The sequence below is a fragment of the Perissodus microlepis genome, chromosome 7 (assembly GCF_051167445.1).
Source record: "Perissodus microlepis isolate ML-2025 ecotype Zambia chromosome 7, ASM5116744v1, whole genome shotgun sequence".
NCBI classification, from domain to species: Eukaryota; Metazoa; Chordata; class Actinopteri; order Cichliformes; family Cichlidae; genus Perissodus; species Perissodus microlepis.
This window is the reverse complement of record NC_140467.1, coordinates 1,228,564-1,367,201: the sequence shown is the minus strand read 5'-3', so window position 1 is coordinate 1,367,201 and position 138,638 is coordinate 1,228,564. Positions and strand designations below refer to the sequence as shown.

At 43.0% G+C, this 138,638-nt stretch overlaps 14 protein-coding genes and 1 non-coding gene across 22 annotated transcripts in view; 6 read left to right on the top strand and 9 right to left on the bottom strand.

Moving 5' to 3' along the window:
* Positions 1–5,203, bottom strand: part of mmp15a (matrix metallopeptidase 15a) — a 12,955-nt gene extending 7,752 nt beyond the window's left edge. Inside the window, exons 1-4 of the mRNA XM_084932726.1 lie at positions 3,859–5,203; positions 2,586–2,734; positions 113–229; positions 1–25 (exon numbers count right to left, since the gene is read on the bottom strand). The exon at positions 1–25 is cut by the window's left edge and continues 292 nt beyond it. Coding sequence (XP_084788852.1) covers positions 1–25; positions 113–229; positions 2,586–2,734; positions 3,859–3,972 — 405 coding nt within the window. The 5' untranslated portion in view covers positions 3,973–5,203. The remainder of the gene's footprint in view (positions 26–112; positions 230–2,585; positions 2,735–3,858) is intronic.
* A 6-nt stretch (positions 5,204–5,209) lies between these two features.
* Positions 5,210–14,733, bottom strand: zpd (zona pellucida glycoprotein d). Of its 2 annotated transcripts, XM_084932727.1 has the most exons (10): positions 11,630–14,733; positions 11,472–11,523; positions 11,286–11,393; positions 8,655–8,863; positions 8,405–8,562; positions 8,077–8,191; positions 5,972–6,099; positions 5,714–5,897; positions 5,492–5,597; positions 5,210–5,372 (listed from the first exon to the last, which is right to left on the bottom strand). In XM_084932727.1, exons 1-10 carry the CDS (start codon positions 11,648–11,650, stop codon positions 5,251–5,253), a joined length of 1,203 nt encoding a protein of 400 aa, XP_084788853.1. In that variant the 5' UTR covers positions 11,651–14,733; the 3' UTR covers positions 5,210–5,250. The 2 variants fall into 2 exon arrangements, with proteins under 2 accessions (XP_084788853.1, XP_084788854.1); XM_084932728.1 differs by lacking the exon at positions 5,210–5,372 and having other exon boundaries at positions 5,492–5,616.
* A 118-nt stretch (positions 14,734–14,851) lies between these two features.
* Positions 14,852–41,368, bottom strand: nup93 (nucleoporin 93). 4 transcript variants are annotated; one of them, XM_084932721.1, is made up of 22 exons: positions 41,232–41,367; positions 40,223–40,405; positions 38,856–38,973; positions 27,082–27,144; positions 25,500–25,628; positions 24,725–24,799; positions 23,756–23,848; positions 23,508–23,647; positions 23,279–23,411; positions 22,590–22,747; positions 22,323–22,488; positions 22,089–22,182; positions 19,550–19,741; positions 19,340–19,466; positions 19,183–19,255; positions 18,683–18,727; positions 18,095–18,211; positions 17,895–18,013; positions 17,701–17,818; positions 17,515–17,598; positions 17,288–17,416; positions 14,852–16,872 (listed from the first exon to the last, which is right to left on the bottom strand). In XM_084932721.1, exons 2-22 carry the CDS (start codon positions 40,399–40,401, stop codon positions 16,762–16,764), a joined length of 2,463 nt encoding a protein of 820 aa, XP_084788847.1. In that variant the 5' UTR covers positions 40,402–40,405; positions 41,232–41,367; the 3' UTR covers positions 14,852–16,761. The 4 variants fall into 4 exon arrangements, with proteins under 4 accessions (XP_084788847.1, XP_084788848.1, XP_084788851.1 ...); XM_084932722.1 differs by having other exon boundaries at positions 40,223–40,402; XM_084932724.1 differs by lacking the exon at positions 14,852–16,872 and having other exon boundaries at positions 16,881–17,416; positions 41,232–41,368.
* A 2,882-nt stretch (positions 41,369–44,250) lies between these two features.
* steep1 (STING1 ER exit protein 1) lies at positions 44,251–45,332 on the bottom strand. The gene has a single exon (XM_084932719.1). The coding sequence runs from the start codon at positions 45,102–45,104 to the stop codon at positions 44,427–44,429; it is 678 nt and encodes a 225-aa protein (XP_084788845.1). The 5' UTR covers positions 45,105–45,332; the 3' UTR covers positions 44,251–44,426.
* Positions 45,333–46,090: 758 nt separating this feature from the next.
* Positions 46,091–46,859, bottom strand: mt2 (metallothionein 2). Its single transcript, XM_084932720.1, has 3 exons — positions 46,735–46,859; positions 46,588–46,653; positions 46,091–46,321 (listed from the first exon to the last, which is right to left on the bottom strand). The coding sequence occupies exons 1-3, from the start codon at positions 46,757–46,759 to the stop codon at positions 46,230–46,232; spliced, it is 183 nt and encodes a 60-aa protein (XP_084788846.1). The 5' UTR covers positions 46,760–46,859; the 3' UTR covers positions 46,091–46,229.
* A 4,367-nt stretch (positions 46,860–51,226) lies between these two features.
* On the top strand, positions 51,227–55,932 carry LOC146382239 (lathosterol oxidase-like). Of its 2 annotated transcripts, XM_084932717.1 has the most exons (6): positions 51,227–51,524; positions 52,225–52,440; positions 52,531–52,663; positions 54,124–54,224; positions 54,578–54,706; positions 55,145–55,932. In XM_084932717.1, exons 2-6 carry the CDS (start codon positions 52,231–52,233, stop codon positions 55,412–55,414), a joined length of 843 nt encoding a protein of 280 aa, XP_084788843.1. In that variant the 5' UTR covers positions 51,227–51,524; positions 52,225–52,230; the 3' UTR covers positions 55,415–55,932. The 2 variants fall into 2 exon arrangements, with proteins under 2 accessions (XP_084788843.1, XP_084788842.1); XM_084932716.1 differs by lacking the exon at positions 51,227–51,524 and having other exon boundaries at positions 51,979–52,440.
* A 7-nt stretch (positions 55,933–55,939) lies between these two features.
* anapc13 (anaphase promoting complex subunit 13) lies at positions 55,940–57,421 on the bottom strand. Its single transcript, XM_084932718.1, has 2 exons — positions 57,190–57,421; positions 55,940–56,264 (listed from the first exon to the last, which is right to left on the bottom strand). The coding sequence occupies exons 1-2, from the start codon at positions 57,286–57,288 to the stop codon at positions 56,139–56,141; spliced, it is 225 nt and encodes a 74-aa protein (XP_084788844.1). The 5' UTR covers positions 57,289–57,421; the 3' UTR covers positions 55,940–56,138.
* Positions 57,422–57,749: 328 nt separating this feature from the next.
* pierce1 (piercer of microtubule wall 1) lies at positions 57,750–59,551 on the top strand. Of its 2 annotated transcripts, none has more exons than XM_084932498.1 (2): positions 57,750–58,821; positions 59,134–59,551. In XM_084932498.1, exon 2 carries the CDS (start codon positions 59,141–59,143, stop codon positions 59,465–59,467), a length of 327 nt encoding a protein of 108 aa, XP_084788624.1. In that variant the 5' UTR covers positions 57,750–58,821; positions 59,134–59,140; the 3' UTR covers positions 59,468–59,551. The 2 variants fall into 2 exon arrangements, with proteins under 2 accessions (XP_084788624.1, XP_084788623.1); XM_084932497.1 differs by having other exon boundaries at positions 58,173–58,821; positions 59,131–59,551.
* Positions 59,552–60,037: 486 nt separating this feature from the next.
* On the top strand, positions 60,038–74,548 carry rspry1 (ring finger and SPRY domain containing 1). Its single transcript, XM_084932712.1, has 15 exons — positions 60,038–60,440; positions 60,883–61,501; positions 63,026–63,078; positions 66,669–66,781; positions 67,833–67,959; positions 68,105–68,163; positions 68,860–68,926; positions 69,567–69,698; positions 69,821–69,936; positions 70,030–70,173; positions 70,286–70,397; positions 70,683–70,785; positions 70,930–71,082; positions 72,324–72,428; positions 72,534–74,548. The coding sequence occupies exons 2-15, from the start codon at positions 61,104–61,106 to the stop codon at positions 72,628–72,630; spliced, it is 1,779 nt and encodes a 592-aa protein (XP_084788838.1). The 5' UTR covers positions 60,038–60,440; positions 60,883–61,103; the 3' UTR covers positions 72,631–74,548.
* An 801-nt stretch (positions 74,549–75,349) lies between these two features.
* arl2bp (ADP-ribosylation factor-like 2 binding protein) lies at positions 75,350–78,532 on the top strand. The gene is made up of 7 exons (XM_084932713.1): positions 75,350–75,608; positions 75,898–75,967; positions 76,244–76,305; positions 76,378–76,484; positions 76,593–76,678; positions 76,829–76,925; positions 77,111–78,532. Exons 1-7 carry the CDS (start codon positions 75,512–75,514, stop codon positions 77,207–77,209), a joined length of 618 nt encoding a protein of 205 aa, XP_084788839.1. The 5' UTR covers positions 75,350–75,511; the 3' UTR covers positions 77,210–78,532.
* A 77-nt stretch (positions 78,533–78,609) lies between these two features.
* On the bottom strand, positions 78,610–84,192 carry pllp (plasmolipin). The gene is made up of 4 exons (XM_084932714.1): positions 83,648–84,192; positions 80,656–80,826; positions 79,671–79,781; positions 78,610–78,733 (listed from the first exon to the last, which is right to left on the bottom strand). Exons 1-4 carry the CDS (start codon positions 83,807–83,809, stop codon positions 78,626–78,628), a joined length of 552 nt encoding a protein of 183 aa, XP_084788840.1. The 5' UTR covers positions 83,810–84,192; the 3' UTR covers positions 78,610–78,625.
* Positions 84,193–84,985: 793 nt separating this feature from the next.
* Positions 84,986–85,068, bottom strand: trnal-cag (transfer RNA leucine (anticodon CAG)). Its single transcript has one exon. It is a non-coding gene; the product is annotated as a tRNA-Leu (tRNA).
* Positions 85,069–94,226: 9,158 nt separating this feature from the next.
* On the top strand, positions 94,227–98,693 carry LOC146382232 (protein-glutamine gamma-glutamyltransferase 2-like). Its single transcript, XM_084936732.1, has 7 exons — positions 94,227–94,242; positions 94,413–94,583; positions 94,946–95,176; positions 95,364–95,482; positions 97,512–97,640; positions 97,802–97,979; positions 98,160–98,693. Exons 1-7 carry the CDS (start codon positions 94,227–94,229, stop codon positions 98,303–98,305), a joined length of 990 nt encoding a protein of 329 aa, XP_084792858.1. The 3' UTR covers positions 98,306–98,693.
* A 3,593-nt stretch (positions 98,694–102,286) lies between these two features.
* Positions 102,287–110,059, bottom strand: tgm2l (transglutaminase 2, like). The gene is made up of 15 exons (XM_084932711.1): positions 109,986–110,059; positions 109,342–109,512; positions 108,310–108,540; positions 108,004–108,122; positions 106,384–106,512; positions 106,045–106,222; positions 105,723–105,864; positions 105,526–105,629; positions 105,029–105,171; positions 104,791–104,890; positions 104,560–104,705; positions 104,353–104,482; positions 104,083–104,243; positions 103,280–103,416; positions 102,287–102,827 (listed from the first exon to the last, which is right to left on the bottom strand). Exons 1-15 carry the CDS (start codon positions 109,999–110,001, stop codon positions 102,644–102,646), a joined length of 2,091 nt encoding a protein of 696 aa, XP_084788837.1. The 5' UTR covers positions 110,002–110,059; the 3' UTR covers positions 102,287–102,643.
* Positions 110,060–125,765: 15,706 nt separating this feature from the next.
* On the top strand, positions 125,766–135,773 carry LOC146382230 (cytochrome P450 2J6-like). Of its 2 annotated transcripts, XM_084932709.1 has the most exons (11): positions 125,767–126,113; positions 128,817–128,979; positions 133,260–133,412; positions 133,509–133,669; positions 133,800–133,868; positions 133,971–134,075; positions 134,264–134,402; positions 134,663–134,748; positions 134,870–134,971; positions 135,053–135,194; positions 135,282–135,771. In XM_084932709.1, exons 1-11 carry the CDS (start codon positions 125,952–125,954, stop codon positions 135,467–135,469), a joined length of 1,470 nt encoding a protein of 489 aa, XP_084788835.1. In that variant the 5' UTR covers positions 125,767–125,951; the 3' UTR covers positions 135,470–135,771. The 2 variants fall into 2 exon arrangements, with proteins under 2 accessions (XP_084788836.1, XP_084788835.1); XM_084932710.1 differs by lacking the exon at positions 133,971–134,075 and having other exon boundaries at positions 125,766–126,113; positions 135,282–135,773.
* The last annotated feature ends 2,865 nt before the right edge of the window (positions 135,774–138,638 follow it).

Here is a 138,638-nt window from a genome sequence, read left to right as displayed (position 1 = left end):
CGGGGGCATGTTTTGGTCCATTATACTGAAGTCAGAAGTAAAATCGTATCAGAGCTGCGCTGCGGAGCACTTTGATTTATTGCAGTCTGATTGTTTAATTTGGTCTGGAAACCTGTAGGTGATGTGATCTTTGTCCCAGCGCTGCCCAGTCAGAACGTAGCGCTTCTTCCTGTCAACCAGATCCTCTGGCTTTCTGTCAGGGAGGCCACAACGAGGCCGCCGCATGGCCCTGCACACGCGCACACACACACACACACACACCAAAGTTCTTAAGCTTTAACAAGACAATAAAGGATTTCTCAGTTCCACATAAAGCTGGAGAGATTAGCTTTCTCATTCTCACCAGACAAACCTAGAAACATGTACAGTCAGGTCCATAAATATTGGGACATCGACACAAGTCTAACATTTTTGGCTCTATACACCACCACAATGGATTTCAAATGAAATGAACACGATGTGCTTTAACTGCAGACTGTCAGCTTTTATTTGAGGGTGTTTACATCCAAATCAGGTGAACGGTGTAGGAATTACAGCAGTTTGCATATGTGCCTCCCACTTGTTAAGGGACCAAAAGTAATGGGACAATTGGCTTCTCAGCTGTTCCATGGCCAGGTGTGCGTTATTCCCTCATTACCCCAATTACAATGAGCAGATAAAAGGTCCAGAGTTCATTTCAAGTGTGCTGTTTGCATCTGGAGCCTGTTGCTGTCAACTGCCAAGATGAGATCCAAAGAGCTGCCACTATCAGTGAAGCAAGCCATCATTAGGCTGAAACAAAGCAAACCCATCAGAGAGACAGCAAAAACATCAGGCGTGGCCAAAACAACTGTTTGGAACATTCTCAAAAAGAAGGAACGCGCCGGTGAGCTCAGCAACACCAAAAGACCCGAAACAACTGCGGTGGATGACCGAAGAATCCTTCCCCTGGTGAAGAAAACATCCTTCACAGTTGGCCAGATCAAGAACACTCTCCAGGAGGTGGTGCATGTGTGTCAACAATCAAGAGAAGACTCCACCAGTGTGAATACAGAGGGTTCACCACAAGATGTAAACCATTAGTGAGCCCCAAAAACAGGAAGGCCAGATTAGAGTTTGCCAAACGACATCTAAAAAAGCCGTCACAGTTCTGGAACAACATCCTGTGGACAGACGAGACCAAGATCTACTTGTACCAGAGTGACGGGAAGAGAAGAGCATGGAGAAGGAAAGGAACTGCTCATGATCCTGAGCATACCACCTCATCGGTGAAGCATGGCGCTGGAAGTGTCATGGCGTGGGCATGTATGGCTGCCAGTGGAACTGGTTCTCTTGTATTTATTGATGATGTGACTGCTGACAAAAGCAGCACGATGAATTCTGAAGTGTTTCGGGTAATATTATCTGCTCCTATTCAGCCAAATGCTTCAGAACTCATTGGACGGCGCTTCAGAGTGCAGATGGACAACGACCCAAAGAAAACTGCAAAAGCAACCAAAGAGTCTTTGAAGGGAAAGAAGTGGACTGTTTTGCAATGGCCAAGTCAATCACCTGACCTGAATCCGACTGAGCATTTCACTTGCTGAAGACAAAACTGAAGGGAAATGCCCCAAGAACAAGCAGGAACTGAAGACTGCTGCAGTAGAGGCCTGGCAGAGCATCACCAGGGATGAAACCCGGCGTCTGGTGATGTCTGTGTGTTCCAGACTTCAGGCTGTGATTGACTGCAAAGGATTTGCAACCAAGTATTAAAAAGTGGTTCTTATTCTGTCCCATTACCCTGCCCTGTTCACCTGCTTTGGGTGTAAACGCCCTCAAATAAAAGCTGACAGTCTGCAGTTAAAGCACTTCTTGTTCGTTTCATTTGAAATCCATTGTGCTGGTGTATACAGCCAAAAATGTTAGACTTGTCCCAATATTTATGTACCTGACTGTATATCGATGCAGCTCTTGGGAACTTTTGGAAACATTCCCCAGCCGGCTGCTGTAACCTGGACTATTCAGCAAAGTGTGGGCGGTGTTGTGGCGGTTTGCACCATTAATTCACAGTGAGAGTTCAAATCCAGTCGGGGGCCCTTCTCTGTGGAGTTTGCATGATAGTGGGTATAAGGGGCTAGGTTTATTGGCAGTGCTAAATTATACCCTCCCCTCTTGCCCTACGATACCCGGGACAGGCTCCAACCCCCTGCCACTGTAAATTGGATAAGTGGAAGAAGATGCAGATGTATCCCTCAGTTTCCAGGCTTTATGAACAGCTAATCTAAGATGCAGGGCTTTGTAGTTTCACTACAAATCTACCACATAGACACAAACTGACAGTCTTCACACTTGACAAGAAAACCACAAATAAACAGCGTTTCCAGCCGAGAATTTGCAGTAAAATTATTTTGGAAATCTTTGAAGGAAAAGCCAATGCTCGGAAATGATTTGGGATATATTTGGGATTTGTGCCTGGAACTGTCAGTCCATCCATCCCACACACACACACACACACACACACACAAGTTGAATTTATAATATGCAAATGAATAGAAAAAAAAGTCTATACAATATCCTTGAGCTCTCTTTGTGGTCACTGCTCTCAGCATGACAGATAAAGAGCTTACGCGAGCGTAGCAGAGTCCACCTTCCCGGTCACCTCCAGTCCATACAAGCGCTGCATGTCGCTGATAGCTTTGGACATAATCTGAGCCGACTGCATGGTGGACATCTGCCTGCTGGCTTGAGACAGGTAGCCGAATTTACGGAGCCATGCCTGCGTGGAAGGAAAATAGAAGAAGTCGTCAGATTTGCTTAAGATAGCAGGTCTCTGTGCTTGTGCATCAGGAATGCATGGTGTATACATGAGCGTGACAGCCCCAGCTGTTGGAAGAGCAGCATCTGAGGAGTCGGGAGAAAAGAGAAAGAAACATAAACCAGATGGCTTGCATTAATACCAGGACATTCCTGCTCCTTCGTTCCTGCGTTGACAGCCAAGATGGGGAGAGAGGACAGAAACGGGAAAACTGACATTAAATAAATTGCACGTCAGTCCTGTGGGTACACCAGCTAAACCTGATGTCCCTGCTGAAAGAAGCGTCACATGTTGTGAATTATTCTTCTTCGTTTCATGTTTGATGGCACTGAAACTGAGCCACGAAGTCAGAACAGGCAAAACAGGATGACGGCTCCAGATGGGTGGGGGGAGGGTCCCGATGTTAGGTAACATGTGCCTTATAAGAAGCCTCAGCAGGAGAACACGAAAAAAACCACATGCAACGCGGCTTCATGCGTGCGCACTGAGACAGAAAATCCTTAGAGGTTCTTTGCGCAGCAGGACAAATCTTAACCAATCAAATGTGTCGTTATGAAGCCGGACGGGCCAAACCACCCAGAGAGAAACACTTTCCTGCAGCAGTTTGGTTTAAATGACAAGTTTGAATAATGTCCCTATTAAACATTTAAAAGCAGAGCTTAAAAACACATTTAATTAGCCTTCGTGTTGTGTTTGGTGGGTAAAGCTTTCCACGCACTTCACTTCGTGTTTACAGTTAATGGCGTATGATTATAAACTCACTAATAAATAATCACAGGTAACACGCAACACATCAAAGTCATTTCCAGGTGAGTTTCAAACTTTTACAATGACTGATTTTCACTCTGCAGTCTAAAGACGCCGCTTCAGACACATTGTTACCACTCAAAGGTAACAGATGTCGGTCGCACCTGCAGAGTTGTTATCTGGAAAGAGGACAAAGGTCAAACGAGCTCCCGCCTGATGTTTTGAATCTGTAATTCTGCAGTTAGACTGTTGAAAGCAGGATGATTCGTTTCAATGTGCAGGAACAATGATTTAAATAACAACGTGGCAGTCTCTCCCCTACGGAGCCTTCAGCGTACCTCGGCGCTGAAGTGTTCTTCCTCTGGGTCATCTGGCACCGCGCTGCACAAGACCAGGGAGAGTAACGAGGCGGACGTGATGATGATCTGAGCCCAGGTTTGTTGGGATGTCATCCTTCCCTCGGACGCAAAGACTTGTTGAATGGCAAATATCAAACCAAGCCGCTTCCTCCGACAAGCAGATGCTTTTACATTTAACTCCTGCGGAAAGTGATCTATCGGGCCATTATTGTTAAGCTGAGAAACTTAAGGCACATTTAAAAGCCCGAGAAAACAAAGTGTTTCTACTCCATTCTTCGTCGATCGGGGACAGCTTCCCTCACGGAGCATCCAAGTGTTTGTTTCCTCATACAGAGCTGATGCAGCAGAAGTCCTTGCCCCTTTCTGACGGTCACAATGGCTGATCGGCAGCTGAGGACTCAAAGAGAAATCCTGCTGAAAGTCACAACTTCAAGCGTCCGAGCACCGAAATGAGCGCATGAAAAGTAAAGTACTTGTTGCGCTGTTTCTGGGGTTACTGCAAAAACCGACCGCAGTAACCCCCCAAAAAAACAACCCGAGGGAGAAACTGTTACTTCACTTTCCCCGCTGCAGAAATCGACTTCTTTACGTTTTAACCGCGCAGCATGCCTGAGCCCATCATCGGACAAAAGAATCCGCCATAAAATATCTGTTACCGACTTCTTGTTAAGACCTCCCCCGCTCATGGTCTCAGCAAACTTGACCCCAACAAAAGGCCACATAAGGTAATGGTCAGTCTGCCACCTGCTGCTGTGAAGGGGACGCTGCAGCAGGTCCACGTGACCACAGCCATTTATTTAACTATGTAAAAATCTTCATGTAAAACACGCATCGTGTTGTTTAAAGTCCTCAAAATAAAACGATTAAAATTCGCTTTTTCTTTAACAAAATTTCCACAGACAGAGTGACGCGCAGTGACGTCGCAGATATTTGAAGCTACAGGACAGTTTAATTTCATATCTCCATACAATTTGCTGCCTTCATTAATCGAGTTACGGAGAAAATTAGACATTGTGAAATATCTAATATTGCATTCCTAATATTTAGCTTTCCTAACAACACTCACCCTCCAGTTTACAAACTTGCCATAAGCTTGGTTGCTTTTGTTAATGATGAGCCCACAGGTGTCTGGATCTCAGTTTTTGCAAATATAACATAAGTTAATCTCTTTTGGGCTCACGAGGCATCATCTTAGATGAAACTTGATTTTTGCTTAAAGGTCACCAGTTCCTTCTGCAGCCATGCTTTTCCTCAGCTGACACCCACAGTCTGCAGTGAGAACACTTGTTATGGTCGTCATAATAATAAAACAAAGGAAAAAATATATATGCACATTTTAATGTTTTATTTGTGCTGCCAGCAGCATTATCATCACTGCTCCTCTATTTTCGCTAGCCTCTTTCTGCCAGCCTTGGCCACAGTGATGAGGATGATGAGGAAGAAGCCGAGAGTCCACACAGCTGCTACGGGCAGCACCACCGCCAACAGTACGCCTGAAACAAATGTGAAATTTAAAGAGAATGAAGGAACACGTTTCTCATTAGCAGACCCCTGCTGATGCTACAGGAGCAGCAGGCAGAGTGTAAAGATTAATATAGAAACAGGAGCTTACTGGGCTGAGATCTGTCTGGTACTTCGATCCTGATGGGGCCATAGGTGAGGAGACCCTGATCGGGGTCTGCTCTCACTGCTTCTCTCTTACTGATCGAGTTACAATTCTGAAAAAGAATGATGCTCCTGAGAAAAGTCAAAGATGATGAGACGGTAAAAACGATGCACTTCATCTTGTCCACACACTCCTGAATCGCCCTCAATAATAATAGCAGCAGCTCACGGGAATGCAGGACTCGTGGTCGTCCAGGTCACACAGCTGTACGGTGCAGTGCAGGTAGAGGTCATGGGGATCTGCTGTGAAGCGAAACATGTCGAAGCTGTAGCGGACGGTGGAGTTCTGCCCATTACGTCCAGACTGTCCCTCGGTTACATTAAGGAAGGAAACCGTTTGGTCCTTCACACACCTGGGATGAGAGAAGTCACTGGATGTGAGGAGTTCATAGTTCACGTGCCAGAAACAACAAAGAGAAGTTCTGACCCATTCTGAAGCAGAAAGTGAACAGATCCCTCTGTAGAGTTCGGCTGGGGATACTGTGTGGCCCAGCACTCGTTTACTCGGAGCAGAAATAAATCTGCAGGCTCCATCATTGTAACCTCGACATATACCTGTGCAAAACACAAAACAATTCACTTTTTAATTAATATCTGGTTCTTCAGAAGGCACTTAAACCAAGACGATTTTCTAAGAATAAATGTCAAAATTCCCAATCTTCTGATTTGATTCTTTGATGGCAGAGAAAGGATTGACCTGCTAATCCCAGTTGAGGTCATCTCAGTGTGTAGAACATTAGCTGGGACTAATTTCACCCCGAGCATAAACTCGGCTAAACGTTTCGTCCCTTTAAACCTCATTTTCAGCATTTAGCCTGAACGGTCAAACACGTGGTTCTCGAACTCAGTGCTGGGAACCAGTTGTGGACAACAGAGCCACAGCAGAGGTGTGGATGACCATAAATATGGTTTTCGTCTAAAAGCCTTGAGCAACCCCTCATTTCTTGATATTTTGTTAGGAAAATAGGACAGATTTATTGAAACGTGCAAACATAAATGGAAACATTTGAGGCAAAGAGAGTTTCTACATCATCAACCAACCTTCTTCAAGGACATTCAGAGCTGCTCTTTGGATGTTGGCTGCCTTTTGTTCCATTGCTTCAGTAATGTTAAGATCTGGAGGCCAATCACCAACTAACCATGTATACTGTCACTGCATTTGCAGTCCTTGGATTCATGTTGGAAAATGGAGCTGCTGTCAATCACAAGCTTTGCAGATGATAATGTAAATCTGATGGTACTTTTCATATCGTTAACAACTTTGACAAGATCATCAATACTACTGAAACCCAAACCATAACAGAGCCTCCGTGCTTTACAGATGACTTTAGACATCCTGGTGTGCTGCTCTCCTGACCTCGTCTGTAGATACTGATGATATTTGGATGCATCACTCCGTGACGCCTGTTGCTACCGTTCTCGTGTACCTTGGCACATCTCAGTTTTTCCCTCCCTTGTAAATGCCTTCATGACAGCCGCTCTACCACCGAGACCAAAGAGGTCTACGGTTTTAAAGAGGTAAACGGTTCATGAATCACTCAGCTGAAGAACCAGATGCTTCTCTCAGGTCTTCACTGGATTCCCCCCCCCCATTTTTTAAGGACATGACTTTCATGTATTGTTCATCTGCTGCAGATATTTGTCTTTTAGCCCGGCCAACTCGTTGAGTCTACACACACCACTCCAAGATGTGCAAACCTCCCCCTCAAACTGAGCCTTCTTTTCTCAGTTTGAGGTGACCCTGCACACCACCTCCCCCTTTACCAGTCTGTGCCTCCTGAAGTCCATTATGAGTTCTTTTGTTTTAAGGACGTTCAGCTTCAGGTTGTTTTCTAAACACCAGCGGGACAGGTTCTCTACCTGCGCCCTGTACGCCGTCTCATCTGCATCAGAGATGAGCCCAGCCACGGCGATGTCATGGTCAAGCATGCCAATGAAACCCCCGTGATGTTTGCCATTTATTCCTGTTTTCTACCATCTATATTGCATTCTGGCACCGTTGGTGTGGAGCACCCACAATTCTAGTGTACATGTACAATGACAGTAAAGGGCTAGTCTATTGCATTTGAACCAGGGCACATCAGCAATGTAACCTGTGCATAATCAAACTGCTCTTGGGCAGCTTCTGTCCAAGATAACAGATCAGCATTTACAAAACCACCACCCAACAGTCTTGGAAAATGGCACCACCATTGCAGCTGGCGTCATGAGTCAGACCGTGGTCAGGAGGGCAACAGTGCTCAGGATCTGTAGTTCTCTGTATCAAACAGACTGATTTTAGCACTAAACCCTTCTACTTGTTGCCATCAGATATGAACAAAATCCTATTAATCAATTTGAGTAATATTTCTACAGCCCTGAGTGCACGTTGACTAGCACTATATGTACCTGCTTAGCTCAGTTGTTGCATAAAGGCAGGCTGCATGACAGCACAAGCCCCAGGTGAATTTGAAACCTGCTTCAAAGAACCAAAAGTCCAGCCTTGTGTCAAAGCATCAGTTTCATCTGTGACTGGTTAAAATCTTAACCCACCTTGTCTCGGAGTTCAATGGTTGGAGAGCTTGTGTAAGGTTTAGTGTAAGTGTGGTCTGTGTACAACATCATCCGTATCTTGGCTTCAAGTTCGTCTACTCGCATCACCGTCTCGCTGCACGTAAACAGAAGAAAGTCAAGAAAGGCGGGTTGTTTGGTGGCTCTGAATACTCAATGGATAGAAAATCATTAACTCATTGCAAAGATTTCAGCAGACGGGTTTCAGAGGTCCATCAATTGAACAGACTTATTACAATGCTCACAAAGGCAGCTTAAATAAAATGTGAAGTACCATGAATGGAAAAGATGTGTCTATTTCGCCCCTCACCTGGAGATTGGTGAAACTGAAAAAGGCAGACTGACTCTTCTGATGAATGGATACATGCACGTGAAATCCATCCTGATAACTGGATCTCTAATGATGTTTCCAGTAACCCGAGGGTCTGACCTCACACTCAGGGAAAACCAGATGTGAGTTACATTTTTCTGTAAGGGGACAATAAAAGAAACACAACATTGAGGTGCTCATCCTTTTCTAGGCTGGCGCAGACATTAAATGAATTGTGCTCGAGCTGCACCTCAAACGGCAGTCCTCCACAGGTCACATATTTGTGTTTGGAAACCCTGAACACGTAGTACGGGACGCCGTCGATATGCTCTCTCTTAGCACCACAAGATTTGTTTGGCAAGTGAAGAGATTCCAGTGGCACGCCGTGATACTCGAAAAAAGCTTCCGCTGCTCTGATTGCTACGTGGTCTTTACCACACATAACCTTGAGATGTGCATCTGTAAGAAGCAAACATCAGTGAGTCTCTAAAATAAACACACGGTATCAAAGGAAATGGCTCACAGTTGTTGAATCGCATCCATCTGAGATTCCAGTTTGTTCGTGTAAATGAGAAGTTTGATGCACACAAAAGTTAGCCATGGAGTCCCACCAGGCTCTGCTAGGACCAGAGATGGGCAGTAAGGCGTTACAAGTAACGTGTTACTGTAATCCGATTACTTTTTTCAAGTAACGAGTAAAGTAAGGGATTACTATTGCAAAAACGGTAATTAGATTACCGTTACTTTCCCGTAGGAACGCTGCGTTACTGCGTTACTAAAACCGGGATTTTTTTGCGAGAACGTCTCATGACAGTGACGTAAGCGAGTGCGACGTTGGTGACAACAGCTGTGTGCAGATCAACAATGGATCATATATCAGTGCGGAGAGAGTATGAGCGTGCAGCGTTTAAAGCGTGGAAGTACTGACCTTACTTTGAGTTTGATTCCATAAAAAGTGACAAAAACATTAGTGTCTGCTGTGCGTGGGAAGAAAACTTCTTTTTACAGCGAAAAAACCCCTAAACTTCCGAGCAAGCACCGAGTAGCTACGACGTAATGGGAAACTCAGAGAAACTCGCGGATTCTTCCACTGACCGCTGCGGCACACCTGCACCAGGGTAAACCTCCGCCTGCCCCACTCCTGCTTTACAGGTGGAAATAAAGCAACAGGACCGCTAGTCTTTGATGTTATTTATTTTCTGCTGTGTTTTACTTGGATCTATTTGAAAGACTGAGTGTAAACACACAAAAACAATTATTTTATGTGCTGGAATGTGCAGAAAATAGGTTTAAATGTTAAACAAATTTCCAGTCAGAGAATGTTGCAGATAATTAAATTTTTGCTTGATGCATAAAGTTAAAAGATTAAAACTAACAAAACAAGTTTTAAAAAGAGACTTTTCCATTTGATTACATTTTGTATGATGGATTATGCAGAAAAAGTAGAATTGGGCTGAAAGATCTATCGCTTTATCACCTATTCAGGTTGTAAATCGTGTTTTTAAAAAGTAACTAAGTAACTAAGTAATTAATTACTTTTGAAAATAAGTAATCAGTAAAGTAACAGGATTACTTTTGGGGGAAGTAATCAGTAATTAGTTACTGATTACTTTTTTCAAGTAACTTGACCAACACTGGCTAGGACCACTACTTTTCACATTATACAACCTCCCATTAGACAATATTATTAGAAAACACTGCATACACTGAAACAAAATGACGTATCAGTTGTCTCAAAGGCCTGGATGAACTTCATTTTTATTCCATCGTTTCCATTTTACTTCTCATCGTTTTTAAAACTAGTTTTCATTGCAGTTAGTTTAAATGTCTTCTTACACCAAGCTTTCGTTAACTGTAATAACCTGGGTTATATCCCACCTCTTGAAACACGTCAGATGACAGGCGGCCCCGTCATTGTTTGCTAGTTACAAATGTCACTATACCTCAAGTTTCTAGTAGAAAATTAGGAAAAAAGTTTTTCCACATCAAACCATAATTTGACTGAAGATTTCTTAGGGGGCAGTACGCAGTACTCTAAAACACTGGGTAAAAATGAGCACACCTTCAGAAGATTAGATTAATTAACATCAGGCTTTGCTGAATGAGACGGCAAGAAACGTCACAGATATTGAATTTGCTACATAAGAAAACACGAGCCTGCGATCAGGAAAAGCACAGTTAACAATGCTGTCAGAAAAAGAAGCATCTACACTAGTTGGGAGAAAGCTGTGAGTGGGTTGTTGCATATCAGCATTTTAAAGTAGAAGAACCAGGGAGGGGGGGAGAGATCCAAGTTTGTGGCAGTAACAGATGGAGAAGCAGAAGACAGAAGGGTACTGCAGAGTGAAACGTGGTGGTGGAAATATTTAAATCTGGGCTCGTTTTGGCTACTCTTAAGTTGTTCGTTCTTCAGAGACACTCCACCCTCTGGTTTGCTTGTTTGTGGATAAGGATTCATTCCACAGCAGTAGGATAATGAGCCCAAACACACCTCAATCTTTGTGAAATTGGACTGTCACGGGCTGCCCTCCAAAAAAAAAAAACCACTACATATTTATGTTGGAACAAGACATGGAAGTGGGTATAAGATGACTTGCAGAACAGTGTCAGTGCAGCTAAATGCATGCTATCACAAACCAAATGCATGATTCGAAAACTCATTTTTCACAATGACAAGCTTTGAAATAATATCTGAGAAGTTTTCATGCTGATCTTAGACAAGTATACATTTTTGTACTTGTTATGATTTAATCTCCAATTCAAAAGCCCTAAACAGAATCAGCCCAACTCAGCATAATTCTGGGGTGCATTCAGTTTCTTTTTGACAAAACTGATGATGAAATGCATTGAAATAAAAGTAAGAAAAGACAGGAGAGCCTACTTCGGTCACACTTGTCAGCATAAAAGCCGAGAGCACATTTGCAGCTCCTCTGGTCTTTAGACAGGACGCATCTTGTGGGGTCAGTGCAATGCTCCACACTGCAGGTTCCTTAGAAAGGACACAGTAAACGAACTTGATAAATCTCCACGCTGAAACACATCTCACATTTTTTTTTAACCTTCTTACCCTCAATCCCGTCCAACGTGAACCCGAGGAAAAGCAGCAGAGCCACGGGAAGCTATTTTGGAGGAAGGATATTTCCGCTTTTACTCTTTTTATCCATCTTTCTTTTCTTTTTTTACACGAAAGGACAATAAAGCTGTGGATGTTTTGCCCGGGCCTACCTTCAAGCCGGTTAAGCTCATTGCAGTAATGATTTGTGGGTATATGCAGGACACGCTGGCGTTATATTTGCAGTCAAACGAGACGTCCTTCTCCGCTCCGTCGCTACTTCACCTGCCGGTCTCCAATCAGGAACACCTGCTGTGTTTTTCCGTGGAGGGTTTTGGAGCTTTAACCCCGCTGTTTGAACCCCGCGAATGAATTCGGCTAAATATGTCATGTTTAAAATATCAAATAAGTTTGGTGCCATTTCTGAGCACTCAGCCCCACCACGTCGATCTCCTGCGTTTTATTGATTAACATAAATAATATTCTGATAATAGATTATATTTACATTTTATAGTTTCACGGTTTCCCTTAAAACAAAGGGAAAGAAAATAAAAAGAGGCAAAACACAAACATCTTTTTTTATTTCCTTCGTGGATGTGCTGATAAAATTGGTTTTATATATCAAGAGGTTTCCAGCAGAGGGCGCTATTGCCGCCTCAAAATAGTCCCGTGCTTTGTCGTCTCCATCAACGTTTACAGCAGTGGTTCCCAAACTTTTTTTGCTGGGCCCCCCTTTGTTTTACAAGAAAAATGTTCGCGCCCCTCCCCACCCCCCGCGCGTGCACACGCACAAACACATCCTCCAACCACACGCACCCATATTTTGCTCCATTGCGGTTTATTTCACACCTCAAACATTTAGTAAACAATTAAGCAAATACAAGTAATCTGCAATAAATTACAGGTAGTAATAAAATAAACTACTAACTCTTTTACACGACATCCACACCTACACGGGTATTTTTGAAAACGCAGCTGTTTCGGCGTTTGGAATCACCGAAAACTGAGATTTTTTTAAACTCATTTTTTGCATTTACGTGGGGACGAGGAATACAGAGTTGGTCACGCAATGTCAAAGGTATGTGCCTTTTTTCACGTCATGCTGTGCACCATGTTGTTTACATGAGATGAATTGCAGAATGGCAGATAGAGACAAAATACTGTTAATCTGACTATCTGCAGGTTTTACACGCAGTTACCAGAGATGGGCAGTAACGCGTTACTGTAATCTGATTACTTTTTTCAAGTAACGAGTAAAGTAAGGGATTACTATTGCAAAAACGGTAATTAGATTACCGTTACTTCTCCGCAGGAACGCTGCGTTACTGCGTTACTAAAACCGTGATTTTTTTGCCAGAATGTCTCATGACAGTGACGTAAGCGAGTGCGACGTTTGTGACAACAGCTGTGTGCAGATCAACAATGGATCATATATCGAGTGCAGGAGAGAGTATGAGCGTGCAGCGTTTAAAGCGTGGAAGTACTGACCTTACTTTGAGTTTGATTCCATAAAAAGTGACAAAAACATTAGTGTCCGTTGTGCGTGGGAAGAAAACCCCTAAACAAGCACCGAGTGCGCTACAACAATGGGAAACCCACAGAGCTGACCGCTGCCGCACACCTGCACCAGGGTAAACCTCCGCCTGCCCCACTCCTGCTTTACAGGTGAAAATAGAGCAACAGGACCGCTAGTCTTTGACTTTATTTATTTTCTGCTGTGTTTTACTTGCATCTATTTGAAAGAGTGAGTGTAAACACAAAAAATATTTTATTTTATGTGCTGGAATGTGCAGAAAATAGGTTTAAATGTTAAACAAATTTCTTCCAGTCAGAGAATGTTGCAGATAATTAAATTTTTGCTTGATGCATAAAGTTAAAAGATTAAAACTAATAAAACAAGTTTTAAAAAGAGACTTTTCCATTTGATTACATTTTGTATGATGGATGATGCAGAAAAAGTAGAATTGGGCTGAAAGATCTATCGCTTTATCACCTATTCAGGTTGTAAATCGTGTTTTTAAAAAGTAACTAAGTAACTAAGTAATTAATTACTTTTGAAAATAAGTAATCAGTAAAGTAACGGGATTACTTTTTTGGGGAAGTAATCAGTAATTAGTTACTGATTACTTTTTTCAAGTAACTTGACCAACACTGGCAGTTACTGTCCCTCCATTTACAAAGGCAGAGGCGTCACAGTGTGATTATTTTACATGTACTTGTTTTTTTCCCGTGTAATAATATTCAACATTGCTGTCAATACATTTTTCAAAAAATGTCTCTCTGTGCAAAATGGGTTTAAACACATAAACAGCTGTGGGATCCTGTTTGTCCGTGATTTGAACAGCCCAGCGCTGCTCCCGACGAAGGGAAACCAATCCTGCAGGGAGACCTACCTCGGCACTTGTGCAGGTGAAGCCAAAGGGAAGATTTGCTTCACCATATTTTCTAGTCTTTGGCTTAGAATGAAGTTGGTTTGGAAACATATTCAGCGACGCTTCATCTCCTGCTTTGCGTTTCTGTGGGCGCCCCGTGCTAGCAGTGTCCAAGCGTTTTGTTTCATCCCCCCGGGGGCGGGCCCCACACTTTGGGAAGGTCTGGTTTACAGTATGAGTAAAAACGCCGCAGTCACTCAGGTGACTTAAAGTTCGGCTCTCCACTAAAGTAAAGACTTTGAGCCAGATGCATCTGGACACTGGAAAATCACTAAAACCACTTTGATTCCATATTTGGACCACTGTGGGTACAGAAGGTTTAGTGTCAGCAGGTCAAAACAGTGTGGGGCTCCTGCATGATGGCCCTGTGGTTGGAAATATCTGTGTCTCCAGGGAAGCCATAAGTGGGTCAGTGCATTTCCTTCTGTTCCAACTCGTCACACCCCGAGGCTGGGGTCCATGCTCTCAGGCATCACTGGCCAGGCCTCCCTTCTCTGCTGCAGAGACACGAACAGGACCGAGGAGCAGGTTCTTTGTCTCTGGTTGTTCAGAGCTGTACACGTCATTTTATTATTCCAATCTTCAGTTTTGCAAATTTGAGTAGATGTGACATGATGTTACAAAACCTCTGAGGAAAAATCGGCTGAAATCCAGCAAAGAGCAGAGGCCAAAGATTTTTAAATTACCGATAAATAATGGCTCGGCACACGTCACATTCTGGTTTAAGATGAAATACTGTTACAGTACAAAGATGTCCTCTTTTTACACTGTTGGTAATTAGCTTTAGATTTACAATGTAGGCATGTGTGCTCTTGTCTTTGCAAGCACTTCTGTGGCGAGGAAAAAGAATCATTCTGCTACATTTGAAATGATCTGTTCTGTGCTTTGATGCCCACTTCGCCTCTAGCTGTACTAGGTAATACAATCCACTGTGTTACTTTGGCTATAATCTCAGTCAAAGAGAACAGAAACAGACTGGAATTTATTAATGGACCAAAGAGGGAATCTTATGCTTTACAGCTTAACGCGGTGAGTTTATGTAAGATTTCATCAAGCAGATGTACCTGATATCAGAGTGAATTTGACTAAAATAACTGAAAAAGAAAGAAAGAAAAAATGATCTCGGCAGATTTAACTGACAAAAACACGATCATTATTTTTCCTTTTCAAAGTACACAAATGATCGTTGTAGGACTGAAGACTGAGCTGTCCCAGCTCTGCTCCGTCTGGCTGAAGCGGGTCCTCGTCTCGTCGGCAGCGGTGCAGGGCCACCCTGGTGTTGTGAAATAGCCGGGTTATAAGAGGTGTGTGTCATCGGCCTGATTCACAACACCAGCTGCGGCACACACACCTGAGAGGCAGATCTTCGGGTGACGGAGCTCTTAAAAAACACGCACGAGCATTTTCCTGAGACAGACTGCACCGCCCAATAAAAACTTGAATTGACAGTCTAACGCGGCCCTGACGACGTACGCAGGAAAAACATAAGGAGGCGATAAAACAACAAATGCAAAGGCGAGACAAAAAGACGCTCGAGCACAACAGCGTGGACCTCCTTTAACGTTCAGCTCAGCTGTGTTTGTGACCACGAATGATTCCGACTTGTCTGCACAGTTATGTGGAGCAGCAGAGACAGAATGAGCCTCCATCTGTGTTCTCTCAGGCCAGACTGAAGGACACAGAGTGTGGGCCACAAACAGAGGAGATGGAGGGCCAGTTTTTCTAGCAAACCTCAAGCGATGTCTGGTTGTGCTGCTGAATGTTCGACAGGGCGCTCCAGGAGGGGCTCGGTCTGAGTTCAGGTAGATTATAAAGGCAGGAGTGGTTAAGATGCTGTTCTAAATGCTGGCCGGAGCATGGCCGGAGCATGGCCGGGCGATTACGGTGCGCATACCACAGAAGCCCAAACAAAAGATTTGAAGGAACTTTGCATACAAACGTATCACAAAGTTAAACAGCGTCCACATTTTTAGTTAAAGATTAGTTTTTGGCTTCTTTACTAATAAAATATTTTAAGACTACCTCCTTTGAAAATACGCACAAGGAACGAGCATCACGAGGACGCACTCGTTCTGCAGCATGCGGTAAAATGTCTCCTTTTGTTCCACTGATTTCCCCTCTGATAGAGACAGAAATATCCCCCCAAGTCCGATAGCTGAGCTTAAGCCAACCAACCATCTGCCAGGGGACAGGACGCTCCACAGCCTGTGGAAACGGCACGGCTATGGCCTGCGACACTCGGGACTGCGTAAGGCTGAGAGGAACGGTCGTGTTTTGTTTCCCAGGGAGACGATTCAATTAGATTTCACCTGATTTATTCCCTCAGGGGGGACATGGAGCATTTCGAGTCTGTTGGGTAAAAAACAAAAGTGTATGCACCTTCTGTTTTAGACGAGTTCACTCTCAGGATGTATTCTCCAGTATTTCCTTTGTGCGAGTTAATATAGGTGCGTGATGACTAATGTGCTCAAGCCTGCATGTAATGGCTCCCATATAAAACTGAAAGCTTGTATTAAACACATATATCATAATATTTTCACAACTTTGACAGTAGCACTGAAATAAAATGAAGCAAAATGAGGAAAAAAGGGAAGAAAATGTAACGAAACATAAAATGTTTCAAAATAAAAAAGACGAACGAAAAGCAAACTTTTTATTCTAAATCATCACAGATACAAATATGAAACAAAACAACGGAAATAACAAAAACACACTGACAGGACTTCAGATGAGCAAAAAAACCAACGTATGGCTTAACATGGCGATGAACGCCGCGGCTTTTACAAAACAAGATGACAGGTGAGCGTGTGAATGAGCCGGTCTTCAAAAGCCCAGAGGTTTCTGCTCATCGTGTGTGTGTGTGTGTGTGAGTCTCAGTTCATCAGTAACTCCATCTGCACCAGTCTGGCGTTGGTGTCCCCGGCCATGTTATAGGGAATCATGCCAGCGAAGGTGATCAAGGCTCTGGCCTGACCGCGTAGTTGCTGTTCAGAGAAGAGATGGCGTGTTAACATAAATATTCTGTCTCACTGATGCGTTATTTAACAACAAGCGAGCTGGGCATAGACAGGCTCTCGTTGCACGAGCCGGCTCGACACAACCTAAAATCCTTCTGTAGACACCAGCCGCAGTCAGCAAGCTTCTGGGTCACCAGGCTTTCTATGTCTGATGTAAGTAGAAGTGAAAAGGTAGAATCCAGAGGAGCGACGGAGACATACTGACAAGGGACGAACGAGAAATTCTGCCAAAAATGTCACATGAATATATTCAGTTTACCACTAAATGTACTCGTATTAGCTCAAATATTTAAAGTAAATGGATCTTTGTATAAAAACAGAATGCACTATGTTCAGATCTACCTATAAACACACGTCTTTAGTGCTGTGCTCATTTCCTCACCGTGTCTCTGTCCTCCATGGTCCTCTGTGGCCGTCCCGGTGTGCCGGCTGGCGCCCCCTTCAGGCGTTTGTACTGTGTGTAGAGGATGTTCATGGTGGCCAACAGCACCTCAGACAGGTTGTGACGCACCTGGAGGAACAAAACGACATTTAAGTAAAGAGAAAGCAGAGAAGTGGAGTCCAAATATGCATCGGTTTTGTGTCTGGTGTCCAGAACCGAGTCGACACCTCGTCGCTGAAGTTCCTGAAAGCCGCCACTCTCTCCTCCACGCTGTCCTGACTGAGCGGAAGGAGCTTTAAGCGCTCCATCACCTGACAGAGAGAGGCAGCGTTAATGTGACGAGGCCGCGTGCGTCTCCCTTCATGTCTGTTTGTTCATTTAACCTCTGGGTTCATTTTCAGAGTTGCACTCACATCATAAGCTCTGTCGACGTGCCCCGCGTGGTACTCGTCGAAGAACGTCATCAGGTCTAAGAGCAGGTAGAAGGTACTATCGACCGACTTATCTCCTGCTACGCCCTGAGAGCGATACCTGCAGAGGGAAAATAAAAGGTTACGGAGGTGCGTGTGTAGATTTTGACCAGCGCACGGCGTGTCCATGTCCTTACCTCTCGGCGATGGCCACGGCGGTGTTTTTTAGCCTCTCCTTGTTGGACTGAGGCGCGCTGACCTGGGCGATGACGGGACTCAGGAGCCGATTCATCAGCTCCAGCACCTTGTCCGAGTTCTACGCAGAGACACACGTAAAGTGAACGAATCCCAAAGCGACAGCTCTGCAGAGATACTGCGCAGTGCACGGTCTGCTCACCTTGGCCAGCTCGTACAGTTTGACCGCCTCCTCAAACAGACCTTTGTTCTCGGCCTCCAGAGCCACTTTACTGATGATAGCTCTGGTGTCCCCAGCAAACTTATCTATGACTCCGGGCTAGACAGGAGAGGATGGGAGACCGGCGTGAGGCTGAGAGCGGTGCAGTTCTGACAGTAACAATGTGCCTTCTGTTCTATTGTGTTACTAAAACATAAAAAACCCCGTCCTTAAAGTCTGACTGACCATCAAAATAAGTCGATGCATATTTTTAAGTAAGCCGTTAATACAGAAGCTGCACGTGTACGCCGTGCACGCCGTGTACGCCGTGACGCATTTAACATTGTCAGTCGTGAATAGGACGACCCGTGACAGCAGAACCGAGTGCTGCTGAACGGGGCGTGTTGAGACATGTGGGACACGTGCCAAAGGACCCCCCCCCCCCCCCCCAGGGACAAGGAAGACAAATTCAAAGCAGGACGAGGAAGACATGGGTGGACAGTAGGTGAGGGAGGCACAGTCAGGTTATAGAAATAACCATCGACGAGATGAAAATGAGCCGAGACATCGGAGACGTGTCCATCGTCCTACCTTCCTACTGCCGTCCTTCTCCAATCTCCCCAAAAGCATGTCGAACTAAAAAAGGACAAAGTAAAAATCACCACATGACAATAAATACATGAATCCAACATCGTCAAAGTTTACATGTAAACTTGTTTTCCAGGTGAGAGATCTGTAAAACCAGAGAGCAACACATTGTTCTGAATCTAAAATTCACTCCATGCTCCTCACATCTGTTCTTTTTTATTACAAACATTTGTCAAACGTAGCTTTAACATGTACCTATTTTTCATATTCTTTAAGTATTTTTTAAACAGATGAGCTGTTTCAGAGCCATTCCTATTTAACGAGGGCAACACCGGGAATCATGCAGGTCTCATCTGCCCCGCGAGAAGCACAGTGAACCAGCTCTGCTCTGATCTTCTAAGATGTTAAACATCAGCTCATCTGTCACCAGTGCAAAGCTTCTATTCAGTCATTCTGCACTAACTGTGCTAATGTTTGATCACAGAGTAAAACGGGCCGCCCACCTCTCGACTCTCAATAACAAGTTCGCTGACACAGCGCATGAACATGTTCTCGCCCTGGTTGTCTTTTTCATTGCTGCAAAAAAGAAGAAATATGAATTTAAACTTGGAGCTGTACAATATATCGTGCATGTAGTGCAGGGCGAGAAAATGTGTTTACCGCAGGAAGTAGAAATACTGCAGCGCTTCTCGTGGATCCGTGGACTCAAACTTGCGAGTGTAAAGCATGAGCAGGCGGATAAAATTGAGCCGACGCACCATGGGAGGGTCACCGGGCTCCTGGCTCACTGCGGGGAGGATGTGATCAGTGAGATCGACAGGAAATAGAATATGCATGTGCATCACCCTACAAAATAAAGGTGATACTCACGTAGCTGAGCGCTTTGACCGGTGGACTTCAGCAGCAGCCGTAGCTCATACAGGACCAACGCCACGTGCACGGCGTGACTCCTGAGTCGCTCGACTCGAAACAAGAAAGCCACCGCCGCCTCAAACTGAGCCGTCAGGAACAACACCTGGAAATACAGGAAGGGCTGCTGGCTCGCAGAAAAATGGGACTCTCCTGCAGAGAAAAGGCGGAATAAAGACGGAAGGTGGGAAAATCAAGTGTCTGTGACCAAAACCTGCAAACAAGTTCAGGAGGAAACGGGTCGCGCTGCTCACACCGGTTTATCATCAGCATGAACATAGTAAACGAGCGTTTCCAATCGGTCTGCGGAGATGGATGGAAGTCACCTGTGTGGGTGTTTCACCGTCTCACAGGGAGAAACTCTGTGCTTCACAGAGCTGTGCACATGGCCACGTCCGGTTCTTTTAAACATGGGAGGAGAAATTTAAAGACGTTTTTTGAGTGCAGGTACTTAGTCATCAAGTTTACTTTTTAATTATAATTCCTAATCCTCTTGTTGGCTGAAAGTTTGAGGAGGAGAGCAGGGTGGACCATGTCAGCCATTTTACAGCCTTATCGCAGACTCCCAGCGTTTTAGTTCAAAACGGGAGAGCGAGGGAGAGAGAGGGGGGAGATGAAGGGAATAAAAAGGACAAAGGGGGAGAGATAGGAGTGTGGGTGTGAGAGGGGGGAGAGGGGGAGGGCGCTGCAAACAAGAAAAGAGAAAGAAGAAATGCACAGCAAAGGATGTGAAAGAGGACAAAAATCAGTGGGAGGAAGGAGGGACGAGGACGGGGATGCAGGGGAGCAGACGAGCACGGCAACGGCAGCGTGTGAGAGAAATGAAGACGGGTTTTGGGCTTCGTGTCCTGCTGTGAAGCAAGATGGAGGACAACGAGGAACGCTGTGCCAGACAACCGAGGGAGGCGAGCGGCAGAGAGAGAGAAAACAGAACGAGGCTCCGGGCTGTGCTTCCCACCGAGCAGCGAGGGCGGGAGAGGGAAAATGGGAGATGGACAGAGAGAGGGGGAGAGTAAGAGAGAGCTCCGAGTCTTATCTGAACAGAGCAGGATCAGCCTGGAGAAGGCAACACCCAAGGGAGAAAGCTGTGCTTTTGTCCGTCTGTGGGAGGGAAGGCCTCCTCGCGCCCTTGCACTTGTGTCCCGGACATGCGGGTGTTCAAGTCTTACTTTAAATCGATTCTGGATGAAGAATCCAAGCGTGTCTGCTGGTGCCTGTTTACACGCGTGAGCCGCTGACCCACAGCTCTCTTTAAGGCTGCTCTCAGCTTTCTGGTGTACAGCTCAACACCACGAATGCCCCAAAATGTGCCCCGAGTCTCTTGCTGTAATATTAATTGTGGTGAGACATAAACTCGGCCCAGTTTGTTTCAGTTTGACCCATTTTCATCTCCCCCTGCTTTAAGCTGAGGAGCTTTGCTGACGGTGTTTGGTAAAGCCTGTGGAGATGGGGTGGTAGGTGTTGGTTAATTTGATGCAGGTAGCTGTAGCGCTTCAAAGCAGGAAAGTCTCATCATCATAAGCGCAAAGATGAACGACTGCTGCTATTTCCACATTTCCAGGTTACAGAAAAGAAATCAATTCACAAACAGACTCGTGAACTTTTGTTCCTGCCGACTATGACAAAGCTCTGAGTCACACTTGGCTCGTCGTCCATGGCAACAGCTGCTGAGGCTTATGGGGAGGGTAGTACTTCGAGCTGTTGGTACAGCAAAGAGAAGCAAGAATATTCATGTCCAGGAAAATAGTTGAAATATTCATCGAGCGATTAGTTACACAGGAAAATGAATCACTTCTCTTTAACAATCACTGATGTTACTGATGAAAACTTCACATATTTAGCATTTAACATCTATATGACGTTTTAAAAATTGTGAATCTGACATCATATAAGAACACACCGAGATGCTGACAACAACAATCACCTGATGAAGCAAATCCTGAAGCGTTCCATGTAAAACAGTTTTTCTGCCGTGCTGTGATTCGTCACCAGCACACACACATTACAGGTTGTGCACCTCGACTCTGTGCACAGAGGTGCTCACACCATCGCTAATACGTCTGTTTGAACATTTTAACGGCTTAAACCAAACCAGCACTAAAGGAAACTCATTTTGATGTAGTTAAAAAGGTAAAAAGGTTTTAACGGACTCAAATTTAACATAAGATTTTGTTTCTCAGACGACTCGCTCCTTACGAGGGACCGATCATCCGTATGCACGCCGTCACCCTGCGTTCTACGTGTCCGCACAAACATGGATGCAGTCTCACAACAGCACGAGAGGCAAAGAGCAAACAGTAACCCAAATAAAATCTGCATCCCGGGAGGTGCAAACAGCTCGGCCGTGCAAGCCTGTGCTTGTTCCTCTGTGCTACGGGGAAAGAGATAATGGAAAAAGAGGAAGGTGGAGAGGCAATGTGATGCACCGCAATTGTCAGGAAACTCAAGTTCATATATTTGTAGTTATTTCGAGAGCTGAAGGAGAATTTCAGTCCCCTACCATAGTCTTCCAGCAGCTGTTTCTGTAGCTGTGGCAGGGTGAGTCTGTCCTGAGGAGAGCTGCTGCCGTCATCATCGAAACACACCTGGTTCAGCTGTGGGGACACAACGCGACGCACATTACGCAAGGGAGCAGCACAGCCCCGAGATATCAAACTGGGACGATGATCTCTAACCGACCAGGATCAGGAAATCGTGCCTTTAACCCAAAAACAGCAAAGCAAGGGAACGGTACCTTAAGCCAGAGGTAGTCCTCAGTCTTGTCTGCTATCTCGCCGTGGTTGTCATTGATGTCACATTTCCCAATCATGCAGTAGACAGCTCTCTTGTATGGATCGGCACAGTTTCTCAGCACTCTGCGGTAGTGCAAGCGAAGCTTGTTCTCTGAAGTCGGGGAAAGTCTAAGAGGAAAACCAGATAAAACGGGAAGCGCGATAAGACTGGTTTGACCTTCAGGACTTCTCTGTGTGCAGAGGATGAGAATAAGCTGAGCGGAGCTCACCGTCTGTCAGGACTGTTCATGTACTCCTGAAACCAGGTCTTGAAATCTCCCAGCTGATGTTGCATTCTGTTCACCACCTGCATGGCTGCATGCAGGTCGCCACAGCGCAGGCAGTAGTAGATCACAGCCCACACTGGGTGGCCTTCTATCTCGCCGTCCTGTTGTGCAAATTGAACAGAGTGGTCGTATTATTTATTTATTTTGCAGCCACTGCTTAATTCTTGAGACGGTCGGAGCTTCGCACTGCATCAAGATCCAAACCTCACAGGCAGATGTGACCTGTCAGCCACACAGACTCATCAAGAGTCAGTGAAGCAACGGTGGGAAATTAAACCGTTTGCACCCATCAGTCGCTGGCTTTTAGAGCACAGGTGTGCATGACCAACTGCATGAATGCCAAAGAAAAGATAAACTCTTAAATATAAATGACATTTCTGATCAGCCCATCAGATTATTCTGATTAGGTACTCATGCACCAAGTCTGGGTCACCCTGCACAGACAGTATTACTGCAACAGTGAGGAAAGCAAATGAGTCTGGTAAAGGTTATTCAGGTAACGACTGGAGTGGAAATAATAAAAATGCAATTTTTAAAAAAGTGATGAGGCCTGTAGGAAAGTTAAATAAAGCTGCGTGTTGCAGGCTTTCTTTATTAGCCAAACATTTAAACAGTGTATACACGTGTGGTACCTGCATGCCAGGCAGAGGCCCTGGTAGCTTGATGTTGAGGAAGCTGCGCACTAGTTGGTATGTTCCAGGCACCCCTCCTAGTTGGGCCTGATGGAGGTTCCCAAAGACAGTCACCATGGTGTAGTTCTTATAACTGGGAAAGACAGAATTCATATTTATGGTTCATTCTAGCTTAATTTCAGCAAACTGTAGATCCAGTGCACGTATCCACAAAAACAGGGCCGGCTACCTGTTCTCAAGGAAAGCAAGTGCCTGGCGCACAAAGGCCATTTGCATTTCAACACTAGTGCGACTCTTCAGAGTGTCTTTGGCTGGAACCAACAACACGTCTGTCATCTGCTTCACCATCAGCCACAACTCTGACACGTTCTGGAGGAACGAGAGAGAAAGAAAGGTGCGTTCATACCGAGTAATCTGTTACATCTGTCAGTAACAAGTAACTTCAGGCTGATACATCAGTGAGATCAGCGTTCCTACCTTGTCGTCCAGGCTTTCTGCTACTGAAGCACATAAATCTCCCAGATTAGGCTGAATGTGACCGTTCACTATCTTCTCATTGAAAATGTAGATCTGACGGAGAAAAAAACGGAGGCAGGTCCACAAACTGTTAAATGCTCGTTTTATAAGGAAATGTCAAAACTTTCATATAAACTTAGCCTCCAGTTAAAAATGAACCTTTTTTTACGACCATCGAGTGAAACGGTTCACAATAAAAAACAGCACGAAAAGTATCAAAATGTTGACGAGGTCGTCAAAGAGGATCACGAAAATCAGACAAACGACGCCGCACGCAATGTGTCGACACATGGTCGAAGTAATAAAATGTGGTGCAGCGAGTGGAAGCGACAGAAGGTCATCCTGGATGATGCTGGGTGGAGCGCTGGGGCGGGGACACGCGCCCCCTCTGCAGAACAATTAATCCATATGTTTGATCTGCAGCTTCCAGGCTTTGCTGCAACCCCGTTTCAACCAAACGATCGGCCGACAGCTTTATGTCTTTAACAGAACACAGCTAGAGATGATCATTATTATTGCTACCAAGGTCTGCGGCGCTGTTTGTATTAAAACACACTCTGCTGATGTCCTCCTTTTCCCCTTCATTAGATCCCAGTATGTAATCAATACACGTTTATTCTTCTTCTATGCAGCTACATATTTATTATATAAGAAAAAGCAATTAATAACAGGCATTATTAGGCATTAGCACAACACATTTTAGTAACCCCAACGTGCCACTAAAAATGTATTTCCCCTATAGTAACATTTGTATTCAGATTTTGCATCGTTAACCTGATATAAAAATGCTTCAGTAACAATAACCTGCTGTGCAAAATGCCACAATATGAATGCACTGAAAGGTAATTTGCATAAAACAGGAATGTTGATGTGCCGTGTGCATTTACCTGAAATTTTCACACCAAAATAATTAGACTATCGGGGACTCACCTGGCGTCCGTAGGCCACCTCCACGCTGTCCAGTGCACTTCTTCCTGGAGCGGTCACCTCACTCACAAAGCTGGGCTGTAACGGACCGCAGGTCAGGTGGTAAGCAAAGACAGAAGTGGCAGATCAGTCGTGTGCTGCTGAAACGTTTGTGTCTAAACAGGAGAACTTTTGCTGCTCATCACTTTGTATGTTGAGAGTCTGAGACAGGAGGACGTCCTGTCCCGACTCTGTGATTACTGCCCGTCTGCTCGACACACGCTGGGACACAATAAGATCAAAGTCTTGTTTTTGTTTCTTGCTCAGGGTGATGATAAAAATAGTGTTTCTGAGTCTGAGATGAAAACGCTACCTTGTTTGTTTTAGTTGAGCAGGTAGACAGGTAGGAGTGTGTGGCGTCACAGCCCTCACACTCTCTTTGAAGCAGACATATTCAGTCCAAGAAGTTTAAATGTGTTACAAAAATGATGCTACTTGTAAGACCTAATAAAGCGGGAACGATGCGGCACTTGACAGTTCTGATCTCTACACAGCAATGTTTCCTTCATACTCAAACGAGGTCACGATTAATAAATCCACCGTGTTGTTGACACACCTGCACGTTAACTGAGACACACTGGAAAAACAACCTCTGAATTTATTGTTCATAACTACAAATAACAGATTCATGAATGCATTAGAAATGACACACACAAACATGGACCGACTCGCTGCTACAAAATTCATTTACAATGTGCAGGTGCCACCATGAGCACCTATACGGCTCTCTGTCCCGTACCTCCACGTCTTGACTGAAGTCCAGAGCGTCTTCTCCTGCTCCCAGCAGCGTGTGCAGCACTCTCTGCTTCACCTGCTCCCACTGAACCAGCATCGACTCCCGATGGTACTCTTCAGCCAGCAGGAACGTCTGAACAAACGGCGACGGGAAGCAAGCCTCCAGTCATATTCGAGCATGCAGACTGAGACAGTTTAACCTTTAATATCGTTTTGGTGCTGCTGGTTTGAGATCTCAGTGCTTTTGTGGGAAAAACACAGTTCACTGGGATCAAGCTGTATTACAGATGCTAAACAGGGGATTGTCCTTAACATGGTCATCTCTGCCCCAAGCACCAGGTACTCAAACCTTCCCATTTGTGAGTGGTAGCAAATCACAAATAAGTTGGCTTAAAGTCAAGATGACCTTAAAGTTAAAGGAGCTAAAATAATGCATTTGCCAGGCAGGATGAGCGGAGGGGTCTGCACGGAGCTCCATCACACAAAAAATAAGAAGCGCTAGAAACGAGCAAAATAATTTGTCCTTGTAGTACAAGTACGTTAATCCACATCCACAAGGTAAGATGAACATCGCTCTGGCACACACTAAACTGGATTTAACAGCAGACCCCTGTGAAGACTAGTCCACCAGGACTCGGTGGCGTCTATTTTAACCCTCCACAGAGACTTCAAAGTGAGATAATGGGAACTCGAGATAATTGAATCTCCAGCTTAGGGAGATGCAAATCTAGACTAAAGCCACCGTTTACTGGGTTAACTTGGTCAAAGCTTTAAACAATTTAAAAACGGCATTAAGTCTAAAAAGATATTAAAATTCTATTTAAATCGGAAGTATAAACGTTCCTGGTCAGCAACACATCACAGTAATTTAACAATTTAAAAAAGCAGTTTCGGAGTTTCATGTTATAAATGTATTACATTCTGTTATCGGGGCTTTTTCCTGCCCAAATACCTTTTTTGTTTTAGAAACACATAGCATGCAGCAGTACAGCTCCAGTGGTTACTGTAACATGCCTGCCTGCCCTGCTTTTCATGTTGATGTCAAAACTAAAGCTACGAGATAAAAATCTGCAGGAACATCTAACACCCGCTTTCTTTTTAATCTTCAGTGCATTTGTTTTTCCCCACCCTTGCACATAAGTCCCTTTCCTCTCTCGGGGAGCGGAGACAGATAATGGGAACGGCAGCTAATTAAACGCGGGGCCTATTAGCTCTGCACATCAGGGAAGCCATTTCAGAACCATTCCCCAAAGGTTCACACCAGAAGGACTTTTAGATCACAGCGAGCAGAAATGACTAAAAATGTCGTTTTTAAGTGTTCGGTATTGTGATGTGCTGATGCTACGAGACAGTGAAACGAATGCTTTTGTAAACCTCAGTATATGACAAACAAACACACACGGTGTCTGTGACTGTTGGGACTAATTATGTCATCTTCTTTTTTAATCATCTAAAGAATAAAAAGTATAATCGCACTCGGACGTGCACCCTGCAGGCCTGCGTTACTCTAAGAGTGCCTGTGAACTAGTTTCCTACACTGCAGGACTAAAGACTGCGAGGCCACGAGACTCTGGACAGATACCGACCCTGCGGCGAGACTCCTCGATGGCGGACAGGAGGGCGTTGTCCCTCTCGTTCTTCAGGAAGCCCTGCGGACACACAGACAGATGTGGGGAGAAGAGGAGTCACGGTGACGAACACAGAAAGCAGGATATTAGCTCGACCGGTGTGGAGAAAGCGGAACGGAGATAACCTGCATCCTTGAGGGACAGATTTAGCAGGTGCATCATTATTTACTATTCAGGAGACCGTTCCCGTTTTCGGTTTTCTTTCCTTCCAAGTTGGGATTAGGATGATGGCCATGTTATACAGACGTAGAGGAGGCCGTGCCCGTGCTTCTCGGTGGCAGTGGCCACGGCCTCCATCTTGGTGCAAACTCGAGATGGCTGCGGCTGCACACACACCTCCTGGTTGGGGCCCTTTCAGTGAGGATGGTGACAATTTCATGCACAAGCTTCAGATTATCAAGAGGGCCAGATGTTACTTATTTAAAGTTGCACTGCTGTTTGTGCTTCGTCTCTGCCCATCGTTTATTTTACTACCTATAACCGAGTTATTGTTTTCAAAAAACATGAAATAACCCAAAGAAATACAAGTTTCCAGATTCCAAGAAAAAACTGCAAATTCTAAAAATAAACACCGATTATTCAAACTGCAGCTGTCCCGCTTGTGTCACTGACTAATAGGAAACACACTGAAACAAAGGTCAGTGCATTTATTTAAATGATCTATTTCGATTTGTCAGAAAGCTTCACTGTGCATCATGTTCCTGTTGGCTTTGGCTTACATTAACACGTTTGTCAATGCAAAGGTGCACTTCTATCATGTGCAGGTAAGTACTGCCGCTAACCTTGAGTTATTCTGCTTTTTTAGGTTTATATAACTGCAAGTCGTGCAGCCCTGCCGTAATAGCTTCTTAGACTGGAGGAAGGTTGTTCCCTTTGTCAGATAACAGAATAATCATTTACTGGTGACATTTTGTCTGACTTTAAATCTGAAGCAAGCAGGATAATTCAGCCTCAAAACCCCCCAAAAGCAAGCAGTTGATCAGAGACAGCTAGTTTCCAAAGCCAAGAACGGTTTATTCAGCTCTTAAGAAGCTGAATTCGCTCCTGTCCTCTCATGTGCGTCTATGTCCAAATGCTTAGCTCAGTCCAATTTCTACCTCTTCCTTTTACAAGCTCACACACATCACCTCTGCCTGACGCTAAATGGGCAATTTGCATGAACACCTTTCTGAAGAACTGTCAATAACAAAATACCATCAAGTAACTCACAATTAAGGTACAGCAGGCTTACCACAGGTTACCGATCCTAACTGGATCAGTCAAAGAAAGACATTAAAAACGTGATTATTGGATTTTACGTGCTGATTTTTTCCGACCACTCTGTGGCTGAGCCTTTTTACCAGTGAGAATAAAAAAATGAAAGAAAACAGACACATATAATGTTCAGTAGGTTTATTATAAAGAAAAATTGAGCCCTATATAATCGTATAGTTGTACAGCACAGCTGATCGAAAGTGCGATACTTCCTGTAATACTGCAGCCTTCTTGGACACGCACACAGAACTTTATCTCTTTTGGCTTTTTCACGGTGTGGCGTTGGTTCTGCGATGAGCCCACCGACAGTTTAGCAGACTGACGTCTACGTGCTGCTGCCGTTTACCGTCACCAGGGGGCAGTGTCCCACGCAACCCGCGCAGACACGAGAAGTTATAACACAGAAAGAGCAGAGAAATGTTCGCTGCTCTTTTCATGCCGATGGTTGAAAATATTTTCTTTATGCTTTTTCACACTTCTGTTTATGTACGACCTCACTTTTCAACCAATCAGAGTTGAACCTGTGTGTGATTTGCGGCCTGTCCGCGAAACATGTCTGCGTGGGTTGTATAGCCCTCTTCATGTAGCACAGGCAAACACCTACACGCACCAACAGAAACGTGCTACTATAAATCCATGTAGATGCACTCTTAGATAAAGAAAGAAATTTGAAAACATTTAAATATTCATTTTCACTATTTAGCTCCGTAGATTTATGACAGTGTATTTCAACTCTGTTGGCTCTTTGGGACTAAACATTAGGAAAATGTCTTTTCAAGAGTAAGTTACAGCTTAGCTAAATTTGACTATGAATAGCACAACCGGCCATCACAGACATGTCAGTAACTGATTATCAGTATTTGTATTTCTCCATGTTAATTATTTCTGGGCTTGCAAACATTAAACATCTGACAGTACAGGTGGAGCAGTATTGATATCTTTTGGGTTTTATTTCTCTTCAGGCACTCTACAGTCTGTCAAACAACATCTTCATAACTAGCATATTTTCCATCTCGGAAACAGCTGAAACTACTTATATTGTGACATCTTCAAAGCTGCAGAAGAAGAGTTCCCGTCACAAAACATGATGTCAAGATCCAAAAAAAGTCTATGCAGAGGTCGGTCAGAAAATAGGACAGAAACGTTTCCTGCTGCAGTCGCTGCAGGTGTTTGAGTTTACGTGGAAAATAACCAGTGGCTAATCTGGTTTTGTGCTACAGTTGAATTTTAGAGACGTTGTCGTGTTAAACCGTAATGGATCGCGTCTCCTCTAAAACGGGTCAGCACCGCGTCACTGAGTTTAAGCCACAGCATTCATTCAGGTCAGTGTAAAGTAACAGAGAAAGACATCATTTACTTCCTCGTATTACTGTGTGAAAATCTAATTATCTATGACAGATTATCCACTGCAAATTAAAGACTTTTGAAAAAAAGAAGAAGAAAAACTGGTGTTTGCACAGCTGACAGCCAAGTTAAAGGTAAACTTAGTGAACTTATATGTAACACCATTACTCTGGTAATTAAGAAAGAAAAGAAGCTACTCCAACGTAGCCCGTTTATAGCAGCAGCTCATCCCTGCTACCCTTAGCTTCCCTTTTCCTGCTCTGTCCCTCCCTCGTTTTTTCCCCGTCTCAGTTTCCCAGGAGAGGCTGACAATAGGTCTATATTTAACCACTCAAACCAAAGAAGAGCTCAGGTCAACACTCGCAGGAGAGCTGCACTGGAAAAACGAAGAGAACAGAATGGAAACGTTCACAGATCAGAGGCTGATTGCGATGACTCCAAGTGTTCTTGTAAATTGGAGAAAAGGCGATGAGACTGACGATCCTTACAGAAACAGGCAGGGGGCGGGGCTTAAAGCAACTAAAACTACGGCGGTACATTGGGCACCGAGGGGGAACTGCCTCGTCATTTTTCCTTCAACAGGTGGCAAACATTTGTCACTGATGTCGTTATCAGTGCTGCCAACCACTTGCCTATACATTATTTTTTGTGCCAAGTGTAAATTAACGAGTTAGCCAAAAGCTGAGGCCAACAATCCCATTTATCTGACGTGCAAATGATTTCTGTCTTTTTGGCTTTGGTTGATAAATCACTAAATTAAATATGAATATTACAGCAGTCAGATATCTGATAAAAAGGACTGCTGGTAACTGGATACACTGTTTCCCTCTTCACCACAGGAGGAGGCCAGTTTCACGTAACTGCTTCTTAAAATGTTTGAAGCTTCATCGCAGGCAGGCACAGCATCGCTGTCGCATATAACCTCTTTATAATTTTGATCAGCACTACACAGTCCGAAGACCTGGCACGTTGTTCAGACCCAGACACCGGCATTTCGCGCTGACTAATCGCTGCCAATGTTTTAATTCCTCCTCGTATTTGTTCCCAAATGTAAAAATAACCATGAAATAGAGAAACGCATTTAAAAAAGCAACGCTGAAACATTTAGAAGTAAGAAAGATGAAAAAACACATTTTAATAACTGTGCTTATCACACTCGATGATGCACTGAGCACTGGGGTATCGGCGTATCAAAGATGCACGTTTCTTTTGCCCCACCCCTGTATTGTGTATCCTCAGAGATCTGCAACCTGCTGTGAACACCCACAGCCTGCTGGCCAGACAGCCCAGAAGCTTCTACAGGAAGAGGAGCACTGCCACCGAAAATTATTTAATCATGGTTGATAAATCAGGAAATACTGATGGGGGTGGGAAGGAAGGTAAAGGCGAGGACAAGTCGGCCTTCAAATATAAATACAAATGATCCAAGTTCCATTCTTTGTCTCCAAATTCATCTACAGTATGGAGATAATGTGAAAGATCGGTGCACATTTGACTCTAAAAATATTATTTTCTATACGCCAAAATGAAACATGACTAAATTTTAGCATACAGTATAAATGTGATATTTAAAAAGGTTTCTCTTCAAACTTGTACGCATGCTGGCATACAGGCCCCCGTCTCCACTGCTAATGACAGTCACGCCATCTATGCATAAAGGTAATCTTATTTTATACTCATTCAAATCAGAACATCTGAATTTTCACTCTTTTGAGCCAGCTTCATGCTTATAACACTATACGAAAAATATTAAGATACCGAGTCTACGCAGAAATGTGTGATTTCCAGGAATGTAGAGGTTACAGAAGGGCACGTTCAACGAGCTGACGGGGAAAAGCCTCACTGTGGAAGTCATTATGAACCAAAGCAAAAACATTTACCATGACAGAATGAACCGACCACTGCCTGAGTGTGTGTGTGTGTGTGTGTGTGTGTGTGAGAGAGAGAGAGAAACCCCACCCTTTCACTCTTTCACTTCCTGTGTGGTGAAATAGAAATAAAGAAAATGAAAAACATACATTTATAACATGTAAGTATAAATGATCAGAGTGCCTCACATTCACAAATGACTCAATCATCTCCATCATCATGTATGTCCGCACACACTGTAGCACAGCAGAGAAGACATGACAAAAAGTAAGACGCACAAAGCACATACCCATCAGTGACTGAGTATATGTATATGTGTGCGTATCCATGTATATATATGCAATACTCACTCATGAGGAGAGCCTTTCTGCCTGCCTGGCAGACAGACGAGAGGGCAGGATGAGACAAGGAAAAGTAAAAAACTGGTTTTCAGTTCTTTGTCTGAGCCTAGGTACGTGGGCTCAGACAGCCCAGGACATTTGCATCGCCCCTTCGCCTCTCCATCCCACCGTGTCACTGTGCCAGGGCAGCAGCAGCGGCCGCCATGCTGGGGCGTGTTCCCTGTGCCCCGTCGAGCCGGCATGGCGGTCCGCTCGCAGCCTTTTCCCCGTTCAAAGCAGGCCAGTGACTCTGGTGCGTGAGCCGGAGAATCGAGTGAAAGTGCCACATCAAGACTCGCTGGAGGTTGTTTTATTGTCGGAGGGCTGTACCAACTGAGCGTTCAGACACAGGGGGAACCCGCGAGAAAGAACTATGGATTCATATAGAATATCAGTTCCTGCCATCAGCTGACACCCCCGCCCCCCCCAAACAGCCATTCTCCAGCCTCTGTCTCTCTCTCCATCTCTCACTTCGTCCTAGCATCTCTGACGGCCCTCCCTCAGTCCCACTCATTTTCTTCTTTTTTTATCCATCTATGCATCCTTCTTTTCTTCCCTCCTTCTCTCCTCCCTCCTTCAGCTCAATGCAATTATAGTAATGGATTTTTTCCCCCTCGGTTGATGGCTTCCGACATCCTGTCTCGAAATGAGGCTAATCATGCTCTTAAGGGTCATGTTTAGTTAATGAAGGGTTTGGGAGGCACATGGGGAGAAAGGGGATGGGTTGGTGGGTGCGTGGGGGGTATTCCTATATGCAGTCTGTCTATTATAGTGCACACGTGCACACACAAACAGCTTCAGGCATGTTAATCCATGCACTTCCTGAAGTTTTGTGCACATAGTCTCTCTCTCTCTCTCTCACACACACACACACACACGACTGGATTCATGTGTGCAGGCAAGCAGACAGGGATGCACGCAACCACGTGCAGACAAATCTATGCTACACATTCATTCATAAATACACGGTTCAGACACCGTATACAGCAGCGATCGATAGCGCCTGACACACAGGCATGCAATCTCAGCACACGAAGCTTGTGCACGAGAGACACACACATCATGTGAAGCTATGTCAGGAGCGTTCGTGTATCTCAGCAGATGCTCTGGGCTTAGCCAACTGCGTCCGCTGAACGCATGCCATCACTGCTGAGGGATATGTGTGTGTTTAAGGGCTGGGGAGGGCAGAAGAACAGGAGAGGAAGAGAAAGGATGTAAATGGGAGAAGGATAAAAAGCAGAAAAATGTGAAAATGTGCAATTTAAGAGAGAAAGGGAAAAAATGAAAGCAGAGAAACACGCAGAAAGAGTGTGATGTACGAAAAAGGAGAAAGAGAGCATTGGCAGAGAAAGATGGAACAGTGAAAAGTGAGACAAGGACAGGGAGACGGAAAAATATTGAAGCCGGTCGCCATTTTTCTACCCGCTCTGCTCTCTGCCTTTCACTTCTACAGTTTCATTTTTCTGCTCTTTTCATGTGATCTCTTCTCTTTCTCTGCTTTGCTTTGATTTTGAATCCTTTCCTGTTAATCCTTTGTAAGCACTGATGGGAACACAGGAAACAAAAACATGTAAGCAGACTGCACTCTGATAAAGACCCTAAACATGAGATGTAAATATATTCACGTTTGGAACAGACTCAGCCTCATCTAACCAACCACATAATCTTACTAAATATGAAGTTGTCCATAGTATGTGCAATCTAAAAACATGCTAATCCCTGCTAGCAGCTCCGACGTCCACGAAGCCCAAAATCTAAGACGAGCTATACGGCCACAACCTATAGGAGCGCTTCAGCATATATACAGGCGCATCATTCACACACCACTGCCCTCTACATGCACGCGTGTGTGAGCCGCAGAGGCATGTACCAGCTCACTCATGCGCAAACACACACATTTACACACACACTCATAAAAACACAGCACATTTTCCATTTCCTTTGTGTCCCGTCTACCCTGGAGAACTACAGCCTCTACTGCCTCGCACCCCTTAAACCAAATTAAACACAATCTGACGCACTGAGGTCGGGTTGGTTGAGGAGCGAGGATGCACAGATGGATAATGCACGAGGCACACGTTAGAGGTCCTTGGTTACATTTGGATACATTCTTTGATTTCAGGGTTGCCATGGGTGCACATGCATGTGTGAGTCAGCAACGGTAACGGGGAAAATGTAAAGCGTAGATTTAAATTGAAAGTTAAACTGATGATGAAAAGTTGGCTGATGAATAAAATCATTGACAGACTGCAGATAAAACACAACAATATGTGATTGTAAAAACGGAGACTCTGTCCATGTGCAGCGATAATATCTGGGGTGTTAGTTAAATATAGACAGGCTACATCCTTTGTGTGGTTATAGGAATGCATCTGTACGAACAATAACTTCTGCAAATAGTCTGCTGTGAGTAGGGATGGGTATCGAAAACCGGTTCTTGTTGAGAACCGGTTCCCACTGTTTCAATCCCTTGGAATTGTTTGCCATTTTTGCAAACGATTCCCTTCTCGATTCCAGTCGCCCTGAATGACGTCACCACGTTGCGGAGCGTCATTTACCTGGCAGGAAACACGACGCCTAAGCGGCTTAAACGCTCAAAAGTTTGGTCATACTTTACGAGAACGGATGACAACAGGGCAACTTGCAATACTTGCAAAGTAGATATTTCATTTAAGGGAGGAAACACTACGAATATGCAAAAGCATTTGCTCACAAAACACGCGATGACCTTAAATGGATGTTGTGATTTTAATTCCGCTCCGGACTCGTGAATCTCAACCCAGCAGCAGCGGTAACGTTCGCACGTCCTCTCCCGTTAATGCGGCGGGTAAATAATCAACTAACAGTGCATATTATGTTAGCGCGATCTGCCTTATTACAAAACCTGCCATTACTGTGCATTTAGGTGACCATGATGAGAGAGGCAGAGTCTGGCTGGCGCTCGCTGGCAGTTGTCGCTGCAGTCTACCGGTAGCGTCTCCTTTCAGGCCAGGATAGACGAATGTCACCGAGCAGTGACTCAGTTTGTGGTCAAAGGCTTGCACCCATTTGCCACAGCAGATGATTTTCGGTAAGTGAATGTGTTTAATTGTAGGCAGGGACATTACTGGATATTCTTGTGTAATTGCTACAGAATAATTGATGTTATACTTTGTTATTGCTACAGAAGAATATTTATTTTATTGTTTTACATTTACAATTTTTTCCCCAGGGACCCTGTGGCACCCCATTGAAGAGCCGTAGGCTGGATCTCTTAAGATCTCACTGTTGGGTTTGTAAGGCCATGTTACTCCTAAATTTCTATCTTGTTCAAAGAGAAGATATAAAACAAAGTTCTGAGCTAATCGACCTTAGTGTTCTCCTTTTTAAAAAGAATCGATAAGAGAATCGATAAAGAATCGAATCGTTAAACAGAATCGAAACTGGAATCAGAATCGTGAAAATCTTATCAATACCCATCCCCAGCTGTGAGACTGTGACAAAGGAAAAAGTCTAATATAAAGTGTATCGTGACAGGAAAGGAAGCAACAAGATCAAAGTTTTAGTAACAGTAAACTAAAGCTAAACTTCACTCCTAATTAATATTAATCAAAGCTAATTAAAAAATAACAGAAAAATATGCACTGATTTTGGGGATGCTTCCATTTGTGTAACTCCATCACGTACAAACACAGGTGGTGCTGAAATGTGTGTTTGATCTTAAAAAAGGACATTTGGGTGTGAGATTGAACTGAGCAGCGCGAGAACGTGACAGAGGTCCTGAAAGTGGCGATGACAAACGCATATTTTAGCATTTACACACAAAAGGCTTGAGTCTCCAACGATGATGACTGAAGAGCGAACGCGGCCCTAAAGAAAGTGTTTTTGTCACTGTAACAGTGACGAGAAAACGTGTTTTAAGTACTGCAAATATAAACTACTGCAGTCTTTCAGAGTTTTATTCAATATTTAATAAGAATACTCCTGTTACTGCACCAGCTGTGTAATTATAGAATAAACCATTTATTTCTTTTCAGTAGACATTATTTCCACCTTTCTTTCAAAAGTAACTAAGATTTGAGCGACTACATCAGTGCATTTGAGTGTAAATTGCAGGTCAAATGTAGAGTCTGTGTGTTAAGAATACTCTGGATGGCTGTTTGCTTTCAGCTGTTCAACAAAGTGCACCAAACAGCTTATTGGTGATGCCTTCTTCATTATCATCGTCATCATGATCAAATAACTTCTCTGCTCCTTTGTGTATACTTGATGATATAAAGTGGCTGAGACTGCCATCAGTTAAATGGAGGGGAAAAAAAGCTGAGCTCAGTTTCTCTTTTCAATGGTTCAAATTTAAACTACATTTCTTTGTTGTTTTCTTATTCTGGCTGAAATTCTGCTTCATTTTTTGGCACACTGTCATGGAGCCAAACACGCCCAGTTATATTAGGTTCACAATTAGTCACAATTTGCAATTAAATTCAAACTGTGTGTATGTGACGTTATGATCTTCATTAAAAGAGAATTTCCCATGGGGGAGCAGACAGCTTTCTAAATGACTACTCACCTTGGTCTGGCTAGATTAGCTTAAACTGCTGTAAAGCAACTAAAAAGGCTAAAACATAAATCTTTTTGATGCTGCTAAAGACTAAATTTACCTTTAGTTTGGGGGCGGTAGAGTAGAGCATCACAACGTTACGATTTAAGACCAAAGTAAACAACTATTTTTGGCAAAGGCTCACTGCGCCACTAAACAGAGGCTTAATGAAGATGGTGAAGACTTTGTTTAAGCTCCATTATGCAGTTAGCCTGGCTGTCCAGAAATCATCCTATATACTAGATTACACATATATATGAAAGACTACTGTGTGCAGTCTATGGATCCAACAATCTGACATCTGGAGTCCAATCCTGACTCAACAAGCTGATCTACGGAGCCGATCTTTTCAATTCTCTGCTGTTCTGGGTTTACCTCACAATGCCTCAGCAGCAGAGCTCCAGAGGAGGAATACAGCTTATTAGTTTAACACTGGAATCAGATAACTACTTGGCATCAGCAGATACCCACAGCAGCATCAGTATCATATGAAAAACTGTACAGTGCACTCCATTAATTTTCCATTTTTGATCATAATTATTTATACTGAATATGCTCAGCGCAGGGCCCATTAGGTAAATGCCAATACAACACTACTATCTCAGCTGACTTTCCATTTATCTGACCAATTCCTGTAATGTGGCTGTTTAAACTGAGCAGCTGTTTGTGTCTGAAACAGCAGTGGAAAATTTCTCCTGAAATAAAACGTAATGCAATGTCATCTTCAAGACCCAGAAGAGCAATCGCAGGGAGGCAGAGTGCTCGTGTGTGTGTGTGTGTGTGTGTGTGTGTGTGTGTGTGTGTGTGTGTGTGTTCACCCTCACACTGCCAGAAGCTAAGTGCTTTTCCAGTCAGTGAGTGAAACCCACCCTGGCCAGGATACATCTGGCCGACCAATAAGAATAAAGAAGATTTCAATGAAACAGAGAAGAGGCTGGACTGTGGAAGAAAAAAAACACAGAGATAAGAAAGGAGGGTGATAGAGTGGTGGCACATGTATGTGTAAACCTGATGGAGAGAACAGATACAGTGGAGAGAAATAAGTAACCAATACAGGAGGATTAAGCAGGGTGGGAATAAGGGATGGAGAGAGCACTCAGGGAGCAAAAAAATCTGGTACTCAACATTAAAAGAATACTGGGCAACTTTGATATTGTACTTTCAGACTTCTAACAGAACCTTTATTTTAGATTTAAACCTTCTGTCTCCAATACCGTGAAAACAGTTGGTTCAAGATTCACATGTACCATAGGAGCAAACGCAGCTTTGAGCCTCCAGCCTAAAACAAAGGACAGAAGCGCACGATAAGCTCACTTTGTTCTACCTCCCTGCTATCACAGTTTCTCCGTAACTTGTATAATCTTCAGATCTAACCAACTTCTACTAGAGCAGCATGGCCTCTGGCAATCCATCAGACGTCTTCACGCTCAAACCTGCCAAACTACAAGACAGTTTCACACACATAACACAACTACCTCCTCACGCCTGACTAAATGTGACAACATGCCAACCATGTATCCATCACAAATGCTATTAATTCTGTTCAGCTATACAATCGTGTACACACACTCAGTCACAGCACAACCTCCAGAGCCACATCTGTACATTATGTGACATGCACTGCTTTTACATGGGTGAAAGCTGTTTTGTTCAGTGCAACTCCACAGATGTAGTTTAGTGTGACTGATGATACATGTCATCATATAGTAAAGTACAGTCTAATGAATTTGCAGAAAGAAAATATGATCAAAACTCAAAGTTAAAGAGAATAAACAGCACAATGTGACCTTGAAACCAATGAGATTTTCCATGAATGTCATTTTTCTTGACTGTCCACAAAAACAGAGCCTGTGGGTCACACAGCAAACCCAATTTTCCACTGGAATAATTAACTCGTTGGCTTTGTGTACTTATTTCTGTTATCTCTTAAATCTTTGTTCTGTTCAGCCTCCAGTTATAAATTTCAACATTTTCAGCCTTTAACTAACAAACTTCACACTTGCTCAGTTTTTATCAGGCTTATCTTGTCAGTGGGGACAAAATGCAGACTTATTATCTACAGTTAATTACTTTCAGACCTTAGCCACAAAACAAATTTAATCCTCACTTCTAAATGCAGTGAAATATGCACATGCTTATTAAAAGACTAGGTACTAGTTTCCTACCATCTGTCAATGGATTATTTCTTATTTCACTCCACAAAATACCTCTCAGTGCTCTCAGTAGTAAGCGAGTCTTCCTCTAGTGAACCAGTTCATTTAGGTTAAAAACACTGCATTAGCAGCTAGCTAGCAGCTAGTTTATGGTACCTGTATGTCCGTGTCTTTGACTGGCTCCAGGGGCTCAAACGTGGTGGCAGCGCTGAGACTTTCTAGCCTCTGAGAAATGTGGAAGATGTCTAAACCTCTGGAACCAAGGAGGATGGACCTGAGGTGAAACAGAAAGGTGATGAAGAACTGACTGACAAATAACTGTAGTTGCTCCACGTGACCACTAGAGGTCGCAGAACGCTTTACCACCGTTACAGAAACCATCTTTACACTGTATGCACTGATGTGAACTGTTACACATCAGATCAGGTGTCATCACATACATCACAGAGAGAATTTCAATCTAATATCAATGCAGTTTTAAACTTAATAGATTAAATCCTTTAAATATCGCTCAAGCTTATTGATTAAGGAATATCTTCTTTAAATCTTTAAAACCAAAAATATAGTTTAGAAATGAGTGTGTCTATCATAGAGATTAATGGGAAACAAATGAAAAATGATTTTATACTTTACATTTTATTTACATGAGAATATATTGCAGTAGGTTATACTAAATCACACCTGTCAGATATACAGGAGTCTGTCATTGTGAAACGTGTATTATTATTAGTAGGATTCTTACCACTATATATATAAAAAGGAACTCTTCCCAGGCTGTTTTTTTCATGTTGATCTTTAAAAATTAGACCTGATGCCTTGTGTGACTGTTTACCACCAATTTAGTTCCCCAATAGCCCGTCCCTTTCTTTACTGGTATTGGGATCTAATTACTTTATTTATACAACTTTGTACACATAGATAACCATTCATTTGTCGTCCTCCCCCCCCCAGTTTCTTGTGTATGCATTGGCACATGTATGTATGTATGTTATATGTGGGAGTTTATGTGGGATGGATGGAGATATAAGTAACGACACATAAGGATGATTATTATTGTTATCATAGATGACATTCTTCTTCTTATTTAACATTACTATTGCTGTTTGCACTCCTCGTCCTTACATGATGTGACCACGATCAGTATGTGGTTAATCACACTCCCAGTTCCCCCAACCCTATCCTTTTTATTTGAACTTGTCCTGTTTGTCTATGCTCCATGTTTCATGTCCTGTGACACTTGTAACTTATTATCTGTTATTATCAATTACCATTTTTGCCAGTAGCAGTAATATTATGATTAACAGTGGGACATTTTCTGCCTATCTGCACATACTGATGTTCATATTTCATACTGTTCCTGGTTGTATCTTGTTATTTTATAGTTCAGCTTTATTTTGTTGTTTGCTGGTTTACTCTGTGACTACTAAGTGTTTTTGTTTCCACTCTTATAGCACTGTGCAATAACAGAAACCACAAGAATTTCCCTCAGGAAAAATAATAAAGTTCTATCTTATATTTCTTACGCTTTTACGTCTGCAGCATCTTGGGAGGTGCGGGTCAGGGTGCGGGATCGAAGCCTCTCCCCCGCCTGCTGGATCTCCTGAAGGTTCCTTTCGACGTGAGGAAGTTCAGACACTGCTTCGGTCTCAGCAGCCAGCTGCTCTGCCTGCTGCAGGAGCTCCCCAAATCCCTCTGTATCCATGCTGCTATAGAGAAACAAATGAAGATATTTACATGTAACATCATCAGAGGTGAGATGAATAGTGTACAGTGGTTTGGGGAGCTATAATTTTAGGGTGCTCACATCCTTTTGGGGGGAAAAAGGTATAATTGGCCTGGACAATTTTGCATAAATATGTTGCTGTTATTTTAGAAACCTAATCAACATTGTACCTCACTGACTAAAGGTTTTGTATGTATTTTTTGTTGTTCATTTTCAATCCTTAGAAGAAGGGACTGGGTTAAAATGTACTGCAATTCCTCAACTGCGTGGATGGAGATTTACACAAATTCAGAAGTAAACGTAAAGTGAGCACGTAAACGTTTCAGACGTAATATAGCTGAGAACTGCCACAACAACAACAACAAAACACGTTTAGGACTAGGCCTAGTCGATAACATACAAACTGTGAATAACATAAACACCATACAGCTGTGAGCTTTCGGACAGTTGACAGCAACACCTGGAGCGCGCGCATGGAGCGCTGTGGTGTTAGCTTAGCTGCTATAAACTCGCTTTAGGAACAGCAACAAAAATGTACAGTTTCAAATGAAACTTAATTCCGGCTGCTGTGAAGTGGCGTGATGTGAATCACGATAAAAACATGTTTGAATTCATTTTATTTTATTGTAGTGCTTTCCTTTTGGCTAAGCTTCGTTAGCATGCTAACATGTAGCTACAAGTCAGAATGAATTACACTGTGCAACGTTAGCTAGCATGCTAAGCTGCTATTATTCTTACATATGCTCAGTGTTGCGTTAACTCAAAAAGTTCATTTTGATGACGCGGCTGGAAGCAACTACACTTCATACCTGTTGTGTGAGGTGGGAGAAAGTACGGTCCTGTTTATACTCCACTGAATGTATTTACAGTTATCTTCTGTTACTCCGTTTCTTCAGCACGCAAGTACATTATATGCCCCGACCGGCACTTCTGGAGTCGATCGTGATTGGACAATCCCGCATCCCTCCCGGAAGTTCTTCTTCTTCTCTAGTTTCAAATATTAACGAAGCATATCGTCACCTACTGTCATAATTTATTATTATTATTATTATTATAACACTAAGTAGTAGGATAACTCTTCTAAATATAGGCAGAAACGTGTACAATATGAAAAGCTGTAGTCGCTTTTAGAAGTATTCTTTGTCAAAAGTTTCAGTATTAAAATGCTTGTTTTGTTACTGTAATGCTTACTTGGGGTGGCTGTGGCTCAGGAGGTAGAGCAGGTCACCTACTAATTTGGAAGGTTGCTTTAGCCTGTGTGAAAAATATCCTTGGGCAAGATACTAACCCCAAGCTGCTTGTATGAATGTGATAGAAAGCATTTGTGTAGGAGAAGCATAGAAAAAGAGTGCATGAACAGTGTATGAATGGGTGAATGAGGCAATTTGTGTAAAGTGCTGTGAGTACTCAGTTAGAAAGGTGCTATATAAGAACCAGTCTATTCATATGGAGTTGAACTACCTCTATGTGGGCATAGAGGCAGGCAGACTTTTGCTCATAGAGTCATGTTGACAAGTTTCAGTCATTTGCTGCAGCAGCAGTCCTTTATCATATAAAATAAAACAAGACACACAGTTGAAACCTCAGTTAAGATATGTCATGAATTCAATGTGCAGTTAAACGTTTATACAGTGACAGAAAGCAAAGTGTCACTGGTCCAGCTCACTTAAAGGCTACATGTGACCCATCGTGTAAAATTAATTTGTTATCCCTGTTTTAGATAGTCTCAAGATTCAGCTGTTGTCTGTGGGGAACAGGCATACATTTAAACTCTATTGACATCATTTGATTTTTATTTATCTCAATTTTGCTGCTGCCTTGAGACAAAACCACTGGCTTCAGGTTAAATCACAAAGATCAGATGGGTGATCCACACCTGCTTCCAAGCTGCAGTCTGTGGCTTCATCAGGAGAAATCTGGTCATGTGGCGCACAGTCGCCTTGAGCTACTTTGTTATATAATACAATATGTATGATCCTATTATACAACAAAAAGCAGACACAGAAAGTGAGGCACAGGGATTGTATTACTCTTGAATACAAAAGTACAGAAATCTGGAAGCTATGCTGAGTCTTCCGCTGGTCCCAGGGATCATCAGTTAACCTCGTGACTGGAAAAACTCACATGTGAGCGAGAAAAACAACCAGTGAGGACAAATGAAAAAAGACCCAGTTCACATTGATCAGTGACAAAGATCACAGTAAGCATAAAAATGATAAGCATACTGTGTTGGATCTCAGTAACAACAGTTTGTACCACAGAAGAAAAGTGCAAATGTAGCCAAGTTATTGTTCAATGTTAAAGTTTTTAGTTGTGTCTCCAATTTATTTTGAAGCTGTTTGTTTTCATTACCATCAGCATCCAAAGCCCCAAATACTTTGGCTCTTCTGTCAGATGCAGTGACGTTGAGATCCAGTCCAGGCGACTCATTGTTCTCCTAATTTATCTTGTAATTTGTGGCTTACATTGAGTCTGGTGTGCTGGTTGGACACTGCCCCAGTTATTCTATCTTCTCATTAATCACAGGATCTTGTTTTAGCATTTGGGCTCCTCAACAGTTCAAGGCCTCGTTTGTTGTCAGTTTACCACCTGAATCGTGGAGCCATGGTGTATTAACAAGCTGCTTCATAAGGCACGAACCATCATTGGTCAGAATCTGGAGGCGTGTCAGTCAGTAAGAGACAGAAGCCACCAAACTTTACACGCTCCACACCACACAGACAGCAGAGCCTTTCTGTGACAGGTCCACAGACCTGCTCCATATTTATATTTCTGTATTTGTGAATGCAGTCTGCACGTCTTTATTGCCCAGTCTCAGTCTTACTTTTCTTTATCTTAACCTTGTATTTATTTTCTTTTTATTCTGTTTTATAAATAAAGATCTAACAGCTTATGGCCTTCCCCATGTGCCTGTGGAACTTTAACTTAACTCTGTTTGTTATTTATTTTTTTATCCTACTGCGGCAACACAATCATTTCCTCTGTGGGATCAGATATTTAAGGAACTCTCCTGAAGAGTTTGGAAGAATGCTCTAATCCAGGGGTGGGGAACTCCAGGCCTCGAGGGTCGGTGTCCTGCAGGTTTTAGATCTCACCCTGGGTCAACACACCCGAATCACATGATTAGTTCATTACCAGGCCTCTGAAGAGCTTCAAGACATGTTGAGGAGGTGATTTAACCATTTGAATCAGCTGTGTTGGATCAAGGACACATATGAAAGCTGCTGGACACCGGCCCTCGAGGCCTGGAGTTGGACACTCCCCCAGCTTTACAGATGCTTTCTTTTGAACTATGCACGGATAACGAGTTGGATAATCATCATATTTGACCTAGACTGACTACAAAGATTTTCCCAGATTCTTGGCAATGTTGTTCCTAAATGGTTTCACCCACTCTGAACACACAAGTCTGACAGTAGTGAACCCTCTTCTCTATCTTCAGTCTCTCTGGAATGACCTCTTTTTGTGCCTAATCATGTTACTAACCTGCTGCCAAATAATTTGAGAAACATTCAACCAGGTCCAACCTGAAAAGTTTCACTGGCTCAAATAAAAATGAGCGAAAGAAAATAATACAATAAAAAAAACTAACTCATGATGTTTGTTCTGATGTGTTTGTAGCTTTAAAATTAAATTTTTAATTAAATATTTGGTTTGAATTATACACAACTCAAAACTGATGGTGACAACTTTACCTACAGGCTTCAGTTCATTAAGCTGTTGCTGATAAAGTTTTCCCCCTCGTGTGGTCTGACTCTTTCAAACAGCCGAAGCCTTCTGTGAGGTTTAAAGCACTCTGCTGGTGATAACGACAACAACATAAAACACTTTTTAAAAATACCAACAACAAAAAAAATGTTTATTTTGTCTTTTCCTGTATGTACAAAACATTATGACAAACTAATTTAAAGGCCAGATCACATTCCTATGATACGACCGCTACACTCATCAGTCCTGTATGTACAACGAGTCCCAGGCAGAGCAGGAGTCTCCTCAGACTCCATCTATTTGAACTGATTATCAATGAGAGTGCCCTTCATCTTGGCCTTCTTGGCCTCCAGCTCAGCCAGCTCCTGCAGCCTCCTCTTGCTCATGCCCTTCCTCTCCAGCTGCTTCTCGATCACTTTGGCATTCTGGGCATAGGAGTCCGCCACCTCCCTGGCCTCGATCTCCTCCTCCTCCTCGTCGATAGTGGAGACGGTGACGGAGCTGAACTTGCCCATGTCTTTGGTCCGCTTGGTCATCATCACTCGGACTTTCTTGGGAGCCTCGGGCTGCTTCTGGCTGTAGACGCTGGTGTTGCCGAAGCCCTGCCCGAACTTGACCACGGCCCCGTCCACGATGAAGGTGGCCGGGTTGTTCTTCTCCTGGTGCTGGTAGAAGAGCAGCAGGCCGCATTTGCCGCACTTCTTGCGGTACTGCCTCTCGATACCCTCGGCTCTCTTGATGTACGTGTTTTCGTCCTCCTCCACGTTGCAGAACTTGTGAGCGTGTTTGGCGGCGTCGATCACCCGGGCTTTGTCCCGGGGTCTCATGGGCAGCTTCTCCAGCTGGCAGTCCAGGACCAGAACCATCTGGCCGCACAGGCAGTAGTAGACGTGGAGGGGCTTCTCTCCGTCGTCGTACTCCTCCCGGTCTCTGGTGTCCGAGCACACGACGCTCCTGGAAACCACCTTCGGCATGTTCACAAGCGTGGGTGTATTTTACTACCAGGACGGGATCAGAAACACCACTACAGCCAAACTTGCCCAGAAAACAGAAACAACGCAATAGTTCCTGTGTGCACCGACGATATTGTTCCCGCGAGAAACCCAAGTGTCGAATATTTGTTCCGCCTTCATAGGCGGAAAATAAATACATTTTATTACAACCTCAAACTAAGAAATGCAACTTTATTACAGATTAAACGTATGTATGTAACACTACCTCACAACAATAGTGCTCTTTATTGTAAGCACCTCCAGGGCAGGTGTCCTGCAGGTTTCAGATCTCACCCTGGGTCATCAACACACCTGAATCAAATGTTTAGTTCATTACCAGGCCTCACGTTGAGGAGGTCATTTAAGTCAGCTGTGTTGGATCAAGGACACATCTAAAACCTGCAGGACACTGGTCCACCCTTGGGCTACAGTAACAGAGCAGAGGAGGATCCTCTTTGAGCCAGCACTTAACAAGCCATGATTGGAGGTGAGGGGAAAGACAAAGGATCAAGAGACTGCAAAAAGGATATTACGTATTTGCCCCCCCCCCGATTCAACTAGGCAAACGGGCTTACAAGTTTAAATTCCATTTCTGGTTAAACATGTCAGACATTTTCAGTCTGCTGGCTCACAGCCACGTGTAACAGTTCTGCTGGACTAATTTAATAGCAGCCTTAGTTCAGTTCAAGTTACTGAACTTCCGTTTTCCAAATGCTAATACTGCGCTGACCTTGTCCAACACGCCATCTAATGCATTTGGATTTCAAACTTTAGATTTGAGAACAGTTTCTTTGCATCCCTGCAAGAGCCTTTCAAGTGGGCCACACAGTTTAGTAGCAATCCTGAGTCAATTTAACTTTAGTCCTTATTCCAAGATGAAGATTTCAGCATTACACAAAGTACCACAGAGCGTGACCAAAGTGAAATGATGCACTGACATCAGCTGAATTAATACACCAGACAGGTCATAGCGTCAATAAACATGTTTATTTCAAACACCCAAAGACAAGTACAAAATCATTCATCATTTCGTGGACGTGCAAATTTATGATTAGTGGCAAATAAATGACTCCATAATTTCAGCAGAGAGCTGATGCTGCAGACTCCTCACTGGCAGCAGCTGGTGTCGCACGTCTTCCCTTTGCACACGCAGCCAGAGGCGCATTTGCTGCAGCCGGATGGGCAGCAGTCGCAGCAGCCTGCAGTGACAGACATCATTACTGACAGAACACAAAAAAGAAAACTACAGATGTCATTAAAGCAATTCGAGCCGCTGCGCAGGGTTTTTTTTTTTTTTTTTTTTTTTTAAATATAAATGGCATCAAATGCGGAATTTTGAAGAAATGGCGCAGGACTATAAGAGACAATCTTCACACTATGCATGTTACTTGGGAAGATAAACAGGAGCGTAACATTAACAGGTCGACAGATTACTGTTTGCTGTGCTGTGAGGTGTTAGACTTACTCTTCTTGCAGCTCTTGCATGAGCACTTTGTGCACGTGCAGGATTCTCCGCAGTTGCAGGTTCCAGCTGAACATAAAAAAAGAAAGTTCAGTTTCATGTGGTCCGCTGGTAACAAGCAGCGCGTTAAACAGCGGCAGGAATACTCACTCTTGGCGCACTCGCAGGGGTCCATTTTTCAGTTGATGGCTCGTTCAGAGTGATGCTGGCGCTGCTCTCGTCTCTTCGGGACTTCAGTGAATGTTGTGAATGACGGTGTAGGAGTGGCTGTTTTATAGCGTCCTGGGAACAACAGAGCCGAGTGCAAAACACGCCTGTCAAGCTACACGCAAGCACGTGGTTAATGATTACAAAGAGGTTTGTGCACACGGCATGGTCCAACCTTTCAGCAGCGGGAACAGAGAGATCCTCATAGCCAGATCTATGGCCTGCTGCCTGAACATTATATAAGAATGTCAGCTCCTGGAGAAATTCAATCATGCAATTAATTCATGTATTTAAACAGAGGAGAACATCTTCAGGCTACACGGAGATCTGAACACACGGTCACAAACGCTCACCAACACTGATTCATGTAGAATGGGCTACATGTGCGGGTCTCCAATCAGGACGTCTTAGTTTTATATGGATGGAAGTGACTTTATACAACCATTGGGGCTAATATGAGAGGATGTTGGGTGGATGGGCGCACGAATGATCACCAACAGTATTATTTTAAAAATTATAAAAAAAACTTTTCAGCATCTGCGAAGATTCTTCACAGAAAACATTTCCGTTCAGTATTTTCATAACAAACTTAACCTCATACTTGATTAATTGAAACTAATACACTCTATGCCGGTGTTATTTTGACAGTGCGATCATTTCATGGGAGTAAACACCGACATTAAATATCCTAAATCCAAATCTAACCGCTCATTTAAAAAAATAATAATACATGTAATATATCGTGTGACTCCTCAGTTTTGCTAATTTTTGTATAATAAAAAATAATATAGTCATCATGATGTTGAACAACTGCAGCGGAGAACACGGGGTGTTTCTGGCGCTGTGCACACGGTGCAAACCAGCTGGCGTCTGTCTGCCGTCGGTGCCGAGCTGCACCCGGCCGCTCGTGAGCAAACCAAAGCAAACAGGCTATTGTAATATGCTGCGTTCACGTACCGTGTGCTATCGGAAATACCGGATTCAGCAGCGAGCCGTGTGCATATGGCACGTGCGACGTCGCGTCTCCCCACAGAGGACAGAGAAAATTGTTGTGCATTTACACACAATATATATATTTTTAATAATAGCAGTCTTACAAGAAATTAAACACCAAAATCGCACTACGCATAAAATATCAGTGGGGAAACATCGGTGCGCAACAATAAAGAATCAAACAGAACAGGCGAGCTTTAAAAGTGTGTGTGAGTACAATAGAACAGAACAAAATTAATCTCGGCTACCGTAATCCTGGATGTTTCGCACTTGGTTGCTTAGTTTTTTATGTCTATTTGTCTATAAAGATGATCTGTATTTACAATACTTAGGTTTTCCATGACGGGAGCATGAAGGCAGCATCATTCACTCTGCACTCGACACAGTCACTGGAGTGTTTCTCCATTAACATGTAGTTTCTAGAAAGTGTGTGTCAGCCGATGTAAACCGCAGGGAGCGACGAGCGAAACGAGCTTTAGAGATGAGTGCTACTCTTCTTTGCGAAGCAGCTGAAAATGCCAATTATGAGGGGGAAAAATCAGTCATAATATAATAATACTGCAATTAGATTCAGTCCATCCATTTTCTATCGTTCATCCAGGGTTGGGGAGGGGGCAGAGTACTCCGGTCTGCTAACACAGACCTACAAATCAAGAAGAAGAAGACACTTTAAATAACTCAATTACCTGAGCTGACTGTCCAAAAACATTGGTGAAAACAGAGAGGGGAACTACTGTGCTTTCCCCCGTTTCTTTTTGTTTTCTTGGACTCTAGTGGAGTCCCAGCTATGTTCACACAACCTTCTGTGCCTGCACAACTTTTCATTTAGAGTCATCAGACCAAAATGTCTCTGAGGACAGAGACACACAGATACTTACAGCCTATCGTGTATTCCCAAGAATTAAACATTGACACTTGACACCAAACATTGAGGACTTGGACCAAATTGAATGCTTCTGTCTGGGATGCAGTGTTACATGTTGGTGCAGTGATTAGCAGCAAAGTCCAAACACAGGTTTGTTGGTTTAACTGGTGATTCTAAACTGGTCACTGCGTGATTGTGAGGATGAATGACGTTGTTGGGTCTGTGTTTCCATAAGCCCCGCTTGTTTAGAGACTTATTCATCATGAAGAAAACAAGACATAACAGAACATCTTCAAGCGGTTTTTCACTCGCTAATGAGGGACGTTTTGGTCAAGAACCAGCTCTTGGAGCTCACGCTCCTGTCTCCAGCCCAAAATCCTTCCAAGAGCAGCTTCCCTCACAGCTATTTATTGACAAACTGTTACAATACACATCACAGCACAAGCACCTCCCTCTGTAAAACCCCCCAATGGTTCTAAGACAAGGCACTATGTGTGTGTATGTGTAAGCATGTATATGCATGTGCAAGAATGTGTGTGTGTGTGTGTGTGTGTGTGTGTGTGTGTGTGTGTGTGTGTGTGTGTGTGTGACCTCCTCCTGACCAAAAGGGTCATAAAAGCAGGAAGCTTACAACAGAAGAAACAGATCTGTCAGACAGGATGTATCTACAATAAAACCTCCCCCAGCACAGAGTGGCTGGAGAGGTGGTCAGGATCAAAGGAATGTCTTGATCCTATAGATTGAACTCAGACTTACAAATTTAAGAAGCCCAATGACAACATTCAACAATTAGACTTAACAGACGTCTTTCTCTCTCCCAGGACCCCAAGACTACGCCATGCTGGGTCATACATGTTTTGTTAACCCTTAAATGAAACACTGCCACTGAAAAACACGTTAGGAATTTTATGGGAGGATAACAATTGTGTACAAATTTTACTTATGACCAAATATTTTAAAAAAGTTTTTAAACAATATTATTAGAGCTTTAAAAATAATATTTTGGGAACAAAATATATACTAGCTGAAAATATTGCTAGGACATTAATATTATCAGAATGGTTATAAAATGAATGGTTTTCTTTTCTTCAACACTGTAAATGCTGCTGTTGTGCTCACTGTGGAACCGGGAATATAATAAATACTCCTTAGAAAAAGCAAACACTGATTGGCCTGAAACAGAAGTCCTGTTAAGGTTCAGCCTATTTGAACATCTCAAAACCGTAAGATGTGTGACGTAGTTACATTTCCTATCAGTAAAGGTTAAATCACATCATGTCCTAATTATATTTTTTGACTTTGTTAAAGCAACTTTGCATTATTTACGGTTTAAAAATGTCAGTGCAGCCACTGTCTGAAACAAGCTGTTATAGCTCCGCCTCTGTTTGGCCTACGTCCTTTTGATTGGCTGCTTCTTACAAGCAGAAGTTTTGAACAGCTGCTTTTAGGGATTTTTGTTCTCCTAGCCACAGCTGTGTGACTAAGATCACACCATCAATATAGTCATGTCATCAAAATAAGGCTATCCCCTCACTGAAACATCATATAGAGCCAAGAGCAGAACATTTTCATTATTTGAAATTTTAGCCATGTTTTTATGAAAAGCCAAACGTGACACAAAGTAAAAAAAGAGAGAAGAAAAAAGCTCCACCTTATATGTAAATAACCTGTCATACATCCTTTATGAATACACTGCTTGGATAAATATGCAGTAGTTCCTGTTTTTGTACATGATTAATTTTGGACACTGGCTGTGAGAACTGTCCATTACTCCCAGAAGGTGCTGTTTCAGTCAGGGAGCGCTAGAGGGAGACAGTTACACGTGTATCTACTGGTGGACAAGAATGCATAATATGAAACAACTCAGCTGCAAGTGCAAGTAACTGGTGTTAAAATATTTAAAGGCAGATACCAACAACCCAAATTCAAATGGCACAGGTGGCCTTACGTGCTCTATTTGAACTAGAATGCCTGACTTAATGTGATGGACACACGTTAACGAGCAGTTATAGGAGAGAAAAGTGTGGAAGTGGCATAACAACATCCCCTGTCCTGGTCAGAGCCTCTTTGCAAGTGTTGCTCTGCTCATTGTGAGAAGTGATTACGCTGTCTTAAATTTCATACTCAGTGACTGTCTGCATGTTCTGTCCACCAAGATGTGTGTTTATGTCAAAGGTCAGTAATGCCGACAGACAGACTATACTGTACACTGATGGGATATTCTATGATCACAAAGTGTTAGGCATGCTCCCAGCAAGACTCGCTTCTCTTAACTGTGTGTGTGTGTGTGTACAGGGCAGACAGCTGAGCTGCTATATTTGATCCTTCCAAGCCCAGCATGGGACAGGGTACATCCACTACACACACGCAAAAATGACATGCTGACCATTGCAAGGGATTTTATTTTGCATTAAAACTGAGATAATACAGCTGAGTTGCTACAATGCACTTTTCACAACTGTGTAGAATATATAATATAATATTTAATTCAATGAGCACAGATATTGTGAGAAAATGGTGTCAGCTGAGGAGCGCTCCTGCCGCTGAGCTCTGTGTTATTTGCTGAGCATGCTGGGATCTTGTTCCACCTGGACAGGCATGTCTGTGTCTTCTTGGATCCACTGAGCACACGGTATCAACTACCTCGCAAAAAAAAGAAAAGAGAAAGAAAACCGGAGCTTCTCTTGCAGTTTGTGGAGACAGCCTATTGCACGGTAAACCCATGTTAGCAGCGTGTGCAGTTTTCCGTATGGGGCCACGTGTTCTCTGTTCCAGATGATCTGCTGTTGGACAGACTGTGAGAGGAGGAGTGAGCACTCATCAACTTTCTAGGAAGGTTCTTTCCAATCTGGTGACAGACCCCGTCCTCAAGCAGGTCAGTGCAGCAGAAATGATGAATTCAGCCATAAATGCTTCACTAATAATAATTTTTAAATAGTAATGAGATAAAACCTGGAAAGTTGAGGTGGATTTTCTTAAACTGACCACTGAGATGAAGCTGCAGTAGGTGCACTAAATAACGCTTTGTTTTCAGTTACTGAGTGAAGAGGGTGAGTAGGTGTGAGAAATGCTTATGATTCATGTTGAACCAAACAGATCCAGAACAGCTTTTCGATTACTATAGAAACAAGCTTGAGAACACCTCTGTAGTCATGCAGGGACGCGGGGAGCAGGTACGTAACTAAAAAGTTGAAATAAAAGATTTAAAAGTGAACAGCTGAGTGTTTTATGCATCGGCCTCGCAGGGGCAGTGTTGGATTTTGTACCAGCACGAACTTATATTTCACCGTCTTATTATTGTTGCTCCTTTTGCAGTATTTCATGCACTTAAATGTGAAATGTGTACACGTGCTCTCTGACAGAGTAGCAATAATACAGATTATCCAGTTTCAAAGCTCTGGCTAAAGCAGACCTGAGTGTGTGACGTACACACCACAGAGCTTAGGCTATTCAATTCTCGCTAAAACATAATAACGCTTCCACTCGACCTAATTTTAGCAAAGCGGGCTGTGATTGGTTTGTTTTCTCTCATGTATGCTAAGAGCACTACGGGACATCATTTACTGTCTTCACAGGCTGCCATGGATCATGTGCTGGACATAGCTGACTGTTACTTCTTCACTCCTTACATTTACCCGGTCTCATGGCCTGAGAGCTGGGCTGTGCGCCAGATTATCAGCCTGTGGGTGGTAACCAACTTGGGAGCTCTGCTGGTTTACCTGGTTTTTGGTGCTCTTAATTTCTACTATGTGTTTGACCATGTACTCATGAAGCATCCGCAGTTTATTGAGGTAGGCCAGTGAATGGATAGCCAGCTTTGGTACCATTTCCAAAGCAAGGTTGTCCTAAACCCCAACTTTGTGCATTTGCTTCACTAACAGCATCAAGTAAGAAAGGAGATCCAGTTGGGAACAGTCTCCATCTTCTGGATGAGTTTTCCCACCGTGGTGCTTTTCTTCTGGGAAGTCAGAGGACACAGCAAACTTCATGACAGCATCAGTGAAAACTCCCTGGGTGAGAAAACGGTTATTTACATATTATAGCACACGATTCATGTTAACTCCAGTTAATGTAAAACTAAAAATGAAATTCTCAAAGTGAGCCTACTGTATTTAATGAATGTACTGTTAAAATTCTTATAGTAAATATGGCTAAAGGCTCAAATCAGAATACTTTATTGATCCCTGGGGGAAATGATTTTTCGTTACAGTGCTCCATTATAAACAAACAGTAAAAAAGACAGACAATACACAAGAATAGCACAATATGTACAGGCATATATATCAGGGCTCTAGACTAACCTTTTGACATGGGCGCACCGGTACGCCTAACTTTAAAAATTTAGGCGCACCGGCACAAAAGTTAGGCGCACTCAAATTTTTCAACCGCATCGCTTAACACCGCAGTTTTACATGTGCACTTTCTTTGGGGGGAAGTCCATACAGACAATATTCATTTCTAAATTATTAACTAACAAACTTGTGCTTAAAGTGCTTTGTCAATATTGTAGAAAATGTTAAACTTAATCATCATCGGCTCCTCTGACGACCTGTTTGCTGCTGCCTGTTGCTGACAGGCAGTGTGGAGAGGGGACACTTGGGCATTTATTGCAGCATATAATGTGTTTCCTGGATACACTGCTGCTTTTTCAGCGTTCAAAGATTGATGGCACCGTGTCAGAGCTGGCTATGAATTTCAGACAGATCAGGCCTTAACTTAACAAAAAAGTTATCAATAGTTCTTTTCATCTTTTCTTATTACCCACAGCTACATCCACTCTGTCGGGCCCAGGCTGCTCACTAGGGCTGGGCATCATCACTGATTTCTATAATCCATTCGATTCCGGTTCTCAAAGTCCTGATTCGATTCAATTTAGCCTCAGACAGTCAGAAATATTATAATTCTGATCATTTATCAGCACTGATACATGTGAGACTTCATCAGAATTGTGAACATCACAGCAGATGCCTTTGTGTGAAAGTAACTGAGAATAAAACCAGAAAAACATGAAGGAGATTTTCCTGGTCTGGCTTTTTATAGCAGATAACCTTAAAAATATTCTGCAATTTTGCATAATTTTAAGAAGTTTAAATTTCTTCAATATTGAACAGCAGAAATTAGGCTTTCTTGTCCGAGGTCATTTAAGTGAAAAAAGAAGAAGACAGCGCTGTAAACAACGGTATAGTGAGTAGATATCCCTCATATGGTCATCTCAGCTGCACAGCTGTGTTTAGCATAATCGGGTGCTTCTGAGAGGCAGCCAATCAAAAGACAGTTGCCTTAAAGTGAAGGGATGAGATTTAAAGTACTTTTTTCAGGGAGAGGCGAGTGGCTGCACTAAGGACAAGTATAAAGTGAATAAGTGGCTGGAAATGAGCGTGTCCACTTTAAGGCTGCGTGTGATTAACTCACTGAAACTAACCAACCCACAAACAGTCTGCAAAAATGCAAACTCATGTATGTCTCTGCTCCAGGCTGGTCACGACTGTTCGTAAGCATCACTGGTTTCTTGTTCTTTACTGACATGTGTATATACTGGATTCACCGCGCCATGCACCATCAGAACATTTACAAGGTGAGCTTCGGCATCTGTACTGCCAACCTACACTTGCCCCAGGCAGTCAGTTACCTTTGTCAGTGGGTGGCTTCCTATAATAAAAGGGTCCACCTGTACCAATGAACCCATGAAACAATGATTGCATGACCTTTTGGGCTTTTCAGCACTTTTATGCTCACAGTTGTTTGTACCAAACAGGTTACAGGCTCGGTTTAGCACACAGTAAAACACCGAGCAGCTGAAGGAAACGTAGAATATTCTTTTACTCTTATAGTTATTTTAACTCCACAGCTTTGACTTCGTTTGTCTTGTGTATCTTCTCATTAAAAGAAAATCTCAGACTTGACACCATTTGTGTTTCTCCCCCTCAGCACTTACATAAGCAGCACCATACCTTCAAGATACCAACACCGTTTGCCAGCCATGCCTTCCACCCACTCGATGGCTTCCTGCAGAGCTTACCGTACCACATCTACCCTTTCATCTTCCCTCTCCACAAGGTGCATATCATCTGCTGTTGCTAGGAAATACTGACATGCCCGATCTGAGGTCAAAGGAGGACCACACTGTAAACCAGGGGTTGGCAACTCCAGGTCTCGAGGATGTGTCCTTGATCCATAACAGCTGATTTAAATGGCTAAATGACCTCCTCAACATGTCTTGAAGTTCTCCAGAGGCCTGGTATTAAAACTAATCATGTGATTCAGGTGTGTTGACCCAGGGTGAGATCTACAACCTGCGGGACACCGGCCCCCCGAGGCCTGGTGTTTGACAACCCTGCTGTAAATCAGGGCTGCGTTAAGTTACTGCTATTAAACTGCAGTAAAACGTCTAAGTGACTGGACAAAGTGTATTTTGATACACTGAAATTGAGAAAGTGCACCGTTGTCTTCAAACTGTGAAATGCTTCAGCTGACATGAGTTATTTTAAATTACAGGTGGTTTACCTCTCCCTCTTTGTCTTCGTCAACATCTGGACCATTTCCATCCACGATGGAGACTACCGCCTTCCAGGCCCGCTGATATTTCTGATTAACGGCGCCGCTCACCATGTTGATCATCACCTGTACTTCAACTACAATTACGGACAATACTTCACACTCTGGGATCGCCTGGGAGGCTCGTACCGACACCCATCGGCGCTGCTGGGGAAGGGACCCCGTGACCAGATTCGCAAGCTGACGACAGAAGCAGCACAGACACAGTGATGATGGACGCTCAGAGCAGAGAGCCATTTCTGGACATTAACAGGCTATTATGCTGCCAATGGGCTAAAGCAGAAGAAAGAGACAGCCGGTACGAGATATGCAGATGCCCTAGCTAGATACTACCCAGGCAGAAGATGAAAATTATAAAGCATAGCAAAATAACACACTGTATGTTAGCAACAGTGTCATTAGGGTTAAGTAGTACTACTGGTATGAATGTAACGAGCACAGATTCTGGTGTTACACACAACTGTAGCAGAAAACTGAAAGTTGAATCGATGTGTTTTAAGCATGTTTAAGCATAAGAGCAATCCTTTTCCCCAATAATTTGGCTGCTTTTATAGTACAGCGACATCCAGTGGCCAGACTACCTGCAAGATAACTATGGTATTACTGCATGGGTAAAGGTGAGATGATTTTGTTACAAACTCAGGAGGCTAGATCTGTTCAAAGCCAGGGTTCCTCGTTATAACGCTGCAGAAATAAGAGTCGTGGTTTAATAAATGCACACACAAACAGGAGGACTCTATGTGCAACACATTTATCACGGTTTCATAAAGTATAAACAATGTTTTTATGTTTTACAATAAGAGTGATGGATAGTTCACCACCAAGTAAAAGGCCAATGCGCAGAGAAGATACGGCACATTTGGGTGTCAAAACTGACACAGTGCGCACCACGTTTGTGCATTTTATTTGTACAGTTCGATTCTGTGTTAGTCTTTCAGCTTCCGGTGCTCGGTGTGTTCTCATGTAGGCTCTGCAGGGCGAGGTCTGTCCACTTCATCTCTTGCTCTTTCACAGACTCTGTCGATCCCCCGTTGTCCTGCTCAGCCTCAGGCAACTCACTCTGCAACAAACCAGCATCAGAAACTGGTGATCTGCTGGGATTTTCCCACAAAACCGTAACTTGTGTTTAAGGTAAAATACAAATGGGTGAAAATGTGTTGTTGATGTTAGAGATCAGAGGAGAATGTGCAGACTGTTTCAAGCTGATAGGAAGGTGAAGGCAATCCAAGCACGCAGAGCTTTGAACGCACAACACACCACGAAGCAGATGGACTACGGCGGCAGAAGACCACACAGGGTGCTGCTCCGGTCAACTAAGAACGGGAAACTAAAGCCGCAATTCACACAGGCTCATGAAACTTTGACAACAGAAGACTGGAAAAATGTTGTTGTTGTTTCTTGTACACGATGTGTTTACGGCACTCAAATGACGACCTTTTGGGATGTAGTACAAGTAGGAGATTTGGATCATGGACGGCCAAATCAACAGCAACTGCGTGATGCTATCACGTCAACATGGTTCAACATCTCATGTCTCCAGCATCTTGTTGAATCTTTGCTATGAAAAATCAGAGAAGTTCTGAAGGCTTTAACCCTGGCAAGGTGTATCTAATGAGTGTATATAGTAGAAAGCAGGTAAGCATGCGCATGTCATCTTCTGTAAACCCAGAACAGGAAAGAGAAGTATACCAAAGCAAAATCCCCCCCAAACCATATGTGTATATTTAAGCTTATGTTCATATCCTCTCATTCTTCTCTAATATGCAACTTCTGTCGGTGCTCTGCTACTGGAAACTGAACTTCCCGGAGGAACCCACCCGAGGGATTAATAAAGCGCTAATCTAAGTCTTTGGCATTGAGTAAAAGGCTGGATATTATGGAGTGTCCTCTCATAAACTGCACTGCTCGGGAACATCCTGCAAAAACATTTCTGCTTTCTGTAATCGTTGGTCCTTGTTGACGTTAACCTTAGCATTAACATTTACCAAAGGAATGGTGACGTCTTCGTACGGCAGCCTGTCTTCCCTCCAGGCATCATCGGTGAGATCCAGGACTCTCCCATCCCGTTGGATTTCACTGTCCATCCTCCCGTCGAGACACAGCCGGCTGCCAACTAGCCTCAACAACAGGGGAGCAACAGGACCCCAGACTTACGTCCGAGAACAACGCCGTTGCTGTTTGAGAAGAGCAGTCGCAGTAATTCTACGTACCCAGTTGTCACGTGCTGATGACGCAGAGAATGGCGCCTTTACGTGCAGTGGAAAAATACGAATCTGACTAAGTTTTACTAGCAGGAGATCCAATACAATTTCTCGAAACCACAGATTGTATATATGCAGTACATTATATGCAGTATATATGTATGTTTATGTACAGCCATTGGTCCAAATATGTGAACTTACACAAGAGCAACATTTAGACTGCTACGTGGCATTTATACTCCACAGTATACAGCCTTGTATGCTGTGGCATTTATACTCCACAGTATACAGCCTTGTATGCTGTGGCATTTATACTCCACAGTATACAGCCTTGTATGCCACCTGAAGGCAAGTTTAGCCCATCGGGAGTTATTTTAGAGTATTATCTAAATGACCTGATTCACTGATCATTGGGACCCAAAAACTGTATGCAGAAAATGGTCAGTCACCATTCAAGTCCTTGCTTTGTCACAGCCCTCCCACATATTTAAAGTGACGATTAGTTGAGTTTCATGTCTCTGTCTTCTACCACATGCATGCATGTGTGTCTTTGGTGTGTGGTATGTGTCTATGGTTATTTAGTGCCCCATGGGTTGTGGTATGTTCTATATTTTGGTGAGCAACACATACAGCCACTCTTTCTCCAATGATCATTTTGCACTTAAGATCATGCAATATCAAACAGTGACCACACACTGTGGTTTCTTTTGGTTTCTTGTTATTGTTGTTTTTTATGTCTTCCTTTATTTGACCGCCAGACTGCCTGATTTTTATCTCTGACAGCAAAGCAAAGAAACCTGCTTTTCACATCTAATCTGTATTTTTCTTCTTCTCAGTCTTCTAATCAGGCCTCTTTATGTTGTGTTATAACTTGGTTTACTCTGATTAGTGTTTGCTTGTGAGACTGTCCAGAGCATGTCTGAGAGGAGGCAGTTAGCAGCATTACATCTGACATATGAGACTCTTGTATGAGTTCAGGGAGATGTTTGAAGAGAGGAGTAAGGTGGTGCTGTGTTTAAGGTACCTGATGGAAAATAGTGCTCATATTTGAATGTTAATTATTAGTATAGCGAGCTGGGGGATACTATTAAATATTTTAAGGTAGATTTTAACCAAAGTTTGGAAATATAGGCAAGTTATTAAGTTTTTTTTGTTTGTTTTTTTGTTTTTGCCAGGGCCAATATCTGTCAGTAGCTGTAATTTTTTTTCTTTAAACTATGTCCAGCTGCTGATGACAGAGAGTCTATTTTTTTCAGTACAAAAGAGTCGGAGCCCCGTCCTCTCGCGCTTTCTTTGAAAGTCTCGTGAGATTATGTGAGGTCAAGCGCCTGGCTCGTCATTGCTATGGTAACCACATGTTTCTCTGTCTTCAACCCGTGACCAGTCGGTGTATTTTGTTGAGTTCACGAATTTAAGGTAATTCTATGATTCACATCGTAGTTTGGAAACAAAACGCTTCAGGCAAGAAATAAAAAATCCAGTGGTGCGAAATTTAGCGCTAGATAGTGAAGTTAAAAAATGAATAGACATGAATCACAAAGATCGCTGGACCGCTCTATGCTCGAAAATAATTTAACTGTAATCACTGAAATATATATAATCTTAAATCCGTGTAAAACTAATACCCGCTATATGCAACTCTCCATTGACCATTAGTGAGTCCACATGTGCCTAATGTAAATGTGTAAATAATCTTCTAAATCGTTTTCCCTCCTTTTTTAATAGAAGATCAACAATGCCTGTTTCTCCAGAGCAGCAGGCAGAAGATGCCAAAACATCAACCAGTCCTGGAAACCCAGTTTTTACCTGCGTGATTACTCCACAAGCAAAAGGTCTGATGTCTGCAGCGGGAACAAAGCTCGAAAGCATCATGTATAAGACCACATCCGCCGACTATGGTCGCCTCCCTCCAACCTTTGAAAGCTCTCCGTGCACTTTCCACCCCAAATCACAAAGATTCACCGAAGAGCTGAGGAAGACCGGGATGTATCGGAACTACTCCTTTAATACATTCCTGGACCGTAGCAGGGTGTGTGACTGCTTTGCAGGACATGTCTTTTGAAAAAAAAAAAAAAAAAAAAAGCATAAGTCTCAAATGTAACGACTGCAATATTCAATATCTGCACATGTGTGAAATTAAATGACATTGTTTAGCATGTGTGTTTTGATGTTTTTGTTTTCCTAGGCGTTTGATTTATTTGTCTAACCTGTTAATATTATATGTATATATTATTTTGAACCTCACATGAATTATAAACACATAGGTAGTCCATCTGGCATTACTAAATAGATAAAATATCCTTAATTGATGTTTCGGAGAGTAAACAAAAGAAATCTTTCTTTCTTTTTTTTGAGGGGGGGGGGGGTCACTTTAGTAAATGTTTCAGGCTGAACGAATAAAATGTGTACAAATTTAAAGGTTAAATTTGTACACATTTACTGTACTGAACTGAGGTGTAGCATACCATTTCTTTAATTCTTTGAACTTTGTGTTGTGCAATCAATTTCCTTTTAAAATTAACAAATTAATTCATATATTTTTTATTTTCTCATACATGTATTAAGAGAAAAAGTAAAACCATTAGGCAGAACTCCTATGTTCACGTAACATTAGAGAGAAAAATCCTCCCTTCTCCAGTCTCGCCTTCGCATCCACAGCTGACGATGACCAACCTTTTAGCTGGCAGCGCTACGGAACTTAGCGACCAGCTAGCGCTCCTTAGTAGCGTCGTTTAAAATGTGTACGCTATGACCGTGTTGCTGTTTTACTTCAGCGAAGGTGTGTTACGGCGGAATATAGACGGGTGGTGTAAATGTGTCCTGATACCCGAGTACCACGCTCAGCTTGTTGTTCCTCTCGTTACCTAACTTGTGTAGTCCGACGGGAGAATCAGAGGAGGGTCCAGCTATCGAAGCTAACAGCTCGGAGGCTAGCTCATACACAACGCAGCTACCTTGTTAGCCTTCTGGTTTGTTAACTACTTTGGTCTGGCTCGACTGCGCTTTGAATGGTGTTTGTTTTACAAGATAGCACCGTAAGTATGTCTTTAGTTTAAAATGGAACCATTGTGGCTTTAATGATAAGAACAAGTTCGGGAAACTTGAGTTTCCTTTTTAACGTGACAACTGCTTGCTTTGTGGGTGGCTAGCTTGCAAGTCAGCTAACTGAAAAGCTCTTGTTTGTCAACAATACTAAAATGTGTCATCGTTTAGTTGCTCCGTGTGCTACACTGTGCCTTTTTAATTGAGCAGCACAGCTATAGATTGAAACAACTGAACGTCGTTTAGTGGCGCTTTTGTTTGAGAGAAAGGGGAGTCATGTTTAATTTCAATAATTAACTTCTGTAATCTGCTGACATTTATCGTACGGGGTGTGTCGTTTCCGCAAGTCTAAATATTTGCTGCTGGCTGCACTGACAGACTGAGTAAGCAGCTGAGCTAAATGCTTTCTGTTTTGTGTTTGTGTTGCCTTCACAGCGATCCATCCAGCCCTGGATGAGAGGTTGACTGAAGCCTTTGGTTGCCTGTGATGTTCCGAGCTTTCCTGGCTGCATCACCAGACCTTTTCTGGTTCATTTTAGTAGCCATTTATCACTAGTCCCACACAAGTCTCTGCTTGGCAACAGTATGGTCTTTTGCACTGGCCCCACCCAGCCCACAGGGACAAGAACCCCCCAAAACCAAGCTCTCCAAATGATATGATAGTAGCCACCTGGATTACTTTCTGTGCCTGCAGGAGCCTTGTACAGGTTCTGCTCTTCCTCTCTTCCTCAAAGTCCCTTCATCCATTCTGGGAAACACTTGCCAGTTTGGTCTCCAACTCTGGAACCATGGGTAATAGCTGTGTATGTCGAGAAGATAGTGACTTGGAGGACCAACATCATGGTTCATCGAGAGCAACCCGAGGACAAGCTAGGCGGGTGGATCACAGTGCAGGTGTGGGTGCTGACGCCGCAGAGGCTCGGAGCAGTCGGCCCAGGGACCCGGTCAGGCCACCTCGTCGAGGTCGAGGGCCTCATGAGCCGAGACGGAAAAAGCAGAATGTAGATGGCCTGGTGCTGGACACGCTGGCTGTCATCAGGACACTTGTAGACAAGTAAGTTGGAAAATGCCAACAACTATTCAATAAGCTAAACAAAATGAAAACTTAGGGTGTTCTTGGTCTACAGCTCTTAAATTCTGTCTATCCTAATTGGGTTTTTTTTAAATAACGTCAACCTGTAATGTTAACAGTGGGTTAACAATTAGGTCTCAATTAGGGTTCAGTGTTATTCTTGTGGTATTATAACAATAAACTGGGGAGTTATTCTTTTTTTTCAGGAAATTGGGATCTCTCATAAAGAAAAGACTAATAATAAAGCATGCAGCTGCAGCTTATTCATGAAAAAAACCAATACTTTCACACAAAAGCCTGCTTAAAACAAAGGTGATTAAGAGCTCTGAGCTGCAGTTGCAAGCATTAATTTGTAGAACCTGTGGCTTTGAATAAGTAGAACCCATAAGCCCGTGCCACCTCCTCCGCGTATTTGTTGTCGTTGAAGAACCAACTTGCATTTTGAGGCGTAGTATAGTGAGTCATGTTTCGGAAGTTCATGCAATAAGAAGAGATGCTCCCAAGGAAAACTGATTTCCTTGCGATTGTAGATAATCAGAAAAGAGAGATTTTACTGAGTGTTTCATGTCCACTGGGACTGTTGTCACAGATCTGTGCAACTGTCTCTTAGTATACACCAAATAACAGCCACGGTGTCTTTATTAACTCTTCTTTCATCGTGTTTAAAAGCCTTCTGTGAAGACATCTCAGTTTGTACCTAAAGCAACAGAACAGATTTTCCATCACAGCCTGTCGGTGGTTTGATGTTGGCTTTTTCAGCACGTTCTGTCTGATTCAGCCACTTGTTCAGTTGCCCTTTTTTTTTTATTTCCAGATTTTTCATTTAACATCACTGACATCTGTTTCAACAGTGTGTTGCCACACAAGTAAACCTCTTCAGGATAACAGTACATGTATGAATCAACAATAAGCTGCAAAAAATCGGACTAACAGTGTTTTAGAGGTTCACTGTTTGTCTTAAAATCGATGTATTGGCAAAATAAAGTAGACTTAAAATACTATTGCATAATCTCAGTTTGAAAATGGCTGTGTTTAAAACATTATTCCAACAGTGTGCAAACAATATGACTAATTAATGAAAGACATCTCACTTGCAGTATTACTAAGTAATGGTAGGAAAGGAGAATTAAGCCGAGTCTGTGGCTGGCTATAGTGATAGTGGGTTTGATTTTTTTGGGATCAGCTACAATAAGTAATGGTAACAGAAGCGTTATCATCAGTTACATCCACTGAACCAGATACATCGTAACTATACGCTCGCTTCAGCCTCTCCACAGGATAACATTGTTGTCCATATCCATTACTGTGATCACAGAAACGCACAAAGACATGAGTCATTTGTTGATATTATTCCAGATGCTGTGATCACAGGGTCACAAACACTTTGGCTGGTTGAGTGCTTTTAGTGAGCATCACTACATTTGTGTTAATTGTGCACGCGCAAGTTTGTTATTTTTGGGTAAAGTGAAAAAGATGTAAAACAAAAAACCCTGCCTTGTTTTTCAGTGATCAAGAGCCTCCTTACTCCATGATCACGCTGCATGAGATGGCAGAGACGGGTAAGGAAACTTCTCTGAAACACGTTCACATGCTCAACACAAAACATGAAGCCACACAGCAAAGAAACACCACTCTGGCAAGTCGGTGTTCTTTAAAAATGTGAAGAAGTGTAGCTCTGTGCGACACAAGAGCTTTTATTGTTGGTTCAAAGGTTATCAGATGTGTGAAAGAAGGAAAACACGATATGATAAGGTGACAAAAACATTTCTTGGTTTGTCAAATGAACCCATTTCTCTATTATCGAGAGGGTGTATCTTTATTAGTGACTAGAGAGGAGTTCCAGGAATTAACAGTCCTGTGTGCTTTCCCTTCCCCCCCTCAGGCTCAATGTCTGAGTTGTTTATGAGAAGTGCTAAGGAAGTATCATTACAGTGCATTGAACTCAGTAGATGTTTTTCTGCTTTGATATATCTGGACTATTTGAAAACTTGCTTGCTCCAAATTTACCTGTGGTATTCTAAAATGCGCACTTCTGGACATCATACTGACTGGTTACCATTTAGTGGCGATTCAGCAGCAGAGTTTGCTTTATCTGTCAGAAAAGACCCCGTATGTGTGACAATGGCTTTATCCTTCTAAAGCTTTCCCACATGCGCTGCAGCTCTCGCCTCGTCTAAGAGTTGCCCAACAGAGGTGCTCGTGAGAAACGAATGCAAGGTGCCACTGGATCAGACATTACCTGGTCTTAAACCTGCTCCCCAGTACAAAGTCTTGGTGAGATTATGCTAGTAGTCGGGAAGTGCAGCTAACAGTTTGTCACATTTATGTTGTGCCTCTATTTTCCATCTAATCTCACCTTAACCACAAAGGATTTCCAAGTGGATCCAATTATTTTCAGGTTATAATGAAAGCACACCTGTATGGTAGCACTGCTAAGTTTAATGCTACATGTTGGTACTTTTGTGGAGCAAAGACAGTTGGATGACACCATGCATTAGCACTTGGATGAGATCTGCTCAGTGTATGAGCTTGACTCCCACCAGTTGTGGCCTGTTTCTTCTAGTCATTTTTCAGTCCCCGTTTGTTTGTCTTGAATTGATGTATCATCTCCCTTATTCAGATAAGTGTGCATGCACGCTTCAATTATGCAATTTGTAGTGTTCAAAAACAGTTCTTGGTAAACATAACTGGTCTGGGTTGTGCAATCTCTTGTTAACAGTAAGCACAGTTTTGACCAAAATACGCAAAACCTGCACGATCAGGTTTGAGTGGACTGAATGTGAGCAGAGGAGTGGGACTGCAGCAGTCCCGAGCTAAGGTTGCTTCCTCAGCATATGTACTTCAGCTTGCCCAGCCTGAGGGGAGCAGTTCATCATTTGAGGAAGGGACACAGTCGTGATTTATCCCACATACATAATGTATTAGAGTTCACACGTTTACCCCAATCTAGTGAGTTTTATTTATATGAAATATTTTTGTGCTAGTTTGATGTTTCTGTTGAATTTTTTTTGTTGTGCTTGTGGTTTCGTGTGCATATGGTTGAAGCCCTCACATTTGCTTGAGGCGTGCCATGTTTGGATGTGTACGCGGTACCTTTTGAATTCTTGCACAAGCCTGGTGTCATGCACATATGGTGTTTGACGCTCACAAGGCTCGGCGTTGTGTGGCTTGACAGCAGCCAAGCTGGGTATTAGCTTGCAGTCCTGAACCCTGAGTCCTGCCAAGAAGCAAATCAGTCAGCTAGCCAGTCACTTTCTGTTTGACACGTGCAAGCAATGTAAATTATTCATGAGATAGTTGGCTTTCATGAGTGATATTACAGAAAGGATTTCTCACTGAGTCACCTAATGGGCAGGAAATGCATGCTTTAGTAGGCTGCGTATTATACTCAGAACCGAGGGTTATGTTGGTGAGCACGGATTTATACTCAAACATCTTCTTTCCTTGTGAGAGAAACAGCAGAGGAAGCTTTGCTTGGATGAGGCTCTAACAGCAGCTGTGAAAGGAAATGATGGAGAAGAAAAAGGAATTTATATTTTGCACTTAGTATTTATTATTTAAGAGTTTATGCGAAAAACAACCCAGACATGCTCATTGATTTCACACAGTGTTGACTGTTTTATTCTTTTTCTTTTTTTCAGTTTTAAATTTCCAACCAGCATCGTCAGTCCACGGATACTTGCTCCTTTCAGAAACATCTCACTGGAGATCATTCAGATGAAATGGCCAAATCATGGAATTTGAGCCAGATTAAATACACCTTGTACAAATGAACAAACAGGTCTCAGAAAAGAGACCAAGAAGTGTGCTGCTACTTTTGCTAGTGTGGGCTCAATGACGGCTGGTTTGCCCTACAGACAGAACACGAGTGTCAACCATATAATGCCAGTATCCAAACAGCATCTGTGTACAACTCTGTTCTAGCTGAATACATCAGAAAATGAGGCAAAATCTTGTGGGACCATTTAATAATTGCACCTTAGATTTTAATTATGTATTTTGGAAGACACAACATGCTCACTACTGTGAGGTAGAGCAGGTAAAGAACAGTAGGGCAGCGGTCCCCAACCCCCGGGCCTCGGACCGGTACCGGTCCGTGAGTCGTTTGGTACCGGGCCGCGAGAGTTGAGGCTCGGGTGTGAAATGTCTGGTTTTCAGGGTTTTTATCGGTTTTCAGCGTTATTTTGTTATCGTTTTTATCGTTTACTCGGTTTTCCTGGGTCTTTTCACGTGTGTTATGAATAAATCTTCTTTTTTTCGGTACCGGTACTAGTTTTATGTTGTTGTATTTATCCACGACACCTTAAAGGCCGGTCCGTGAAAATATTGTCGGGCATAAACCGGTCCGTGGCGCAAAAAAGGTTGGAGACCGCTGATCTAGGGCATTCATGTCACGGCTGACCTGGCCTGTGCCTTAATTTACATCTCGCCTGGTAGAGAAGGACCAGCAAAGGCTCTTTTTTCCCCCAGAAAGCTTAACCTGTTAAGCCCCCAGCAGTTTTATGATCTCCGCAATCTCCTCCCTTTTGCACCCATATTTGGGTGCTTAAGAGGTTAAACTAACTGGGCTTCCTTCAAGGCTGCTGGCGAATTGCTGCAGAACCACAATAGAAAAGCATCTTGTGTCTTAGTGTAAGAGTATGGCAGCTGCATGAAACAGGACAGAAAGGACTTGGCCAGGCTAGTGAGAAAAGCATAGGGCTTTATGGGACGGTCTCTCCCAGATCTGGATCCAGTGTATGCTGGCCATGTCCAGAAGGAAAGCTAGCTGTAGACTCCGCCCACCCGGTGATAAACTTTGTCCCTGTTCTTTCTGGAGGACGGTATAGGACCACTGAAACAAGAACCAACAGACGCACGCATGCAGGCACCTCGGGCCTTAAAAGGCTGAGCCATGCACTGGACTCCTGCACTTTAAAACGTGCGGCTACAATGCTGCCTCTTTATTCGTTTCCCTGTTGTGTATTTATTTATTTGAAGTCTTTCTGTGTTTTAAGCTGAGAACTATCATACAGAATTATGTTGTGTGACTGCTTAATGACAATGACGAATCTTTTGATTCTCAAGGAGGCAGATTACCAAAAACCAACAGTGTAAAATAACAAAAGTGATACAAAATCTCGGTTGAAAGTTTCTTGTTTTCTCTTAGATGACGGCTGGCTGGAGGTTGTCCAGTCTCTGATACGAGTGATTCCACTGGATGATCCTCTAGGCCCTGCAGTGATCACACTTCTCCTGGATGAGTGTCCTCTACCCACCAAGGTATCAATCTGACCTTTAACCTAGAAAGTAATGGATGTGATCTTAAATCTGCCGTTCCTTGGCCTTTCTGTTTGTGACTGCAGCTCTAATCAGAACAACAATCTTTGACTTGTTCTTTCCCCTTTTCTGTATTTCGATGACGCTCGCTCACTCACATTTCTCTGCACATATGTTTCAGTTAAAAAGATGCTCGTTTATATTTAGAAACAGCATTTTAAATCATTAGTTTCAATTTTCACTCAAGTCACACAGATTAAAGGAACTGCAGCTATTTTTGTAGATTTCTTATCATTTCTATTAATTAGAAATGATAAAAATGAAATCACAGTTCTTGTTATCATTGTCCAGGATAGATTAATCTTGTGTAGAACAAGAAGTGCTCATTCAGCTAAAACCTTTTTGTTTTTTCCCCTCCGATCCCCCCCTCCCCCTTCACCCACAACCTTTTTTTTAACTTCTTTGAACAAATAAAATGTGGTGTGTGCCTCCTGCTTCCATGATCAGTGATGTGGGGACAGAGGCCGCACCGTTACACTCTGAACAGAGTGAGCTCCTCACAGTATCCCACAGAAATGCAGTGAATCCAGTGGAACTTATATTTCACACAATTTCATGTAGTAATAATAATAATAATAATAATGTATACTTTATTGATCCCTGTGGGGAAATTCCTTCCTGCATTTAACCCATTCACTCAGTGAAGCAGTGGGCTGCCATTGGCCGCCTGGGTAGAAGTGTGTAGGGACGGTACCTTGCTCAGGGGTACCTCAGGGTAGCCGTTCAGGGGAATCGAACCCCTGACCTTCCGATCACGGGGCCCTAAGACTCAATCAGTACAATCTTAGAATAGAAATTGTGGGTGCTCCGCGCCAACTGTGCATGGAATAATCCTGGTTTATGTCCTTGTAGCATCATCTGTCAGGATCATGGAGGATCATCGTGTTTTTAAATGTTTAAAACCGAAGCGTTCCAGCTTTCTGTGGTGCTTGACTTTTAGGTTGTTTGGAGAAACAATGAATGATCCTCGCTGAAGTTTTCCTTTTCTGTTCAGGATGCTCTCCAGAAACTCTCGGACATGTTGAATCTGAGTTCAGCCGTTGCACAACAAGACGCTCTAAACCCCGCTAAACACAGAAACACCACTGCGGTCCTGGGATGCCTGGCAGAGAAGCTAGCCGGTACAGTCCACAGTTCTGGTTTATTTGTGTTTAATTTTTGAGTCGCTGGCTTTGCTCTTTGGTATTTTTGTTTTCAATAAACCTAAAGAAAGACCAAATGTTTGGTACGTTTGCCCTGTTTCTTACAACACCTTTTATTTTGTAGGATTGCCCAGTATTGGGTTGTTGAGCCCTGGAACCCTTGAATACCTTCTAGAGAGCCTGGTGAGCAGACCTTGACACGCGGTGTTGTTTAGTGTGTGGTATGCTGCACAAATGACACTGTTGCACGTTGCCTACAATTTGCTGATGACTTGTGGTCCGAGAGCTTTTATTATCCTTCAGACGGAGCTCTATAACACCGGCTAACATTCTACTTGCAAGAACAGTGAGAAAGCTTCAGGTTACTTAAAACGAAGTCTGGTAAGGTCCAATCACGTCGAGCAGCCAGGTTACAAATCCCCGATGATGCAGGGCAGAGACGGTGGATGACTATAAAGATGTGGACACCACTCTGCTACATCTGCTGGGATCGCTCTCGCTGTTTATTAGATAAGAGCTGCACGGTTTTCTGTGACACTGCTTCACCAAGTTTTGTCAGAGCTATAAAGAAGTCGGGTCTGTTGCAGTGCGCATTTCACGCTGGTCTAACAACAGCAACAAAACACATCTGCAGCATTTTCTGACAAAGACAACAGACGCAATATTGAAGTGGCCAAATTTAGTGGGAATAAGTGCGTTTCTTTGGACTGGTTGTATTTGTGCCACTGCGAACATGAATGCGATCACGTCACTGCAGCGGCTTTTTATAAAGTACTCAAGGGAGCGTCAAGGTTGAATTATAACATGAAAGTTAATGGTTTGTTTAATTGGTGAAATATGTGGAAAATGAACGTGTAATATTTGTCGTTGTTCCTCCAGAGCTCCGAGGCCCACCCCACTGTCATGCTGTTTGCTCTCATCGCTTTGGAGAAGTTCTCTCAGACAAGTAGGTTCACTCACTATATGAAGCCAGTTTAAAAACGAAGACTCACGATTAGGCTGGTGAAAGAAGACGTGTGTTATCAGATAAATGAGCCGAGGAGCTGTAAACGGCTCTTCTGCTCCCCTGCTGTCGATTAGTGTTTCACAGGATTCAGATGAGTGCTTTTGTTTAGCAGTTTTATTACCTGAGCAATGAAGCATAATAGCACTAAAACCCACCACTTCTCTGTATTTCACGACTAGGACGTAATGGTCTCAGTTACAAATCTTTTCTTATAGTTTCTCTAAAATGTTAGCATTGAGCTGCCCCCTACATATTTAATTGAAGTCACTGCATAAAGAACTGTGAGGTCTGTGTAGAGACAGGGTTTCATGTGATTTGTTTTGCTTCATTTCAAATGGCTCACGTTTTATTGATGCTGTTTGTTCTTGAACATGTTTTCTCCCATTTGTGTTGTCAATTCTGCTCCGAGTGCTCCTGAAACGTGGGCGACTGTAGCTCGATGCGGTGCGCAAACAGCACTGAAGCTGCTGATGCTCAGCTAATTGTGATCCTCCCGTGTAGGGATGCTTTTACACACAGCAGTGTTATGACGTATTGTGCGAGGTTCACAGATTCAGACGTTCTGGTTTCCTTTGCTTAGGCGAGAACAAGCTGACTGTGTCCGAGTCTTCGATCAGCGATCGTCTGGCTGTTCTGGAGTCTTGGGCAGAACATGCTGACTATCTAAAGAGGCAGGTTGGATTTTGTGCACAGTGGAGCCTTGACAACTTGTGTGAGTAGCCCCATGTTTCACCCGTTCTGTGCCGGTGTAGTTTCTTAGATGAGCCAATTATAATCCTCTGAGTCACCGACAAAAGAAAAGCCATCATTTTTCTCCCGCTCTTCTCCATCCAGTCCTAAAGGACGGTCGTCAGTTCACTTACGAAAAAGTCAACCTCACGAATATCAACGCCATGCTGAACAGCAACGATGTTAGCGAGTACCTCAAGATCTCCCCGACTGGACTCGAGGTCAGTCTGCGTGTGAATGCAGATTAGATGCAGAGTTTTTATTGTAACTGAAAAGTCTGAGTCTTTGCTCCTTCTGTTTGCTCTTGTCTTCAGGCGCGATGTGATGCCTCATCCTTTGAGAGCGTGCGCTGTACATTCTGTGTGGATTCGGGCGTTTGGTACTACGAGGTGACGGTTATTACATCGGGGGTGATGCAGATCGGATGGGCCACCAAGGACAGCAAGTTCCTAAACCATGTACTGGAACACTTTTACAGTTTGCCCTTAGCAAAGTGTTCTGAATCTGATTAGATATTCTCCTTTGGGCTGACTGCACCACCTAATGTGTGTGTGTGTGTGTGTGTTACAGGAAGGTTATGGAATAGGAGATGATGAATACTCGTGTGCGTACGATGGCTGCAGGCAGCTAATCTGGTACAACGCTCGCAGTAAACCTCATGCTCACCCCTGCTGGAAGGAGGGTACGCTGTACTGACACAGACATGTAGTTATAATCAGGCCATCTTTTTGTAAGCTGCTGACTTTAAAGACATTTTCAAATGTTCCCATTTTAAGAAATGTGTGTTATAATAACATGCTTCTGAGTGTCAGTGTTTGGAAATAGCTTTGTTATTTCGGCGTGACTGTTTTGTGATTTTTAGCGCCCACGCTGTCACTGCCAACATTCAGGCTCTGGCCCACATCCCACACAGATAACAGTAATAGCACGCCAAAGCTTCATTCTGCTGCGTGTGCGTTCCATTTAGGAGATGCCATCGGCTTCCTGTTGGATCTCAGCAAAAAGCAGATGATCTTTTATCTGAACGGACATCAGCTACCGCCAGAGAAACAGGTGTTCTCATCTGCCACGTAAGTCCACACAAAGTCTGTCATCTCCTCTCGTCATGTTTTACTTCATCCCTTCCTCTCCTTTCCTCATTTTTCTCTTTATTTTGTTCTGTCTCTCCACATTTTCTCTCATTTATCCCCGTGTTTTCTTCCCCTCTGTGCCAGGTCCGGCTTCTTCGCGGCAGCCAGCTTCATGTCGTACCAGCAGTGTGAGTTTAACTTCGGGGCCAAGCCTTTCCGTCACCCACCTTCTGTCAAGTTCAGCACCTTCAATGACTTTGCTTCACTGCTGCCCAGTGAAAAGATCATCCTGCCCAGGTAAGACATGAAACAGGTCCGTGACCTGTCAGAGGTTGGGAAAGCAGTGTGTAATCTGCTGTAACTAAACTGTCCTCTGAATGGTTCTTGTATAGCTTTTTTACTCTGAGCACTCAAAGCGCTTTATACAACTAATTCATTCACTCATCATTCTTTAAATCTCTCATTAGAGTCTGTCGGCTGCATTAAACCAGCACTTTTATTTCAACGGTAACATTAAAATCTTCAGTGCATTTTTCTCCTACACGTCAAACTTTGCTCTGGGCAGATACTCGGTCTTGGCTCAGTGTAACCACGCAACCATACTCTGAAAGTGGAACAAAAACGAAACCCCGATGTCATATCTGATTTAATAAGACAGGATGGAGACGGGCTACAGCTGCTTAATACGAAGCTCTAATGTTCCTCTGTGTCAGGACGTTGTTGACTCAACTTTGCAGCGATCTGTTGCAACAACGGGACCTTGAACGTTACCACAGTTGGATCATCGCGTCTCTAAAACATCATCAACAAAAATAGCAAAATAATCTGGACAAAGAAAAGACTGACGTAGGTGTTTGTTATAGTGTCCTGTCACTGACTGACAAATGAAAAGGATGGACAGCTTTTCATTTCCTCTGTTTTTGTCTTTTTTTGAAACAGACAGTCGGGCTAAATGAAGGAAAGACTGACGCAGTAAAAATGGCTGCATCTAAAAACCAAGCGTCTGTCCACACCACCGCGTGCAGCATGACGCATTAAGCAGCTGTCCCACAGAAAATCTGTCAGCTGAGCTTCAGCAGCTGAACGTTAGCTTGTTCGTCCTAAAAATGTACATAAAATGTGACCTTTAAAAGGAAAGCTAAATGTAACCGTTTGAGTTGCATATTCCACATCTGGATTTTATTTTATTGATTTATTTTTACATTTGCAAAAAATGCAACAATTAACATTTTTTTAATTAAGGTTTAGGGTTAAGACAGCTTGTTTCAGAGCACCATAAGGTAATTGGGGATTATTTTGAACTTGAAATGCATGGCTCTAAATGAGTGTAATGACTCTGATCAATCACTCCCCCCACACATCGATTTTGAACGCTTGTGGGAAAGGGAGACGGCGTGAAGAGAAGGAATGATTGCATGAAAACTGTCCGTGTGTGTGTCCGGTCTTCTTTTTCCTTAGACAGAACAAACCCCATCAGACGGTGCACCTGCATGTGTATAGAAACGTCACGTGTGTATTTGTGTGCGTGTGTTTCCTAGACACCGGCGTCTGGCCTTAATGAGGCAGGTTAGCATCCGAGACAACTGCTGCACGCTGTGTTGTGACGTCATGGCCGACACAGAGCTGCGGCCCTGTGGACATGGGTATGTGTTCTTCTGCTGTCAATAAAATGTCTGTGAAACTCAAGTTCATTTTTGTTCACTCCTTAAACAGGAACAATCTGACTTTGTCCCGTCTCTTTTCCCCAGTGGTATGTGTATGGAGTGTGCCTTACAGTTAGAGACGTGCCCCCTCTGCCGTCACGACATCCAGACCCGCGTCAGACTCATCGCACACGTCTCCTGACACACTTCCTGCCCTCGCTCCAGTAAACGGAGACACACAAGCCCTTTAGCTTCCTCCTCCTCTAATCCCCTCTTACCCCACAGGGCTGCGAGGACGTTGCCACAGTGTTGCGATGATGGCAGAACGCTGAATTCTGGTCAGACGAGATGGCGGCAATGGAGGGGTGGATAGATGAAAGAAAGGAGATGAGAGGAGGGGCAAAAAACCAACAGCTGGAACCCCCAGGAGCTTTTCCTCGTGTATCTACATCTCCTCTTTTATATCCTTCTGACAACTCGCTGCAGAAGCTGGGCCAAGAAAACTTTCTACTTTTTTTTTCTCCAAATAAAAGCGCAGAGACCGTGTAACTCGGCTACAGACAGAACCGAGTTCTTATCTCCAGGCCCCGTGTAAAGCTATTTAAAAACAAAGAACCTTTCCATCACGAGGATCCCACTTGTGCTTTCAGTCCTGAGGCTGCTACTATTTAACCCCATCGCCGTCATGCACGCGTCTGCAGACGTGACAGGGCTTGGCCACAGAGGAAAACGCAGCCTGTAGTACAGTATTAAACCGAAGGTACAAACTTGAAATGTGTCTTACTTTCTTTTTTTGCTTACAGATGCGTGAGTAATTGTGTTCTCACTGTAGCAGTTTCATTTTCTCCAACACTCAAACCTTGGGCAGCTTTCCCGTCTGTACTGATCGATCACCCAGTAGGAGGGTTTTCATTCTATTGTTGGCTAAAATCTCAGATTCTACTCTGTCTCAGTTGACTTTAATCGCTTGAGTTCAATTTTCTGATTAAGTTTACAAAGCTGTTCAAAATCACAAAAGAAAGTAAATGGCAGAAATAACATGTTTCTGTCTGAATAAGAACTGATTGATTTGACCCTCCTCCTTTTTGTGCTTTACTCGTTTATAAAGCAACCACAGAATGTGGGGATTCAAATTTACATTAAAGTCACATACAAGTGATCGCAGTCAGGTTTTTTCCTCCCGGTTATAAATGCATATGTTAAAGAACCAGTGTAAGGGAAGTGTGTACTCGCACCACCACACACTGTAAAACTTGATTAGTGCCAACAGTTGGGGAACAGGAGTCGAGCTTGTCTGAGAGGCTGTTTGAGTTTTGGTTTGTGATGACAAACCTGACACTTTTCAGTCCACAAAAAGAGTTTTTAGTTGGTCACTTAAAATGAGGCTGAATGCTGATGTTGGCTCACGAGCTGAGCGGTGAATTGCAGGAGGAAATGTGGATTGATTGTTCACATGCTACACGTCACAGTGTTAAAAACAAAGTTTGTCAGAAGTGCTCAGGCTGAGTAAAAACGTGGGTTCTGTACAACTCCTGCTCCCTTTTCTTCATCTTCCCTTTTCTCGTCTTTTGCCTTGTGTTTGTCTTTCTGTCCATCCTTTACTTGAAGCATCTCTGGGTTGACTGAATTATGTTTGTATTTTGGAAACGGGTGACAAAATTAATCGTACGTTAAATCATAATTCAGTAAAATTGTATTGTACAATTTTAAAATGCCCAATGGCATTTCAAATGACAGCAATTTTACATTTATCCTGTTCTTATAGTTTCTGAAGGAGTTGACGCTTCATGCTGCATGAACAAATTCAGTAAAATCATTCACACGATACTAGAACAGTTTATGACAACAGCAGAATCTCTCGGTATGACAAAAGACCGGTATGGTCGTTGTTTGCTATGTTGTATTTTCCTGGAGCACCTTATCCATGAAGGTGAGAGGTGAATGGTCTGTGTTTGGAGATCCAGTTCAGGAAAGTGTGTGTGTGTGTGTGTGTGTGTGTGTGTGACTGAGTGTATTTAAAACATCTGTAAAGGAAAATCTCCCAGAGTTCCCAAAGATGTGATTTATTGAAGAATTGTTTCCTGGATTGTGACATTTGTAATAAATGTATGTTCATGTGATTCTTTTGTGTGACTCCTGCTACAAAACCAAACTATTGATACACTCACTGATCATTTTACCCACTGGCCTGTGAAATGTGGACATTTTTAAACACACACAGCAACTCTTTAAGTAACAGATGGATATTAGTCAGGGATCTATTGCTATGTTTTTGTCTTTTGGTGTGTTGGTAATTTATCACAAAGAATTACAGTGCAGAAAACACTGGGCACTGTCTCAGGCTCACATGAAGCCCGATGCACTCGGGACAGATGTGTCGGGAAAAGTGACACAGCGAAACAGTTTAAACATTATTTTGTATTTAATAATAAAGCCATAATCCTGCTTGGTATGATAATAACCTACGTAGTCGGATTTGGCATAAAAATGTACATGAAGTACTTTAAATATCATACGTTATGCTACAGGATGATTACAGATTCGTTAATACCTCACGTTAATGTTGCAGCTGAAGATGATTTTAATTACTCTTACATAATATTACCGATATTAATACGACCTTTTAGATTTCTATTTTAAATTTGCAATAATATCAATAATAAAACTTTAACTGATACTTTAAAATAAAAGTTATGGTCGATCCACCGTCTCATTCACTCTTTTCTTGTGGCACGAACAAAAGAAGTATATAATCTCCGATTTCCAGCGCTTCTGATGGACGTCAGACAGCATCTGAGTTATACGTATTTCCTTTTTGCATCTTTAAGCTCCAACAATCACCGTCATCTGGTTCCGCTAAAACAGGCTAATGATCGTAGGTGACGGTTTAAAAGTAACAGGCCTGATGGAAGAAACGTGAATCATCCTCATGACGAATGATTTGGTGAACAAATAAGTGTAATCTGCAACATTCGTGAACATTTTGATGTATAATATTATTAGTAGTACCAGCTGTTTCCCTTCCAAATAAATGTGGTCTTGTTTCGAATGTGGGAACCGATATACGGTAGTTGTTTTACCCGATGGGGCGCGAAGGCGCACAAAGTTCACTCGTTTCCTTGGTAACAGGATTACGTACGCTAGTGAGCAGTTTAGCCGACATGGACATCAGGGAGCCGGGTGAGTTAAACACGTTAGGACACACTGAATACGTCACGAGACTTCTGTAAATGAACTTTTTCACTTATGAGAAATGGCGGCCATTTAACGCCGCGTGCGTCTTTGATTAGCCGCCTCGGCTAACTGACGTTGCTCGCGCGGGGACTCTGATGAGAGCAAATAACGGAAACACACTTCAAAGCTGATGTTGCGTTTGTTGTGAACGTTAGCGCTGGCTACCGGCCTGTTTTATCTTACAGGTGTTGGCAGAAGGGCAGTGTTCACCCGTGTGCTCGCTTTATTTTCTCAGAAATCCGGAGTAGTGGAGACAACATGGTAAACGTGTTCGATACGGACGAGGAGCACTTTGCTATTTCCAGGTGGGTTGTTGTGAAATGCTTTCTAACCGTCTGCAGGAAGCTGACGTCCTGTTTTAAGTCAGATTAGATGCACTCATCGTGGGCATGAATATCAGGGTAATTTTGGGCTTTTTAGCGATTTCTCTCTTTTTCCAGGGTGGAGTGATTGTACAGCAAACATGTTTAACGGGTGCAAAAGTTCAGAGTCATTTGGGATTTTCTCTTGCTGTGTAAAATCCACCACAGAGCAGGAACTCGTGGAGTTTGTGCTGATTTCTCTCACTTCTCTCCCTTCAGTTCCTCGGCTGCAGACACGGCCTTCGATGGAGTTATTGGCTGCATAGAGGACATCATCATGGGTAGGTGCACTGACAGTGCCACCAGTTAGTGATGAAGACGCGCTTTCTACATGTCCACTGCTTCTCTTTCAGAGGACGGCTTCCAGCAGATTCAGCAGATTTTCATGGAGAAACATTACCGTGAGTTTGATGACTCTGATGAGAACAAGCTCAGCTACACACCCATCTTTAATGAATATGTAAGTGTGGGCATCCCACCGTGGGCAGAGTTCACTCTCACACTCATACAGAGATGTTCAGTTTTTACAAATACGTTGACTTAAAGCAGAATCTTGGCTGTTATTTAGATCGACCTGCTGGAAAAATACCTGGAGCAGCAGCTGATGGAGAGAATTCCCGGCTTCAGCATGGACACCTTTAAAGAGTTACTCATGTAAGATGTGGCAGAAGTGGAATCTGAACTGAAAGCAACCCATGTGTCAGTTATGTTATGTTGCTCGTAAGAAATGTTATTTTGCAATAGACCACAAGGTGGCACACAAGTACACTGAAAAAGTGACGAGTTTATCTCCTTCCTCTGCAGGCAGCACAAGGAGGAAGTGTCAGGTGACATCTTTGACATGTTGCTGACGTTCACTGACTTCATGGCTTTCAAGGAGATGTTTCTGCAATATAGAGCTGTGAGTTTTCTGTGAGCTGGAGAATAACTATAAAAGTGGCCCCATTTAAATAACAGGGCAGCTGTGACACGTGGCTCTTTGTTATGAAGTTTTGAACCCTCTGTGTGTGTGTGTGTGTGTGTGTGTGTGTGTGTGTGTGTGTGTGGTACTGTACATTAATGCTGGATGTATATGTGTGTTTCTAGGAAAAGGAGGGCCGGTGTCCAGACCTGAGTCAGGGACTGGTGGTCACATCTCTGAACCTTGGAGGCTCCAAGCATGTTGACTTTAATGAATCTCAGTGAATCTCTGGAAAATTGTTCCAGGGCCTTAATGAAAGTGTTCAATTCAGAGTCTTTTAACGTAAATCTTCTGTCTGTAACGGATAATTTATATTTGTTTCTCTGCGTTTTATGTAGAGGGGTCAGTGGAAGAGCCTCTGTTTCTGTTTGCCATGAAAGTTTGAAGGTTTTGCCCACTTTCTGTTAACAATCACTCGACTGCATGTGACTACTTGAAAAGTTAATATTTCTTCAACTGTAATTCATATTTTCATGCTTTCACTCGTGTGCAGTGATTCTGTTTAGCTTTTACTGGAACTGCCTGTTTGAAACAGGAAGTCGAGTATTTCTGTCCCTCTGCTGTGAAACAAACATGCTTCTTTTTTCAGAAAGTAGTAAAGTAGAACTAATATATGTTTCATGGACATATAAATTATTTTAACAGTCTTTAAGTTTTGAACTTGTCAAAGTAACGTTTAATGTAAAATGATTGTGTGTGTCTGCAGTTAGTTTTTGGTACAAATTGTTTTTTATGTGTTTAGAAATGTTTCATTTTCCAAGTATATTTATTTCTCCGGTGAAATGCTGTCGTTGTTGTTACGATTGTCTGTAAAAAAAACAAAAAAAAACAAAAAACGATATTTTCAAATAAGCACAAAAGAAAAACCTCAGTCGTTTATTTGAAGTGCGTAGCTGAGCTCTAGCACTCAGCGCAGGATTTCACCAACGTTCAAACTCTTGGTACAAAAAGACTCGCGTGGTTCATAAAGGCACGTACAGTACAGCAGGAGAGGAGCAGACTTTCACTTAAATCACACAAAAACAGTATTCCACGCCTGTGGAACAATATTTGAATCATGCAGAAATGTCCAGTGTCAGTGTGTCAGCATCATGATTATTTTCTTACAGGTGCATTATGGGTGGTTTTATTGCTAAAAGGCTCTGTTAGGCCCAGTAAACCCAAACTGTGAAGCCAACTTTCAGTGGTTTCATCCTCATCTTCTTGTTGATAGATGCAGAATGCAGCAGAGAACTGCCTAACGCCCAAAGCTGGAGGTTGAGATCTGCGGTCCTCCCTTAGCTAACAGGTTTTTCCACTGGTGATCTCAGACTAACCAAATAACCCTCCACTGTAGTTAGCACATGCAGCCTGTGCTTATTTTTCTTTTAATGCTACTCACATTTTCAGATTTTGTTCAATTATTACTGAAATTTATAACTTTATGTACATAATAATTCAAGTGTATTTTTAATGCAATCTAGGATTATTACATTTCGTAGTAGTATTAATACAGTATATTTACTGTATTACTGGGATGGCTAAAACAATAAACCACCTGGAACAGATTTCATGTCGTGGTTATTATCAGGGTTTGCCTCAGTCAGGATCTGAGTTTTGTGAGCTTTGTTCCTGGGAGTAGCACCGCTGGCTGCACAGCCCTAAGTCGGCACTGTGTTGGTGGCGGCGTTTCCTCCGTCCCCCTTCCAGTCCAAGTAGGAGAAGAAAGCACTGGCCGCGTACACCAAGGTCACCGCAGCACCAAAGAACTGCAGCGAAAGAAAATGAGAAGAGACACGGTTACACCGCCGAAGGGAGTCCAGGAAGCAGAGCAAAAGTCTGAAATTCTTATCAGCCATCATAAATCACAGTGATGTTCATATTTCTGAATTCATATCTATACCAAGCCCAGCTGTGTGATTTAGCAGGTTAAGCAATGTACTAATGGGTCTTTACCTCTATAATCTAGACGGGAGTGGCTCAGAGGCAGTTTCTGATAAGAGTGTGTGTGTGTGTGTGTGTGTGTGTGTGTGTGTGTGTGTATGAAATCATGTAATCAATGTAAACATAAACCAGGACAGACTTTGACCTGCAGGAGGAACTATAAAACACACTGATACAGGAGATGTTTCTGCCAATGTAAGTCATACGTCACCTGCCACTTTATAAGGCACACCTATTCAGCTGCTCATTATTGCAAATATCTAAACAGTCGATCACTTGGCAAGAACTCAGTGTGTTTAGGCGTGTAGGCCTCGCCAAGACAGCCTTTGATTGTTGGTGTCAGACAGGCTGGTTTAATTATTTCAGACACTACTGATCTGTTCCTCAAACTGTCCTCTTGAAACGAGAGTGAGCTCACTGTACTCGAATGGCCTCCACAGTCACAACATCTCCATTAAATAGAGAAGCTTTCCGATTTGGTGATGTGGAAAAGCTTCATCACGGATGTGTAGCCGACGAATCTGTAGAAACTGTGCGATGCTGTGATAGCGTGGACGAAAAACTCGGATCAATATTTCCAGCATCGTGTTGAATCTGTGCCATGAAGAAATTAAGCTCTTCTGAAGGCAAAAGGTCGTTCCCAGCAGTAACAGCACTAGCGAGCGGCACACCTAATCAAATACACCGAGTGCGTTATAAAAGGCTGTTCTGTGTTCCCTGGACATTGGGCTAGTTTGTGAGATAGTGTGAGTGGTGACTTACTGCAGCAGCTGCCAAATGTCCATAGAACCAGTGGAAGGGAGTCACATAAGCTGCGTTGGTGATGAAAGCAGTGAGATAGAGGACTGTGGCTGCGCTAAAATACACCATCACCTGAAACAAATGGAGAAAACACACATTACATCAATGCACAATAACTCGCTGTCTTCCTGCCACTCTGCCCCTCTGTGGCCTTGCATCCTCGTCTTTTTCTCTTTCTCTCTTTGAGCTGTTTCTGCAGCCTTGTCATTGTCACCACTTCATCAGCCTTTTTGTTGCTCTTTGAGAGTACAGATTAGTATCGCTGACGTTCATGCACCGTCTCTTAAAACTGATGACCAAACGTCCAAACTGCAAAATCAAGGAACCGGTAACTGTTTCTAATACAACCCGCGACTAAGGGTGTAATTCCCCTGTAATTAGACTGAACTTCAACATATTTTATTTAAAATTATGATGTCATTATATTCACATACAAATATTTCAAGTTATTAACAGTAGACTGAGGATGTAATGAGTCATCCACCCGTTCACACACTGGTGGAGGCAGCTACAGTTGTAGCCACAGCTGCCCTGGGGCAGACTGACAGAAGCGAGGCTGCCATATCGCGCCATCGGCCCTTCTGGCCAACACCAGTAGGCGGTAGGTGAAGTGTCTCGCCCAAGGACACAACGACCGAGACTGTCCGAGCCGGGGCTCGAACCGGCAACCTTCCGATTACAAGGCAAACTCCCAACTCTTGAGCCACGATCATAAGTATGCTGTACTTTGAGGGGTGCAGGGTGTGTTGTGCTGGAGACACACATTATACTGTAACTGCGGTACAATTAATTCTTTGTTTCCTGGTTTTTCTAATGTAACAACTTTTAAGTAGGTAAATGCACTGAAATGACAGGTGGTCACAGGTGGTTTATAAAATGTTGCCAAGGAACATCTCTGTGTACGTTCTTTGACTTTATTCGTCTTTGCCTGCCGTCTCTCACATACCGTCAGGGGCCATGGGACAGCAGGCAGTTTTTGTGTGACACCAAACAGGATGACGAAGAAGAGGACGGTGGTGAGGATCCACAGAGTGATGGCGACAAACAATACCCAGCCATACGCTCCTCCCACTATAGAGGTGCCTGCTATCAGCGCCCAGTGGAGCAGCCCAAAAACCTAAATAGGTGAGAGGGAGGAAACAACAGGTGCATCAGTTTGGGGGCATGAAAAATAAAGTTATGTAAACAGTTATTACATTAAAAAACAAACAAATGGTGAATGGATGTGTGCTCATGGAGTGCTGTTCTACTCTGAGCATTCAAAGTGCTTTTTACGATGAATCCATCCAGTTAAACAGACATTTCTATACCTTGGCTAACATTCACACAGGGCAACTACCGACCTTCTGATTGGTAGATAACCGGCTCTAAATCTGCTGAGTCACAGGTAAGCAGTAGTTATTGTGTTAGACGGAGCATGCAAGAACAACGTAATCACCTCCAGCAACTGTATCCATTATGTATAGTTTCATTTTTGAGTAAAATCTTAGATTGAATATATACCAACATTTACAGTACACATGGCTGTTGTAATCTTTCTTCAACCATCAACTTCTGAGGAAAACACCAGCTGTTAAATGCTTTGCGATGCTCAGCAGATATTCGCCAGCAGATCTCAGATTTTAGGATAATCTCGTAACCTGAGTTTACTGCACTTGACGAGGTCACTGATGTTCAGATAAGCACCACAGACTGTCTGTGACACTGAGGTGGGCAGACTGTTTTCACGGGGATCTTAAAAGTCAGTCTGACCGACTCTTTCTTCTTTTTTTTGAGGTCTGTAATTTAGAGCAAAGCTCTTTAACACGAGGGCACAAAACACACGAGGCGTCCCTCTTTCCCTGCACGCATGTCTTCCTGCTTCAGTCTCATGAGAAAGGACATGACAGTCCATTATGTATGCACAGGTCAGGTTTCACTTTTTACGCACATGCATACACAGCACGCTCTCCAAAGTAGACCTTTGCAAAGCGGCTGCATCATAACGAGCTTTTCTCTTCTGAACCGAAGGAAGAGGAAATCATTTGAACTTCCTGAGTAAAACAGTAAAGTCCAGCTGTGATGGACATGTTCGACCAGGGAGTTTGCTGTGACACTGCTGTGTAAACTGTGTTTACCAAAATCAGCGAGGAACTTGAATGAAACGGAGGGCATTCACCTTTGATTCAAAAACAAAAAAGCAAAACAGTGTCGAGCTGGATAAAGTGGTTCCTATTGGAGGACAACTCTGCACCATAAAGTGTTCTAAATATATCATTTAATGGCCAAAGTTCAAACATCGTTCAAGTTAAACTGTGTGCTCTAGCACAGCAGCAGGAGTTTATGCATTATGCAAATGCATTTTATAATGGAGTGTGCAGGGCATGTTGTATATTAATACTGCATCAGGACCTGGAGACCTGAAACAGGAGACTAATCGTGTTCTGCTAATTTCAGAGTAAGGACAGGTGAAAAGATGCAATTATGGAGATATGAAAAAAAACAATGTTTGTTTTTAAAAATGTGTGCAAAAATATTGCTGATGTTGATGTTGTTGATGTGGAGATGGAAAATCAACAAGGTGGTGCTAAACATTACGGATATCAAACAATGATGTCACAATGTTTCAGCCGCAGCAAACTTTTACTCTCACGTTACTACTTCTGTTTTTTCATTGTGGAAACAGCGTCTGGGAAGAAAGGGTGTGTTTCAGTTTTAATAAACGCTCGTCAAACAACAGCTAATTTAACATTTTGAGGGGGTTGTTTTCAATTCAACTTTATTTATACAGCGCCGAATCACAGCAGCAGTCGCCTCAAGGCGCTTTATACTGTAAGGTAGACCCTACAATAATACATACAGAGAAAAACCCAACAATCATATGAGCCCCTGTGAGCCCCTTGCTGCTCTGTGCTGAACATAAACCATACAGACGCTGACAAGTTTCTTTTTCTACTCTTGTATTGTGTCATTAAAGGCTTATATCCTTGAAATAGTCCACTCAGGCACACGGGAGCTTCACCGAGCTTCAGAATAAGATAATTAATGATTATTTTAAAAATATAATTTGTGTAAAGCAAAGAGTTTGACAACAATAAAAGGGGAGGTGAAAATAAGCATCATATTTAAAGGACCTTTCCAGCACCTCCCACCAGAGGTAATGTACAACATGTTCATAATGCAACACTCTTCAAAAAAACTCCAAACATTCAAAGTAAAAAAAAAACTTCAGTGCTTTTAAAAATAAAGCTTCGAAGGCAGTTTTAAAATTCACTTAAAGTCTTTTCAGCAATAAGGGGCGTGTCCATCTCTAGAGGTTGAGTCACCTTGATTAGCTTTTCCATGCTGAACAACCCCAAAGCATTTTAAATTGGCCATTCATAAACAAATCACACCATCATTTATCATTAAATCCTTCTCTCACCTCAACCAATCGCAGCAGATGGCCCCGCCCCTTCCTGAGCCTGGTTCTGTCGGAGGTTTCTTCCTGTTAAAAGGGAGTTTTTCCTTCCCACTGTCGCCAAAGTGCTGCTCATAGGGGGTCATATGATTGTTGGGTTTTTCTCTGTATGTACTATTGAAGGGTCTACCTTACAATATAAAGCACCTTGAGGCGACTGTTGCTGTGATTTGGCGCTGTATAAATAAAGTTGAATTGAAAACAACCCCCTCAAAATGTTAAATTAGCTGTTGTTTGACGAGCGTTTATTAAACACTACAGTTACAGGCTGTTTTAGGAACTTACTTTTGTATCTTCAGTGTGAAAATTGTGTTCGAACACTAAATATTTTTATGTTTCTGTCCGTCAAAAAGTCACAATGGCTAAGATGGACCGATGCCCTGCTGGTTTATAGTGCAAGAGGTTTCAGAACATAAAATAAGTAGAGTAGGCATCCCTCCCACTAAACAGAGCGGAGTGCAGGACAGACAGAAAAGTAATCATTTAGTTGGTTACATACAATTTCAGCGATCATCAGCATAGCTGGGATGCTTCGAAGAAATGAAAAGTCCACCCTGGAGGATATGCTTCCAGGCAGCCCTCGGATGCTGTTCCCACCGTGGGAGTTCTGGGAGTTAGGGACGCTGGTCTCTGTGGTAACTTTGGACGGGAAGTCTGCCATGACTGAACTCTCACAGACGCAGGTGCCACAATAATAGAGTCCTTAAGTGTTCTCAATAAAAGGTTTTGATGAAAAATCGAATCCCTACGTTGACTGGAGGCACCAGCAAATCTCAATCTTCAAATAGTTAAGAAAAATAAAAAATATGACAAAACAGAATCATTCAAAACCCCGACGCCTTCAAAAATGAAAAAATAAATAAAAAAGAAACAAAAACTCTCCACTGAGTTAAAGAGGAGCCCTCCAGCCAGACCTCCAGGTTCAGGTATCAGCTGTCAGTGTCTCCACCTGCTCTGACAGGTGTGTAATGGTGGAGGCGGTGTGAGTCTCTCTACACATTGCCTTCTCCTTTTCCCTCTGACACACCCACACACATATTGAGTGCGTCGTCATCTTCTCCCCATCTGCTTTGGGTTGCTCTCTTTTGCTCCCCTGGCACCTCCCATATGCTCCTGCAGGCTGCTCACCTGCGGCGCTTCAGTCACTAATGTGTTTGAACTCCGGGAGGAGGGAGGAAAAAACAACACAAGCCGGTGGTGCCCTCTAGGCGTGGAGCTCGCACATGTTTGTTCTTCCCCTGTGGACTGATAAGAAGGGATGACACAACGCTGCATTCCTTAGTTTAATCAATAACACATATGGACGGATGCTGTGAATGTTTTAATGTTTAACTCCAAAAATCCACTAACCCAAACTGTCAGTTAAGGAGGATTTTTGTGACTTTTGAAAATTGCAGCATACTTTGTTTGCTTTTTCTTCTATCGCTTTCTTTATTATTTGCTGTGCTGTTCATACAGACCGTAGCTTGAAAGATTAAACAGTCGGAATACACTGAAAAATACGGAGATATTAAAAATAAATAATTTAAATTCTTTGCAACTATTAAAGAATTACTGCATAAATAGACCAAAACAAGAAGCAAAGAAAAAAACATTAAAGCCAGAAATATTTTTCTCACTGATGATATAATGAGAAACAAAATCTCCATAAATTTATGTTAACTAAATTTTATTAATTAATTATTGAAATTCTTATCCTCTCCCTGGGAGACATGCCATCTATTTGAATATTATGTCTCATAGTGTTTGTGGTGTAGTGAACATCGATCTTGAGCGTGTGGAAACAGTTTTAAACATGTAAAACATTTTTAGAAGTAACAATCAAATAAAAACGTGATGTCAGAAGTGGGATTCGAACCCACGCCTCCAGGGGAGACTGCGACCTGAACGCAGCGCCTTAGACCGCTCGGCCATCCTGACTTATTACAGCCCAACCACAAAATCTGGTTAATATAGCTCTACATACATTTTTATTCTTTTTGCGCAAATCATCATCACGGAAACGTTTTTCTGTTTAGCGGAACATCGGTTCCGGTTTCCTCGCCTTCCCTCTGCTGGTGATTCTGGTTAATAAGCGTCTCACGGAATGACTCCACGTGAGACAGGTTACACAGTCACCCTCTATCTATTACCTACACGGTTTCAGTTTTATTTCCCGTATTATTATAATCGTATTCTCTCCCATTTCAAGTTTATTTATTTATTTTATTAACCTTTATTTAACCAGGAAGATCCCACTGAGATTAAAAACCTCTTTTTCAAGGGAGACCTGGCCAAGAGCAGCAGCAAGTGTCTCACAGTTACAGAAATTACTCAATTAAACACAGGCAGCAACAACACACACGCAAACATAAATGAAAAAAAAAGAAATTAATTAATTAATTAAAATTCAATAAAATTCTAATAAAAAATTTAAAAATCAGTTAAAATAACAAATCGATATATTTGAAACAGTTGCATGTTATGGGCTCGTCCTCAAGGATTTGTAATTTAGATTTAAAAGCAATTAATGAAATGAATTCAGTCATTTTCCATTCTTTCTGCAGTTTGTTCCAAGCCAAGGGTGCTAAACAAACAAAAGCTCTTTTACCAAATTCAGTTCGGGCAAATGGAACAGAAAGCAACAAGTAACCATGCGGAAGAAGAGAATACCGACCAGCATGTTTCGTTGCAAGCAGGGAACATATATAAGAAGGCAGCAACCCAAGTATTGCCTTATATATAAAACTGTATAGATGAGAGTTCCTCAGACTTTCCAAAGCAGGCCATCCTACCTGAGAATAATGGATTGGATTTATATAGCGCTTTTCAAGGCGCTGTATAGGCGCTATATAGGCAAGGCACCCAAAGCGCTTTACAATGCCACTATTCATTCACTCTCACATTCACACACTGGTGGAGGCTACAGTTGTAGCCACAGCTGCCCTGGGGCAGACTGACAGAAGCGAGGCTGCCATATCGCGCCATCGGCCCCTCTGGCCATCACCAGAAGGCGGTAGGGTAAAGTGTCTTGCCCAAGGACACAACGACCAGGACAGAGAGCCCGGGGATCGAACCGGCGACCTTCCAGTTACAGATGCGCTTCCCAACCCCCTGGTTGGTGATGTCTGAGATTTACAGTTAGTGATGAACCTCAGAGAAGCATGAAACACAGTATCAACCATTCGAAGACACTGAGCAGAAGCCTTCATATATAGAATTCAATTCAATTTTATTTATACAGCGCCAAATCACAACAACAGTCGCCTCATAGCGTTAGTGAGTCTGGATGTTCTGGATTTCATCTGGAACCTCCGCCCTGAGGGCAGAAGTGTGAACAGTCCGTGTTGGGGGTGTGTGGGGTCTTTGAGGATGGAGGCAGCTCTCCTCTGGACTCTGCGATGGTAGATGCTCTGCAGAGAGGGCAGCGGAGTTCTGATGATCTTCTCCGCGGTTGTTATCACTCTCTACAGGCATTTGCGGTCCATAGCAGTAGTGCTGCCGTACCATGCAGTGATGCAGCTGGTCAGGGTGCTCTCCACAATGAAGCTGTAGAACCTGCTGAGGATCTTGGCCGACATACCAAATTTCCTCAGTCTTCTCAGGAAATACAGCCGCTGCTGAGCCTTCTTGACCAGCTGTGTGGTGTTCAGTGTCCAGGTTAAGTCCTCAGAAATGTAGACGCCCAGGTACCTAAAGCTGCTTACCCTCTCCACTTCAAGGCCCCGGATAGACAGCGGTGGGTGAGGGCTCCTCTTCTTCCTTATGTCCAATATCATCTCCTTTGTCTTGTCAGTGTTGAGGGTGAGGTTGTTGTCCTCACACCATGACACCAGACCGGCCTCCTCTCTCCTATAAGCTGCTTCGTCTCCTTCAGTGATGCGAGCGATCACTGCAGTGTCGTTCGCGAACTTCAAAATGATGTTGTCTTTGTTGGAGGCCCATCCTGTCGGACTCAGGCCTGCCAGTCAAAAAGTCCTGTAGCCAGCCACAGAGGGTGGGGTGCAGGCCGAGTGTTGCCAGCTTGTGAATGAGTTTGTGTGGGATGACAGTATTGAAAGCGGAGCTGTAATCAACAAAAAGTACCCTGATGTATGAGTCTTTGTTTTCCAGGTGGGAGAGGGAATAGTGAAGAGCAGCAGTGATGGTGTCTGACGTGGACCTATTGGACCGGTAGGCATACGGCAGGGGGTCCAAAGTGTCAGTGAGGTTGCTCTGGATGTAGGCCAGCACCACTCTCTCAAAACACTTCACAATGATTGGAGTGAGTGCAACTGGTCTATAGTCGTTCAGGCAGGTGGGGCTTTTATTGGGGAGAGGGATGATGGTTGTGGTCTTGAAGCATGTGGGGACAGTGTTCTGGCTGAGGGAGAGGTTGAAAATGGAGGTAAGAACCTCTACCAGCTCATTGGCACATGCTTTAAGAGCCCGTCCCGGGATGTTGTCTGGTCCGGCTGCCTTGCAGGGGTTGATCCTTCTCAGGGCTTTGTGCACCTGGTCTATTGTGACTGCTGGCGAGGGTGGGTGGTCTGGGGGTTCTGGCAGGTCTGGGGGGTTTGGAGGGTCTGGGAGGTCTCGAAGCGGGTGTAGAATGCATTGCGATCGTCCAGAAGACTGCCTGTAGAGCTGATGCTGCTGGTGGTGACCCTATACTCTGTGATATGCTGCAGGCCTTCCCACATCCGCCTGGGGTCAGCAGAAGACTAGAAGCCATCCAGCTTCTCTCTGTACCCCCTCTTAGCTGCTGTGATGGCTTTCCTCAGTCTATACTTCGCAGCTTTGTACTCCGTCTCATTGCCTGATCTAAATGCGAGAGACCGAGTGTGTCGTACCTGACTGTTGATCCAGGGCTTCTGGTTGGGGAACTTTCTGACTCGTGTGGTGGGCACAATATTGTCAACACAGGTGCTGATGTACCCAGTCACATATTCAGCGTAGTCCTGTATGTTGACGGAGAAGTTCATCATCATCATCATCATCATCAACTTTTATTCGCCACATGCAGTAAACTGCAGTGAAATGAACCCGCCCCCCGACCTTACACATACAACACAGACATCACATGGGGATACAAGTCAGAGAACGATTGCATTACAGAAAAACACTGAAATGTACACTACAATGGGAAAAGTACAAGAGGAAAAAAAGAGACCTCTGCTCACGCTGGGCTACAGGAGGACAGCATGAGAACAGGAAACAAAAAAACTCCTCTGCACAAAAAAGCACATAAATGTCCACAGCACAACATCATAGAGCACGTGACCAGCAACAGGGTTGGGTAGGGGAAAGGAGTAATCCCAGGCAACACAGCAGCCATCCTGCCACTGCGCCGACTCACCAGCGCGGGCTCAGACCCGCCTCGTGTTCCCAAGAGGCAACAAGCATCGAAGGCGTTGGAAGGGGAGGGGGGATGTGTGAGTGCTTATCAGTGTAAGTGTGTGTGTGTGCGTGTCCATAGTTCAGCTGAGACAGTGTCCTTCGCCCTATCAGGCTAAGTAAACAGTCTTCCGGCCTTGCATGGGATGGGAAGAATAGTCATCACACAGTCGTTATCAGGGAGTTTTTGTTCGGCTCCAGCCTTGGGCCGTGCAGCTGGCGCCGTGGTGTTCGCATGTTGATGTCGTTGATTTTTCTTTTATGCGAGCAGCTCAGTAGAATTTCAAAGCTGATGTTTAACACTCCGACACTGGTCTCTCAATATCCCGTTGCAGAGCCGCGAGCCTCCCCATGATGGTATCAAACTTCTGGTCCGTGGTGTTGTCATTCTTTTGATTCTGAGACCCCACAACTGCAGTGAGCTGTTCTGTGATGTGATCCAACTTTCGCTCAAGGGTCTCATTTTGAGTAGGCCTCTCTTTAATGTATCCCATTGTGGTATCGCAAGAAATTAGTTGGTTATATAAATATATGAGTATGCATAATAGTTATTATTCATAGATACCTACATCCTAAGTTCCTGTTATTCATCTGAAAGAAACAGAATGAGTGTGTTGTTACAATGGTAATGCCAGGAGAGGCAGTAGTGGTTCTGTGTTACATTAATGTTGTAAGGAAGTGGAAGAAGAGTGTGTCCTGTAGGAGGCAGTAGAAAATGGATACTGATGTTCTGTACATGCCCTGAAAGAAAGGTTCAGTAAACCAGTGCAACGATACTTCATTGTAAGTCTCAGTTACTGTATTTTTATTTTTTGAAGATGCAACACCCATCATACGCTCAATGGTGTTATTTTGAGTCTTCACGGCAGCTGTAAGCGTCTCCAAGGTGTTAACCATGCTGCGTTCGTTGTGAGAGGTCGCGCCTCGTCCCATCGCTTCAATCCCAGCGGGCAGCCTTGGGGGGGTTTGAACAGCCGGTTCCGCTCTCTTAATTCTCCGATAAGCCAGGGCCAAGCCAGCTCCGATCAGCAAGAACCCTGTTATCATGGTTCCGAATAGGTAGATATCTTCAGCGTCCTCGATCGACAGTCCCGCCAGTTCTCCATAGTGGCTGCAGTTTGAAACACACCCCAGTCTGTTTGGGCAAAGCAGTCCTGTAGGAGGCTCTCAGACTCTGGGGTCCACAGTTTAACAGGTCTGATGACACGGTTGGATTGTTTCAGTTTCTGCCTGTAAGCCGGGTACATGAACAGAGAGATGTGGTCAGACTGTCCAAAGCGGGGGCGTGGTGCAGCCCTATATGTGCCGTGTATGTTGGTGTAGACATGATCCAGGGTGTTCTTGTCACGGGTGGGACTCGCCACGTGTTGGTGGTATTTTGGGTAAGTTGCATTTATTAAAGTTACCAGCGACAATAAAAACAGCGTCTAAACAAATAGTCTCTAATGCGTTGATGACGTCATGGAGTTCATGGCCGTGTGCAGAGGATGCCCAGCATTGTCCATAATGTCCAGCAGTTTCTTTAGTGTCCTTTTCTCTGCCACTGTCACCAGAGTGTCCAGCTTCATGCCGACCACAGAGCCAGCCTTCCTGATCAGTTTCTCCAGCCTGGATGAGTCCTTCATCACATTGCACCTTCACAGGACTCGTTGTAGACTTGAAGATCTTGAAGATCTCCAGACATCTTAGGCGGTTAAGGAGTCTTGAGTGACTGGTATGGAGTGGGATTCAAACCACCATGGAGCTCTGGGCTGACCCAAGACCCAATCTCAACATCTTTCCGTGGTCTCAGCAGTTTGATTTCCAGACGGCATGTTCCCTGTTGTCTGTGCGACGTATTTGGTTAACCACCTGTTTGGTAGCTGTGACCAACACTGTCCTGTTTTGATGGTTCAAATATAATTATTACAAAAGAGTGATATTTGTTGATAATTTCAGAAGAACAAAAAAAATAATTCAAATAGATAAGTATGAGGAAATTTCTACATAAATTGCAAAGCATATCATCAAGTGTTTCTGAAGAAATGATGCTGCTGAGTTGCACCATGTGGTACCCTTTGTTTGATACTAATTTAGTGTGAGTGAACCATCCATCAAGCTAACATGTTAAAAAAGTTTAATTTTGAAGGATACTGAAGCTTTTCCAAAGGTTTTCTTTGGACTTTGGCTGCTTTTTCACTCAGTTTCAGTTCAGTCATTGCACCTGATTATTTTTAACTATTCAGATATTTTCTGAGTTTTTAATGCTTAACACTGAGCTATAAATCAGTCATTTGTATAAAAAGGCAACTAAGACAACCTCAATATTACTGAAGCAGCGGGGGATCATCTCGACACAAAAACAGGACAAAAGAGAGCCAACGTTCAAAGAAGAGCTTTGAATATCCTTCAAGATACCTGGACAATTATTACTGGGGACTACTTAACAATATATTACAAGAAAGCTTGGCTAAGAGAGTTCAGGCTGTGTTGAAGAATTAGGATGGTCATGACGGGTGGCCACAACACTACTGGCCTCGTGCATCAGTTTATTAAGTCTGTTGGCATCTGTGACCCTCGTGTAAATCACCTATCATGTGATTTCCTAAGTTCAAATAACCCAGGATGTGAGAAGGTGTTAAGGCGTCTGGGAAGGATCTCAAAACTGGAGTGTAGATGACAGACAGCTGGGGTTGTAACCAATGTTCCCTCTAATGTTTCATGTGTCTGAGCGAACACACAAACTCCCTGAGCGTCCCTTGGACCACTGTGAGCAACAGCAGACGTGTGCACTGTGGTCACGCCAGCATCGAGTCCATCCGAGTTACATGTTTATTAAAGTAATCAAATTACAGCATTTACATTTATGTTAGACTACTTTTAATTAACTGCTTTAGCCCACTTACAATGAAAATTAAAAATAAAACCTTGTTCATGACCTGTAGCATGTTAACACTATTGGAAGGAAAAATAACTTGAACTCCAATTTTGAAAACACAACTTTCTTTTCTTTTATAAAGCTCTGACTTGTATTATGAGTCTGTGGTCTGGGAGAGAGTCTGTAACTCTGTCTGCAAAATACAGTAAATAATGACCAATGTTGGGCAATTAATTATATAGTTACTTCTCCAAAAAAGTAACTGAGTTATGCAAACAACAAAGTGTTTTGCAGCTGTTTACCTAAAAATGTAGCCAAGGCGTTTTTTAAATAAACATTTCAAACTATTTACAGAACAATCAGCTGTTCTGCATCAAATCTGATGCCACACAAATTATTTGTGCCACTCCAAAAATAATTTCTGTCCACTATGAGATGAAGGAGAACAACAGCCTGATACCTGCAGGCCTGACAGCAGCAGATGTATCACTGCTGTAACACCTGTAACATTCAGCAGTCGCCTCATTGTTCTGACACACACAACAAAACTATTGACTACACTACACACTAACTACACACTAACTACACAAGATTTGCGCTTAACGTCTCAAATCTCTCACATCTCAAACACGCCGTCACTCCTAAAACTTCCCCCTCCCTAAACAACTAAATGCCATGTTGCCATATCATTTTTTGATTGATCCACATAGTACATTTGCTCACAGGCTTTTGAGCGTTTTCCTTATAAAACGCCGTTTTTACCGTTTCTTCCTGCAGTAAATATAAACAACGACAGTATTCAGGAAGAAAAACAAACATTGCAGATATTTTTATCATAACTCTGGTTTTACGTGGCCGATCAACACAATTTAAAAACTGGTATAACGTCCACACTTTTTCCGTCAGTTGTTCCGTCTGTCCTGCTCACATCTCCAATGGTTGTACACGTTGTCATTAACGTGGCTTCACTCCACATCAGCCGCTTTGCTCGCTAAAACACCGGTGTCGGCACATAAGGACGCTGTCATAGCCTGTCAACCACGTGGATTAGCTGCGTATATACGAATGTGAATCGCATCATTGGCTGGACTGTGGGATAAGGTGGCATCGTTCTGATCCCATACAGGAGCAGCCAGTTACTGAGTAACACTGCAGAACAGAATTGTTAAAGTTTTAATGTTAATTTCAATTCAGGTTAGATTTTCTTTTTTTTTTGTGCGCAACGCAGATTTTCTGTGCGCAGAGACCGTGCCAGCAGTGCGCAATTGCGCGCGCGCAGCTTAGAGGGACCATTGGTCGTAAGCCCCGCCCTCTGTTCAAAGATGGTTGTTCACAGTGGACATAGATCAGTGGTTCCCAACCTTTTGGAGCCACGGCACATATTTCACATTAGAAAAATCACATGGCACACCAACAAACAAAAACGTCACTAAATGCATATTGATAATTTTCCCCCGCTCACCAGGTATAACAGAATTAGCTCAGTTTGTCCCCAGAATACCTTTTTGCTTTCTTCTGACCTCTACTCATGCTGGGCCTTCATCTGGGTCAGAGTTCTCTCCAGGACCAGGTCAGACTGACTACTTTCTCTTTTCAAATATTTATCTATTGCTATCACACGCTGCGTGTCTCACTCACACCATGGCTTGTAATGTAATGGCTTCTTCTGTTTTCCTGGCAGTTGGCAACCGATTTAAGTACAGCAGGTAGTTGTACTGCCCTCTAGTGGAAGAGAATGTAATTGTTCTACCCGTTTCTCACACCGATCCCTTACCACAGCGGTCCCCGACCTTTTTTGCGCCACGGACCGGTTTATGCCCGACAATATTTTCATGGACCGGCCTTTAAGGTGTCGCGGATAAATACAACAAAATAAAACTAGTACCGGTACCGAAAAAAAGAAGATTTATTCATAACACACGTGAAAAGACCCAGGTAAACCGAGTTAACGATAAAAATGATAACAAAATAACGCTGAAAACCGATAAAAACCCTGAAAACTATACATTTCACACCTGAGCCTCAACTCTCGCGGCCCGGTACCAAACGACTCACGGACCGGTACCTGTCCGAGGCCCGGGGGTTGGGGACCGCTGCCTTACCAATCAGTACCAATCAGGTGGAACTAATAGCACCTGATCATTTCTCACAGCACCCCTATGTGCCGCAGCACAGTGGTTGGGAAACACTGACATATTTGGCTTCTTTCACTCCTCTTTCAAACCACTTTTTGGTTTGTGATCATCTTAGAATGAGTTCACAACGATGAAGTCAGAAAAAAATGATAAAAAAAACCCAAAAAAAACAGGCTTATGCATGTTTCTGTTTTTTGCACTTACATGTTCCTGAACCCACTTGGTTATTTCCACTAAAGCATCATATCTGCTTTAGTCTAGTGTCACCAGTAGACCTGAAGATTACTGCCAGTCATTATTGAGTTAAAGCCTTGTCCTTTGCATAGAGAGATTTCTTGAGGTGCTCATAACTGAATGTCTTCTGAAGAGAACAATTTCTAATGGAAATGGGGCCACGTGGTCTTTCTACTGCTGAAACATTGAGAAACATAAATGTAAATCAAGATAACCTCATATCTTACAAAATCTTGCCCCATAACACATATGTTACATCAGAAAAATTGAGGACATGACCATCGGCTTTGCAGCTCAACACAAGCATTTGTTGTGTTTCCTCTTTCATTCTCTTAAACGTTTACTGATAAACATTAACTTCTCTTTTCTCTGTTTTACGCTAATGCAAAAGTGTTGCTTTATACATAAGGGTGTGGAAAAGTCACAAAGAGGTCAACTGAGTGTGTTTCAGAAGTGTGGTAGGACATCTCTATAAATACAGAACTGTGATGGAAACCATGGCAAACCGCAGCAGTAAGTCTCATCTTTTATGTTTCAGGTTTATGTCTGTATCTGTCTCTTTAACATCAAAGAGACATTTTGACATGTGTCCCCACGTGTGACTCAACCTATATAATTAAACCATAATGACGGAGCTGAATTGTAGACAGACTGCTGAACTTTGCCTCTGCTGTTCGTCTTAGGTTTGATTAGTGATGTGGATCTGAGAAGTCGTGAGAACAACTCGGCACACCGCACCAGGGAGATCGATCAGAAGCGCTTGATCGTCCGTAGGGGTCAGCCCTTCTCCATCCCTGTGCAGTGTAATGGCTCTTTGCCCTCCAAACACCACTTGGATCTAGTCCTGCACCTCGGTGAGTACAGGCTGACCAGGAAGGAGCTGTAAAGATAGAAAAGATTAAATTTGATGCTCTTTTGAGGCAAATTTGCAAAGAAAGCATGTTGTTGTTATCGATGGGTGTACACACAAAAATAGTCAAAAGAGCTGCTGCCCCTGCGACCCAGCCCTGGATAAGGGGACGACGATGGATGGATAGATTTCAAACTGACTTGTGAATTTTATAACAAGTTATACGATATAGTTATACAATTACACATAACTTAGTTTTCTATCTGTACTTACATAGTAAATGAAGAAGAAGAAATCAAATGCAAAAACTCAATATGTGCTGTTTTTTTGTGTTTCTGACCCAGAAGGCTTTGTTTGTTTCACCAGGTAAGAGAGACGAGGTGGAGATCAAGGTTCAGAAGGGGCGTGGAGCTGGGGACAAGTGGTGGTTTAACCAGCAGGGAGCACAAGATGAAATGCTGCTGACTCTGCACAGTCCAGCAGATGCTATCATTGGCCAGTACAGTCTGGCTGTGCTGCTGATGTCACCGGACGGACGCATTTTAGAGAAAAAGGACAAAATGAGTTTCCACCTGCTCTATAACCCCTGGTGCAAAGGTAAAGTGTGTGCTCTCTGTGTGTCCGATTGCTTCAGCAGGTCAGACTGAAGCCACTGACACACTCTGAGTTTCATTTGCTTTTTCTGCGATTACGATGAATTAAATTCCACAATAAGCAAAATGATCAGATTACAACTGAAGATTTCATATTAGCAACACTGTCGTGGTCTTTATGCGTTTACCAGATGATGTGGTGTATCTGCCTGACGAGACTCAGCTTCAGGAGTACATCATGAACGAAGAAGGAATAATCTACATGGGGACCTGGGAATACATCAAAAGCATTCACTGGAATTATGGACAGGTAACACACACAAACATTTAAAGTGTGACAGGGCTGAATACATCTGTGTCTGTCAGCCCAGTGGGGGTGTGACAAAGTGGGCGAGAAGACCATTTGTCTATATTCTTAGTTAACATTCTTGTTTTGATTTAACCATATTTCACATGTAGTCTGCAACAGGCACACATCTACTATCCCGGGTTTGTTTATGTTTTGCACTTTTACAGATTATATAATATAACATCTTAGTTTAAATCAATCCCTACAAGTTTAAGTTAACATGTTCTTTATTTCAACTGTTAATTTGTATTGTTTACAACTTACCTTACCTTCTTCTTCTTTTACGTATTATTGGCGGTTGGCAAACAACTGCATGTTGCATTACCGCCACCACTGCTATGGAGTGTGGACAGAAATCACGCTCAAAAAAAAAGAAAAAAACACTTCATATCCTCCCAAACAACCTTACTTCTCTCAAAAACTGAAACAATGCCTGATAACACTTACCCCCCGCCTCCCTCTGTAGTAACCCTACAAGATCAAGTTTCATATCAATGCTACTGAGATTTCGGACCAACCGTCTCCTCTCTACCGTATATTTCCGACACTGCAAAACAACATGCTCCAAAGTTTCATCCGCTCCACAACAATCACATTTCCCTGAGGCATGCTTCCCTATCAAGAACAGTGTGGAATTCAAACCCATATGCCCAAATCTCAGTCTTGACACCACCACCTCCTCTCGCCTACTCCTTCTTGTGGATCTCCTCACTCCCACCCCCCTTTGAATTTTATATAACCACCTTCCCCTCCTGTCTTCGTCCCACTGTTTCTGCCATCTACCCCTCATTTCGAGCTTAATAATACTCTTTACTTCCTCCTGACCAAAATTCACCACCAGATCTCATGATTAGTGGCTGCCTTTGCTAACCTGTCCGCTGCTTCATTCCCCCTTACCCCATAGTGAGCCGGGACCCATACAAACACTACCGATAGACCCATCATATGTATCCTGACTTACCTTACCTACCTGTCTTCCAGAAACAAAAGGAGGAAATGTAGTTTTACTTCCTGCTTTATAGCTTCTGGGTTCATCTGAGGTCACAGGAAGAGACCAAGTGCAGAAGGGGAAGAACTCTTATAATTTAATAAAGTTGATTTTAGAGGGTTTATGAAGAGTTCATCTTACCTACTGAATGCAATGGTCCAGAGGAGAAATTGTTTGGTTAAGTGGACGATTTAAGCAGAAGAACTCGGGTGTTTCAAGAGAAAGGTTCAGGTCAGTGTAGCTGTGAGCAGTTTGACCTTAATTTCCGTTGATTTAAGTGCAGCGATGTTTATTTGAACTGAGTTAATTATAGAGTTGAGTTTCTTATTTGTTTCTTTGTAAATATTGTTTGGGTCACAAAATAAATCACTTGCTACACTGGACAGCATCAGTCTCCTGCACTTCTTTGACCGCTTAAGTCAAGTCCTACCACAGGGGGCTGGTGTGAACTGTCACAGCAGTGTGGCAGAGACTCTCAGGCTTTGGCTGGATCAGAAAATCTGTCAGTTGTCTGGAGGAAACATCTGGATGCGATGTGTCAGAATGTAACCAGACCACACAAACAAAGGCTCACCCATTCACAGGTAGCTGCGAGGGCAGAGAGGATGACTAACAGGCAGACTGTGGGTGTAACAGATGCACACGTACAGTGGGGGAAATAATACGAACCTGTGGGGGGAGCTGAAGCCTTGAGTTGCTAAGGAGCAGCCAATAAACCTGAAGGAGTGTTTCTGTTAGGAGGGGTGGACCAAAATCCCCCCTGACATGTGCGGTTGTCAGAAAGGGTTTCTTCACCAAGTACTAAGTTATAATTTTCTTGAGGATCAAAAGTCATCAGCACAGAATCCAATACTTATTTCCCCTACTGCACACACTGGGCAGCCGATGGGAAACATTTAGTATTTAGAAAAAGGTTCTTTAGGAAATCGCTCCTGAAAAGCCTTTCCTGTTTTTAGGCGCTCTTCTATGGTCTCTCTCACTGGCGTTCTCCTTCTCCTGCAGTTTGAGGACTATGTGATGGACATCTGTTTTGAAGTCCTGAATAACTCCAACGATGCTCTGCGAGACTCACAGATGGACATTGAGCAGAGATTTGACCCCGTCTATGTCAGCAGGATCATCACTGCAATGGTGAGAACCATTTCTGGCTTCCGCTGAAAATAATGTTAACGGCTGGAAAACAGCGCGAGGGAAAACATTTGGTTTCATTTGTGTGAGCACATGATGAACATGATCTGCAGCTCATGAATGCCACAGCAGAGATCCTGAGTCTGATAGGTGAACTCTTGCAGGTGAACTCTAATGATGACAGAGGAGTGCTGACTGGGCGCTGGACTGAGCCGTACTCTGATGGAGTTGCACCGTACCGGTGGACCGGCAGCGCACCGATCCTCCGTCAGTGGAGCAAAGCTGGGGTCAGAGCAGTGAAATATGGCCAGTGCTGGGTGTTTGCTGCTGTTGCATGTACAGGTAACACAGACTTCCCTGCATGCAAGGATAGCTGAATCATTCCTTTAAAAGCATCCCTTCTGTAGCAGTTGTCATTTAAACTACTTCCATCGTTCCACATCTTCAGCACAAATACATTCACAACATCGGATGTAGAAACAAATCATTTGTCTCAGTTGGAGGCGTGTGATCTTTTCACAGTGCTGCGCTGTCTGGGAATCCCAACACGCCTCATCACCAACTTCTCTTCAGCTCATGATGTTGATGGAAACCTCTCTATAGACTTCCTGTTGGATGAAAACCTGCAACCACTGGAGAGCAGAGGAGGGAGAGACAGCAGCTGGTAGGATCACAGGAAGCACACCATTGTTGTTCTTGTGACATTACCAATAAGTTTGATGTGTCACATGGCCCTCTTCCTATTGAAGAAACAAAAGTTGTATTCAAGATGGCCGACTTCTAAATGGCCACCATGGTCACCACCCATCTGGAGGAGTTTGCCCCCTCACATGTACTAATGTGCCACAAACAGGACTTTAATATCACCAACCATTCCCCTGTTATTACGGTGTCTCCATATAAATGGCCCACCCTGTATAGTTGCACATTTATTTTTGAATGCTGTTCATGTGTATATAGTGCTGCTAACTGTGCACCGCACCCTCCTCTTTCTTTTCCCACACGTCTGCACTGGAGATGCTCTGTATCTCACTGTACATGCGTTTAGTGACAATAAAAGGCATTCTATTGTATTCTATTTTATTCTATAAGCATGTCATTTCTGGACCACAAGAAAGTAAACAATAACTTTAAATTTAAATAATTCAGTTTGACATGAAAGACGGATGAGCTGATAATGTCGGAGCATACTACCTTTTGTCGGCTGCCCTGTGTGCATCCCACTGTTACCGGAAAAATATCAAGTCCATACATTCTTTCTCAATCTGAGCATATCTGGTTTCAGACTTAGTCATGGATCTAGAAGCATAAGCAACTGGTTTCCAGCTCCCCTCTTCAGCTTGAAGTAAAACAGTTCCAAGCCCATCCTTTGAGGCATCTGTTGAGATTTTCAGACTCGTAGTTGGATCATAATATGCAATCACTGGGCGCGTTGTCAGTGTGGTTTTTAAATCATTCCATTCTTGCTCATGCCTCGCTGACCATTTAAATGCTATGGAATCACGAAGTAACTCCCTTAGTGCTGATGTTCTCACTGACAAGTTAGGTATGAATTTTCCAACAAAGTTTATCATTCCCATCACTCTGAGCACACCTCTCTTATCTGTCGGGCGTGGCATTGTTGCGATGGCTTTTATTTTTCTTTCATCTGGCTCAATACCTCCAGCAGAAAATTTGTCTCCCAAAAATGTTCTTTCCTTTACACCAAAATGACACTTTAATCCATTCTCCCTCACACGTTGCAGCACCTTCACCAGTCTTTCATTATGTTCTTGTAGGGTGGAGCCCCAAATAACCACATCATCAACACAACAGCGAACACCTTGTAATCCCTCTAACATGTTGTCCATGGCACGATGAAAAATCTCAGATGCTGAGATTATGCCTAATGGCATTCTGAGGCATCTGTACCTGCCAAAAGGTGTATTGAAAGTACAGTATTTTGAACTTTTCTCATCCAGCTTTATTTGCCAAAAACCCTGTGCTGCATCCAGCTTTGAGAAGTATCTGGCGCCTGCCATTTCACTTGCAATCTCTTCACGCTTTGGTATCTGGTAGTGCTCACGTTTTATGGCTTGATTTAAATCGCCAGGGTCCATGCATATTCTCAAATCATTGTTTTCATTCCTTTTATCCACACACACCATTGAGTTTACCCACGCAGTCGGTTCTTCCACTTTTGTAATGACCTGCAGGTGCGACATCCTGTCCAGTTCTTTCTTTAAACGGTCCTTCGGTGGAGCCGGGACTCTACGTGGTGAATGGATCACTGGCTTTGCATCCTCTTTCAGCTATATACTGTAAGTGCATGGTAGACATCCCAAACCTTTGAAGACATCCTCATAATGCTGTACAATGGAGTCACCTGCTCCTCGCTGACCACTTGCTGCTTCTGCACAGCTGATGTGGTACACTCTTTCTACTAGGTTCAATCTTTTGGATGTCACGCCACCCAGCAGTGATTCACGACCCTCTGGAACAACATTAAACAATACATCATAATCTTTGTGTTTTATTGTCACTTTAAGTCTGCATTGACCACTGCTCTCAATGTTCTTCCCATTGTAGTCTTTCAGAGGTACTCTTTTCTTTATTATTTTGGGCTTTGGTTTCATAGCATTGACCTCTGTCATGCTGATTAGGTTTGCCTGTATCAATCCTTAGTGTCACCAAGGTTCCTTGTATTGGGAGTGAAACAATCCACGTATCTTCATAATCTGAGCGTCTCTCACTGTCTTCTGCTTTGTTATGCTCACTTTTTACATCCCCAAGTGACACCATGCCCACAAAGAAAGTCTCGCTTAAGTCAGTCTCTTCAACTAAATGCACCGGTTTGGGTTTGGCTTTCGACAGACATTGTTTGGCAAAATGATTTTTTTCCATTGCATTTCAAACATCTTTTGCCATAAGCTGGACACTGTCTCGGTTCATGTCTGCTACCACATCGCTTACAGGAGTACACTGTATCCTCTTTGCTGGACTTTTGTGACATATTCTTCCTCATTTTCTGTTTAACCACAGCTGTTTTTCCACTATCATGTACTGCAGTGACGCTTGTCTCATTAAATGTCTTTGCATGCTGCAGGGCTAACTCACTTGCATGACACAGTCTTTCTGCTCCATCCAGAGTTAGCTTGGAATCTCTGAGCAGCCGTTCTCTAGTCCGTTTATCATGGATCGCATACACAATTTGATCGCGAACCATAGAATCTTTCAGCTCTCCAAAATCACATGACTGTGCCTTTAGCTTCAAACCAGTCACAAAGCAATCAAAAGTCTCTTCTGGTTGCTGCATCCGAGATCGGAAAACATACCTTTCATATACTGTGTTCTTCTGTGGTGAACAGTGTGCATCAAACTTTTAAACCACTTTGTCGTACTTATTCCTGTCACCAACTTCCTCAAACGTGTTGAAGACTTCAGTGGCTTGAGGACCAGCTACCGTGAGCAGCAAAGCAATTTTCCTGGCATCGGGTTTAGAGTCCAGTCCCATGGCAGCCGTATACAGCTCAAACTGCTGCTTAAAACACCGCCTGTTGCTGTCCACATTCCCCACCAGTTTCGGTCCTTCCGGTGGCTTCAAACTTTCCATCTCAAACAGAACTTTGAACTATCGCTTCCACTCTTCACTTTTGCTCCTGGTACCGTGTGTTGTCTTTGTGGCGCTTGTTAAAAATAACACAGCATCCACTTATGCCTTGCGAGCTACTGCTCCAAACATTTTATTAACACCATTCATATATCACACCACAGACCAGTCTTCTTTTATGTGCTCCCCTGGAGGCATTCATGAGCTTTCTTAAATACAGTGCCCCCTGCTGGTAAACCTTATCATTACATTAATATATACATATCAACACAACCGGGTCTCCCAAGTCAAAACTTCCACGGTCTATGTTTCACCAATAATTAGAAGAATTAACTCCCCTCAAGCTTTGATTCATGCAGTGACGTGCCATTGCATGCCGCCACCTTCTGGGATAACTTGGGATGTTCCCTGTTCAGTCTTTTCATTGGAAAGAGTTTGCAGCTGTTTGACAAAAAGCATGCTCTGCTCTTCTTTTTCAGTTGAAATGTCTCTGTTTAAGGTGGTCTTTGAAGTATTTTAGTATGTGATCAGAACTCAGAGTTTTATTTCTATTACTGAAGAACAAATATTTCCAGCCTAAGGTTTATTGGCAGCATTTGTAAAGTAAGGATTAGCTGATATTTTGACTACTTTGAACTGACTTTGTGTCATGGAGTTTGATCTGTTCTGTTTCCAACTGCTTTTCATTAAACAGTGATTCTGCTGCTGATTCTATAAATTTAGATCTAACTACTCTAAACTTTATCTTTAAATTTTTAATCATCATTTATATTGAGGGCGTGTGCTCCTCTTTATTTTTCTTTTTTCCTTTGAGATTTTATATTTAAAATAATCCATCATTTTTTTAAAGTTTTAAAAATGATGAAATGTGTTAAATATTTGAAATGGTCTTGATTTACAAAATGTGCTATAAACATAGACGGGGTCAACTGTTTTAAGAAAAAGTAATAAAAAAACTAAAGTAACTGGTAGAAAAAAACTTCTGTATATGTTTTTATATATTGGCTGAAACACAAATATTATAAAAGTGCATTCATTTGAACATTTTGTGATTATAAACAGTGAAAAAGAAACAAACAAAAAATACAAACAACAACAGAATTTCCTTTATTAGAAACCTTTAAACTGTCGGCCAGGCGCCAAAATTCAGCAGAAAAACCAAACCGCAAAAGTCAAAGGTAAGAAATGAGACGCTAACGCAGTGAAACCGAAACAAAATGCAAAATATGATAATGCAAAGTCAGAAATGTTCATACCTGACACATAGTGGCTTCAAACTAATGCTTTATCATCATGTATTTGTGGACTTTCACAGGCTGATGTATGTGGAACATGTTTTATTCCACATACATGCTGATTGCTCGATGGCTCATCCGCTCACGTCACGTCACATCGTCTCAGATTATTTAAAGGTTGCTTAATAACATTCGGTAATTTCAGGGAAGATATTTCTGTACTTCTTGCGGACGACCACTGTGGTGACTCCCTTGACATCTTTCAGTCGGTCAGAGTCAAAGTCCACCAGCAGCTTCCTCACCCCAGTCCTCATGGGTGAGAAGGACACCACAATGGACACCGTCTGTCCTGGAGAAATGTCCCCACTGGAAGAGAAGATGCATGTGTTCTTTATTTTGTTTTTTACTGACTGCTGTATTTGTGCCTCAGTGCCACATTAAAGTCATCAGGAATAACCTACAAGGGCAGTTTATTATAATCAAGCCACTGGTTCACACATGGAAAAATCCCTGTTCAAGGACTGGCCTTTGGACCAACTCTGTCCTGGCCCAGAAAAACCGTATTATTACACTGAGGGATCCAAATGACCACAGCGAGTCCCTACTGCGCTAGGCAGATTGTAAAATACTGATACTTTTAAGTGATTGAGAAGGCTTCTATAAGTATATACTTATAGTCTCTATGTAACAACGCCCACCCACGCACTCATTTATTCCACATTTTCCCAATGTTGGACCCATGCCTCATTCTTCATACACGCGACAAGCTTTGCTTTGTGGGCTAAACTTTTGTTCTAAACAGCAGACCCATTACTTACCTAACATGGATCTTAGTGGAAGAGAGTAGGCCTGCACCCTCCACAGTGAACACACCTCCTTTCAGTGGAACTGGTAAGGGATTGGTGAAGGAGATGGAAGCTTTTACTTCTTCACGAACAAAAGCCTTCCCAGGAACCTGGAGAAAGAGGAGACCGCTCTGTGTTCTAGAATGTCTACTAAGTATCACCAAACACAATAACACTGGATGTCACGTTGTTTGGTTACATTATTTGAAATGTGTCTAAATTCAGCCAAATGTCTTTCTTTGTGAGGATAGCCGAGTCTTCCTGTTTACATTTCTTCTTCTTTGAGCACTAAAGAAACATCACCAGCAAAAACATCTGTGTGTCCTACCAGGTTATTATAGTTCAGTCTAAGTTCACTTCAAACTAAAACCAGATGTGAAAAAAACATTTTAATTAAATAAAATACAAACCAAAATAAAAATTACAATCTTGAAAAACTTAAAAATAAGTGAAATGATTTTGTGGACTTGAGGTGGTTTTTGGACGTGTTACTGAAACTGAATGTCTACAAGGCTGCGAGTCAACTGCATTCACAAAGTGTTTTTATCGGAATACTGATTTTCCAAAGTCTTCCTCTGACGTGTCCCCTCCACACAATAATAACTGAAAAGACTCAAACCAACACTGAAACTAGTAAAAACTAAAGTGAAAGATTTTCAAACAAAAAAACCTGAACTGGGACAAACAAACCAGCTCTGACTTACAAACAAACAGTTAAAACGTGTTAGAAAATATAAAACTATAATAACCCAGGTGACCCCTACAGGTGTTCCCACCTGTATGAAGACGTCAGGTCTGCTGAGTGGGATGTCAGTCACAGTCAGGAGGGGCTCGTTCTCGCCTGGAGCCTCTACGAATGCTTTCACCCTGATCAGATGATCGTCTGAGACACACTGGGCATAGTCATCGTAGCGCAGGCGCAGCACTTCCTGCTGAGCTGATAACACACAAACACACAGCATCAAACAGCATCCAGCTCTTACAGAATTACACGAGCAGCTGAGATGTTACTTTGTAACATGTCAGAGCTCATCTAGGCTGCTGACCTTTGTGAGCAGGCACCATCACAGTGGTGGTCTGCCTCTGGCAGTTCCCCCGATAGAGAGAGCTGTAAGTAACAGCCGTAGCCAGCATGGTCAGCTGGACGTGAGCATCCTGGTCTCCTTCATTCTTCACCTACTGACAGAATGACTGTGTCATGAATTCAGGTTTAGCTCATCCACTCATTTAGCTGCAGTGTGAATAGTCCATACCTCAATAATCACATCAAAGTCTGTCCCAAACACAGGCTTGGCGTGCTTGATGGACAGCTGCAGTCGTCCTGGTTCTGAGCTGTCACTGAGGACATCTGTCACCCGACGCCCCGCCTTCTCGTACACTTCTCTCTCCTTCTTGGATCCTGTGGAGAAGAGTTTTCATGAAGAACTGCCATGAACTCATGTAAACGTTATTTAACACCGCGTGTGTTCTGCTTTCCAACTAACCTTCAGGATATTTGTATTGCACAGTGACGTCGTCTCTGAAGTCCCCATAAACACTTTTGGTGCTGATGTTCCTACCCACAGTGGTCTGGTCCACTCTGATCTGTGGAAGTCGGAGAGACCATTAGAAATGATTATCTGTTATAAAAACGTGTGTGTGTGTGTGTGTGTGTGTGTGGGGGGGGGGAGGGTTACTGCTCTATGAGTTGGAAGATAGAAAAACTGAAAAAACAACACATACTTTTCTCCGTTGGCCATTTCTCTGAACGATCCAGTGGATGATGTCAGCGTTCACCTCTGCAAACACAAACGGAGCATCGTACTTCACTCCCAGATTTCCCTCCTTGACAGCCGTCACAGGGCACGGACCACAGCAGAAAACCCCTGAAGCACAAACGTCCATTTATTTAAAAGCATTTCCTGCATCAGTAGAGAATCACTAAGTGACATAAAAACACTTTTAACAATTATTATTCAGTTTGATGACCACCCAAGTCCATCTGGAACTAAGTTTTGACACTCAGGAAACAACTGTGGGACTTTTCTGAACTAAATAAGGTTTTGAAAAGTATTTTTTTCAAGTGGAAGTCAAACTATCAACATCTTTGTTTTAGCTCTAAAGAAAGTCAGCGGTGACAATCCTCACAGCCGTTCATAAGGATGAAATACAGAAATGAGTTTACACAGAAAAGTAGCAGAAAAACATGTGGACTAAAACATCAAACGTTAGGACCGTACCATCGCTGAGTTCTTGAGGGGTGGGATCTAAAACCTGCCAGCCATCATTTCCTTTGGGGAGATCATCTCTCCTCATCCAAGACTCCACCCAACAGTGGAAATTCCTAAAACCGCGAGGACGGAAAACGTATCACCTCCCTTTAGATAATGCCATATTTATGTATTTTTTCTGATCGTAGGAGTTCCTGTGATCCTACCAGCTGCTGTCTCTCCCTCCTCTGCTCTCCAGTGGTTGCAGGTTTTCATCCAACAGGAAGTCTATAGAGAGGTTTCCATCGACATCATGAGCTGAAGAGAAGTTGGTGATGAGGCGTGTTGGGATTCCCAGACAGCGCAGCACTGTGAAAAGATCACACGCCTCCAACTGAGACAAATGATTTGTTTCTACATCCGATGTTGTGAATGTATTTGTGCTGAAGATGTGGAACGATGGAAGTAGTTTAAATGACAACTGCTGCAGAAGGGATGCTTTTAAAGGAATGATTCAGCTATCCTTGCATGCAGGGAAGTCTGTGTTACCTGTACATGCAACAGCAGCAAACACCCAGCACTGGCCATATTTCACTGCTCTGACCCCAGCTTTGCTCCACTGACGGAGGATCGGTGCGCTGCCGGTCCACCGGTACGGTGCAACTCCATCAGAGTACGGCTCAGTCCAGCGCCCAGTCAGCACTCCTCTGTCATCATTAGAGTTCACCTGCAAGAGTTCAGCTATCAGACTCAGGATCTCTGCTGTGGCATTCATGAGCTGCAGATCATGTTCATCATGTGCTCACACAAATGAAACCAAATGTTTTCCCTCGCGCTGTTTTCCAGCCGTTAACATTATTTTCAGCGGAAGCCAGAAATGGTTCTCACCATTGCAGTGATGATCCTGCTGACATAGACGGGGTCAAATCTCTGCTCAATGTCCATCTGTGAGTCTCGCAGAGCATCGTTGGAGTTATTCAGGACTTCAAAACAGATGTCCATCACATAGTCCTCAAACTGCAGGAGAAGGAGAACGCCAGTGAGAGAGACCATAGAAGAGCGCCTAAAACAGGAAAGGCTTTTCAGGAGCGATTTCCTAAAGAACCTTTTTCTAAATACTAAATGTTTCCCATCGGCTGCCCAGTGTGTGCAGTAGGGGAAATAAGTATTGGATTCTGTGCTGATGACTTTTGATCCTCAAGAAAATTATAACTTAGTACTTGGTGAAGAAACCCTTTCTGACAACCGCACATGTCAGGGGGGATTTTGGTCCACCCCTCCTAACAGAAACATTCCTTCAGGTTTATTGGCTGCTCCTTAGCAACTCAAGGCTTCAGCTCCCCCCACAGGTTCGTATTATTTCCCCCACTGTACGTGTGCATCTGTTACACCCACAGTCTGCCTGTTAGTCATCCTCTCTGCCCTCGCAGCTACCTGTGAATGGGTGAGCCTTTGTTTGTGTGGTCTGGTTACATTCTGACACATCGCATCCAGATGTTTCCTCCAGACAACTGACAGATTTTCTGATCCAGCCAAAGCCTGAGAGTCTCTGCCACACTGCTGTGACAGTTCACACCAGCCCCCTGTGGTAGGACTTGACTTAAGCGGTCAAAGAAGTGCAGGAGACTGATGCTGTCCAGTGTAGCAAGTGATTTATTTTGTGACCCAAACAATATTTACAAAGAAACAAATAAGAAACTCAACTCTATAATTAACTCAGTTCAAATAAACATCGATGCACTTAAATCAACGGAAATTAAGGTCAAACTGCTCACAGCTACACTGACCTGAACCTTTCTCTTGAAACACCCGAGTTCTTCTGCTTAAATCGTCCACTTAACCAAACAATTTCTCCTCTGGACCATTGCATTCAGTAGGTAAGATGAACTCTTCATAAACCCTCTAAAATCAACTTTATTAAATTATAAGAGTTCTTCCCCTTCTGCACTTGGTCTCTTCCTGTGACCTCAGATGAACCCAGAAGCTATAAAGCAGGAAGTAAAACTACATTTCCTCCTTTTGTTTCTGGAAGACAGGTAGGTAAGGTAAGTCAGGATACATATGATGGGTCTATCGGTAGTGTTTGTATGGGTCCCGGCTCACTATGGGGTAAGGGGGAATGAAGCAGCGGACAGGTTAGCAAAGGCAGCCACTAATCATGAGATAGTTGATCTGGTGGTGAATTTTGGTCAGGAGGAAGTAAAGAGTATTATTAAGCTCGAAATGAGGGGTAGATGGCAGAAACAGTGGGACGAAGACAGGAGGGGAAGGTGGTTATATAAAATTCAAAGGGGGGTGGGAGTGAGGAGATCCACAAGAACAAACAAACCCGGGATAGTAGATGTGTGCCTGTTGCAGACTACATGTGAAATATGGTTAAATCAAAACAAGAACGTTAACTAAGAATATAGACAAATGGTCTTCTCGCCCACTTTGTCACACCCCCACTGGGCTGACAGACACAGATGTATTCAGCCCTGTCACACTTTAAATGTTTGTGTGTGTTACCTGTCCATAATTCCAGTGAATGCTTTTGATGTATTCCCAGGTCCCCATGTAGATTATTCCTTCTTCGTTCATGATGTACTCCTGAAGCTGAGTCTCGTCAGGCAGATACACCACATCATCTGGTAAACGCATAAAGACCACGACAGTGTTGCTAATATGAAATCTTCAGTTGTAATCTGATCATTTTGCTTATTGTGGAATTTAATTCATCGTAATCGCAGAAAAAGCAAATGAAACTCAGAGTGTGTCAGTGGCTTCAGTCTGACCTGCTGAAGCAATCGGACACACAGAGAGCACACACTTTACCTTTGCACCAGGGGTTATAGAGCAGGTGGAAACTCATTTTGTCCTTTTTCTCTAAAATGCGTCCGTCCGGTGACATCAGCAGCACAGCCAGACTGTACTGGCCAATGATAGCATCTGCTGGACTGTGCAGAGTCAGCAGCATTTCATCTTGTGCTCCCTGCTGGTTAAACCACCACTTGTCCCCAGCTCCACGCCCCTTCTGAACCTTGATCTCCACCTCGTCTCTCTTACCTGGTGAAACAGACAAAGCCTTCTGGGTCAGAAACAACAGCATGTATGGAACAGGTGTTCAGCTTTACACAGCAAGTGATGGTTATAAATCTGAACTGTTTTAATGATCAGGACGAGTTCAGTGTTGGGGATCAATAGACTTATGTCTGTGAAGGTTCTCAGTCATCCAGCTCATCGTAGTCAAAGGAGCTTGCAAAGAAAAGCGTCTGGACTTCTTTAAGTTGCTTGAAGACGTTTCACCTCATCAGGGGGTCCTTTTGTCCCTCTGTGGGGGGACCCTCCCACTAGGTTTATATCTGGGACTCTCCACCATTTGACCTTAGAACTGAAGAAGCTTCTCGGATGAGAGGTGAAACGTCTTCAAGCAACTTAAAGAAGTCCAGACGCTTTTCTCTGCAAGCTCCTTTGACGATCAATAGACTTATGTGTAGACCCAGTTTTGCTACATATAAAACTTAAATTTAAGGTAACAGTACAGTCTATTGTACACACAATATTTACTAACAATCAGTGTTTGTATATGATTTCTTCTTTTACAAAGGTACAAACAAGCTGTGTATAACTGTATAAATATACATTCTTAATTCTTAAGTCAATTTGAAGTTGTAGTTGAAATTGAGACAACATAAGAAAGGACGTACGAACTGATACTGACTTATTAATGAGTTACAGTTCTTATAAGGTCGCTGACTGACTAAAGAAATCTTCCAAAACAAGATGCTTTCTTTGCAATGTTCCCCAGAAGACTCGAGTTTAATCTTTTCTATCTTTACAGCTCCTTCCTGGTCAGCCTGTACTCACCGAGGTGCAGGTCTAGATCCAAGTGGTGTTTGGGGGGCAAAGAGCCATTACACTGCACAGTGATGGAGAAGGGCTGACCCCTACGGACGATCAAGCGCTTCTGATCGATCTCCCTGGTGCGGTGTGCCGAGTTGTTCTCACGACTTCTCAGATCCACATCACTAATCAAACCTAAGACGAACAGCAGAAAGTTCAGACATCGGTCATGCACTGATATCAGGCTTATAGAGGTTTCTGTCATATCGCCAAATAACACATTTACACAGACTTGGGAGTTTCAGCTTTTTTTAAGCTGCGACATTGCTAAGAGTCAAGTCCATGATCATAGTCAAGATGTACGTCGGCTGTGTTGCTCTGCCTATGATTTTTCCAACTGTTGATTTTTCTTCCCTTTAAATCAGATTATTAACAAAGTATTAACTTTGCATAATCTGCAAAATTACACGTATGTTCCCAATGCATAGCTGCCTTCCTTCTTGTCCTAGTTTTGCTCAAAAGCTGTGAAAGCCTTCGGTGGGGACCCAGGACGAGTCCTGTAGCACCCAAATGCTAATTCACCCTTCAGCACATTTCTCACACATTAAAATCCAAACTAATTTTGTACTAGCAGTAATAGCTGCAGTCAGCAGCAGACGTTCACTTGCCTTTGTGGTTGGCCATTGTAAATATCTGCTCCAAATGTCTTCACGCTGTCTCAGATTCGTGCTCGATGTCCACCAGGCTCATGTATTTATACTCTAGAGAGGACTTCCCACTTATCTGACACACACTCACCCCCCAAACACTCGGTCATGCTGCTTCTCCTCCCTCTGTGACCTCTCACATACCAAAAATTACACTCCTCTGTGGTGTAGGCATGAGTGAAAGCTTCAGAGGCTCTTTATTATCTTTCTTGAGTCTTTATAGTCATTGTAACAAATAGAATGAAATCAAGAGAAAAACAACAATATAAACTTCATTCTGCACATTTATAAAGAAATAGCGACTCACGTTGACCAAAGCGCTGAACAAACACAACGGAAACAAAACCCATCAAATACCAATCAGAGTGCGCCGAATTATAACACCATGCAAAGAAAGCAGAAGCCAAAGCAGATGAGAAAGAAATCTGGTGCTAAACAAAGATCATGAAATTACAGAATATATCGAAGCTGTCAGAGATAGAAGGCAGACACAGGTCTTAACCAAATATAGGCCCAGTGACCCCAAAGTGACACCAGAACAAGGTCAGGATCACGTGCCCACTGGTCTGGATACACTTCTTTAAAAAGATGTCAAATCATGCACTCGTACAGGCGAACTTGTGAGCTTGTAAGTTGTTGTATGCAACTGGTCCTGTGCTTTATCTTAACGTTTCTTACTCTGTGATCTGAAGTTGAGCTGAAGCAGAAAGGTCAAAGTTGGGTCAAAGAGTCACAAACTTGAGGTCAGTTTCCCCTTCTTGAATTACTAAATACAACTTTAGTCATCTAGCAAATGTCCACACCCAGATTATTCAAGAGCAGGGTGTCTGTGACTCTGAACAGTTATCTCTATTTAACCCATACACCAAATGTCAGCACCTCTGCAACACTGACACGGTCGGACTGCTGAATTTTAATGTTCGAGTAAAGCTGAAAAATAGCTTTAAGCTTCATGCTGCTGTCCTAAAAAACAGGAAACCACTATTTATAGTCATTCTAACGTATTTTAGCTACACAAAACCTTTTGCCTTATTCTATGTAGGATTTAATTTAGTGACTTAAGTACACTGAGTCAAGAAGTAGATAGTTGTGATAAGCTCCCTGAATTAGATAAGCAAATAACACTATGTAAGGATGGAGTCATGGGATAAAGGAGGGATTCATGTCAGAATAACCACAAAGAATATATAGTGAGGACTAAATTTAGACTTTAAAGTTATAATATCTGATGCTTTTGGACAAACTGAAAACAGACTGAAATCATATAAAGTTATGGAAAAGGTGAGAAAATAACTCATGCACATCTGTACACATATAAATCCAATGTTATTGCTGATGCTAAATCTTCCGGTGTTCTTTGAGTGGTCAGTAAGTTGGAATTGGTGGTGGCTGGTGGATGACCTCTATGAGAGGGAACATGTGCGCTTTGAGCTGCTGATCTAAACTAGAAAGAGACAGCATCACTCTGACGAGGACTGATTCAGAAGCACTTATGTTGCAACGTGTTTGTAAAGCCAGACAGTCAGATTTCTCTTTTAGAGCCACATCAGAACTGCCTCTTTTCCTGTCACAACAACACGACTGTTTCCTCACACTGAGCTTTTCCCGTCAGCCTGCTGAAACAGTGAGGCACACATCCAGAAATCTTGAATGAGTTCAACACGTAGTTGAAGGAGGTTAAGAAGAGTCATTTGTGTTTCGGGGGTTTCTGCAGTTACATTTTGCAGAGTCAATAAAGGTGCTGGAAAACGTGGACCCTGTCCTAATCTGCTGATGTAAAACAGTCTCTGTGACTTTGGTTTGTAATGAAGAAACCGAATGTGTTGGTGCAACTGGAGCTCTTCCTGCATTGTGTTAGATTTCTCAGTGCCCACCGAGTGTCTGTGCCTGATAATGAGGTCTGTGACAGACTGAGAGCACTGACAAAGCAAACACAATGAACACAGTGCAAAAAATAGCCTGAGGTGTCACTACTGTGTTAGAAGGATGACGCACAATGGGAATTAGTTTTTTGTAAACTACACACACTTACACACTTTCACTAACACTTATACAGTATTGATATTCAGTACTGAGTCAGTTAAACATGTACGGCCACTTGACTCATTTATTTATGCCCAGCTCCATCTCATTTACAGCTGAAAGAGGCAAATTTGATGGAAATATCACCAGGACATATCAAAATTTGATCTGAAATCTGTTGTGGTTTCAGCAGCACCTGGTAGTCCAGACTGGGTCGTCATTTTGCTGAGTGGAGCCAAAAAACAGCAGAAAATCCACTTAAGCAGTTTCCATCTTAGATTTAATATGTTTGAACGCACATTTTTCATGAGTTCAGTTTAGAAGCTTTTATCTCTTTAACGGAATTACAAGGACGCTGGCCTCATCTGACCTTAAAGCTTCTTGCCACTAAACTTCATCCTACTCCTTTTCGAGCGCACACATTGTGTAGACATAGAGATATACATGAAAACTTTAGTTTTAGTTTGGTTTTTTTTTTTCTTCTTTTCTCTTATTTCATTTATATTTGCATGTTTGAAATAAAATTCTATCTCTATCTCACTCATTGCCTGATTACCTCTGAGCCTCTGACCATGTACGCCCGTTCCTGTAAATTTAAAGCAGTTCATGGAATATTTCTCTTACAGCGCTTGGATTAACGCTTAGATTCTGCACTGCAATCGCATTTTAATTGTTTGATGTAATATCCACAGTGATGGTGAACAGAAGCAAAATCCAGACTGAGTTACAGGAAGACATCGTTTGTCTGATGCTGAACTGAGGAATGCTGGGATGGTCATGTTCGGGAAACCAAGGTCTTTAACTGACCTCAGTGTCCTGATCACACCAAAGTGTTATCAGAGTGACACACTGGTCTTTCACCCAATTTCAGCACAATTCTGTGGAAAAACCCCACTGCTGAAAAGTTTAAAAAATCTTTTAGACCAGTTTAACTTTTATTCAAAGGACAAATTACGACGTTTATTAATACACTGATGCTTTTAAAGAAAAAAATCTCCTAGATATAATTTGTCCTTTTTAAAATATACAGTACGTACACAGTACATTCCCTGCTTCATGAAGTATTTCTCTAAGATGAGTCTGAGACAGAATATGTTCCGGCGTGAGCATCAAAGTGCATGCAAATGAAATTTTAAACGAAACTGTGAAAATGTGCGATGGGAAGAATGTATTTTTCAAATGTAGCTCTGTTACTGGAAAGTTAGAGACTGTTTAAGTACATTTTAAAAAAAGAGAAATAAGCAAATAGATTCAAAACTCAAAGATTTATATCTGACATCTAAAACTGCGATCTCACTCTTCATTTGAAAATCAATTTTCCTTTCCTGTTAGCTCGCGGATTAGCTACTGGATTAGCAAAATTCCGAAGCAATCCGAATTAGCCACAAGGTGCGATGTAACGAGCTCTCTGATTGGTTGGACAGACACAGGCTGGCTGCCTGGATTTTTCTATGCTGCTGTTTGTGCTAAAAGCTTTGCCCTGCTAACACCTGTGTCCTTGCACAAAGGCCGCTCAGCCTCGGGATTTACACTCTGCCCGACACCGATATGTGATGAATGAGGGGACCCTGCAGTGAAACGTGGAGCTGAAACTCTGACTGTGCGCCTGTGGACTCAGCCTGACCACCTGTTGAAGGTATGCTAACATGGCTAACATGGCTAACTTGGCTAATGCTAGCATCACCGAATGTAGGCCCGTTATTTGAAAATTTTACGTCGCAGCTGTACGAGCCAGCTACGTGTTTTGTAAGCTGCGGTGCTCTTGAAGCAGTTCAGACTATTGGAACCAGCACTGAGCCCTGTTACATTTATACAGTGTTAGAGCAGGTACTGGTCCGTGTGTGTGGGCTTCCGGTAAACTTTGATGTTGAGGTTGCCATTCTCTTCAATGTGTGAGCGACCATCTTTGAACAGAGGCGGTGGTTTACGACACCAACTGTCTGCCATCTATAATCCAGTTTTGAGTTCCCTCCCCAGACGCTTTAACGCCCACTCACATCCTGGGCCATCTGACCTCAGGAAATCACATGATAAGGTGGGGCCAGGTTTCACAATGAGCTCACCCGAAACTCTGGCTGATTGGGACCCACACCCAGTTTCACACCTTGGCTCAGGCGATTAGAGGATCATCAGGGGGTCCTTTTGTCCCTCTGTGGGGGGAAACTCCCACTGGGTTTAAATCTGGGACTCCCCACCATTTGACCTTAGAACTGAAGAAGCTTCTCGGATGAGAGGTGAAACATCTTCAAGTAACTTAAAGAAGTCCAGACGCTTTTCTTTGCAAGCTCCTTTGACTACGATGACCTGGATGACTGAGAACCTTCACAGACATAAATGGGCGTTCTTAAAGTCAGCAAAGAGGCACAGAAAAGAAGATCAGACACCAGCGAGGGAGGATAAGAAAGACAGACGCAACAACACTGTCATCCCCTATGTAGCCGGTGTATCAGAGAAACTCAGGAGAGTTTTCTCCAAGCACGACATCCCGGTGCATTTCAGACCCAGCAACACACTCAGACAGAAACTGGTTCACCCGAAAGACAAAACTCCAAAACACAGACTTAACAACGTGGTGTTTGCTGTACAGTGCAGCGAGGAATGCCCAGACCTCTACATTGGAGAGACCAAACAGCCACTTCACAAGCGCATGGCACAACACAGAAGAGCCACCTCCACAGGACAAGACTCAGCAGTCCATCTGCATCTAAAGGTCAAAGGTCACTCTTTCAAGGATGCCAATGTTCACATTTTGGACAGAGAGGACAGATGGTTTCAAAGAGGAGTGAAAGAAGCATCTATGTCGAACAGGACTTCCGGTTTGGCGATGAGTGGGTGAGGTTGACACGGCAGTAGCTCCGCTTAATTTCGATCCTAAAACTCCAAATAGACCGTAACTATACGCAGTAACCGAAGGTAACTTAAACTACTGTCTGATAAAGTGGCTGGGTGTCTACACACCAGTTGAAAATGCCCAAAAAAGTCTTGCCGAAGTTGGACACGCCGGACGGGGAAGGCCCGAGTGAAGCCTCCAGCCACAGTAAAGACGCCAGCGGAACCGTCACGAGCACAGACAATATAGTGTTGGGGGCTATTGCGGCACTCTGCTCTGAACTGGCAGATGTTAAGGTTGAAATTTGTGATAAAATTGAAAATAAGATCTCAGAAGTCACAGCTGTATTAAGAGGGGAGATAGCCAGCTTGAAAGCCGAAAATGACAAAGCCATAACAACGCTAAGGAACGAGATAGAGTCACATGGCCATACGCTGCAAGAGCTAGCCAACACGGCTAGCGGCTCATCCGGAGTTGGAGAACAAAGTTGAGACGCTCCGTGGGCAAGTGACATCGCTTTCTGAAAAATGCCTCGACCTCGAGGGACGCTCGAAGCGTCAGAACCTAAGAGTGGTAGGGGTGAAAGAAGGCAAAGAGGACGGGCAGAATGCCAGGGAGTTTGCAGGGAGGCTGTTAAAAGAAGCGCTTGGACTGGACGAGACACCTGTGATTGACAGAGCCCACAGAGCTTTGAGAAAGAAGCCCGGAGATAACGAACCACCTCGACATCTTATTGTAAGAGTTCACTACTGCCACACCTATGAGGACATCATGAAGAAAGTCATGGGCACCCGCGATATAACATTTTGTGGCCGGCGGATTCAGATTTTCCGGGACCTGCCACCTGAGGTGGCAAAGCGCCGAGCTACGTTCACCGCTGTGAGGAGGATGCTACGCAACAAACCGGGAGTCAAATACGGACTTCTTTACCCAGCCAAACTACGAGTGTCTCACGACGGTGTTGAGAAGTTTTTTACTGACCCAGAAAAAGCACGACAGTATGCAGAACGCCTCATCGGAGAGGTGGATAACGGAGGATCACTGGATCCTATCCCACGTGAGATAAGGGCAGATAATGCCACAATACACCACCCAGAACGCGAATAACCTCTACGCAGGTGACATCTAGCACTTTACTACAGATAGGTTGTTGTTTTTTTGTTTTGTTTTGTTTTTTTTCTTTGTGTACCTAAGAGTCAATAATCCGGGCAGCCTGCGGTTAAAGGCATATGTTAGTAACGTTATACTTGTTAATGATGTTACATGGTGCGGTCTCACACTTGGTTTTAAATTGTTTTTGAATAACTGTATTGTTTTGTTTAATAGTGACGATAATGTACCTTCTGATCCTTCTTCTTGTGATATCTGGTCTATGTTTAATGTCTTTATGGAGCTACACAGGGCACTTGTTATGTCGGAGGTTGCGACAGAGGATGGTTGGAAGTACGCGTGGTCTTGTTGGGAGGATGGGAGGCTCCCCTCCCTGCTATGACCCAGGTGTATGTGGGTTTTTTTTGTTGTTTGTTTGTTTGCTTTTCTTTTTTATTATTTCTGCTGTGTTTATTTTGTATTTTCGTGGGTGGGGTTGTTGGGTGGGAAGGTGCTATGGTAGAAAATGTTCTAGTCAATATGGGACAATACACATAAATTACTAACAATATGGCCTCAATAGATGGTGATGGAAATGATGGGGTGAACAGGAGAAGGCTTGTAACCTTCTGCTCTTGGAATGTGAATGGCATCAATGAACCAATAAAACGTGGTAAGGTGTTGGCATACCTAAAGTCATTGAGATCAGATGTTATTTTCTTGCAGGAGACGCATCTTAAAAATGATGCACATTGCAGGATTACAGCTAAGTGGATAGGGCAGGTTTATCACTCAAGGTTTTCCGCAAAGGCAAGGGGTACAGCAATAATTATTCGTAAAAATGTGCCATTCATACATAAATCGACCCTGGCAGATAAGGAGGGGAGATATATCATGGTGGTAGGAGAAATTCAGTCTATACCAATCACATTGCTGAATGTCTATGGCCCGAACAGGGATGACCCAGAGTTTTTTTAGAAAAACGTTTAGCTTGATCCCGGATATTTCAACTACAAACCTGATACTTGGGGGAGACTTTAATTTAGTTTTAGATACCTATCTAGACAGGTCGTCAGCTCAGAGAATTGCGCCATCGAATGCTTCTAGGTTTCTGAAATCGTTTATTGATAATTTGGGTCTGGTGGATGTTTGGAGAACGTTGAATGCAACCGGAAGGGAATATTCCTTTCACTCTGGGGTTCATAATACGTACTCCCGTATAGACTACTTTCTATTAGATAGTAAACTGTTACATGGAGTCCAGTGTCTATTTCACTAAATTTACTGGAATCAGGTGGTAATTATAAACACTGGCGATTAGACCCTCAACTTCTTACGAGGAAAACATTCTGCAATTATCTGGAAGAACAGATCAAGTTGTTTTTTGAGATGAATGACAAAGATGATGTATCACCTCTTTTATTGTGGGAGACGTTTAAAGCATATGTTAGAGGCTGTGTAATTTCTTTTCAGTCGTCTGAGAAAAAACGTAATAACATGGAACGCATACAGTTGGAGGTTCAAATACAAAAATTGGACTCTGTGAATGCCAGACAACCATCTGTACAGCTACACAGTAAAATATCAGCTCTGAAGTATAAACTCAACAACTTACTCTCAGATAAAATTTCCAGGGCCTTCATGTATGTTAAGCAGACCTATTTTGAATTTGGCGATAAGCCACATAAATTACTGGCCAGGCATCTAAGGAAGAGAGAAAGTGATAGGGCTATTCATGCAATCAGGTCAGACTCAGGGTTGTTGATCAATTCTTATAAGGATATTAACACTGCTTTTAGACAGTTTTATGAACAGTTATATACATCTCAGTGTAATGCACCTCCTGAAATTATGCAGGATTTTCTAAGCAAATGTAACTTGCCTACATTCGCACAAAAGGACAGGACACTTCTAGATGCAGACTTAACATGTCCAGAATTGATTAATACCATACGCTCCCTGAAAAACGGGAAGAGCCCAGGACCCGATGGTCTATGTAATGAGTTTTATAAAAAGTTTAGCAGTTTACTAACCCCATATTTGCTGAAAATGTTTAATATGGCCTTGAAAGATGGTGCACTCCCACAGACTCTGAATGAAGCAACTGTGGCTCTCATTCCAAAGAAAGGAAAGGACCCAGAATTGGTGAGTTCTTACCGACCAATCTCTTTATTGAACACAGATCAGAAAATACTGGCCAAGTCTTTAGCCAGGAGACTTAGTTCTCACATAGGTAAACTGGTTCACCCAGATCAAACAGGGTTTATCCCAGCAAGACATGCATCTTATAACCTGAGACGTCTTTTTGACATTATTTATTCCTCTAGGGATCCAGATAAAGACCTAGTGATATTGAGCCTTGATGCAGAAAAGGCCTTTGACTGTGTCGAATGGTCATATCTATATGCAGTATTAAGTAAGTTTGGAGTTGGACCTAAATTTGTTTCCTGGATTCAATTGTAATATAGTAATCCGTGTGCCAGAATACTCACAAACAATTCCCTTTCCGAACCAATTAAGCTATTTCGTGGCACAAGACAAGGATGTGCGCTGAGCCCTTTATTGTTTGACCTCGCATTAGAGCCGTTGGCAGAAACAATTCGGAAACATAAAGAAATACATGGCTATAATACAGGATACACCTCCAATAAGATCTCACTGTATGCTGATGATATTCTGCTGTTTGTAACCAGACCATTAGATTCAATCCCTAAGGTGCTAGTAACAATAGATTTATTTAGCTCTTTTTCAGGTTACAAAGTAAATTGGGGGAAGAGCCAACTGATGCCAATTAAATGCAGTAATCTTGATTTACTAAATCGTCTTCCCTTTAGAATAACGTCAGAAAAATTTTCATATCTTGGAATTGAAGTTACTAAGTCATACAAGTCATTATATGAAGCCAATTTTGTGAGAATTCTGGATACATTTAAAAACGAGGTTGAATTTTGGAAATCACTCCCACTTTCCATGATAGGTAGGGTGAATGCGATCAAAATGATTTGTCTCCCCCAACTCCTATATCTGTTTCAAAATATCCCTGTGTATCTAAAAGCTACATTTTTTCAAAAATTGGATTCAGTCCTTCTTCCTTTTATCTGGAATTACAAGAGCCACAGGATAAAAAAGGCCCACCTTTGTAAAGAGAAAATACATGGTGGCCTAGCCTTACCAGACTTTAAAAATTATTACTTCGCAGCTAATATGCAATACATAGCTTATTGGCTAGATGATACAGTTATAATGGGAAGTTGGTTGGACATGGAGCGAGAGGACTGTATGCCTTATTCTCTTGGTGCAATTGCATTGTCTCCTGTTCGTTTTAAAAAGACATACTACAACTGTAATCCAGTTATTCACAATACAATTCAAATCTGGAGACAGATCGTGAAAGAGTATAGACTCAGAGCCTTCTCGCTTTTGACACCTATTACAGCTAATCCTGCATTCAAACCCTCAGTTTTAGATGGGACATTTGATCGCTGGAAGGAAATGGGGTTGCGAAATGTGGGACACCTGTATTTTCAGGGCTCTTTTGCTTCATTTCAACAGCTTAAGGAGAAGTACAATTTACTAGCCTGTGATTTTTTTAGATACCTTCAAATAAGGAGCTATGTAAGGTCCCAACTACAACAATTTGAGTTTGCAACTCCAGGTAAGCTTGACCAATGCCTGGCAGATTGTATAACAGAAAAGCATGCGGTTGCTTCTATATATGAGATATTACAGTCACTCCGGCAGAAGGATACAGGTAAAATAAAATCAGCTTGGGAAAAGGAATTAGGGTCAGAAATTCATAATGATATCTGGACTAAAGGGCTACGCTATGTTAATTCTTGCTCTATCAACGCCCGACATAGGTTAATTCAGTTTGAAATTTTGCACAGATTGCACTACTCGAAGACCAGATTACATCGAATATTTCCTGAAACGTCACCCATCTGTGATAAATGTCAATGTGCAGAAGCTGATCTGCTTCACAGTTTTGTAATGTGTACCAAATTACAGAGTTTTTGGGCTTCAGTTTTTTCTTTTTTTTCCAAACTTTTTGATGTGCAGTTAGACCCTGACCCCATTTTGATTCTTATTGGACTATCGGGACAATCTAAAAAACTTAAGAGCACACAGATCCCCCTCCTGTCCTATGGCCTGATGTGTGCAAAGAGACTGATTCTCCTCCTATGGAAGGGAAAAGAAGTGCCCTCCTTGAAAGCCTGGATTTCAGTATTGACAGATACTCTTCATCTGGAAAGGATCCGCTACATTATAAATGACAAACTGGAGGACTTCGATCAGATTTGGAGGCCGCTCATTGAGCACCTGGAAATTATGAACAAATGAGAGTTATTATGTGGACTTCACCATTGCTTAAAATAAGCTGATAGCACTTTGGGATAAGGGAAGGGTGTAGGGAGGAGGGGTTTGTTTTTTTTTGACCGCCCTTTTCGGTACGTTTTGTTTTTTCTTGTTTCTGTTGTTTGGGTTTGTTTTGTTTTTTTGTTGCTGTTGTTCGCTTTGTTTTTCCCTTTTTTTTTGATGCCAAAACTGTAAAAAGGAAGCAATGTCAGTCTATGGGACAATTTGTGATTGTTATTTGTGCTTCACAATAAAAATATTTAAAGAGAAAGAAGCATCTATGTCCACTGTAAGCGACCGTCTTTGAACAGAGGCGGTGGCTTACGACACCAACTGTCTGCCATCTATAATCCAGTTTTGAGTTCCCTCCCCAGACGCCTTAATGCCCACTCACATCCTGGGCCATCTGATCTCAGGAAATCACATGATAAGGTGGGGCCAGGTTTCACAGTGAGCTCACCCGAAACCCTGGCTGATTTTGACCCACACCCAGTTTCACACCTTGGCTCAGGTGATTAGAGGATCATCAGGGGGTCCTTTGTCCCTCTTTGGGGGGGAAACTCCCACTGGATTTAAATCTGGGACTCTCCACCATTTGACCTTAGAACTGAAGAAGCTTCTCGGATGAGAGGTGAAACGTCTTCAAGCAACTTAAAGAAGTCCAGACGCTTTTCTTTCCAAGCTCCTTAGACTACGACGACCTGGATGACCGAGAACCTTCACAGACAATTTAAGCATTCACTGCACCTACAGTATCTACACCTGTGTGGCAAAGATACAGATGATGAAATTGACTAATAAAATATAAATAATGAAAAGAAAATCTGTAATTGAGTTTAGTACTTTTCTTTGTATGCTCTGTGCCTAGAAAAGCCCTGAATTCTGTCATATATTTACTGTAAATATATAAATGTGATGTCAATTTTCACAGAGATCATAAAGTATTTAAAACACTGCTGATAGTCTGGTTCTTTATAGTTTCAAATGTTTTTGTGTCTGTAGGTCTGTCTGATGACAATTTGGAGTCCTCTGGGAGGTGAGGACACACCCACATCTGTCTACTCCCACAGTCATGGAGGGTGTTACTGTCAGGGAGAGGGGGAGGACGTGGACCCAAACGCTGGACTCTTCCGAGAGAAAACTGTGAATTTATTTACAGTGAAAAATACAAACGCATGTGTACAAATCTTTGGCACTGTGTCTCCCTGAGGAGATTTCCTGAATGCCTTCCACATGGTACGAATGTCCGTGACTCCACTCTCGGGAAAAACAGACTCCGCTCCTGAACCGTAGTGCCACAACAACACACACACGTTGGCAAGACGATCCGAATAAGCGAGGTTTTTTCACACAATTAATACGGCCGTACTGACGAGGGCAAACTCAACGATCCGGCGTCGACTGGAGCTCAGCCGCACTGCTAAATAGGGCGCTCCTGACGATCGCAATCGGCGCAGCAGGTACGGCTGCCTCCAGTGCCAGAACACTTCCGAGTTTAAAGGTCACTTGGTGTCCAAAATGTCCGGGAGCGCGAGCGTAAACAAATGCAGGGAGATGGGAAAAGAGGAAGAACACGATCAAACTCTCCACACGGACACAACAAGCAGGTCGGCCGGAGAGGACAGTTACAGTGTTGTACCAACAACTGATTTCCAATGTTTGCCTGTGTGTTTATGTGGAATGTCTTTACCTATGTTGGCAAATAGAGTTAAGTGATGAAATTATAGCAGTTTAAATATGAGCAATCAGGTTTTGGCACGACTACAGCTCTGAGTCACACACACAGGAAAAGCAGCACCTGGCCTTTGTGCAGGAGAGCGTGCCTCAGTCATGCTGGACCCTGCATCCTCTACTTTACTTCCTAATCTCCATCTCCTTTAACACACAATTTAAATTACTGTGAAAAAGTGTACATGTAGACAAAGTCTGTAACCTGTGCACACTTGTACTTTACTTGTTTTATGAGTTACATTTAAGAAGAGTAAAGTTATTCACATTGAGTTTTTATTCTTTCGTAATATGTACCACAGTCATTCAGCTCCAGCAGTTTTTCTATCCATCTTATCAATTCCAGTCTAATCTGAATTCACTGCTTGAGTTCAGTTTGGGTCTTAAACCGCAGAGAATACCTCCTGAATCCACAGTGTTTTTGCCTGATAATGGCAGAAAGCTAACAGCGGTTTTCTTCTGAGAGATGCTGCTGAGGCTGAAATTAATCCAAGAGCAACAACAACTGAAAATAAATGTGTACATAAATCTCTTGATGAATGAGTTACAGGCAAGGATATGCCCAAAAGTTCAGTTCCTCTGGATGTTTCCATGGAAAATAGTTTCATCACTCATGCAAGTGACTTCGCAAGTGTCACGGATGAGTGATGAATGTATCTCCCACTGAGACCAGTGTGTCCAGTTAAATTCAGTCGATTTTTTAAAGGAGAGTTGTTAGATGCTGTGCTCATGAGGACAATCAGTTTTAACTTCCAGCACAACACAAAGCTGCCATATTTGATCATCAAAACACTTAACTGAGCAGAATTAAGTGAAACTGTAACATCCTCATACGATGACACACCACATCATTGTTGTGAGAATGCAAACTTTCTAATTGGAAGTTTGCACAGCTGCCAGGAAGGGACAGTTTGGTTTCTGGCTGATGTTAATGAGCGATCGTTGCTCTCTTGTTCTCTCTGGAATGGCTGCACGGAGGATGTAACACCCAATAAGCGCTGAGGTTGGTGTCCTTGTCAGGAATCAGCCATCCTCAGCTTCCAGGTTAGGAAAAGTGGAACCAGATGATATTCAAATACATCTCTCCACAGCTGCTGATGAATTCTACAAAAAACAAAGTTTGTTAAAAACACTGATTGATCATACATTTATTCAAAAATCATTGATAAGTGGATAACTGCAATATATAGTTTAGAATTTCAACAATGTCCTGTAAAAAATGGAACTATATATGTCAGATGTAGCGTGGTGCTTGTGTGAGTACTGCGAAACTTTACAGTACTCATGTTACTAGGTGGGCAGTTCCTGCTTTAAATGCAGTCACTTAGGCTACGTTCACACTGCAGGTCTTAATGCTCAATTCCGATTTTTTGATCAAATCCGATTTTTTTGTCTGCTTGTGCACACTACAGATAAAATGCGACAGCAAACGCGCTCTAGTGTGAACGCTCAAAGTGGCCGCATGCGCAAAAGAAGACGTCACACACAACGCGCTCTGTTTAGACCCAGAGCAACAGTATTGTTTGACTGATGGCCCTTAATATAAAGACTTCGGACTTTACGTTTCCCAATTTTTGCTTTAAGTTATTTTGTTATTTACATAATAATGTAAATAACCTAATAATGATCCTTATTGCTGTTTTAGAGGAGCGGTGCTTCAAAGGATAGCTGCAGATTTCTGTCAGAATCTGCAGATTATACAGTACAAATAAAATGTTCACGTTTCTCCAACGTTGTCTTCCCAACAGTTTCACTGACATCTACACGGGATGGCCAGGAAGCGTTCGCGATGTCTTCTCCGGTGCGGATAATTGGCGTCTGTCTTGTGTCGGTGACGTAAAAGACGGATTTAATGCGACATGACCGTTCAAACAGCAGTCGCTTTCTAAAACATCAGATATGTATCGGATTCAGTACCACATACGAAAGTGACCCAGATCGGATTTGAAAATATCGGATTTGCGCCGTTCACACTGTCACACCATGATCGGATATGGGTCACATAGGGTCAAAAAAATCGGATTTGATGCGCTTTCGCCTGCAGTGTGAACGTAGCCTTAGATTTAGAAATCTAAGAGGCCAGAAATGTTTGAACTCACGTATGAACCTGAACCAATAGTGTCATGATGCATGCTCGATCATCTTTGATTGAAGCGCATCATGACTTGAAATCTTGAAAAGTTGATCTTGTTAATCTAGACGCACCTTTTTTTTAGTGGGAGAAACGTTTCGTCACTCATCCAAAGAAGGTACATCCAGATGAACAGAATCAACTTTTGGGGGTTAAATCAACAGTGTCACTGCCCTCTGCTAAGACTGCAACACTGTCTTTCCCTGATCTGATTTTTGCCAGTCTGCATTGCTGACCTTCCACCTGTGTGTTGTCATTCCTCATGCATCTTCAGTCCAAACCTTATTGGATAGTGATCACTGCCACCTGCTGGCCGGTTTAACAATTTCCAGGCAAAGATTTGAAACTTCAAACTTTTGAAGCTGGACTGTTTATTAAGCTCAGTTAAATGTGACAAATAAAAAAAGAAATTAAATATCAAATTGCATATATGAGTTTTGACATTTTTTTTTCAATTTACTGGTCAAAATGTTATCTTGCAATTCATTTTTGGATGGTCAGGTAAAAACATCACACTCATGATGTAGAGTTTTCATCAGACTTGATCACTTTTGCTGATCACAATTTTTGATCACTTTGAATTCCTCATCCTGTTTCAGTGTTACAGTTAAAGTTTTATTTCACTCTTGTTTTTTTTTCTCTGATCTCTGCCTATAAAAAAAAATCCCGTTTGTACTTGACCCCACCCATCGTTATTCCTCCATCCACCTGCTTCTGTGCTCATCTTTGGCCTCTTCTTTCTGCCGTCTGCTGTCCATTCACAGTCCGGCCGAAACCATGGTAACATGGTAACACTCGCTGATGATCAGTTATGAGGTGCATGTGATTATGACCACTTACCCTAACCCTCGTACAGATGTGTATGACAGATACAATAAGGGTGAAATTAGCTTCTCAGGCTTCTTCTGCATTTTGACTTTGTTATTTTTAAATAATGACGTGTGTAATGTATGATGAGTCTAATTTTACCAATTTGTTTATTACCTGTTAAGGCGCAGATTATTTTAATTATGTCCTGATACATAACACCTTAGAGAAGATTACAGGACTGCTGGGATGTTTCAGTGTTCACAGTTTTGTTTTATTTCTAGTCTGTGGCATTGATTGAGTTCGTTTTAATGTAGTTCAGTAATGTTTCTATTGTGTTTTGTATTTGTTTTATTTGTGTATCATTGCTGTAGTTTCAGCTTTGTCTAATTCCCAGTGTCTTCACTTATCTTGTGTATTTAAAGCCTCAGTTTAATAGTGCTCGTTGTCAGTGTTATCCTCCCTTAGTGCACCTTTGTTAAAGAGCTTCGATTCCACTCTTTGCTGTTTGGTTTTTTGCTCCTTGCTGCTGCCTTGTGAGTCCTCCATTTGGGGCCTTTTCTGCACGTTGCTTCAAACACTTTGCTTCAAATCTTGTTTGATTTACAATTAAACAAACCTAAAAATCATTTAAATGAGCACATTACCATGGAAACAGGAAGATACACGGGCTCTCCCCCCTCTATCAGTATTCACCTCAGCTGCGATGCATTGAGAGAATTCACTGGCTTTTGTGTTTTAACATGGGCAGAGTTTAAAAAGAAAATACTCAAGTCTGACACAAAAACACATGGTTTGGTTTAACAGTGGCTCTCACTGAAAACCTGCAAAACTCCAATGGCCTCCCTCTTTAACAGCCTCTCTGAACTTTGACTCAGAGGACAAAGTAAACACTTACAAGAGGCAGGGCTACTGCTACTACTAATGGCAAGTCAGCCAGCTTTCAGTACAGTCCAGTTTGACCATGTTCCTTTCTGTTGTGCTGCTGTGGCTCTGTGTTTGCTTCATTGTTCTTCAGCTCAAATCTCGGAGACCCAAGAACTTTCCACCGGGACCCCCTATCCTGCCCCTGCTAGGCAACACTTTGCAGCTGAGCCTGGAGAACCCTTTAAAGGACTTCGAAAGGGTAAGAAAAAATCTTGCAATAAAGAGGATTTTGTTTAAGGTGCATATTTTTATGGCACTGGTGAAATTACTACTATTAGCATTTAAATATGTCTAAATGTCTGGATGCTAATGTAGCCGGTCTGGCCTTAAACTCTGATTGCCGTTAGTTCTCTGCGTTGTGTTGTGCGAATGACCAGAGGAGTCAGCTCTCACTTTGCCAGCTGGGTGGATTTATTCTCCCAGAACTGTTTAAAATAAAAACAAAACAGTACAGCGACTTCACTTTACTGGACTTCTGCATGATGAGAGAGAGAAAGAGAGCCAGGGACAACAACATCACATTAGAAAGGTATAGTAATCATCCACAACTATTTTCAGTTGTGGATGATAAAGGATTCAGAAAGTTTATTCATGCAGGTCCATATGACAGAGAATGTGCATCTTCTTTTTGTTTTCATATTATAATTTATATTTAATTGTGTTGTGGTTTGCAGTGTTTTGTGTTGTTTCACTTTAAATTTGTAAAAGGAAAAAGCTGAAAATTTAAATAGTTAAAAGTTGAAATGTGAATAGTTGATTTTTGTATTATATGATTTATTTATTACATTTTATGTGGAGTGAACAAATAAAAGTATATTTACGGTGGCCCCTACAGACAAAGCACGTACAAACTTCAAATCACGTAAAAACTCCAAAATACGTAAAAACACATAAAAACTCCAAAACACGTACAAACTCCAAAACACGTAAAAACTCCAAAACACGTAAAAAACACGTACAAACTCCGAAGCACGTACAAACTCCAAAACGCGTACAAACTCCAAAACACGTAAAAACACGTAAAAACTCCAAAACACGTAAAAACTCCAAAACACGTAAAAACTCCAAAACACGTAAAAACACGTACAAACTCCAAAACACGTAAAAACTCCAAAACACGTAAAAAACACGTACAAACTTCGAAGCACGTACAAACTCCAAAACGCGTACAAACTCCAAAACATGTAAAAACACGTAAAAACTCCAAAACACGTAAAAACTCCAAAACACGTAAAAACTCCAAAACACATAAAAACACGTACAAACTCCAAAACACGTAAAAACTCCAAAACACCTAAAAAACACATACAAACTCCGAAGCACGTACAAACTCCAAAACGCGTACAAAAGACAACAGAAGTGCTCCAGGATGCTAGGGGGCAGTGTTGAACTTTTGTTACCTAGTGTGGCTACACAAGCCAGCAAGTACCAACGACCAGATTTGGTGTGTGGTAATAACAGGTAAATGAACATTTATTTATTTTTTTATTATTTGACCATATATGAATGCTTGTGTATAAATACACAAACAATACACATATGCTTCCATGCTTTCAACTGTGTAATTTAAGTGATCTAGGTAGCTCTGTTTTGGAAGTTCAGTTCATGCTAGAAATGTGTTTTGGAGTTTGTACATGCTTTTCGGAGTTTGTACGTGTTTTGTCTCTAGGGGCCACCGCATATATTTATATATAAACATATATAAATAAAACCACTTTTTTTTTACATTAGTAATTCCTTTTGTGCATAATTTTATATTATTGTTAATAATAAATTAATTAAAGCAACAAAACAACCTGAAGAGCCGGTTCGGAGCCAAAAGAGCCGGCTCTTTTTAGTGAGCCGAACCGAAAGAGCCGGTTCTCTAAAAAGAGCCGGAAATCCCATCACTAGCCTCTACACGACTGAGGAAAATAGCGCGCAGCTACAGGAAGTGACTTCGTGGGAAGTCAAAGGTCACATAAACAAAATAAAAGCTCCCAAAATATAAATACAGAAAATAAACATATATAAATAAACACATATACATAACCAATACTGACAAAGCAAGATAACACTGCAGGATGGATCTTTGGTGAAATATAAATTATTTTTTAATAAACCCGTTACACTAACACATCAGGAGATTTTTCTGCTTTTCCTGAAATGAATGAAACCGTTGCTGTTACAAACTGAATGAAACATAATGACAACCAAAAACATCTTGAGCTGTAAGGGCATAAATTACCTGGCAGCAACAACAGTGCACCCGTTTGCTCTGTGTGATTGCAAAACATGAACTTGGCACGCGTCCCAGCAGTACTGCACCTCTTACACAACAGGAGTTTTCTAACATCTTTATGTAGATATTTATTAAATATGTTTATAATTTGAATGAAAGGAAGTTGTTATTTTTTGTCCTCCAAGCTATTTTAAAAACAGTTTTTTTATAAACAACAGCAGAGTACCAATATTTTACCAAAGTATTGCATCAGATAAGATAGTTATTCTACAATGTATGGGTGTGTGTTAGTACAACACACTCATTAGTTTCATAGTTCAGCAGTTATAAAGGAGACAAAAGGTTTTGGTGGGTTAGGACACGTGCCAGCAAGCAAACTGTCTAGGGGTGATTCTCTTCTGGTTGGACATGGATACATTTGCATCTGATTGGTTGACAATAACCATATCACACAAAGGTGCCATTATGCACGGTCTTAAATCATGTTACAGCAGGCTGCTATATTAGGAACCACACAAAGCTCTACACAGGAGGTTTGTCCCTAAATGCATTTTATCCTCTCTGTATGTTTTGTAATATTTAAATGCAATGTTTCTATATCATGTGCTCAGCTGTGCAAATATGTTTAGCCCACTTTAAACATATGACTTATCCTGTGCTTGTTATCGCCTTCCCTCCCAGCTGAGGAAGTCTTATGGAGACGTCTACAGTATCTTTATTGGCTCTAAACCAGCAGTAATCATCAATGGGGTGAAGGCCATAAAGGAGGCCATGGTGACCAAGGCTAGTGATTTTGCTGGACGACCTCAAGACTTGTTTGTTAATGATGCCACCAAGAATAAAGGTAAAGCAGGTATTATATTGTATAGGACACATTTTTGTCTTTATATTTTTATCATATGGTATGCAGTATATGCATATTTCACCTTTGTTCTTCTTGCATTATTATCTCAGGAAATGACTTTGAGGTAACACTCAGATAAGAGTGTTTTATACACTGTGTGTCAGTAACATGTCACAGTAGTATTTGACATGTGAAACAAATGAAAAGGAAATAAGAGCACTTTGTGTATGTCTTTGTAAAAGGCATCTCAACATAGTGTGCAAAAATCACAGAGCGTAAGCATGTTGGAAATATGATACACTGATAAAAAAAGCATCTGAAAGAGGCAAAACAGTGAGAGTTAAACCGTGGCTACACCAGAGTTTGTTTCTCTTTAAGAAAACCAGTTTTTTGTTCAGTGTTCATGTGAAACAGGACGTGTGGCAGAGAGTGAACCCAGTGTGCAGGACTCAGCAGACACACTTAGATCACATCTTTATTAATGCTGGAAATGAGACAAAGCAACTATCCATCCATCCATCCATCTTCTTCCGCTTTATCTGGGGCCGGGTCGCGGGGCAGCAGCCTAAGCAGAGAAGCCCAGACCTCCCTCTCCCCAGCCACCTCCTCCAGGGGGAACACGTAGGCGTTCCCAGGCCAGCCGAGAGATATAATCTCTCCAGCGTGTCCTGGGTCTGCCCCGGGGCCTCCTCCCGGTGGGACATGCCCAGAACACCAACCCCAGGAGGCCCCCAGGAGGCATCCTTGTCAGATGCCCGAACCACCTCAGCTGGCTCCTTTCGATGCGAAGGAGCAGCGGCTCTACTCTGAGCCCCTCCCGGATGGCCGAACTTCTCACCCTATCTGTAAGGGAGAGGCCAGCCACCCTTCAGAGGAAGTTCATTTCCGCCGCTTGTATCCGCGATCTCGTTCTTTTGGTCACTACCCACAGCTCGTGGCCATAGGTGAGGGTAGGGACGTAGATCGACCGGTAAATTGAGAGCTTCGCTTTTACACTCAGCTCCCTCTTCACCACGACGGACCAGTGCAGCGTCCGCATCACTGCAGCCGCTGCACCAATCCGTCTGTCGATCTCCGGCTCCCTTCTTCCATCACTCATGAACCCGAGATACTTAAACTCCTCCACTTGGGGCGGGAACTCATCCCCGACCCGGAGTGGGCACTCCACCCTTTTCCGGCTGAGAACCATGGCCTCAGATTTGGAGGTGCTGATCCTCATTCCCGCTGCTTCACACTCGGCTGCGAACCATTCCAAGGTGAGCTGGAGGCCCTCACCCGATGAAGCCAACAGAACCACATCATTCGTGAAAAGCAGAGATGAGATTCTGAGGCCACCGAAGTGAAAGCCCTCCGCCACTTGGCTGCTCCTAGAAATCCTGTCCATAAAAATTATGAACAGAATCGGTGACAAAGGGCAGCCCTGGCGGAGCCCATCACCCACCGGGAACAAGTCCGACTTATTGCCGGCAATGCAAACCAAGCTCTTGCAACGGTTGTATAGGGATCGAATGGCCCGTAGCAATGGGCCAGACACCCCATACTTCCGCAGCACCTCCCACAGGACACCCCGAGGGACACGGTCGAATGCCTTCTCCAAGTCCACAAAACACATGTAGACTGGTCGGGCAAACTCCCATGCACCCTCAAGTATCCTTGAGAGGATAAAGAGCTGGTCCAGTGTTCCGTGACCAGGACGAAAATGGTGATCAGTTGACAGCTCAGCCCCTCTCTTTACCCGAGTGTCCAGAACATATGGTCGCAGGTCTGGTGATACGATTACAAAATCGATCATCGACCTGCGGCCTAGAGCGTCCTGGTGCCACGTGCACTTATGGACACTCTTATGTTTGAACAAGGTGTTCGTTATGGCCAAATTGTGATTTGCACAGAAGTCCAATAACAAAACACCGCTCGGGTTCAGATCAGGGAGGCCGTTCCTCCCAATCATGCCCCTCCAGGTCTCGCTGTCATTACCCACGTGAGCATTGAAGTCTCCCAGCAGTACAACAGACTTCCTTCTACCTTCCAGCACCCCCCCCCCCAGGGACTCTAAGAAGGCTGGGTACTCTGAACTGCCTCTCGGTGCATAAGCGCAGATGATAGTCAGGACCCGTTCCCCGACCCTAAGGCGCAGGGAACAAACCCTCTCATCCACCGGGAAAAACCCCAACGTACCGGCAGCAAGCTGAGGGGATATTAGAATACCCACCCCAGCCCGCTGCCTCTCACCAGGGGCAACTCCAGACTGAGAGTCCAGCCCCTCTCCAGCAGGTTGGTTCCAGAGCCCAAGCCATGCGTAGAGGTGAGCCTGACTATATCTAGCCGGTACCTCTCAACCTCACGCACTAACTCAGGCTCCTTCCCCACCAGAGAGGTGACATTCCATGTCCCAATTGCCAGTCTTGGCAGCCGGGGATCAGTCCGCCAGGGTCTCCGCTCCTGGCCGCCGCCCGGCACATAATGCACCTGACCCCTATGGCGCCTCCTGCGGGTGGTGGGCCTGCGGGAGGATGGGCCCATGTCCTCTTTTCGGGCTGTGCCCGGCCGGGCCCCATGGACTAAGGCCCGGCCACCAGACGCTCGCCCTCGGGCACCCTCCCCGGACCTGGCTCCAAGGCAGGGCCCCGTGTTTAGGTTTAAATTTATCATCCTAAATGTTTATATGCTGATTATATTGCTTTATATAAGAAAGGCCTAACTCTGAGTACACTCTGTGGCAAAAAGTGCTGACAGGAAACTGCATGCTTTTGCAGCTAGAAAGTGAAACCAACTAGGCTGTTTGATCGAAACTTAAAGTGTGGTGTGACGTGAGAGCAAGTATATAAATAACTAGGCTTCCGTTTGTGCTTCAGACCTGGAGTTGTGTGTTTTGTCTTAAGGTCTCCATATCCGGAAATGTAAAATAAAGATCATTTTTTAAAGTAAAAGACCACTTTGAGCCGTGTCTTTCTTGGCCCTAAAGAATCCAAAAGAACTGAAATTTAATACCCGGTAACCCTATCCCGGGCAGGGTAAATTGTTCCCTCGATGTTTTCTTCATAAGGGTCTTTTGAAAGCAACTAAACAAAGAGAAAACACTGTCACGACCCATCTAGGGCCAGGCAATAACACGAGTGAGGCACTCGCGCTCCCCCAAACACCCAAGCAGCAGCAGGAAACGAATCTGTTCTTTATAATGTGACAACAAAACGGGAGTGTCAACACTTCAGGGTGAGCCAAGGCCAAAATAATAAACAAAGCTAAAATCTAAACAAATCCCGCACCCCTGACCTTACCAAAAGTCAAAAGTAAAGACAGGGTCTGACCTCCTTAACTAATTCAAAACAGGAGAAAACTGGTGGTCAAAAGAAATGGCAGCTCACCCCTACCCACTCCACTTCCACAACTGTCAAAACAGCACTGCAGGGGTACACTGCTGGGTCGTGAGGAGAAACGCGAGAACCTCTCCCGCCGCAGCACTCAAGCCTCCTTTTAATGGGCTGGAACCAGTCACGTCGGAGCTGTATATCCACACACCAATCGGAGTAGGGCCCCTGGCACAGCTGAATTAACATAAACAGATGCATTGACTGCACAAAACAAACACATAAAAATAGGGTCAAAGACCCCAGACCAGACAGTTCAGGCTCCACCAGCCTCCTGAAAGCCAGGTTGCTTCACTTTTCTAGTCAAACACTAGAGGCACCATGGCGGCTCAGTGGTTGTCTGGTGGTCTCCCTGTGTCTGAGTGGCTTTTCTCCTGGTTCTCTCTCCCAGAAGGTTGATTCTGTTCATCTAGACATAGCGTTTTCAATGGGAGAAACGTCTTCTTCAGTCTTACTTACATGGATGATTGAGCATGCACCAAGACATTTTAATCCTGGTTCCCTGGTTTCTTCCATCATTAAAACATGCTCTCTGTCTCGGAGCATGTCACTCTCATCAAAGACCTTTTTAATCTCAAGAGTGTAACTTCTTGGTCAAATAAAAGATGAAATAAATACTACTAATACTAAATTCTTGAACTTTGCTGACAATGTCCAATTATGTAGTTTGGCACTGTTAACATGACAATCCCAAACTAGATTCTGCATGTGTACCATCAGCATGACTCTGTAAAGTGTAATGGTACTAAAAAGGTCTGCATGCAGTTTATATCTGTCACCCAGCGATTTTCAGTGAATTTTCTCTACATTAACACAATTTAGAGTTCTAGAACATAACAGCAATGATGATCAAATGTTCAAATAGATGATTCTTAAGTTTGTTGTTCCCCTTTTGTTTTGGTGAACTTGTTGTAGGGGTTATTCTGGCAGATTATGGCTCTAGTTGGAGGGAACATCGTCGCTTTGCTCTGATGACTTTGAGGAACTTTGGTCTGGGGAAGAACTCGATGGAGGACAGGATTCATGAAGAGATTAAATACACCGTCAGTACCCTGGAAAAGAGCATTGGTATGTCATTTAACATAGAATTGTTCATTGTGCTGTTGTTTCTGTTGTTCTTGTGTATTCCTTTGGTTTTTATAACTTACATTACGCCTCCCACAGGTAAAACCATGAGTCCTCAAGTTATGTTTCACAATGCAGCGTCCAACATCATCTGCCAGGTCCTGTTCGCTAGACGCTACGAGTATGACAACGCGCTAATCAAAGTGATTGTTAGGTGCTTCACTGAGAATTCCAAGATAGCCAATGGCCCGTGGGCTGTGGTGAGTAAAACAGCATTCAGGTCTGATAAAATAAAAGAAATGACTTAATTATTGGAAATACAGCGTCCTGTAACCATCTTCTGTTACAACTGAAGCATAAAGGAAAATAAACGATTATCCTTCTTTGCAGCTGTATGACTCTTTTCCTTTAATTCGTTACCTACCACTGCCCTTCATGAAAGCCTTCAAGAATGTAGAGGTAACATTTAAAATCCCTTTAATTACATTGAAATAATCTGTGTATTTCATCAATAATAAGAAAAAGTCAATGCTAATACAGTCATAGTTACTTGTGTTTTAGACAGTTGAAAATCTTGTAAATGAGTTTATAAAAGAGCACAAGAAGACCCGAGTTCCCGGAGAGCCACGGGACTTTGTTGACTGCTATCTGGATGAACTGGAGAAGGTGTGTGTGAAATGAGGAGTTTACTATCCCAGATATTATAATATAGCAATTGATTACATTTAAAATAACTAGAAAAAATAGATTTTACATTAAGGAGACTACACATATGGCTGTGACCTTTTCACCCTGTAACAACAAAGTTGAATTTCCTTATTTGCATAAATCTTGAAATCATTCCTCTGATTCAGAGAGGCGATGATGGGTCTTCATTTTCAGAAGACCGGATCTGTCTGTACGCTTTAGACCTTCACTTTGCTGGCACTGACACTACATCCAACACCCTGCTTACTGGATTTCTTTACCTTGTGAACTATCCGCATGTACAAGGTAAACCTGCATATTTTCTTCTTTTCTTTCAGTTCAACTGATATTTGTCCATTTAAAATTGGTTGCATTTACCTTTGTGTGACACATGCCACTTATATGCTGTAGACTATGACAATCAATGGAAAGCAACTATTTTCAGCCAATTGGTTTAACTCAACATACTGCTGATTCACTGAATATATTTGGTATAATGTTGTTGTGTATCATTGCTTGTGGTGACTGCAGTGTGTAGACGGTAATGTGTTGCCCTGCTCTGGCAGAACGGTGTCAGCGGGAGATAGACCGAGTGTTGGAAGGGAAAGACCGGGTCAGTTTTGAGGACAGACACAATATGCCCTACGTGCAGGTGCCGTACAGCAAAGTTTTATTCACTATTGAACTTATTTTTAAAGTGGCCACCTGGTTCTGGGTGCACACATACATTCTGCTCCAAGCCAAAGCATGAGAAATGTCTTCTCTTCATCCAGGCTGTGATTCATGAGATACAGAGAGTTGCCAACACTGTTCCTCTCAGTGTCTTCCACTGCACCACTAAAGACACAGAGCTGATGGGTTATTCCATTCCCAAGGTAAGGGCCAACTGGTTAAATAGGTAGAGGCAATAAAGTGACGAGCATCCTTAATGGTTTTGAGGTTGATTTCGTCCTCAGGGAACAATGATCATCGAGAATCTGACCTCAGTGCTCAGCGAGGAGGGACAGTGGAAATTCCCTCATGAATTCAACCCTGAAAACTTCCTTGATGACAAAGGAGAGTTTGTTAAACCAGAGGCCTTCATGCCTTTCTCTGCAGGTACATGAAAACACGATTCACATACCGACATAGTTGATTAAATCTTCTGTCGTAGATGATACTGAGGTATTTTTTTCAACGTCTCAGGTCCTCGGGTGTGTCTCGGGGAGGGTCTGGCTCGCATGGAGCTCTTCCTCATCATGGTGACTCTGCTGAGGAAGTTTAAGTTCATCTGGCCCGAGGACGCAGGAGAACCAGACTTCACTCCAGTCTATGGGGTCACTCTGACTCCCAAACCTTACCGCATGAAAGTCCAACTCAGAACGCCACAGTGAGGTCACAAACTAACACTTAACCATGGAAATCCTGGTGGGAACGCATCTGGGATACTATTAAGTGAAAGATTATAGAGCATTCCAGTTTTTGTCTTCTGTTGTATTATTGAAACAAGAAATAAACACATGAAACTCACCTTTATGTTTCTAACAGTTCCTGCAGTCTAAATATTTATTTTCACACAGTCCTTTTTTTCTTAGCTCACAGCTCTAAACATGGACTAAAGGCAGCTACCAGCCAAACAACGTTAAAACATCAAGCAACCACCTTACAAAAGTCTCTTGCACTACTACAGGCGTCTGACCACTGTCAACAGTCAGTTTTCTTGTCCCGGGCTCTGTGGGGCCGGGCGACGCTGCTGTTCTGGGCCCCGGTCCGGATGGGCCTGGGCCCCCTTTCCCTGGCGGGTTGCGGAGTATGGGGGTGCCTACTAGGGTGCCTACCATCTCCAGCTGCCTCCTGCCTCTTCCCGCTTCACCACAATGGATTGGATTTTTATATAGCGCTTTTCAAAGCACCCAAAGCGCTTTACAATGCCACTATTCATTCACTCTCACATTCACACACACTGGTGGAGGCAAGCTACGGTTGTAGCCACAGCTGGCCTGGGGCAGACTGACAGAAGCGAGGCTGCCATATCGCGCCATCGGCCCCTCTGGCCAACACCAGTAGGCGGTAGGGTAAAGTGTCTTGCCCAAGGACACAACGACCAGGACAGAGAGCCCAGGGATCGAACCGGCGACCTTCCGGTTACAGATGCGCATCCCAACCCCCTGAGCCACGGTCGCCCCAATCGCCCCAAACCCAATCACAATCACCCACACATGCAGTGCCTTGGGGTAAAGGTGTGTCACCAGGGTGCAGGGAAGGCATCCCCCCCCCTCTGTCCCCTTCTGGCTGCCTGTGCCTTAATTTTATCTCACAACTTAGACATTCACATTACTCACACTCTCATAACACATACATATAGGATCTTGGGGGTGGGCACGCTACACGGACTCCAAAAGACCATCAGGGTGTACACCTCACCCCTGGCGTCGTTGCCCACCTCTCAATTTTAAATACACGTAGACACTGAGGGCTATCAGGAGGGGCTATGTGCTTACCTGCTGCTCTCTGGCAGGTAGCTCCATGCCCTCCTGGGTTTTAAATGCACCTTAGAACACACATGCATCAACACTACAATGAGCGGGTGGAGGGAGGTTTGGAGTCATTACATGAAGGAACCTTTTAAAAACAAGCGCGTCCATGCTCACAGGTGTACACACGGGTGCTCACACACACAAACTACACCCTTTTTGGCTCCTACCTCAAAGCACACTGTGCGCTGTCGATATTACGTGCTGCACAATAATGTTTAATATTTAGTGTTTACTGTTATATTCCCATAGATCATCGTGATGTTGTTTATTGTATTGCTCTCGTTTTCTTCTGCTTGTTTTCTGTTTTCTTTCTCAACAGGTGATCCAGGTGATTGATATATGTATTTTTTTTGTCTCCTTATTTAGTTGGTTTTTGTTTTTTTGCCCTTTATCCCCGTCCCTCTTCTCCGCTGTTTTCCCCCCCTCTTCCTTTCTCCCTTTTCTTTTCCTCATTCAAGTCTGTCCCGTATCTAGCAAGTGAAAATAAAAAATAAATAAACTAAACAATAAAAGGTGAATCAAATAGACCATTACGGCAAGGCTGGGATGGTCAATTTGGTAAAGTAAATCCGTTGGGCATCTTTCTTCGCCTTTAGACAATAATTCTGATGGCAAAAGAACCAAACGGGACAGGCAAAAAACAACAACAAAAAGAACCAGTCAGTTTTCTTGCATTTACATGTTCATTTGTCTCATCATAAACAGTCACACTGAACAAAAAAGTCTGTATGTGGGGCACTGAGTCACAGGCTGACTTGCAGTCTATCCAGGTGGTGCACAGGTTGGGGAGCGGGGTCTTACAGCATCGAGCGACAGCCATGTCTACCAGGAGCTGGTGCTTCACCCCTCTGCTGAATCCTTTCTGCGCGCCGCTCATGTATTGACCCATGTGCCTGTTCATCTTAGACGCTGGCAGGAGCATCCATGTGATACTGATGCAGGTTATTGGCCGGTAGTTGGATGGGACCGGTCCCTTCTGGGGGTCCTTGGGGATCAGGACTGTCCGGCCTTCGGTTAGCCATTCCGGCTGTCTCTCATTGATTAGCAGCTGGTTCATTTGTGCTGCCAGATGCTCGGGGAGTGCAGTCAGCTTCTTCAGCCAGTAGGCAAGAATCATGTTGGGGCATGAAGAAGCAAGTCTTCATACTGGAGACCCTCTGGATGTCTGCCACTGTGATGGTTACTGGACAGCAGTTCTGTCCTGTGACCTAAAACTCAAAGTTGCCAGTCAGAGCTTTTAAACCCTGTTTTCATCACGTTTGATGAACATGCTTCCTGGAACATCCCCAAGTCCTAGTAGTAATAATAAGATGATAAATGAATTCTGAATAATAACTCTCCATATAATAATAAGATTAATATTAATTATGGAAATACTGTTGTAATGGTATTCAGAGAATTCTGATTTTATTTCATTATGGTCACTAAATATTGGTGTTTATTGATTAAATGCAGTAACACAACGGTTTTACAGACTGGGGATTTTAAGCTTCCCGACGAGTGTTTCTTGCTTCTCTCTCTGTCTTTGTGTGACGACTCCCACCGCTCTGAGTTTGCTTTGAAGGAGACTGAAACCATCCACTACATCGTTCATTTAAGCTGAGTTCACCTGTGTGAAAGCACTATTTAATTCAATTCAGTAGCACTGTGGAACTGATCCTGACTGGACGCTGACTTGTCTGAGGAACGCTGAACATCAGGAATGAACTAAAGAAATTCCAAACTCTTAAACATCCCAGAGATGCTTTTCTGGGATTACGGGATTAATATAATGCACACTTTGCTTATAGTGCTAACACTTGTTTGTGGAGCTCTGTGAAATATTCACTGCTGATTTGTGCTCACCTGATTTATATTGTATTTTAAATGCAAAAGCTTTAGCATATATGAGTTAAGCTACTTTGTGGCTCCAGTGTATCTTTCTCTTACAAACTCAGACTTCGGTCCCACCTGCAAACCTCAGATGGGTAATGTTTGCATGTGGCAATAAATATTTGTATGTTCTGTTCTTTGTGGGTCGTCTCTG

Excerpts from the sequence above, each read along its gene's own strand:
- steep1 (XM_084932719.1), bottom strand. The coding sequence starts at position 45,104 with ATGCCGAAGGTGGTTTCCAGGAGCGTCGTGTGCTCGGACACCAGAGAC.
- zpd (XM_084932727.1), bottom strand. The coding sequence starts at position 11,650 with ATGAGCTTAACCGGCTTGAAG. Across the intron at positions 11,524-11,629 it reads TGAGCTTAACCGGCTTGAAG|CTTCCCGTGGCTCTGCTGCT; the intron begins GTAGGCCCGGGC and ends CCTCCAAAATAG. Across the intron at positions 5,898-5,971 it reads CACTTTCTGCTTCAGAATGG|GTGTGTGAAGGACCAAACGG; the intron begins GTCAGAACTTCT and ends CTCTCATCCCAG.
- pierce1 (XM_084932498.1), top strand. The coding sequence starts at position 59,141 with ATGCCTGTTTCTCCAGAGCAGCAGGCAGAAGATGCCAAAACATCAACC.
- mt2 (XM_084932720.1), bottom strand. The coding sequence starts at position 46,759 with ATGGACCCCTGCGAGTGCGCCAAGA. Across the intron at positions 46,654-46,734 it reads CCCCTGCGAGTGCGCCAAGA|CTGGAACCTGCAACTGCGGA; the intron begins GTGAGTATTCCT and ends TTTTATGTTCAG. Across the intron at positions 46,322-46,587 it reads ATGCAAGAGCTGCAAGAAGA|GCTGCTGCGACTGCTGCCCA; the intron begins GTAAGTCTAACA and ends CTGTCACTGCAG.
- LOC146382239 (XM_084932716.1), top strand. The coding sequence starts at position 52,180 with ATGTATGCTAAGAGCACTACGGGACATCATTTACTGTCTTCACAGGCT. Across the intron at positions 52,664-54,123 it reads CATCAGTGAAAACTCCCTGG|GCTGGTCACGACTGTTCGTA; the intron begins GTGAGAAAACGG and ends TCTCTGCTCCAG. Across the intron at positions 54,225-54,577 it reads ACCATCAGAACATTTACAAG|CACTTACATAAGCAGCACCA; the intron begins GTGAGCTTCGGC and ends TCTCCCCCTCAG.
- LOC146382230 (XM_084932709.1), top strand. The coding sequence starts at position 125,952 with ATGTTCCTTTCTGTTGTGCTGCTGTGGCTCTGTGTTTGCTTCATTGTT. Across the intron at positions 128,980-133,259 it reads TGATGCCACCAAGAATAAAG|GGGTTATTCTGGCAGATTAT; the intron begins GTAAAGCAGGTA and ends AACTTGTTGTAG. Across the intron at positions 134,749-134,869 it reads ACAATATGCCCTACGTGCAG|GCTGTGATTCATGAGATACA; the intron begins GTGCCGTACAGC and ends CTCTTCATCCAG.
- anapc13 (XM_084932718.1), bottom strand. The coding sequence starts at position 57,288 with ATGGACAGTGAAATCCAACGGGATGGGAGAGTCCTGGATCTCACCGAT. Across the intron at positions 56,265-57,189 it reads AAGACGTCACCATTCCTTTG|AGTGAGTTGCCTGAGGCTGA; the intron begins GTAAATGTTAAT and ends GGTTTGTTGCAG.
- arl2bp (XM_084932713.1), top strand. The coding sequence starts at position 75,512 with ATGGGGCGCGAAGGCGCACAAAGTTCACTCGTTTCCTTGGTAACAGGA. Across the intron at positions 76,306-76,377 it reads CATAGAGGACATCATCATGG|AGGACGGCTTCCAGCAGATT; the intron begins GTAGGTGCACTG and ends CTTCTCTTTCAG. Across the intron at positions 76,679-76,828 it reads ACCTTTAAAGAGTTACTCAT|GCAGCACAAGGAGGAAGTGT; the intron begins GTAAGATGTGGC and ends CTTCCTCTGCAG.
- nup93 (XM_084932721.1), bottom strand. The coding sequence starts at position 40,401 with ATGGATACAGAGGGATTTGGGGAGCTCCTGCAGCAGGCAGAGCAGCTG. Across the intron at positions 23,648-23,755 it reads CAGAAAGCCTGGACGACAAG|AACGTGTCAGAGTTGTGGCT; the intron begins GTAGGAACGCTG and ends TCGTTCCTCCAG. Across the intron at positions 22,489-22,589 it reads ATGAACAGTCCTGACAGACG|ACTTTCCCCGACTTCAGAGA; the intron begins GTGAGCTCCGCT and ends TTTTCCTCTTAG.
- pllp (XM_084932714.1), bottom strand. The coding sequence starts at position 83,809 with ATGGCAGACTTCCCGTCCAAAGTTACCACAGAGACCAGCGTCCCTAAC. Across the intron at positions 79,782-80,655 it reads CTGTCCCATGGCCCCTGACG|GTGATGGTGTATTTTAGCGC; the intron begins GTATGTGAGAGA and ends CATTTGTTTCAG. Across the intron at positions 78,734-79,670 it reads GACATTTGGCAGCTGCTGCA|TTCTTTGGTGCTGCGGTGAC; the intron begins GTAAGTCACCAC and ends CTTTCGCTGCAG.
- rspry1 (XM_084932712.1), top strand. The coding sequence starts at position 61,104 with ATGATAGTAGCCACCTGGATTACTTTCTGTGCCTGCAGGAGCCTTGTA. Across the intron at positions 68,164-68,859 it reads AATACCTTCTAGAGAGCCTG|AGCTCCGAGGCCCACCCCAC; the intron begins GTGAGCAGACCT and ends TTGTTCCTCCAG. Across the intron at positions 69,937-70,029 it reads TCTCCCCGACTGGACTCGAG|GCGCGATGTGATGCCTCATC; the intron begins GTCAGTCTGCGT and ends TCTTGTCTTCAG.
- LOC146382232 (XM_084936732.1), top strand. Across the intron at positions 94,584-94,945 it reads GGATCTAGTCCTGCACCTCG|GTAAGAGAGACGAGGTGGAG; the intron begins GTGAGTACAGGC and ends TTGTTTCACCAG. Across the intron at positions 97,641-97,801 it reads GCAGGATCATCACTGCAATG|GTGAACTCTAATGATGACAG; the intron begins GTGAGAACCATT and ends GAACTCTTGCAG.
- tgm2l (XM_084932711.1), bottom strand. Across the intron at positions 106,513-108,003 it reads TTCACTGGAATTATGGACAG|TTTGAGGACTATGTGATGGA; the intron begins GTAACACACACA and ends CTTCTCCTGCAG. Across the intron at positions 102,828-103,279 it reads TCCACTAAGATCCATGTTAG|TGGGGACATTTCTCCAGGAC; the intron begins GTAAGTAATGGG and ends CTTCTCTTCCAG.